The sequence below is a fragment of the Phoca vitulina genome, unplaced genomic scaffold, assembly GCF_004348235.1.
Source record: "Phoca vitulina isolate PV1807 unplaced genomic scaffold, GSC_HSeal_1.0 scaffold22, whole genome shotgun sequence".
NCBI classification, from domain to species: domain Eukaryota; kingdom Metazoa; phylum Chordata; class Mammalia; order Carnivora; family Phocidae; genus Phoca; species Phoca vitulina.
This window is the reverse complement of record NW_022589725.1, coordinates 12,784,563-12,925,612: the sequence shown is the minus strand read 5'-3', so window position 1 is coordinate 12,925,612 and position 141,050 is coordinate 12,784,563. Positions and strand designations below refer to the sequence as shown.

Below are 141,050 nucleotides of genomic sequence, written 5' to 3'. Positions count from 1 at the left end.
CCGGCGATTCCCTCGTGGGGTTGGGGGTGGGCTGGGGTGGGGTGGCGAGACCCGAACGGGAGGGTGCGGTGGGAAAGCGGCCTTTCCCAGTCTCGGCAGCCCGGGGCTCCGTGGCAAAGCGCCATCGCCCCCTGGTGGGTACCTCACTCATTCGTTCCCTCCCTCATTCATTAGTTCACTCGCTCGCCCATTCACTGTGTTGCTCGGCGGAGCATTGTAAGAGCGAAGTGCTGAGAACAGGGCCCTGCGGCAAGTGGGGCACAGTTTTTTTAAATGCCCGGTCCTGGGCTGAGCAACTCCTGGTTGCCATTCTCACCAGCGGGAGGCTCTCAGCCTAGTGCTGCAGGCTGACTTAGAGACAATTATAATGCAGCCTGACAAATGCTAGAGTGAGGGCAGCATCGCGGGATGCGGGGCCCAGAGGAGGACCTTCGGGAGAGGAGGGAATCCTGGAGGGCTTACTGGAGGAGGCCCAGTTTCAGATAAGACCTGAGTGAAGAGTGGCAACTAGCCAGGTGAGGGAGTGGAGGGGCATAGGAGATGAGGGCCTTGCGGGAAAAGGGTTCAGCAGGTGCAGAGCGGTTGCACAAAGATCAAGTAAGGTGCACTCTGGGAAGAGCAGCTTGCTGGGGGAGGATTCTGGAACTCACTGTGCAAGGGTGGAGGTGGGCAATGAGGTAGATAAGTGGGCTGGGGTCAGATGAAAGTGTGGGCTGTGGGTGGTGTGGCCTGGGAACACCTGTCAGACCATTTCCAGTTTATCATTCTCTCCTTTAGGTTTGGGGAGAATTTGGCTGCCTCCACCCCCATCTAAATTGCTCCCATATGGATTCAGACCTTATCATTATCCCCCCATGACCACTGTCCCGTTGTTTCCATGTCTCCCTTCAATTTGCTTTTCAGTCTGCCTGCACTCTATTCCCCAAAACGGCCTTTCTAAAAGCAAAACCATGTGGCACTACTTTTCAAAGTTATAATGCACAAGATTTATAACCCAGTGGCTGTGACAGAAAATCCTTAATAATAATTGTTTAAACAAAGTAGAGGCGTTTCTCTTTCACGTCAATAAAGTCTGAAGGTAGGCAGTCTAGTGCTGGCATGGTGCTCCATAGTTTGGGGAACTGGACTCCTGTCTTGTTATTTCACCATCTTCAGTATATGACTGCCATTTCATGGCCCAATATGGCTGCTCAAACACCAGCCATCACATCTGCATCCCAGATGGAGAGCCTTCCAGTCATCAGAAAGGAGAAAAGGGTCAAGAAGGGAAGGAAGTCACATATGATCCTTTTACTTATATTCTATCGGTCAGAACTTAATTACATGGCCACACTAAGAGCAAGAGAGGTTCCAGGCATCATGTGTCCAGATAAAAATTGGAGTTCTCTTTCAAAGGAAGAAATGGAGCCTGGATATTGGGGATAACCATCCGTCTCTGTCACACTCAAGAGTTCCACTTCTTGGAGTGTGTCTTACAGGTGCACAGCTATGTGACATACCTACAAGGTTATTCACTGCAGCATTGTTGGTGACAGCAAAAAACTGGAAACAAGTTCAATAGGGGACTTGTTAAACAAATTTGGGGACATCCTTAAAAGGGAGCACTATGCAGCCATGAACACAAATGACCAAGCTCACTATGCACTGATATGAAATGGTATTTCACACATCCCACTTTGGAAAATAGCAGTTTCTTATAAAGTTAAACATACACCTACCCATGACCCAGCAACTTCGTCTCTAGGTTTCTGCTCCCCCGACACCAAATAAAAATATATGTCCCCGCTAGGACTTATACGCAAATGTTCATAACAGTTGTTTGTAATAGACAACAACTGGAGACAGCCCACTGTCCATCAGCTAGTGAATGGATAAGCAAATTGATGAATCCATATCTTGGGATACTACACTGCAGGATACATGAGTGAACTACAGATGCATGCAACAACTAGGAAGAATCTCAAAGCATGCTGAGCAAAAACAAGCTGGACATAAAAAACAACTTGCTACAATGATGCTATTTATATTAAACTCTAGAATAGGTGAAGTGAGTCAAGCGGTGGTACCAGAAACCAGATCAGTGGCTTCCTCTGGGAATGGAGGGATTGACTGGGAAGGGGCATGAACAAACTTGGGGAGCCGGAAATGTTGTGTATCACAACTGGGTGTTGGTTACACAAATGTGTTTCTCTGTATGTAAATTATACCTCAATATTTTTTTAAAAAGCAAGGTGCAGAACAGCGAGTAAATGATGCTATCCTTTATGTTTACAATGAAAAGGGATTTGCTTGTATCTGCACAGACTCTCTGGGACAGGCTGGTAACAGTGGTTGCCTATGGCAGGGAAACTGGTGGCTGGGGCTGGGAAAGAAGGGGACTTTTCTCCATATCCTGTTGCACCTGTTGACCCTGAAAGACACAGGTGAATGTACTATGTAAATAGAAACTGAAAAGGAAGAGATCGGTTATGTGCAAATTTGACATCGACAAGCCCCTGCTTTAAATCCCTCGATGGCTCCCCCCTTGCCATCAGGGCAAAGTTCAGACTCTGAGCTCTCCCTGCCTCACCTGCCTGCCCCCCCCCACCCCAGCAGTACCCTCTCCAGCTACTTGCCACTACCCACAGACAGCTCAGCTCCAGGCTCTCTCAGTCCTTTGTGCCCATGCTGTTCCCTCAGCCGCTCCTGTCCCGGAAGGCTCGGCTGCTGGCGAAGCTCTCCCCAGTCCCCAGTCTGAGTGGGTTCCCCTGTCCCCCTTGGTCCTGCTGCACTCTGCCCCACCCCTTCTTCATCGGTCCAGACCACCATGTTTATTGGTGCTAGCTGTGAGCTGGCCCCCTGGGTCCCCAGAGACAGATGGGAGCCATCTTTAGGGACAAACCTGCTTCCATGTCTGTTCTCTGCCAGATAGAGGGCTCCTCCCGCCCAGAGATGCTGACAGAGTCCTCTCTCCCCAGGCCCAGCTCCGGCCTAGGGCAGAGGCCTTGATAAAATGTGTTGTGTGTGTTTTTAAAATTTTTATTGTTATGTTAATCACCATACATTGCATCATTAGTTTTTGATGAAAATGTGTTGTTTTAAAATTAAGCATTTGCTGCCCAGAGAATACGTTTCATGACAAGGCCAACAGGACCTCTTAGAACACAGAGAGAAAACACACCATTGTGGGATTATGTGATATGTCCAAGTCCTAACCCCTGGTTCCTGTGAATGTGACCTTCGGAAATGGGGTCCTTGCAGGTATAAAGTATAAGGTCAAGCTGGGTGAGGGTGGGCCCTAATCCATGGGCTGGTGTCTTTATGAGAGGAGGGAAATCTGGACACAGACATGGACGTCCGGGGAGGACTCCGGGTGGTGATGCAGCCAGAGAGTGGAGTGATGGGCCTACAGGCCCACGCACACCAAGGACCACGGGCAAGCCGGCAAGGAGCTAGGAGGCATCCTCCCCTGGAGCCCTTAGAGAGAGCAAGGCCCTGCCGACACCCCGATGTCGGACTTCCCGCCTCAGAACTAGGAGAGAATAAATTTCTGTTGCCTTAAACCACCCAGTTCGTGGTAATGTGGGACTTCAGCCCTAGGAAACTTTATACACACTAAACCAGTCAACACCTAAGACAATTCTGGGTAGTGACGAGCACTTTGGAAAAATAAAACAAAACATGGAAACAGGGCGTGTGACAGGGAGTGACTGGAAACAGCATCACCTTAGCCAGGGTGGTCAGGGAAGGCCTCTTGGAGGAGGTGATGTTTCAGTGGAGATGGACAAGATGAGGGCCCCACCGTGTAAGTAGCAGGCAGAGTGCTGGGGGCAGGTGCGAGGCTTGGCGTGTTTGAAAGCTACTGGATGCAGGCCTGATGATGGTAGACAACTTGCTGGGGTCTTTGGGGGAAGTCCCCAGGACTGAAGCAGGAAGGGACTGTCCTGTCTTTGCCTCCGTAGGTCTCAGAACCTGCTGTGGGGCTGATGCGGGTCACCCCTCGGCTGGGGCCGGCTGGCAGCCGATGGAGGAGGCCAGCTTCACAGCTGACACTCTGGCTGTAATTGTGATTAACTACCGGGTCCTCTTCCCGGCTCAGGCCTGAGGCCACCGTGCGACAGCTGCAGAGTGAAGCAATGAGGCCAGGAAGGGGTTAATGGGCTGCCCCTCCATCTGAGCCCTTCACACAATGAGGTGGAGGTGGGGGGGCCTCTGGTGGGGGCGTCTGGCCTCAGCTGGGGTGAGTGAATGGAGGGGACAGAGGCCTTGTCCCTGGGGACAGGGCCAGTACTCTGTGGGGAGAGGGGTCAGAGCCCTCCCCCCTGTTGTTATTTCCATCCATCCCCATCCTCCCCTCCCCTCCCCTCCCCTCCCCTCCCTTCCCAGCCAGAGCATCCCAGACAACTGCCCTCTGGGCTCCAAAGTGGGCAGCATCTTCAGCCTCACGGAATTCTGAAGCATAGTCTGAAAGTCGAATTGTAGAATCGTGAAATGTCACTGCGGAGGGGGAGCTCATTTATTCCTGTTGCTTTCAAGCTTTTTTACTTAATTATTAGCATCGAAGCCCAGAGCCCCCACCCCCGCCTCATTTTCTCCCCCAATAATAAATAGTGTGTTGATTACCTTGAGAGTGGCCTGGGCGCCAGCCTAAATCATTCATCCCCAGCGCTGCCGCTGAGAACTGGGGCACGTTGGGGGGTCCTGACAAATGTCTCACTTATGCAACCACCACCACAACGGATATACAGAACATTTCCCTCGCCCCAGAAAGTTCCCTCATGCGCTTTTGGGGTCAATACCCTTTTCCCCTAATCCCTGGTTGAATAATGGCCCCCCAAATCCAAAGACATAGAGTTCTAGTCCCTGAGTTTTGTAAATGTTACCTTATTTGGAAAAGGGATCTTTGCAGATGTGATTAAACGAAGGATCTTGAGGTGAAGAGATGGCTGGATTATCCAGGTGGACCTTCAGTGCCATCACCTAGGTCCTTATGGGATAGAGGCAGGTGCCCCCAGCTGGCTCAGTCGGTAGAGCACACGACTCCTGATCTTGGCGTCGTGAGTTCCAGCCCCACATTGGGCGAAGAGCTTACTGAAAAAAAAGAGAGAGAGACAGAGAGGCAAACTAGCAGAGGGGGAGGCTGGTGACCACGGAGGCAGAGAGTGAGGGTTGTGGCCACAAGCCAAGGACTGGCTGGAGCCACCAGAAGCTGGAAGAGGCAAGGAACAGCTTTTCCCATGGAGCCTTTTGAGGGAGCACAACCCCACGCAGACAGCTTCATTTCAGACTTTTGGCCTGGGAACCGTAAGAGAGTAAATTTCTGTTGTTCTAAGCCATCCAGTTTGTGGTACTTTGTTCTAGTAGCTCTAAGACATGAATGCACTTGGCAACCATGCCCTGTTTTCTGCCTGTGTACTTTTGCCTTTGCAAGAGTGTTAGATAAATGGGATCCCACAGTATGTAGACTTTTGAGTCGGCTTCTTTCTTTTTTATTATTTATTTATTTATTTATTTGAGAGAGAGAATGAGAGAGAGAGAGAGAGCACGAGAAGGGGGAGGGTCAGAGGGAGAAGCAGACCCCCCGCTGAGCAGGGAGTCCGATGCGGGACTCGATCCCGGGACTCCAGGATCATGACCTGAGCCGAAGGCAGTGGCTTAACCAACTGAGCCACCCAGGCGCCCGAGTTGGCTTCTTTCACTCGGCATAACGCATTTGGGATTCATTCATGTTACATTTCTCAGAAGTCTGTTCCTTTTCGTTGCTAAGTAGTATTCCAGCGTATGGATACACAGCGACTTATTTCTCATTCACCAGTTGAAAGGCATTTGGGTTATTTCCAATTTGGCACGATTATAAATAATGGTGCCTTGAACCTGTGCACACAGGTCTTTGTGGGGACATAAGTTGTCCTTTTTCTAGGGTTGATATCTAACAGTGGAATTACTGGGTCATAGTGTAAGTATATTTATAATTCTATGAGAAACCGATGAACTTTTCCAATGGGACTGTACCATTTCACATTCCCAGCAGTGCCTAGTATTGTCAGATGAAAAAATTGTCTTGGCCATTTACATAGGTACGTAAGGATCACAGGGTTATCGCAAGGATTGAACGAGAAAGGATGCCTCGCACCATAATGTGTGCTCCCTGCCTCGGAAATGTCAGCTCTTTCTTCTGTTATCACTGTGGGAGGCCAGGACATAACCAGCGCTGCAAAACTCCAAGGCCAGGTGGGCCAGGTGGGCAAGGCAGGGGCTCTGGGGAGCTGGCAGGCACGTGCCCATCTTGAAGTTCGGGGTCTGCAAGAAACAGCAAGGTAGAGGTTTGAGTGCAGGTGGCTTTCCAGGGAGTGCCCTTAGGATCTCAGGGGAGGCAGGGAAGCAGGGTCAGGCATTTGCAACAGCGGCCTCGGCCTCGGCCAGTCCCCAATCCCGTCAGGAGCTCCAGCTAGGACAGCCCTTCAGAGGTATCACACTGTGAGACAGGGAGGTCAGGCCTCTTCCCCCGCCTTGACCAGGCTTTGGAGTGGCTGCCCCTGGGGGTGGGGAAGTCTTAGGTACAGCAGCTCCTTCAGCTGAACCACCAGCAGCCAAGGCCGGAGGCATGTGGGCCCTGGTGCCCGGATCCAGGTGACATCCGCCAGCAGGGGAAGCAGCCCCACGTGGTCGGAGCTTCCAATTTTTCAAAAACTAGCTGTAAATCTAGATGTCGAAGTTGTGTCCTTGTTTTTTAAAGTGCTGGAAACTCTTGCAGGCTTTTAGATCATGCTGTGAGGAGCTAAGGTGGCAGGCCTAAGGGCTGGGTGGGGCCTGGGGCTGCCTGCTGATGTCCCCGGGTGTGAAAGCTACTCTGTCACCTCTGATATCATGTTAGTGTCCGGTTCCCCACGGGGTGAGCTCTACGGGACAAGCGCCTTTGGGTTTTGCTCTGCACAGCATCCCCAGCGTGTAGGGCAGGGCTTGGCGTGAGCTGAAGAAGGAAGAGAAAGTGTAAGGGCGGAGAGCCAAACCGGGTGACTTGCCTCAGCTTGCAGGGTATTTGTTTGCAGAGAAAGTCGTTAAGTTTTGAGATAATTTGTTACACAGCATCTGACAATGAATACCTTATTATGGAATGTATGTAATACATTTTATTACATATAATAACAATTTCTCTCACACCCACACATCAGATTCATCAAATTCTGTTACTTCACCCTTCAACACATATCCAGAATCCGAATACTTCCTCGCACCTCCAAAACCACCACCCGGGTCCACGGCCACCATCTGTACTCTCCTGGGTCATTGCCGAGCCTCCCCACTGGTCTCCCTGCCTCCCTTCTGCCCCTCACTGCATAGGTGGAACAGCCATGGGAGAGGTGACCCCATGGCCTCTGGGGGGCTACAAGAGGCTTTGAGTAGGAGGCAGGGTGTTTATTAGGGCCTTTCTGATGGGAGGTCTCTCCCTCACACGGAGGAGTGGCTCCCGAGGGGCCAGGACAGAGAGGGTGGTGTCGAGGCCAGGTGTGGTCCTGGTCACTTCATAGCACCCGGGGGGATCTCGTACTTCGTACAGTTTGGAGCCCCCCGGGCTAAGCGCATGCGTGTGGGAAGGGGGTGTGCCCCTGTGCATTCCCCGCAGGGGTGGGGCGGGGCGGGGCGTGTGTCCTGGTTTAGGGCACAGCTCTCGTGTTCCGGGTGTGCGGTCGTGGGCAATTTGTTTAACCTCTTAGTGCCTCTATTTCCTCTTCTGTAACAGGAGACTAAAAATACTAATACATACCTCATAGGGCTATGGTGAGGATTTCATGACTTAATATGCGCAGAAGGGTTAGGACAGTATTAGCACATGCAGGAATTACATGAGGTCTGGCTCTTAATATTATGGGCAAAGATCAAATCTTAGCTCTGCCATGGACATGCTGTGTGACCCGGTGCCGGTGACTTTGCCTCTCTGTGCTCAGTTTCCTCACGGGTAAAATGGGATCATATTGGCACTGTCCATAGAGCTTTTGTGAGGATTCAAGGAGAAGCCATATGGGGAGGCCTCCCTCCCGTTCATACAAATATGGGAGCCTCTGGGTAGCTGCCTATGTGGCCATGGGCAGGCACTCCTGGGGCCTGGACTCTTACATCCACTCTGAATGGAGCCGCCTTCTGCAAGACCCCAAAAGATCCACCTTCCAGGCACACCCTTTTCTTGCCCCCTATTTCCGCTTCTTGGGCTGCAGCGCCACCTTCTGGCCCAAAGCTACATTGCACCCAGAGCCGACCACCGGCTTGAGGGGAGGGGGATAGGCCCTTGAGCACCGGCTGTGTGCATCTCACACACACACACACACACACACACACACACACACACACACACACGACACCAATGTAGGTATCAACCTTTCTCTGTAGAGCCTGAGCCTCAAGGGAGGTCACACAGAACCAGCTACTAGCTGGGGTTCACATCCACATCCCCTTTCCCCCCCACTCCAAACACCCTCCTAGGGTGAGTTCAAGTTCTGGACTTGCCCTTCCCCTTTACTTAGAGAGGAGCCAGGAGCTGAGGTTGGGGTCCTGGGGAGAATGTCAGGGCTGTCCCGCAGGACGCAGATTGAAGAAGGAAGAGCACTAGATTGAGAATCCCCAGGCTGGGGTCTCAGTCTGGCTCCCCCAACCACCAGCGGAGTAACCTTTGGAAAACCCTTACCCATTTATTTTAGCCCTTACCGTTTTGAATATAGTCACTGCAGGGAGAGCGTTTAACATGGGCATTAGGTTCTAATGTGAGGAGAAAATGATAGAAATAGACAATTTTCTAAAACTCCAAAAAATCCTTTAAATCACCCATAAAGTACAGTTTTCTGAACGAGTCCTTTGCGGTAATAAGCACACTGGACATAAAGACGGTCAGTGTGTGGCAGCGATTGTAGAGGTTTGCAAACTGATTTTCCATTCAGCTCTCACTCAGATGTTCGGGATTCTGCCCACGCCCTCCGCATCTTGCTCATTGCTGGGCTTATGTCTGGGCAGAATCACCCACACTATGTACGTTCTTCTCCCTTCTCTCTCTCTCTCCCTCTCTCTGGGAACACACAGTTGCATTTCTGAAGTTACATAATAAAAATAGCTAACATTTATGGAACATTTATTATGCATCATAATAAGTAGAGTTCTGAGCCCTTTACCTGCATTCATTCCTATCATCCTTCTAGAAATGCTTTGGGGTAGGTACTGTTGTTATAGATGGGGAAACGGAGGTACTGAGAGGTTAAGGAGCTAGCCCAAGGTCACACAGCCAGTGAATGGTAGAGTTTGGACTTGAAGCCAAGGAGTCTAGGACCAGAACCCACACTCTAAACTGTCCTGCTACCAACTTGAATGGAAACCCCGTGGGAGGCATGGGTACATGTCTGTGGGTCCACTGTAAGCCCACAAGCTCCATCAGGCAGGCTAGAACCTGGCCTGTGTCATCTGCGTATCCCCAGGACTGGTCCCTTCTGGCCAGGACCCACTCAGGGTGTGTGCTCAGCAACTGTTGGACAAATGCACATGGCTCGCTGAGCCCAGTGTCCTCACCTGTCAGACTGGAGTCACGGCGCTTCCGATGGATTGCTGGAGGCCCCTGTGAATTGTTAGCGGGCAACCTCTCTTTAAAGACCCTCCATTCTCCCTCGCCAACTTCCTGTTCATCCCTGCCTCAGGCTTTCAGTCTGCTCCATCTGGTGACTTGCACCAACCCGGGTGAGCTGATTATGTGCATATTTGCCGACGCTGCATTCAGCAACACCATAGTTGTAGCTTGAAATCAGCAACACGGAGAGTATTTACACTGTGGAAATTGGCAATGGTACAAATAGGATGATTTCCCCTTAGAGATGTTAAACATTTCCTGCTGCCAGGACAAAATGGGTCCTCTAGAGACTACCTCCGGGGAGCAGTGTGGTGAGTGATCACACCTGTTGGCTCTGAGGCCAGATCGTCTGGGTTCAAAGTCCAGCTCTATCACTTAGCAGCTGTGTGATCTGGTTCAGATACTTAACCTCCTTGAGCCTCATTCATCTCATCCAGAAGACAATTCCCTTTTTCATTAGGGATTCAATGCAAGCATCCATGTAAATATTCTCTCAATGAATGTTATTTATTAATATTCCAAATCAGCCTAGGAGGCGGGGAATGTTCTTGTTTTCCCATCTGAGAGAAGGGGGTGATGGGAATGGGATTTGCAATGTCAAAGGGGAACCTCAGAGAAGGGCAATGTGTTACCGCAGGTTGAGGCCCTAATGGAGGGTGTCTTGAGCACGGGCAGGACAGATCTTTGTAAGCCAGTATGGGCTGTGTGCATGGCAACTGGGGGACAAGGACCTCCTTCAGTTCTTTGGAGGGAGGGCTGCTGTTAGCTCTTAAGTCTGGGACAGTTTTGGGGGGAGGCAGGTGATCTAACCAACAATTACCTCTGCCTTCCCCTCCCCTTCCTTCTTGCTAGCAAGCACTCCTAGAGGGATGTTGTGGGGTTGGTGACACGTGCGATGTAATGTATATAACAAGAATAGTACAAAGAGGGAGAAAGAATACAGCTATATAGGAGTACCATTGCTGTATCTGCCATCAAGGTAGTATAAATCAGAAGTAGATTCTGACAGGTGAAGATGTACATGGTAAGCCTAAAGCAATCATTAAAAAAAAGTGAAAAAAAATTAAAGAAGCTGGAAGTTTGTAGAAAACTCTCAGGGCATCTGTCTAAGCATGACCTCACATCACCCTTTTGTGAGCGTTAAGTTTGTTAACTCACAGGAAGCACTTGGAAAAGTACTCCGCATGCAGTACGCATGTGATAAGTTTCAGTTGTTCTTATCCTCACAATGATTTTATGGGGCAAGCTTCTTTACTTTCCCTATTATACAGGTAAGGAGACAGAGAGGCAGAGATGTACAGTAAATTGCCTGAGGTCACACAGCAAATAAGCAGGGGAACCAGATCAGAACCCATTTGTTTGTTAGACTCCAAAGCATCACACCAGTGCCTAGAGAGGCGGGTCGGAGGACTTTCATCGCTGTGTTGTTTTCAGTAGCTTAAAATCAGACACAATGCAGATGTCCACCAACAGCAGCTCTTCTGTAAACCCTGGCATGCCCAGCCAGGAAGTGCTTTGTACTGGGTATGAGAAACGAGGTCACCCTATACACAGGGACATGGGACCATCTTCAAGATTCTGTTCAGTAAAAAGAACACCTGAAAAAAAAGTTCCATAACCCACAGGAAACAAAGCCAAATATTCCATAAAATCTAAGTGTATGTGTGTGTGTGTGTGTGTGTGACCTATAGAAGCTCATATGAAGCAGATGAAGGTGATTTAAGCAATAGGCTCTATTGATAGGACCCTCCCTTTCTTTAGACTTGCATTTTTATTGAGTTTTGAGATAACACATACTCAAAGAAAAAAATTCAGAGTACAGCAAAGTGTCAAGAAGAAAAAAAAATCACCAGAAATCCCTTTCTCCAGAATTAACTAGGCTAACATGTTGGTGTATGTCCTTCCAGTCCTCTGTGTGACCGTGTGTGAGTGTGTGTAGGCATATACATACATATAGAAACATATCCATATGAATATGAGAATTCTGCTACTCTAACAAAGTGTCCCCCACATTGTAGAAGCTTAAACAACATAGAAGTTTATTTCTCTGCCACATTAAATCTGGGTTCCAGGTAGAATAGTGGCTCCGTAATCATCAGGATTGCAGCCTCCTTCTATGTTCTTGCTGTATTATCTCATCCTGTGGCTTCCTCCTCATGGTCTAAGATGACTGCTCCAGATCCAGCTATCACATCTGCCTTACTAGCGGCAGGAAGGGGAAATGGGAAATGGAGGTCCCGCCTCTTCCTTTTAAGTACACAACCAGAAGCTGTGCACATTATTGTTGGTAACATCCCATTTGTCTGAATGCAGTCACATGGCCATCCCTCGCTACAGGGAAGCCTGGGAACTGGGGTCTTTACTCTGGGCTGCCACGCACCCAGCTGAAAGTCAGGGGTTCTAGGACTATGAAAGAAATGGGAGAATGGACACCATAGAATTCATTCTTTTTTAATTTTTATGTTATGTTAATCACCATACATTACATCATTAGTTTTTGGTGTAGTGTTCCATGATTCATTGTTTGTGTATAACACCCAGTGCTCCATGCAGAACGTGCCCTCTTTAATACCCATCACCAGGCATAGAATTCATTCTGTTAATAATAATAGCTTCCTCCATCAAGACAGTTCTGTATCTTACATTCTAACCATTGAACCCTGGGACGCTGGGACCCTGGGACCCAGAGGACGCTGGCTTGGGCCAAACTGCTAGTTGTAACAGAGCAGACTGTCTTTCTTAAGGCATAGCCAGGAGCTAGCTGCCTCTGCACATAGGGAATTTTCAACTGAAAGCCATTTCCAGATGAAAGGCAGAGTCCTGGCAACATCAACATTTACCATGGCATTTCCTCCAGACTTTTCCCCATTGCCATCATGAAGAGAATCAGGAAAGGCCATTCCGTTGCAAAATCAGAGTTGTAAGATGATGATGTGTGTCCCAGACCCTCTCTGGCAAGTTTCGACCCCTTCGCTGATCATTCTTAAAATGATACCATTAGTCTGCGCATGTGTGAATCCCATCCTGCCTACAAAAGCACTCATTTTTCGTTCCTTCTTTTCACTTCCAGAGGAGGAGGAGTTTGAGCACATGTGTGTATGTGTGTGTGTGTGTGTGTGTGTGTGTGTGTGTAGTGAGAACATTTAAGATCTACTCTCTTAGCCACTTTCAAGTATACAATACAGTATTGTTAACTATGGTCCCCCACTGTACACTGCATCCCAGAATGCATTCCTCTTATAACTGTAAGTTTGTATCCTTTGACCAACATCTCCTCATTCCCCCTGCCCCCACCAGCCCCCAGCAACCACCCATCTACTCTCAGTTTCTGGGAGCTCCGTTTTTTTTAGATCCCACATGTGAGATGGAACAGTAGTTGTCTTTTTCTGTCTAATTTCATTTAGCAGAATGCCCTCAAGGCCCATCCACATTGGCACAAATGGCAACATTTCCTTTTTTTTTTTAAAGGCTGAATAATATTCATGTGTACATAATACATTTTCTTTATCCATTCATCTGTGGATGGACAGTGGGATTGTTTCTATGTCTTGGCTACTGTGAATGCTGCTGCCATGAACACGGAGTGCAGAGATCTCTTTGGTAGAGGTATTTTATTTCCTTAAGATATATACCCAGAAGCGGGATGGCTGGATCCTATGGTAGTTCTATTTTTAACTTTCTGGGGGAACCTCCATACTGTTTCCCAGAGTGGCTGCACTAGTTTGCATTCCCACCAACAGGGCACGAGGGTTCCTTTTTCTCCACATCCTCGCCAAGACTTGTCATCTCTTGTCTTTTTGATATGAGCCATTCTAACAGTCGCGAGGTGCTATCTCATTGCGGCTTTGATTTGCAGTTCCCTGATGATGAGTGATGTTGAACTTTTCTTCATGAACCTGTCAGCCATAAATATGTCTTCTTTGGAAAAATGTCTGTTCGGGTCTTTTGCCCATTTTTAATGGGATTTTTTTTTTTTTTTATATTGAGTTGTATGATGCTGCCACTTTCTTCCTACCTTTTGCTGAATCTCTTCCCATTCTCTGCTTTCAAGGTCTTGTGTCGTTAGATTGGGCTTACCCAGGTAATCCAAAATAATCTGTTTTAAGGTCTGTAACCTCGACTCCATCACCAAAGTCCCTTTTGCCATGCAATGTAACATATATACAGGCTTCAGGAATTGGGGTGTGTGCATCTTTGGAGGTGCCATTCCACTCACCCCTAAACTATATTTGCTGAGCCCTTCTTAGGGAGAGGCACTCTCTGTGCTGGGGTCTGGGAGGCTCTGGGTAAATGTCTCTCAGAGTACACTACTCCAGAAAAATGGTGGGAGGGAATGTCTTCCGGGGACCCCCCACTTCGGGAGTTTGGGTGGCCAGCTTCAAACCATAGCAGCCCCTCTTGCTCTGGTTCTCTGGGCAGAGGCTAGAACCCCACTCCTCCCCATATTCATACCCCTTCAGCTCCCATCCACTACCCTGGGGTGGAAGGGGGGTCACTCTGTCCTTTTTCTATACAGACCCTATGCTCAGTCAGTCATCCATGGCCAGAAAAAATTCTAAGGAGGCCAACAGAAAGGACACATTGTGTATTTCAGTCTGTGTGTTATGCTGGCTTTTTTTTTTTTTTTTGCCCAGGGTGCCTGTAGTCATTTCTGAACCTGTTCGCACCTGCTGTGGTCCTTGCAATGTCACTACCCCCTCCCCCCCAAACCCCACACAGGCCAACACAACCCTCCACCCCTTCATAACCTTGGCCTCTAAGGTCCGTCCCTCTGCAAGCTGTTTGCTGCCCCCCACCCCACAGCTGTTGCAGGTCAGTTTCTGCCACGGGAGCACACCCTCCTCTGGCTTTCCCCCCTTCCCTCCCACCGCAGGGAGATACCAGCTCAGGCGCATCCTAGGGGAACCCGCCCACCCGCTGCCAACCCCAGGCTCAATCCGGAGTCCTGAGCTCATTCTTCAGGGAACTTATTTGGTTGGAGGGCAGAGACAGCAGGTGACTCGGTCACCCTAGCAACCGGGTTTAACTCCGGGAGGGCAGGGGCAGGAGGGCCGTCCAGGGTCTTTAGTAGATGTTTTCAGAAAGTAGAAGCTTTTAATGACATTTATTGAGCACTTGCTGTTTGCGGGTGTGGCGCTAAGCTCGCTGCACTTATTAATAAGGTCGTGCAACCCTCACAGCAACCCTGGTTGGCAGATGCTCTTATTGTCCCCATTATATGGAGGAGACTGTGGAGAGCGGACTCATGCGCCTTCGCTTAAAGGCTGTCAATGTCATAAAGACCTCCAAGGACGGCGGGTGAAAGCAAAACCACAGAGAGGTCCAAACACAAATAAAAATGGGCAAAAGAGGACGCCTGGGTGGCTCAGTTGGTTAAGCACCTTGTTGAGCAAAAGTGCAAGGTACACGGTAGTTTGGTACTTTTTCTGTAAAGAGTCTGTATTTGTACTTGCATAATCTCTGCAAGAGTGAACAAGAAACTAGTAAAAGTGCTTGTGTGTGTGCACGTGCCCATGCGTGTGTGTGTGTCTTTGTGTGTGTTGAGAGGAACTGGGCAGATGGGGGACAGGAGAGAAGGAATTTTTTTGCTGAACATCATTTTATATTTTCTGATTTTTGAAACATGTGACTATATTATCTATTCACAATAAATTAAAAGGAGGGCTGGTGGCAAGCAAACAAACCACTAAAGAAAAGAAGTCCCAGGACCAGACATTCTCTAAGCACTTGATTCTATTAATTTCTGAGCTTAGCCTTGACCTTAGAACTAACTGAAAACTGATGATATTGATTTTGGGGTTCATGTTAGACTTTTTCTTGGGAGGGCTGATTTTAGTGTAAAAGCAGGGAAATGTCTATAAAAAAAAAAAAGAAAGAAAGAAAGAAAGAGAACAAAATAACAGTCATGTAGTGAATGCACTCCTTCCCAGACTTCCCAGGGTTCTCAGGGTCCAATCCTGGCCTTGGTGAGTGGGGGAAAGGGATGGGACTCACTTCCAGAGTTTTGGTGTAGCCCCTCCCCCCATCATCTCTCTGCCTCCCAGGAGGTCACTCACTTTCCAAGCAGCAGGACCTTGTGGGTCAGGAGGGGTGACAGGAAGGGGTGTGTGGGGTACAACGTCCATCCATATTGGGAACTGGGGAGTCAGAATGCCCAGGGTCCCACCATTTGCCATCTGTCTTTTAGAAGCTTCTCTGCGAGGAGAGTGGGAAAAAGGAAACGGGGCAGGGGTCATCTCTCAACCACCCTGGCCACTTCTACGTTGTGTAGATTGTCCCTTGTTATTTCTGTCGGGCAGCAGATCAGGAAATGGCCCAAGAGGGCTTGCTACATGCTGGGCACTTCTCCCCTTTATCCCTGTGCTAAGCCTCTGAGGTAGGTGCTATTTATCATAATCCCCATTTTAGGAAACCAAGGCACAGAGAAATAAGTGACTTCCCCGAGGTCCCACAGCCTGTGAGGGCTAGCTCACCCTCTCAGCGGTCGCGCTTCTGACACCCTTGAGCCTGCCTCCAGCTGGGTGCTGCAAACCTGCTCTCTCTCAACAGTCGGAAGGAGTTCGGCAATGGAGTTGCGGGCACTGTGACACAGAGTGGGGGAGGGCTGTGCTTTGCACTTCCAGGTCCCGTGGGGGGCCTTGTGGCCTTCTCCACCCTGCCTGAGGGGAGCTGGCGGCAATGCTTAAGTACTCAGCCTGGGCCTCCCAGCTCCCTGCCACTTGCCCTTGTGACCTTGGGCATGTGCCCTGCTCAACTTCCCAGGTGTTAGTAATGGGGGCGGCTCAGGGCGCTGTCCTGGACCGCGCCAGGTGTCCTAGGCGGAGCACTGCAGGCTGCAGAAGTCGGCCGATGAGAAGAGCCTCAGCACGTTGACCAGCGGGAACATGAGCAGAGCTCCGAGCAGGGAGCCCAGCTGCACCGCCGCGCCGCACCACAGGAGGGCGCTGCGGCTGCGGTCGCGCAGGATCACGCCCAGCATCACCTTGACGTAGCTCAGACAGCCAATGAACAGCACCCACGAGGCCACCTGCGGATAACGGGCGGCAGAGATGCAGAGTGAAGGGGACTTTGGGGTGAGCCCCAGGGGAGAAGGATGCTTGTAGGGTGACCTAACTGGGCTAAGGGAACCCCATGGAATAACCTTTAAGTTCAATAGTCTTTGGGGGTGACCCCCTAGGGCTAAGAGGGCCCCATGAGTTGACACCCCTGCCCAGGGCAAAGGAGAACCCAGTAGCCTTGGTGCCCCCCGTGATCAAGTCAAGGGCATCTGGGAGAAAGCCAGGGCTGGGGTACACATGGCGGGGAGAGTGTGGCATTCAGCGGAGAGGCTGGAATGTCACCTTGGACCAGCCACCTTACCTTCCTAAGCCTCCATTCCCAAAGGAGAAGCATCCCTCCCCCTGCCCAACCCCACCTGGGGCTTCCTTCGGGCGCAAACACAAAGACTTTGGCCAACAGAAAGCGCCTTGGCTAGGCGAGGGGTAGGGAGGGAGGCAGCTCCACAGGCCAGATACTTACAATGAGGATTTCTCCAGCCCAGTGGCCCTGCATGAGGGGGCAAGGGCTCATCACGGCCATGGCCATGTTGTAGGCCCCAAAGCCAGTCCCGAGCACTGTGAGGACCCCCAGGATTGGCAGAGACCTAGAGCAAAGTAGAGGAGGAGAATGGAGGAGGTGAGCAGCCTGACTTCTGCCTCCCCTACCCTGGGGCGCCGTGTAGAATGGTCAGTGTCTCTAGGGTTAGAGGTCAGATCCACATGGAAACTTCCAGGCCACCTGGCTCAAGCGGGTCAGTGAGCTTCCTGAGGGGCAAAACGGGTCTAAGTCACCCTGAGCATTCATGGCAGGAGAAACAGAATGGACTCTGGTGCTACGGGGACCTGGTTCAGATTCCCCTTCCCACTGAAGCTGCAAGACTGGCCCCTGAGCCTGCTTCCTCACCAGCGCGAGGAGCCGGGCAGGGCCGCTGGAACCTGTGAAACGGAGCGCGCAGGGCCTGGCCTGGGGCCCCACCGGTGTTCCGCCGGCTCCCATTTCCTCCTGCAACATGCCCAACCTCAGCCAGGAAGCCGGGCGGACAAGGATGTGGCTTGCAGCCTCGCACTGCAGGCGGTGCTGTGAGCCCCAGCTGACCCCTTCCCCTCCGGTGTCATCTACAACATGAGGTCTACGTGATCTAGGGGCCCTGCTGGCTGGCTGGGACCCCACGTCGGCTCTAGTGTGACAACGGAGGACACTGTCCTTCATTAGAGGTCATCCCCCCGGGACCTCCCTGTGCACGCTCTTCAGAACACCAAGACTGCCTGGGGTCCTGCGTGGGAGTGGAGGGCCTGGCCCTGCCTCTAAGGACTCTTTCTGCTCCGAGATTCTTGGAGCCCCTGTCTTTCAGACTGGGTATTTCTAACATTCTGGGCGCTCCCTATTCCACACATCTGTGGACTGTGCTTCTGCTTCCCCAGAAATCTCCAGCCTCCTTCCACAGTTTCAATCCTTAAGGGAGAAAATTCAGCTTTCTGGCAATGTGACATTTTCTGTCTGACTCTCCTCTTCTCGTTCTCCCTCCTTCCTGAGCTGGGGAAGGGGGCGTGAGCAGGTCAGAGAGGCCCATGAGGGCAGGCAGGGCAGAGAGCTGGCTGGGAGGTTGTGGGCCCTCAAGTTTCACGACCCCAAAGTCCGTGTGTCCCCTCCCAGGGTCTGAACCCCTGCAGCGGAACCACTTAGGTTGTGTACTAAAATTTGAAATCTCAGGTCCCAATCTAGGCTGGCTCAATCTGCATTTTGTCAATTTGCCTAGCCACTCTTCCAGATCTGCCGCTGTAAAGGAGCCAGAGTGAGCCGGAGGCAGGAGGACAGGGCTGAAGTCCTGGGAAATAGACCATGGGATTAGACCCTTTCTGTGAGCCTCAGGGTTCCCACTTGTAAATGGGAACCTCAGCTCCTGCCTGCGCATTCCTCCTCAAGGGCCAGTGGCTGGTCAACACCTCTAAAAATCTGCTGCTCTAAAAATCTTTACCAAATTAGCTCATTTTATGCTCCCAGCAATCCTAGGAGGGAGAACTACTATTATCCCCATTTTCCAGATAAGTATCCCTGAGGCACAGAGAGGTGAAGTGATTTGTCCGGGACCTCATTGCTAGCAAGTGGCCGAGTTGGGATTTGAACCCAGGCAGTCAAGCCCTAGAAGCCATGTTCTATACGCAGAACCTGACAGTTGGGGTTTGGAATTCTGATTCTGGAATGAAATGCATCCAACAAGAGTTCCCCAGGGCCAGTTGGGGCAGACCTGTGCGGCAGAAACATGGAGAGGAAGCAGGCGAGAGGGTTGGCCATGGAGCTGAGGGTGGCGGACAGGTGGTAAGCAACAGGCCCGTAGGAGAGGCAGGAGTAGGTCTGCACGGAGGGTAGCACGCCGTTGGTGAGCGCGTTCACGAAGGCCACGAGGACGTAGATGAAGGCCAGGTGGGCTGGGCGGTCGGAGGCCGTTTTCTCCTCTGGATGCCCCTGGGCCTTGCTGCTAGCCCCTGGGTCTGGGGGGCCCAGGTCCTCCCCTTCCCGTGGCCGGATGGAGTGGAGGGTGACCTGGGAGGTGAGGAGGTCTTCTATGGAAGATTCCCTGGGTCTGGGCTGACGCTGGAGGAGAAAGAAAGCAACCAGGCAGCAGGCCATCATGAAGGAGAGCAGGAGGAAGAAGACCAAGGGCGAGAAGTTGGCCGGGAGGTAGCGGCTTTCCAGATGGACGGCGGAACGTGTCGTCCCAGGCAGGTCAAACACCAAAGTGCTGTTAGCTCCCTGGGGAAAGACAAAACCAGGGTCAGGCAGATCCCTGGGGGATGTCGGGACACAGGTAATAGCAATATTAATAATCATATCCAATAAATAGCAGGCATTGCTAGTAAGTAAGGGCCGAATAACACACACAGAACTCATCAGGCAGTGATCAGAAATGCCCAGTGCTCGGACGGCACTTCGCCTGGGTCAGCCCGTGCGTGCCTCCTCGCGGCCCCGGGCAGTGGGCACCATCAGCCCCAGTTCTGGAGGGCTTGGGGGTGTCAGAACGCTTCGTCTTCCCTGAGGCTCACGGGGGCTATGTGGCAAAGCCAGTCCGCTAATCTTTCAGACTTAGAAGCTATGCCTTTTCCCACGCTGCTGCCCGCCAGGGCCGGAGACCGCAGCCCTTCCCGAGGTTGCCCTGTGGGGGTGTGGCCTGGCGTGGCTAGACCCCTTCTCAGCAGATGCCGGGCCTCTAGACCTATGCATGTGAAATTTCAAAACATTTACATGTCTTCAACTAATTCAAACACTTAAAAGTGGAGTGCTCGCAGGATATGGTGGCCCTGGGGTCCCTGGGTTTGCACCCACGGCTGGACCTCTGTGGTTTGGGCGATGCCAGCCTTATGTGAAGTGTCCAACTTCATAAGTGTCCACACAGTGGAGAAAAGTTGGACGTTTTAACAACACGAAGCATTGAAGCAATGTCCAAAGTCTACCATTCTGGGTGCCCGGGTGGCTCAGACGGTTAAGCGTCTGCCTTTGGCTCAGGGTCCTGGGATCGAGCCCCGTGTCGGGCTCCCTGCTCAGCGGGGAGCCTGCTTCTCCCTCTCCCTCTGCTGCTCCCCCTGCTTGTGCTCTCTCTCTCACGCACGCACGATCTCTCTCTCAAATAAATAAATAAAATCTTAAAAAAAAAAATAAATAAAGTCTACAGTTCTTAGCCCTGGCTGTACCTTAGCATCACCTGAGGACTTTTGAATAAATACAAGTTCACCATCCCTGTTTTGCAATTTGGAAATGCAAAAAGCTCTGAAAGTTCGAATTTTTTTCATGCCTCAGTTGGCAGCCACACTTGAACGGAGGTAGTCTATTTACAGCCTGACGTGCCCACTGGGCAGGAATGGCCCCCGGGCTGTGGGCAGTGATGTCACTGTGCTGGACTGCTGGGTCACAGGAGCTCTTGCAGACCAGGACAGGTGTGTTCTAAAGTCCGAAACTCCAGATTCCAAAACACTTTGGACCTCAAGGGTCTCTGAGAAGCCCCACGCCCCAGAGAGTTTCTTTTATTGGCTGCATGGGGTGGGGCCCACCGCTGTGTTTCAGTAGCCCCCCCAGGTAGGTGATCTGATGTGCAGCCAGGTCGAGAACACCGGTCTACCCAACATCTAGGAAACACAAGCCCTCTGCATGGTCTTCCTTGTGACCAAGCACAGAGCACTGTAATGGGTCGTGCCCGGTACCTGTAGGAAGACAGTCTTCCCGGTGGTCTCAGTGCTTGGGGTGGTGTCTGATGGCTGAGTGACGTTGACACAAGTGGTGAGACCCGAGCCCTGGGCAAGAGCCACCAGGGCAGGCAGGAGGCCGCTGAGTCCTTCGCCCACAAAGAAGGTGGTGAGGTAGCGGGCGGGCAGCCGGCTCATGAAAGGCAGGAAGGTGACCGAGGAGGTGCAGTCCACCAGGGCCAGGAAGAAGGTGAGGACCATGAAGGCAATGCTGTGGTGGCCGTCCAGCACCCAGGAGGTGACATTCCAGAGGAAGGCGAAGAGGGTGCACGCCAGGGTGCCCACAGCCAGCACGGTGAAGATGATGGGCACTTCGGAAAGGCAGCTGGGCTGGAAGTGATGGAGCAGGGTGACCAGGAGGGGGCCGATGTTGGCCAGCTGGATGACCACCGTGAGGTAGGAGGGAAGGTACCACCCCTCGGGCAGCTCCGTCACCAGCAGGGGCAGCTCTACCCACAGCCCGTTGATGGCTACCCAGGAGCCCATCCCGAAGGTGCAGACCAGCAGGTGAACCAGGAGGGCCATGATGATGTCTGCCCTGTGCCGAAGCCGCCTCCTCCCAGATCAGCCTGCAGTGGGAACCGTGGAGAAAAATGCCAGGTGAGCAATATCAGGGTCACCGTCTGTCAAAACAGTATGCTGTGGAGCCCAGGTTTTCCCTGATCTTTCCCCTTCTCGTGAACAAGTTGGCTTTTTATGATAGGAAAACACAGACAAATTCTTTTATAACTAACCTTTCCAGAGGGGCAAGCTTCTCTAACTGTGGCTTGTAATTCCAGAGACCATCAAAGAAAAGCTGGACACATATAACTGCATAAATATTAAAACAAAAGTAATCCGACAACAAAACATCATCTTCTTCAAAAAAAAGAGAAAAGGTCAGAAATACCAACAGTAAGATCAAAAGATGACCACCTGGGGGAAATATTTGTAATGTAAATCATAGACAAAGGGATCATCTTATGTAAAGAGTTTGTAGAAATTAAGAACAAAAAGACTGAATAGAAGAATGGGCAAAGGATGTGAACAGTTCAGAGGAAAAGGTACAAATAAGCCTTAAACATACAAAAAGATCTGGGCTTGCACCCAGCTCTGCCCCTGGCTAGCAGGGTGACCTCGGGCAAGTGACATTGCCTCTCTGTGCCTCCTATTCCTCATCTGTAAAGAGAGGACAGTCTTGACTTTATGGATTGTAATGATATGCAAATATGTTAATGTTAATAAGCTAATGTTTTTTAAACAGGGTCTGGCGCACAGTAAGCACTCACTGAGGGCTAGCTATCACCCTCATGGTGAAATGCCGGGTTTGGTGACATGGTTGTTTTTGTCCAATTCACATGAAAATTAATACATGACTAAATTTAATACATGACTAAAATTAATACAATTTTTTTAGAAAGGAAAAAAAAAGTTTCCCATGAGGCACCATTTTGGAGAGAAATGTTGATGGGGCCAAGCCCTTCCTTTTAGAGATGGGAAACAGGGTGGGGTCTGGGGAGGTGGGATTTGGAACCAGTCCCTTGCAGCTTTTGGCCTCCTGACCACCCCCTGCCCCAAGTCTAACCTCGTTCTCGTCTGGAAGCTGCCAAAGCATCCCTGTGGCTAGGCCTCACCTAGGAAAGTCCCAACCTCAGTGGCTCCTTTCCGGGTTCCACACACAGAACTGACTCTCAGCCGCAGATGAACTCCCTTCTTCCTGCTTCCACTGAGCAGAGTGCAGTCTGACCTGCTTTCCGTCCTGCTCCACCACAGTCTGTCTAGAGGACTCAGGCAGGTGGCTTAAGCTCTGTCTCTCACCTCTGAGGCCGGCCTGACTAACAGCCCGGGACAGGCCTGGCTCTGGGCCCCCCACCGAGAGCACCCAGGGAGGGAAGCTCCAGGCAGCTGTTGCATGGGGAGGACCCTTGCCCCCCCCCCCCCCCCCCCCCGTTCAGTCGTGCGCAGCTTCTTGGCTGCTCATTCCCACCTAAGACCAGACTGTGGCATAGAACAGGCAGAATCCCACTAAAAAAGAGCTGCCCTGCCCCAACACAGGCAGAGTTCTGCCTCTGATGGGTGAAATGACAGGGAAGGACAAAAAGGTAGAGGTTGAATGATATTCCAAGGCAGAGGTTGCTAGCTGCTTCCCATTACCTACTCTTCCCTTTTTCCTTAGTTGTCACAGAGACCAGATTTTTGGTTGGGCAAATGGCCACCGAGCTAAAGGAGTACCTTTCCCAGCCTCCCTTGCAGTGGTACACAGCCAGCCGATCGAGGCCAGGCCAGTGAGGTTGTGAAGGACTTCGAAAAGTCTCCTTAAAGATGAGGGAGCGTACCTTTCTGTCCTTCCTCTGTCCTGCTTTCTGGAACTCAGATGTGATGGCCAGAACCCCAGTGGTCGTTTTGTGCTAAGAAGGATGGTGTGGGGGCTAGAGGGAGATTAGACCTTAAGGCTTTGCGGCATGGAGCTGCCATACCGGTTCTGTTCTGCCTGCCACTGAACTCTTTTGTTTGCTCAATGTTGTTTGCATTGTAAATAAGCTGTTCTCTTGTTTAAGCTACTGATTTTATATACAGCGAAACAGTGGCCAAGTGTACAGAGATAGATGTTCAAGGATATAGAGAGACTGATTATAGTAGCAAAAAACTCATGAGGACATTTATCTCCTTTACTCTGGATGTCCCAACTCAGAAACTCAGGTCCTGTCCCAACCGGGATTTGATCAAAAACCAAAATCAAATAGGATTAGTTGTTGAAATACACCTTAAAGAGACATAGAAAGATTAAGAGTAAACCTGGGGGCAAAGGTCTTCCAGGGAAATGCAAAGAGATGGAGGGAGAGAGAAAGAGAGAGGGAGGGAGGGAGAAAAAGGGAAAGAGAGAGAGGGAGGGAGGGAGGGAAGAGAGGGAGAGAAACAAAGAGCTCTCGATATGGGATTTGATGCCAAAAGTATAAATTAAGACCCCGAGTCATTTCATATTGATAGATAGTCCTTAGTGGAGTCAAAGCAGTAGTGGATATATGGAGTCTGAGTAACATTCCCCCACAGCCCCAGACGTGCCTGGAGAGACAGACAGCAGCACAGTCCGGGCGGGGTGGTGACTCACTGCTCTAGACCTTGGTGGCAGAGGGCAGCGTAAAATAAACAAGGATACAGAGGAGGCGATCAATGATACTTCTAATAAACGGGAATAAGTAAATAACTAAAGGGAGGAGGTGGATTTGCTAAAGATGGTTACTTTTATCATCTGAAAAGCTATTAAAATAATGAGAGTTCAGCCAGATGTCGTTATACATTTATAAACATTTATAAATATGTAGTTTTCCTGCATAGAACCAGTCAGAAAATAAGACTTGCCAGGGTAGTCATTTGGGAAAAAAGAAATAAAGCTGGATCTCTTTCTTACTTCTTATCCCTCACACCTGAAAAAAAAAATTCCAGCTGGATCAAATGTTTAAATATATTTTTTTAATTAAAAAAAGAATAAAAATGTCCAAAGAACATAGAGGCAGAGGGAACTGCCTGTGCAAATGTCCTGAGGCAGGAATGAGCCGGGGGCAGAGTGGCTGGAACAGTGGGCTTGAGGAGATGAGGGCAGGTGGGCAGGTAAGGAGCCTGAGTCTCCTTTATGTGCAACAGGTTCTATGCACCGAAAGACTAAATCCCCACACCCCACAGAGCGGAGTTGTCTGGGCTCTAATGCAGGAACCACATGGCTGTGTAAGTTCAGGGAAGTGATTTGGCTCCGCAAGTCTCTTCCGTTGGCTGGGAAACAGTCATGATGGTGGTACGGCCCAGCATGACCCATCTCCTGTGTGGCTCTCCTGCCCGGGCCTGCTTCCAGGCAGCCACACCAGGCGCCCCATGCTCCTGGACCTGGGAGACACAATGAGCCATTGATGGGGGACGTAGCCATCAGTGACAATGGCGGGGGGCGGGGGGATGTCCTCGGCAGAGCGAACTGCATGTGCAGAGGCCTGGTGGTTCAGAGCAGTATGGGAATGACTCACAATGAGTATGTTGGGAGTATTTTTAAAAAGTACATAGCTCTTTTCTCTTTTCCCTCTAGTGACCTTGCAGTTCTTATTCATTCATTCAACCAGTACTTGCTGGTCACTTGCTGTGTGCTGGACAGTAATTTCTGCTCTCAGGAAAGTGTGAGGAGAAGTCACTGAGTGAAATAAAAACCAGCAATCGAGAGCAAGTCAGCAGTGATAAGGGCTGTGGGAGGGAAGCAAAGCTGGGAGGAGCGGGCAATTGTAAATGGGGTTGTCAGAGGGAATGTGAAGGAAGTGTGGGAGTGAGCCAGGCCCGGGGAGAGTGGTGCAGGGGCAGGGAACAGCAAGTGCAAAGGCCCTGGGGTGGCTGCAGCAGTGCGAGTGGGCAGGGGGGGATGGGGGGTGCACAGGTCACGTAGGGCCCTGTAGGCAAGAGTTCGGGTGTTTTCTCTGAGCCCAGATCTCCATTCCTGGGCAGAGGGAGGACTGGCTCTAATTGAGTTTTAGGAGAATCACACCAGCTATTGTGAGAGGCATGTGGGGCCAGGGGAGAAGTAGGAGTGAAGCCTGTTTATCCGTTATTGAGCTGGTGTGGTATTCCAGGCACAAGAGATCGTAATGCTAATGATAATAGGAACTCTAACAGTAGCCACCATTTACTGGCCAAGCACTTTACACACATTATCCATTAGATCCTCCCAACAATCCCCAGGTAGGCAGTATGACAATCTCCATTTTATAAATGAGTTAATGCGGCTCAGAAAAGTAATTTGTCCCACATCACCCAGCCTGTCACCTGGGAGCTGGGATTGGAACCTAGGCCGGGCCGACTGTGGACCCAGCCTGAGGAGAGCCCAGGAGGGAGGGCGTTACGAAGAGGCGGCAGGGGCCGGGCTGAGCTGGACCCCTTTCCACTCACCCCTGGGCCTCCCCATCGCATGGGCTGGGAAGGGGAGAAATGAGACTCCAAGACATATCTGCTTCCTGGGCCCCACCAGCGATGCTGGGAGACCAGAAACCCAAGTAAGGCTCTGGAGGAGACACTTAAGACTTCATCTGCTCCACGGGAGATGTGCACCCTGGTGCGGAGCCAGGACAGCCCCTGGCAAAGGGGTCTCTTTCCTTCGAATTCTTGTATCTAAAGCTGAGAGTCCCGTGCCCAAGGGAGTGGGGGTGGGGGGCTGGTGTGCCCTCAGTGTGTGGCTGGGCCACCTCCTGCCCCAGCCGGCAGGAAGGGCCCCGTCCTACCTTGACCATCGGAGCCTGGGCAGCCTCCAGTCCCGGCGCTCCCGTGCTCTCCGCTTTGCTCCCTCACTGCGTTATCAGGCATCGGCTCACCTGTGGAGCTTTATCTGTGTCTTATCATTTGAGTGCTGACCGCTCCCACCGGAGTATCATCTCCCTGTGAGCAGGGCCCTGTCTCTCCTCCAGGGTGCAGGTGGCCACCTGGTTTGCAAAGGGCTGGGCCATCGACCCAGCCTGCCTCAGCCTTATGGGTTGAGTTGGCCAGGGTGGCCCGGGCAGTGCCAGCCGGCAGTGTGGGCCCTGTCTACACCCGCTCCTGGACAAGGGTCCCAGTCAGTGTTGTCCCAGAGTCCTTGGTGAATCCTGCAGGCCCCCGCCTGCGGCCTGGGATGTGGAACCCGGCCCGTCCTCATGAGAGTGGTGGGGAGGTTGTCAGGTGGAGGCAGGGTGGCTTTGAGTAGACAGAGCAGGGAGAGAGCGAGAGCCAAAGCTAGAAGCCAAAATGGGCAGAGAGAGTGACAGAGGGACAGAGGCAGGGCAGGGGGAAGAGGTGGGGCAGAGAGGGCAGGGGGTGGGAGAGAAGGAGACGGAAGTACAGGAATGGCTGTGTGTGCTGGAACCCCGGCCTGCCTCGGCCACCACCCTCACCTAGCCGCTCACATCCTTGTGGATCAAGAGGCCTTCTCTTGCCTCTCCTCACCTCAGAGGTCCCAGGCCTCCTCCTACTCAATATTCCCATCTCACAAATGTGGGGAAACTGAGGCCCAGAGAGGAGGCAGTGTTTGCCCACACCGTGTCCCCCCCCAACCCCCCCATCTCAGGTTGCGGTGGCCATCCAGGCCTGCACTCACTGGCTGTGTGTCCTCAGGCCAGCTGCTCACCCTCTCCAGGTCTTGGTTTCTCCATCGAAGAAAGGGTGTGGGGATGCCCCTGTCTTGCTGGGCTCGGCTGATAGGGAGGAAGCAAGGAGACAATGGGAGCCCAGGCTGGCTGGCAGGGACTTCGAGTTCCCTTCCTCCTCCTCCTTCCCGGGGCCTGGAAGGGCTGCAGGCCTCCCACGAGGCTGACCTTGGCGAAGCAGCCTCCCTTCAGTGCCCATCCCAACCCCCAGCCCCCGTGCCAGGCTGGTGAGACTCCGGCCCAACCTGGCAGGAACAGCCGTCTAGACTTCTCAGCGTTGTGGAGAGGCAGCTGGGCAGAGGTCAGTGGGGGTCCAGTCTTTTGTCCCAGGGAGGAGGGGGCTGAAGTCCACCAGGCCAGCTCCAACCTGACCACAGAGGAGGAAGCCCTTCTTCCCTTCTATCCCTCCCCTGCCTCCAGCCCAGGAGTCTGAAACCAGAGGAAAAACCACAGACCACCCGCTGTCCCCAGACAAGTGCCCCCCCCCACTCCCCTCCCCCATGCCTGGTGCCGGCCGCTGGGATCGGCCGCAGTGCCTCCCAGCCCTGAGCCGCCCAGCAAGGCGTGCTTACCTGCAGGTCCAGTCCCAAGTGCCCGGGAGGGGCGGAGGCTGTCCGGTTAGTATTAACCTGCCCCGCCCAGCCCTGCGGAGGGAGAGGCAGGGGAGGGGGGCGGGGCTGTCAGCGGCACCAAGAGCCTACTGTGTGTCCGCAGTGGCCCAGGCGCCCAATCCCCACGATCCCCAGGCTACAACCATAGCAGTACAGGGCTCACATTATCAGCGAGGGTTGACTCCTAGAAGGCAGAAGACCTGCCCAGGCTGGCTCTGGCCTCACCCCAGGGCCACCATAATTCCTTTCACACAGGAACAGGGATCCCCGGAGCAGAAAGTCTTGGTTCAAATGCTGGAGCTCAAGCGAGTCACTGGGAAAGTGGGGGTATTAATAGCATCCTCCCGGTAGGGCAGAAATCCTAACAACCGTGTGTGCCAAGCTGACTCTGGGCCAGGCACTGAGCTTGACAGGCATGAGTACATTACTCTTCACCACAGCCTTTGGGCGGGGGGGGGGAGATACTATGACAATCCCATTCTACAGATGAGGAAACAGAGGCCCAGAGAAGTCAAGAGCCTCGCAGAGCTGGTCTCTGACGTCTACTGACAAATACCTGTCTGACAACAGTAATAGTTCGAATCTGATTAAATCTTTCAGGAATCCTAGGCAGTAGGCAGATACTACTTTTAGTTGCTACTTTACAGAGGGGGAGACTGAGACTCGCAGAGGTTAAGTGACTGGCTCGAGGTGCTCTAGCTTGGAAGTGCAGGGTCAGATTCGAAGCCGACTCCAGCTGACACTCACACAGGGTCTGGCACCTACCTGGTAAATGCTCATTGCATATTGACTTCTGAGAATTCTCGCCCGCTGTTTGCCTTGTTCTCGGAGATATTCCTTTGCTTGATGAGCAATCGCTCTCCAGGCAGATGTTTGGGATGAGAGGTAAGCAGAGCCCGGGGGGGGGGGGGGACACCGGACCCCTCTCTGAGCTGGCAGGGGCTCAGCAGCACTTTGGGTTGTGGGGACACAAGAATGTGCTCCCTAGGGGAGCCCCTGCCAGGACTCCAGCCGTGAGAGGCCGCTCCTAGCCCCAATCCCTCCCGCTGACTGATGCTCCTTTCTGACTCCGACCATCCTCCTCCGTTCGGCGAGACCCACATCCCTGCTCCTCCCTTCTGGTCACCTCAAAGGTGCCCCTTGTGGTATTTTTTTTTTTAAAGATTTTATTTATTTATTTGACAGAGAGAGACACAGCGAGAGAGGGAACACAAGCAGGGGGAGTGGGAGAGGGAGAAGCAGGCCTCCAGCTGAGCAGGGAGCCCAATGCGGGGCTCGATCCCAGGACCCCGGGATCATGACCTGAGCCGAAGGCAGACGCTTAATGACTGAGCCACCTAGGCGCCCGGTATTTTTTTTTTTAATTTAAAAACATATCTTTATTATCAACCCGCAAGGACTCACCTGTTGCTCACCAAATTAAAAAAAAATGCCGGGGCGCCTGAGTGGCTCAGTCGTTAAGCGTCTGCCTTTGGCTCAGGTCATGATTCCAGGTCCTGGGATCGAGCCCCGCATCAGGCTCCCTGCTCGGCGGGAAGCTTCCTTCTCACTCTCCCACTCCCCCTGCTTGTGTTCCCTCTCTTCACTGTGTCTCTGTCAAATAAATAAAATCTTTAAAAAATTAATAAATAAAAATAAAAAAAATGCCTAAGCCTCACATTCACGTCCTCTCTCAGCTGGGACCAATAAACCCTGACAACTTTTATCACTTGCCCTTTCTTATATGTAGCTTTTCTTGCTTCCAGCCAGAACTGCTTACCATTCTCTTAAGTATTTATAGTAAGTCTAAGCCACCAAACTTTCCATATGAATTCTTCTGTTAGAATACCCTTTTTGGGGCGCCTGTGTGGCTCAGTCAGTTAAGCATCAGACTCTTGATTTTGGCTTGGGTCATGATCTCGGGCTTGTAAGATTGAGCTCTGAGTTGGGCTCCACACTGGGTGTGGAGCCTGCTTGGGATTCTCTCTTTTCCTCTAGAAAAAAAAAAAAAAAGAATACCCTTTTTGCCCCATCTCTCTCTCTCTCTCTTTGCCCCCCATTGGAAAATAAAAAACCAAAATTTATTAATTGAGTTATTTGTGGGAAGCACTTTGGGGAACACAGAAAGCTATATAGCTTTTCCCAAGAGCTTATAGACCAGTGACAAAGACAAGACAAAACACATAAAAACTGGGGCACCTGGGTGGCTCAGTCGTTAAGCGTCTGCCTTCGGCTCAGGTCATGATCCCAGGGTCCTGGGATCCAGCCCCGCATCGGGCTCCCTGCTCAGCCAGGAGCCTGCTTCTCCCTCTTCCACTCCCCCTGCTTGTGTTCCCTCTCTCGCTGTGTCTCTCTCTGTCAAATAAATAAATCTTAAAAAAAAAAAAAACATAAAAACTAAGCAACAGGATCATGGCAGGAGCCACACTGTCTGCATGATGTATGTGTATTTCTGGGAGCCTAGCTCAGTGCTAAGCTCAGAGCAGACACTTAATAAATGGATACAGGATATATACATAAATATATTTGCCCTGAAAACTTGTTGAGAACAACATTCCTGAGTTATAACACCTGCACAGCATCACTGATTTCTTTTTTTTTTTTTAAAGATTTTATTTATTTATTTGACAGAGAGACACAGCGAGAGAGGGAACACAAGCAGGGGGAGTGGGAGAGAGAGAAGCAGGCTTCCCACGGAGCAGGGAGCCTGATGCGGGGCTCGATCCCAGGACCCTGAGATCATGACCTGAGCCGAAGGCAGACGCTTAACGACTGAGCCACCCAGGCGCCCCAGCATCACTGATTTCTATAAGAATTTAATCTTCTCTCTCTCTTTTTTTTTTTTGAAGCAGACTTTCCTAGATTTTAGTACATTTCATGGCTTTTCAAACCCAGGTATTATAAATGAAGATAAATAAACTTAATTTTCAAATTTGGTCCTTCATTATGCTCTTCTACATTCTGGAACAGTTAGACACTGTGCTTTACGACAGGCTTCAGGAATCCACAAGATTGGAACTAATTTCATACTATTACCAAGATGGTATCAACATGGATAGTGTTCAACTTTGGTATCTTCAAATGTATTAACAAGTAAGAATTGTAAAAATTTGTGTTGTAATTGTTTGTAATGGAACAAGCAGTCCAAGTTTATATTTTAGGTACTTAAACCTCCGGGACATAGTTTATTCAATTGTTTACAGTGTTTTTCAACAGCAGCTTTCCAGTGTAAAGGACCCTTGAAATACCAAACTTCCTTTTTTTCCTCAATTTTATTAGAACTCCTGTTTCTAATATTTTTCTAACATTTTAAAATTTAAATTCAATTAATTAACATATAATGTATTACTGGTTTCAGAGGTACAGGCCTGTGATTCATCAGTCTTATACTCAGCACTTACCCAGTGCTCATTCCATCATGTGCCCTCTTTAATGTCCATCACCCAGTTACTCCTTCTGCCCACCCTCCTCCCCTCCAGAAACCCTCAGTTTGTTTCCTAGAGTTAAGAGTCTCTTATGGTTTGTTTCCCTCTCTGATTTTGTCTTGTTTTATTTTTTCTTCTCTTCCCCTATGATCCTCCGTTTTGTTTCTTAAATTCCACATATCATTGAACTCATATGATCATTGTCTTTCTCTGATTGACTTATTTCACTTAGCATAGTACCCTCTAGTTCCATCCACGTCCTTGCAAATATATTGCCCCATCTCTTTCTGGCACAATCCTATCCATATTTCAAAGCCAATCTTAAATGTTATCTCCACCAAAGAAACCTTTCTGGATATCTGTTTCTAATATAACCAGTATACATTGGGAGCTTAATAAATGTAGCATATGTAGCCGGGGTGGAGAGGTGCAAGAGCACCTGGTTCCACGGTCCCTGGTTGCTGACCAAATCCAAAGAAAGAGAGACCGGTGGAGGTGAAACGAGGAATTTATTTCAGCAAGGCCAGCACCGGAAGACAGCGGGCTGATGTCTCAAAGACTGTGTCCAAAACGCCAAAAATACTCCCCAGTTTATATAAGGAAGCTGTGGGACGCAGGTGGGTGGGCCCAGGCAGGTGGGCAGTGAGGGTCAAATCGTTCACTGTCTTGGAGTCAAGCACCGGAGGGTCCTGCTGGCTCAGGGCAGTCCTTGTGGCTTGAGGGGGCAGTTTCGCTCGGGCAGGGGGTGCTCTGCCAGTGGGGTCTCCCACCTGAACCAAGAGCCGCGCTGGAAAGAAGAACCCAACCGAAAAGTTTGAGGTCCAAATGGAGACAGCTGAAGTCCTCACACGCCCCAGTGAATGAACACCAACCAGAACGTTCTCCCTTTCCTTGTCATCTCCAGATATTTCTACAGCCTGTGTTGCTGTTTAATTGTTATTAATTATTTTTTGTAGCAGTTTTAGGTTTACAGGAGAACGTTCCCTGCCCTCCTCCCCCCATCTTTACAGCCTGGGGCATCCCATCCACCTCTCAGGGAGGCTTGCCTTTTCTGCTGATTATCTCAGAGCTCTGTCTACATCCTGCACATCCAGAGCCTCATTCATTGGCTTCAGCCTCTGAAAGACGTTTATTAAGTGCCAGTGAAAAGCTCTACTTTTAATCTACTGAACACAAGGCGAAATTGTTGTTGCCTTGTGTTTAGGGTAGATGGAGGCCAGTGAGCTCTAACCCAAGGCCCCTTTCTTTTCACAAAAGACTTTCTAAATGCCCGCTTCTAAATGGGAATTAGCCTAGGTAATATATCATGAGGCCTTGTAACTGCTTCTTATAGATGAAATCTCTCTGATGCACAAGTCACAAGACGTTGGTGTAAGTTGTTTTCCCCAAACCGAGCGGCCTGCGAACCTAAGGAGTGGGATGTGGGCGTGCGCCTGCGCGGGTCAACAACGCCCTCACCTTTCCCTCCCGCTCTGTAGCTTCCAGTCCCACCCCTGTCCATGCGCTCCCTAAAATCCAGTAAAAACTCAAGACCCCGTTTTCAGGGCAGGCAGATTTGAGATCCCCCCACCCACCCACCCCCCAGCCCCCAACTCCTCGTTTAGCTGCCTTGCAAATTAAACTTTTTTCTTATTGCAAACCTGGTCTCAGTGTTTGGCTTTGCTGCACAAGGAGCCCTCCTTCCCTCATTCAGTTACACTGACGACGTCAGGCACTGTGAGAGATGCTTGGGACCGAAAACTGAACCGAAGAGACAAAGCCCTTGTCTTTGGACATCTGACATTCTAGTGGAGCGAGAGGGACAATAAACATAGTAGGTAAGGACACTATTTAGTGTGTTAGATGTGGTCGGGAGAAAAAGGAGAGCAGGGCGAGGGGGACCCGGAGTGGCCAGCGGGGCCAGGCTGCAGAGTGGGTGGGGAGCCATAGAGGCACTCTGAGGGGGACAGGGTCCCGGGCTGGGGAAGGGCAGGACTAGAGGCGAGTCCGTATCCCAGTGCACCCGGATGAGTTAAGGCGGCTCCCCCTGCTGGGCACCTAGCGTTTACCATCAGGAACATTGCAGCAGCAAACACTGGCAATCTGTCTGTCTGTCCATGTGCAGAATACCTGGAGAATCCACTCCTGGCAGTGAACTTCAATCCACTCAGAGAGAGATCATCCAGATGCCCTCCAAAGGCTCTGCACCAGGACCACGAGGTTCCCACAAAGAGCTGCCCTCCGGGAGTTCTCAAACGTGTACATTCTTCAGGCAGGTCACAAGGGCGCTCACATTCCACTAGGAAGGTTTCCAGAGCGGAGGTCAGCTAATCCGCGACCGGGCCCCCAGGGCAGGCGCGGGAAGGTTCACGCCTGGGTGGTGGGTGGGCTGGGCTTCCTGGTGGGTCGCTGGGTAAATAAATGGATGAGGGGCTGGAGGCGCCCCTGCAGTTACCCATGGGAGCCACCAGAGGGCGCAGGGGCCCACCACCTCCGAAGACGAACCTTTTCCCGAGCGTGTGGGGGATTAGGAGCTTCTCTCAAGGGGTCCTGTGGGGTCTAAAGTGCCAGGGTGAGGAAAAGCTGGGAGGTGGGAGGAAGGTGAGCGGGAGAGCGGGGAAAGGGAGACATAAGGTTAGAGAGGGCTAGAGAGAGGGGCTTCGGAGAGTGCCTCTAAAGCAGTTTGCTCTCTATAAGGGCCAGTCTCACGACGCAACCCCATCAGAGTGACTGTGCTCTCATATCTGTGAGTTGAATTCAAGAGCCCAGAACATAGTGGAGGAAAGTCACAGGATACATACGTACAGTATGATTCCATTTGTGTAAAAAAAAAATAATTCCACAGTAATCCCACAATAATCCACACCAAATAATCCCACACCAATCCCACAAATAAATGCTGCATAGTCATTAGGGCTGTGTGTGTGTGTGTGTGTGTGTGTGTGTGTGTGTGTGGTATTTACTGCATATACATCCACAGGAAAAAATCTAGAAGGAGGAATTTCAAATCGACGGCAGCAGTTAGCTTTGGAATTGTGTGTGTGGAAGGGGTCAGGGAATGGGAAGGGTGATGAGGAGTGATCAAAGAGGACTTTAGCCTTAACTGAAATACTTTAATTTTCTAGGATCTAAACCCTGTTAGTTGTGTAGCCTAAAATTAAAAATTACTAAAAAAAAAAAGAAAAGAAAAATGAAGAAAAAGAAATAAAAGAAACCTCAAATGCCATCTTGTGTTGCATCAGTAGAGGTCTTACATGCAGCTCAAGGGAGGTGACAGCCTCCCCTGTTCTGCTCAGAACACACCTGGGATCTCCTTCCCTCTCCTTGGCTCTATCTTGTGTGAAGAACAGTGACAGCTCAAAGGCATGCCAAGAGTTGAAAGTGGAGGAAATTGTGGTGTCATCTGAATGGGTGCAGATGGGGGATCATGTCCTTTATTCAAGCTGGAGTAACTGGGCTGGGAAGGGTATGTGTGACAAATGCATTCTTGCAGGCAGATTTCTGCCAGGTGCCCAGGGGCGGGATTCCAGGAGTGAAGGATGGTGGAAATTCCAGCCCAGATGGGGTAGAGATTTCCCATCCAGCTAAGTGGAGATGGTATGGGCTAATTTGGGGACTTGGGAAGTGCCTCGATCCAGAATGTAGGCAAGCCAAGGCAGCGTGATGCTTTCTAGGAACTACAAATACCTAGGATGGACTCCTAGCATCCTATGGGAGGGTATGGGGGAGTCCCTGAAAAACTCCTTCAGTTCTGGAAAACAGCTGGGAGGCCCGAAGGGATGGCCGTTGAGATAAAGATCAGACAAGAACCCTAGGTGGGCCTCAGTATCTTCATCAGTAAAATGGGTGAGGGGTCGGTGTGGTCTCTGATTTTATCCAGCTGGGGATCTTCCAGGGTCTCTTCCGGTCCCGGATCACGTTCAAGCTGAGGACTTGCAGTTCCCACAATTGGCCAGCAGAGGTCGCCTTTTGACAGGCTAAGAAAAGAAAAGCCAAGCTGGTCTGAAGGGGGAACCTGAGCCTGGAATTCTTCCTTTATTTGCTTTTTCCCTTCCAGTAACTACTGATTGAGATCAGCTCTGGTTCATGCACTGGGGATATGGCAAGGAGCAAGGTCTCTAAAATGGAGCTGCTATCTTCCCTCCCAACTCCTTTTTTTCCTTCCACACTCCACATCTCACCCCTTAGCAGATCCAGAATTGGGCCACTCTGTCCCCCTCCACTGTCACCACCGCTGGCCAGCCCCTTCATGTCCTGCCTGGCTGTCACAGTAGTCTCTTCACTGGCAATCCCACTTCTGCCCTTTCTCCCCTTTCTCCCTTTCTTAGCCAAAGGGATGCTCTTGAAACATGTCAGAGTCTGTCCTGCTCGGCCCCGAAGCCTTTCAACCCTGTTCGGTTCTCCAGTCCAGAACTTACCTGGCCCTGTGCTACCCTGTCCCATTACACCTGACCACATGGCCCTCCCTTCTGCCTGGCGCTCTCCACTCCAGCCACGCTGGCCTCCTTGCTGTCCCCTCAGGTGGCAAACTTGTTCTCTGCCTCAGGGCCTTTGCACATGCCCTCTTTCCCCAGGTAGCTCCCTGGCCCCTCCCTCACTTTATTTGGGTGTCTGCTCAATCTCACCCTTCAGAGGTGAGCCTAAATTAAGATAACCTGGTCACTGCCACTCTCTACCTCCTCATGCCTCTCTAGTTTGCTAACAGTGCCCTGGATGGTGTGTTCACTGATTCACTTGCTTAGTGTCTATCTCCCACCAGTGTCCACTCAGCAGTGGGGGGACTGTGTCTATTTAGTTCACAGCAGAGGTCCTGGTGCCTCGTTTGTGCCCGGCCTGTGGAAGGAGCCCCCTCCGCCTATGACCCTGACTTGCCGAGGGCCAGATATCGGCTTCTGACCTTTTTGGTGCACCGGGCCTTCTTCTCTTCCCTCTGTAGGATTATGTGCCCAGTGTCCTCAGGAAGAGTCCAGGCTCTGGAAACAGGGGGCCTGGGTCAGGCCTGGGCCTCAGTTTCCCTGCCTGTCCATTGAGGTAAACAGTACAAGAGGGCAGATGCATAGGCCCAGTTCTTAAGGGTGAAATGGGCTAATGGGAAAGGGCTGTGTCCTTCTGCCCCCTCCCCCCGTGCAGACACTGGCAGAGCGGTCTGGCTGCCGGCCTCCTGCCGGGCCCCAAACCTGAGAGCAGGTGTCCTGGGGAAGGGGAGCGGAGCACCCTGCGACAAGGCCCCTACAACCCATCAGAACACCAGAGGCGAGCCCTGGGGCTGAGAATCAGGGTGTCCCAGCGGAAGGGGCCTCAGCCAGGGCAGGGCTGCACGGGGCCCGCACACAGGCCTGGCTTGCCTGGCCCGGAAAGGTCTTCCTCTCTTGCTCAGCCTCCCCCCCGGTCTCATTTCATACTCACAGTTGTGGCCACACCCAGGCCCTGCCTTCATGATTCCTTCTTATGTTTTTCTTTAAGTCAACTGGCCTGCACTGAATAACATTGAATATTTATTTATTTATGTTTGTGTGTATGTATTTTTACAATGAATAATTTTAGACACACAGAAAAATAGAGAATAACATTGTGAACCATATACCCAATATCTGGATTAATGTTAACATTTCCCATAATGCTGCCTCTATTTCTTTTTGAGGTAATTTCATGTGAATTACAGATATCATGCATTTTCACCTCAAATACTAGCATTACCAAATACTAGCATCACCTCAAATACTAGCATTACTTAAACATCTCTAAAGAGTAAGGCCATTTCCCCGCATAATACGGGAGTATTGTGTCACTCTGAAATATTAATATTTCTCTGATAGCTAATATTTTGTCCACAACTGACTTCCCCAATTGTCCCCAAAATGTGTTTCACTGTTGACAATGGATTTATTTATTTATTTTATTTATCTTATTTTTTATTTTTAAAAGATTTTATTTATTTGAGAGAGAGAGAGCGCGAGCATGCCCACAAGCAGGAGGAAGGGAGAGGGGCAGAGGGCGAAGGCGAGAATCTCAAGCAGACTCTGCATTGAGCACAGAGCCCTTCGCAGGGCTCGATCTCACAACCCTGAGACCGTGACCTGAGCGGAAACGAAGAGTCTGATGCTGAACTGACTGAGCCACCCAGGCGCCCCAACAACGGATTTATTGTGAAAGAAAACTTGATACGTGAAATGAAAGCAAGCATCTTCTGCCATAAATAGAAGGTACCTCTGGAAATGGACCCAGCGTGTCAGACCGACCCAGCGCCCAGGCTGGGGCCGAGGCCTGCCCTCTGTCGTAAGGGTGATGAGCGGGCATGGGGTGTTAAGAGAGCAGCGAAGCAGAGACTTCTCTCACTGATGGAGTAAGACTCGAAAGGAACTCGGAAAGGGAACCGCTTTCTCCGAGTCAGGATGGGTGCCATTTAATGCAGGGCTGGTCTGCAGGGGTAGGGGGGTGGGGGCGGGACAGGAGAGTAGCCCCTTTCCAAGGCTGCAGAAGGTTCTGGAGAAGAAACTGGCATTCCCATGCTCATGCAGTGGGAAGAGCCCTGGACAGGGAGCTGGGAGCCTGTGAACCTGGCCTGCCCCTGCCTCCTCTCAGACCTCCTCCCTGCACCTGCTTTCTGTCCCTCCGCCCAACTGGTTCTCCTTTCAGAGCCTTTGCAGATGCAATTCCAGGCCAGGAATGCCTTTCCCTAGCTCTTGCCTTGCCAGCTCCCTCTCACCCACTCCTCCCCTGGGACACACTGCACCTTCTCAGCAAGGCCCTCAAACGCTCTGATTTGGGTCTCTGGGTTTCTGTCGGTAAAATGGGGGGAGCTAGGACAGGGCGTCCCCACTGCATCACTCCTGCCACCCCAGCACCTAACAGTGCCCCTGCAGGATGTGTGTCGCCTCTGTGACCCGGGTTCCCACCTCAAACGTCTTTCTGTTCTCGGCTGGCTAGCTCCCTCCTGCTCATTCTCAGGTTTCAACCCAGACGCCACCTCCTCCTAGAAGCCTGCCCTAACCCCTGGCATGGGTTCAGGGCCCCTCATCTGGACCCCACAGCTGCCCCTGATGACTCAGAACTGTAGCCCCTGGGGCTTCTTTGTCTCCCCTGACAGCTGTGGGCAGGGAAAGCTGAGAGCCTTTGTCTTGTTCACCACTGTGTCCCCAGCCCCTACCTTGGTGCCTGGCACATAGTAGGAGCTCAGTACATTCGTTGAATGAACAAATGATGATTACTACATTTCCCACTCTAATCAGTCTGCCTCTTCAGGGCTCTCAGCGTAGGCATTTGGTCCCTCCTTCCTTTCTTCTCTTCCCCCCTCCCCTTCTTCCTTCCTTCTCTCACAAATATTTATTGATTCCCTACTATGTGCCAGGCGGTGTTCTAGGCATGGGAAATACAGGCAAGGTGCTTGCCCTTGCGGAACTGACAGTCAGTGGGGCAGGCAAACAGAAACAAGAAAACAAGTATATAAAATAATCTCAGGGGCGCCTGGGTGGCTCAGTTGTTGAGCATCTGCCTTCGGCTCGGGTCATGGTCCCAGGGTCCTGGGATCGAGCCCCGCATCGGGCTCCCTGCTTGGCGGGAAGCCTGCTTCTCCTTCTCCCACTCCCCCTGCTTGTGTTCCCTCTCGCTCTGATTCTCTCTCTCTGTCAAATGAATAAATAAAATCTTTAAAAAAATAATCTCAGATGTTATTCATAGTGTGTAAGGCAGACAGGCGCTGCGGAAGAGCGTTTGAGGGCCTTGCTGAGAAGGTGCAGTGTGTCCCAGGGGAGGAGTGGGTGAGAGGGAGCTGGCAAGGCAAGAGCTAGGGAAAGGCATTCCTGGCCTGGAATTGCATCTGCAAAGGCTCTGAAAGGAGAACCAGTTGGGCGGAGGGACAGAAAGCAGGTGCAGGGAGGAGGTCTGAGAGGAGGGAGGGGCAGGCCAGGTCAAGAGGGCTGTTCTGAGTCCCCGAAGGCCAATGGAAAGATGTGAGTGGGAAGAGGATGGGATCTGATTTGGTTTCTTTCCAGCTTTACTGAGCTATAACTGACATGTAACATTGTGTAAGCTCAAGGGGCACAGTGCCTGCTTTGATGATTAGATGATTAGATACATGTATATATCATACAATGTTTGACACAATGCCTTAGTTAACACTTATCACCTCACATAGTTACCTTTGTGTGTGTGTGTGTGTGTGTGTGTGTGTGTGTGTGTGTGTGACATAGTACCTTGGTGAGAACGTTTAAGATCTGCTCTCTTAGCAGCTTTCAAGTATATAATACAGCGTTTTTAACTGTAGTCACCACATTGTGCTTTCGCTTCCCAGGACTTATTTCTTTTAATGACTGGAAGTTCATACCCTTTGACCAACATCTCCCCATTTTCCCCTCAGCCCCTAACAACCACCATTCTACTCTGTTTCTGTGAATTCAATCTTTTTAAGATTCCTCATATAAGTGAAATCACAAGTGGTCTTTCTCTGTCTGGATTTTTTCACTTAGCATAATGCCCTCCAAGTCCATCCATGTTGTTGCAAATGGCAGGATTTCCTTCTTCTTTTTTTTTTTTATAGCTGAGTATTATTCCATCCTATCTATCTATCTATCTATCTATCTATCTATCTATCTATCATCTCACATTTTCTTTACTTATTCATTAGTTGCTGGACACTTAGGTTTTTCCATGTCTTGGCTCTTGTAAATAATGCTGCCATGAACATTGGGGTGCAGATATCTTTGAGATACTGATTTCATTTTCTTCGGACATACACCCAGAAGTGGGATAGATGGATCCTATTAGTTCTATTTTTAATAGAATAGGACCCTCCATACTGTTTTCCATAGTGGCTGCACCAATTTATAATTCCACCAACAGCACCCAAAGGTTCCTTTTTCTCCACATCCATGCCAGCATTTGGTCTCTCTTGTCTTTTTGATAATAGACATTCCAACAGGTGTGAGGTGCTATCTCGTTGTGGTTTTGATTTGCAGTTCCCTGGCGATGAGTGATATTGCACACCTTTTCATGTACTTGTTGGCCACCAGTATGTCTTCTTTGGAAAAAAGTCTATTCAAATACTTTGCCTATTTTTTTATTATTATGTTATGTTAATCACCATACATCATTAGTTTTTGATGTAGTGTTCCATGATTCATTGTTTGCGCATAACACCCAGTGCTCCATGCAGAACGTGCCCTCTTTAATACCCATCACCAGGCTAACCCATCCCCCCACCCCCCTCCCCTCTAGAACCCTCAGTTTGTTTTTCAGAGTCCATCGTCTCTCATGGTTCATCTCCCCCTCCGATTTCCTCCCCCTTCATTCTTCCCCTCCTGCTATCTTCTTCTTTTTTTTTTTTTTAACAGGTAATGTATTATTTGTTTCAGAGGTACAGATCTGTGATTCAACAGTCTTGCACAATTCACAGCGCTCACCATAGCACATACCCTCCCCAATGTCCATCACCCAGCCACCCCATCCCTCCCATCCCCCACCACTCCAGCAACCCTGTTTGTTTCCTGAGATTAAGAATTCCTCATATCAGTGAGGTCATATGATACATGTTCTGCCTATTTTTTAATTGGAGTTTTTGTTTGCTGTTGAGTCGTATGAGTTCTTTATATATTTTGGGTATTAACCCCTTATCAGATACATGTTTGCAAATATTTTCTCCCATTCCGTACGTTGCCTTTTTATTTTATTATTATTATTATTTTAAATTCCAGTATAGTTAACATACAGTGTAATATTAGTTTCAGGTGTACAATGTAGTGATTCAACACTTCCATCCATCGCCCTGGGCTCATCACAAGTGCCCTCCTTAATCCCCAACATCTATCTCCCCCATCCTCCCACCCACCTCCATTCTGATAACCATCAGTTTGTTCTCTCTCTATAGTTAAGAGTCTGTTTCTTGGTTTATCTCTCTCTCTTTTTTTTCCTCTGCTCATTTTTTTTTGTTTCTTAAATTCTGGAGTGAATACAAGTGATATCATATGGTATTTGTCTTTCTCTGACTTATTTCGCTTAGCATTATACTCCTATACTCTCTAGTTACACCCATGTTGTTGCAAAACAGCGAGATTTCATTCTTTTTTATGGCGGAATAATATTCCATTGTATATATATACCACTTCTTCTTTATCTGTTCATCTGTTGATGGACACTTGGGCTATTGCCTTTTTATTTTGTTGATTTTCTCTTTTGTTTTGTAGAAGCTTTTTAGTTTGATGCAATCCCACTTGTTGATTTTTGCTTTTGTTGCCAAGACCAATGTCAAGGAGTTTCCCCCTATGTTTTCTTCTAGGGGTTTTATGGTTTCAAGTCCTAGGTTTAAATCTAATCCATTTCGAGTTAATTTTTGTGAGTGATGTAACATAGTGGCCCGATTTCATGCTTTTGCATGGAATATCCCGTTTTCCCAACACCATTTGTTGAAAAGACAATGGGATTTCCCCATTGAGTATTCTTTGTCAAATGTCATTTGGCCATATATGCATGGGTTTATATCTGGGTTCTTGATTGTTTTTGTACCAGTACCATACTGTTTTGATTACTATAGCTTTGTAATGCTGATTTATATTTTAAAAGATCTGCCTGAGCTGAAGGAGGACGGATAGGGGGAGAGAAGGCAGGAGTGGCCTGGGGTCTGATGCAGCCTCCAGGCAGAGATGGGTCAGCTGAGCCCATCTCATGCCCAGCCCTGGTGTGAGGGGCCTGAGCATGTGCTGAGGATGGGTCTGGGTTGTGGGCCTGGGTTGCGGGCCTGGCGCTTCTGGTGTCTGTGGGTGTCTGGACCTGTGGGATGGGCCCCAGCAAGAGGGAAAGGGAGGCGGGGTTTGGGCAGGGCTGCGGGCTCATTTGCATTTGATTTGCATGTGGAGTGAAGGGGTCAAGTTGAAAGCCGGAAAGGCCTGCACCAGTCCCTTGGGTGGAGGGTCTTGGGTGTTATGACAGACAAAGATTCTGTCTCCAGGCCACAACCTTCCTGTTCAGGAGGGGCCCTATTTCTCCACCTGCCTCTGGCCTGGCCCTGCCATCTGGGGTTGGGACACTAGGAGGACAAAGGCCCCTCACTCTCTGAACCCTTTTCCCCTATAGAATCCCATCTGTTAGGCCCAGCTTCTGACCTGGGACAGCTCTGTTAGCTCAGGCCCAAGAGTGCGGAGGGGACAGCCCCCTAACCCTAAGGGGGACCCAAGCCTCTCCCCCCAGCCTCTGCCATCTGTTCTGGGCAGCGCTAGCTCGCCCTGCTTCTGCCACCTGCTTGATGTGATCGGGCCAGTCAGCTCCCCTCCCCCTCCCACTCTGGGCCTTGGTTTCCCCATGTGTCACATGCAGAGGTGGGATTAGGTTGCTTTTCCAAAAAGGAGTGACTTATGTCTCACTCTTGTAATTGCTGCTGTATCCATAATCCACCTGTTCTATTAGTAACTTCAAGTTTTTAAAGGGAACGCGCGCGCTCCTTTGCTTAAACGGATTTAATTTGCAAGACATTTCATACTATCTCTATAGGTGGAAATTCAGTATCACTTGCCATCATTAGAAAAATTCTGGGGAGAAAAAATAATAGAATGGGACTAGGACGATGTGATTGAATTCTAGTCCTGCTTCAAGGGAAAGAAGCCCGACACATTTATATGATATTGCAGAAAAGACAAAACTGTCGAGAAAGAAGGCAGATGAGTGGCCATCAGAGTGAGGGGTGGGAAGCGTCCCGGGTGTTGGAAACGTCTCCCCTATTGTGGGGGCAAGTGTATGCATTTGTCAAAAATCAGAGAAGTGGACCCTTGAAGTTGGTGAATTTTGTCGTCTTTAAATTTCTTTTAACAAGACAAGTTTTTATAAAGAAACAAATAAGAATTCCAGTTTGGCTCTGAGTCTGGGCCCCTCTTGTGGGGAAAATTAGTGTGTGTAGGGAGACGCTAACTAACCGAGGAACAGCAAACTAAGGCTAGAAAGAACGAAAGCCTCGAAGAGAAGACAACTTTCACTCGGGAACTGTACTTACAAGAACCACTGGCCCTGTGTGGCAAGAAGCTGTTTAAATTAATTCAAACTCAATAAAATTTAAAATTCAGGGTATGAGTCACATTTCAAGCAGCTAGTGTCCCCTGTACCGGCCGGGCAAACACAGAACATTTCACCCTCGTGGAGAATCTTGGTAGACAGCGCTGCCCTAAAGGATTTATTTGATGCATATAATTTACAACTCTCATGCCTCTTCTCCTACTTTGGGAAACGCTTGGTTTGATCTAAGCTCACTCTGTGAAAGCCACCACCTCTTGCCACGTTGGATGATGACCCGAAGACCATTTTACTTCCATGCTCTAAGAGCAGAGCGCAGTGGGCATCTGGAGTTTTAGATTGTGGGGATTCTAAGGATTTGAAGACCTCAGGATTAAAAAATTCTGGGCTATTCAGATTTGAAATTTGTCCCTGCTCCCGGGGCTTGAGGGTTTGGAAGTGGAGAGCTAAGGGTTTTGCGGGCATCATCTTGGGGACTCCAAGGTAACTCCTTCCAACGCAGGTGCAGTTATGTCCATTAAAGACAAAGCGGCCGAAAGTCCAGCGTTTAAGGAACTTTCAAGTCTGGCAGCAGTTGGGTGGTAGAAGTGGGATCGGAACCCTGACTGGCTGACCCCAGAATTCCTGATATTGGTCTTGAACTGCTGCTTTGTATCTTTAAATTCTAAATGCCTCCCTGTGGCCTAGAGCAATTTCACATCAGTCTTTTCCTGTCCATCCATTCCAGCCATTGGCCTTTTGGCTCAAATATACCAAACTCATTCTTGCCCCAGGACCTTTGCACACTTTTTCCCTCTCAGCCTTTCTCTAGATTTCCACATGGCTGTCTCTTTTTCCCCCCCCCTTTTCTCTTTTTTTTAAGGGGGGGGTGGCAGAGGTAGAGGGAGAGAGAGAATCTCAAGCAGGTTCCATGCCCAGCTGGAACCCAACACATCTCATGACCCTGAGATCACGACCTGAACCGAAATCAAGAGTCGGCTGCTTAGGCAACTGAGCCACCCAGGCGTCCCTGCCTCTCCCCTGCCTCTTTTTTATGCTTCAGGCCTCACCTCAGAGAAGCCTCCTTGACCGTAAAATAGCCCCTTTTCCATCACGCCCATCGCCTTACTCTGCTTTATTTTTATTTATAACATGTCTCACTTGTTGATTCAGTTACTCCTCTATTGTTCTGTCTCCCTCACCAGAATGTGCCTCTCTTCCTAGTAACTGACACAGACCAGGGACTCAGAAAATATTTGTTGAATAAGTACACACATCCCGAAACCAACCGAGAGAAGGTGAAGGGGGGAGGTGTGCAGGGGTGAGTACAACTTGCACAGTCTTCTCTCCAAACTGCAGGCTGCTGTCTCCTAATTGTCCAGGCAGAAAGCCAAGGCTCAGAAAATGAGAGGCAGAGGAATGCCCAGCCCAAGCAGCAGCTCAGTGATAACAGCCCCACTGGAGAGCCCCATGTTTCTGCTCCCCGCGCCCTTCCTCAGGGGGCACACCGTGGGATTGTCCGGGAGGCCAGATGGGTGCTAGCACCACCTCTACTTACCTGATACGAAGTCTGCAGACTGTGAGGTCAGCAGACGTGCCGGCCGCAGGCCAGTTTGGCCCAGGGGAGCCCAGACGAGGGCTGCCTCACCAGCGTGAGCTTTCCGAGCTAGAAGCTGATAGCAGCCCCCTGCCACGGGGTTTCAACCTTGGCTGCACATGGAAACCTGATGCCTGCGCCCCTCTCCCAGAGGCTCAGATGTAGTTGCAACCTGGACACTGGGATTTGCAAAAGTCCCTAGGTATTATCTACTGCTGAGTAACAAACATCACAAAGCTCGGTGGCTTCAGACAACAATAACCCTTTTTCTCCCACCATCTCTCTTATGGTTTCGTTGGATAAGAACTGAGGAGGGGCTTGGCTTGGCAGTTCTGTCTCAGATCCTCTCATGAGGACTCACCTGAAGCCTTGACAGGCTGCCTCCCCTGGGACCAGAAAGTTCACACCCAGGAACTGCCCTTGGTCTCTAGTTCACCCCAGTGCCTGCCTCTCAAACCACCTCAAGGCCTCCAGAGGGCCAGGTTCCACCTGTCAAAACAAAATACAGCCATGGGGGGTGGGGTGGGGTGGGCACAGAAGATAGGGAGCTGGTATCTGAGGCTGATTTCATCTCAGTTTCGAGTTGAGTGGAGAAAACACTGCCAAGGTCAGGGTGCTGGAGGGGGCACTGAGGCAGCTGCAGGCCTGCGGATGGGGCGAGATGTTATTGTTGCTCACATGCTGGGTCAGGACGAGACCATAAGGACCATCTAGCTCCCTTTTATCTGGGCACTCTAATGACAGCTTGGCACCTTCTTATTCTTGTGGGCTCTCCCTCTGTACTCCCACGTGGGAAGGACTGGGATGATTTTAATCACTGTGAGCTGGTACCAGGGGCTTAGCAAATCCTCGAAGACAGGGAGCATTGCCAATATGCTGGTGGCATGTGAAGATGCTCAGAGTTCTAGAATCTGAGTGTGCCCAAATTAGGTCTCTTCATGTGGCCTTATTTAGAGTCCGGGGGAAGTTCTCTCTGCCCTCTGTCTGCCTAAGGGAATACGGCTCAGGACTTTTGTATTATCCGGTTTGTTTTAAGCTCCAGGGCGTGTAGGGCAGAGGCAAGTTTTGAAGACACAAGGGTCAGCAGGACCTTTATCCAAGCATCTCAAATATCTCCCAACCCCTGATTAAAGTTGTACATCTCAGAGAAGAATCCAACCATGACACCACTGTTGTCATTCCCATTTTAATGACAGGGAAGCTAAGGTCTGGCAGTCTCCCTAGCAGTATGCTCTCAGGGTCATATGCTTCTGTATTTAAACCTCGCTCTGTTAAAACCACCATCTCCTTCCATTCCAACGTCACCTCATCTCAGATGATGTTGAAGTGGGTGTGAGCATTTGAGGGGTTTGGCTAAGGGGACCTTGACATTTAGTGTGGGTTTAGTGGTTTTATTTACGTCGTTTCCAGTCACTTTTGTGAAAAGTTATTACCAACTGGTGATGACTTCCAGGAATACTCCTACCTAGCACACTGACGTGGGTTGTGACATCAGCCACCACTCACACTGTCACATGAAAGTGCAGGGGGTCAGAGGTCATATCTCAATATAGAAATATGAATGGCTTTACAGTGCCCAATGCCGCCAGTCTGTAGTAGAGGAGAGGTATGAAATGTATACATCGAGCCAGAACAAGCTTGCCTGTGAAAATTATTATGGAGGTATGCCGATTACGTAATTCACAGAAATAATGTTATTTTTCTGGATTTTGCAATATTTGTGGAATTTGCCATTTGTTGAGATTTCTTTTATCTTTCTAGCCAAATAACACTTTATTACCTAATTTTATATTTGTAATTTTGTAGTTCTTTTCTTAAACAAATCTCCCTAAATTGTGTAAGCCTGAGGAAGTGCACAGTCTGGATCTGCCGCTGCTCAGTTTTCTCTGTGTCTTTTGCCATCACAGGATCCTTCTTGCCTTTTCCTCACTGCTCCTGCCAACGTGTGGTGTACAGAGCAGCATAACAGAACGGCTCAGAGGACTCCTGCCGCATCCAGACAAACCTTAGTGTTTTCATTCATAAAATGAGAATAATAATAGAATCTCTCCCCCCACATAGTAATGAAGTCAAGTGAGAAAATACGTGTAAAGCCTTGAGCAGTCCGGTCTAGCAGAGGGCAGAGTTAGCGTCACATCTGATATTTAGCTGGTCCTCATGGATATAGTCAGACTCCCTGTTTATGACGGTATCTACTCTGATTTGATTGGTGCCCATGCTGGAATGTGCAATCATTGTTAGCTATTGATATGTTATTAGTCCCTCTCCCGCACCGGCCCAAGGTATGTATATAGTAAGTGCTCAATCATTGACAATCCAATCAAAGAATGAAAGTCACCATCTGGATTAGAAAACAGAGGTTGGCTCCAAATTCAACAATGCCCTAGACCCAAACAGTGACTCACAACTATGGAATTTCCTCATCTCAAAGGTACTTAAAGTTAACTTATTCCGATCCTTTTTAAAACTGTGTTTTTTTTTTTCTTGACATATTTAAGTGTTGGAAATTGGAAAATCCACAAAAGCACAGAAAAGAAATGAACTGCTATTATAAATGGTTATACACAAATACATTGATGTTACAATTATGCATTTAATACATAGTTGTGTGTACATAGTGCTTTGAAACATACTTTTAAAAAGTTTCTGGGCGTCTGGGTGGCTCAGTTGGTTAAGCAACTGCCTTCAGCTCAGGTCATGATCCTGGAGTCCCTGGATCGAGTCCCGCATCGGGCTCCCTGCTCAGCGAGGAGCCTGCTTCTCCCTCTGACCCTCCCCCCTCTCATGTACTCCCTCTCATTCTCGCCTCTCAAATAAATAAATAAATCTTTTTAAAAAAAGTTTCTTTACATTTTCCTCATACTTTAAATATCTTTAACTACATCATTTTTAATGACTGCATAACATTCCTCATCAGGAAGTGGGGATAATTAAAGGTACCTATCTCAAAGGGTTATGCCATGAGCACTGACAAGAGTTATGTCATGTGAAGCTACCTGGCATGTAAAAAGCTCAATAAACAGCTCTTCCTCAGGATGGATTTATATAACCAATCTTCTTTTGCTGGGCATTGGAGTTATTTCCATTATCTTTCTATGTTAAATAACTCTGGACTATATTAATCTTTGTTCATATCTTTGGTCATTTCCTTAGTAAAGTTCAGGACTGCTAGGTATGCACATTTTACAACTTCCCACTGTGCAGTTAGGGGAACAGAGAGGGAACGGGGCTAGCCCGGGCTCATACAGCGAGCTGCAAAGTCGGACCTGGAGACTAGCTGGGGACCCTAAATGGTGCGTCATCCTGTTGGGGACCAGGAAAAAGTCCTGGTCAAGGGAAAAAACTAGGCTCCTGAGCCGCGGCGGCGCGGGAAGAACAGGCCAGCGGGGCTGAGCGGGGACTGAGCTGGGCGCCGGGGCGGGGCGTTCACTCACTGGGCAGAAGCTAAGCGGTCGCCTGGCAACCCGGGCGGCGCGGCGTTCGAACGGAAGCGAGGAACCAATCAGGATGTCCGGGGCAAACCATTCCGGCGACGGGGGGGGGGCAGAGCGACGAGCTCACTTCCCCTTCCTCTGCGCCCCTGGGACCTCCGCTCTGGTGGGGGCCTTGGGACAGTCAGGTGCCCCCGTCCATCTCGGGTGCGCACAGCAGCTCCGAAGAGGCCCCTGCGGGTCCGCAGCAGTTCCGAGCCTCGTTGGGCGTGGCCATTCCCAGCCCGGGTCCGAGCTGTCAGCCTCTCCAAGACCCGCACGGGAGGAGCCAGGACTCGCCTAGCGCGGGCTCCAGGTGAGCGGGCGGGTGGTCTGGGGCGCGAGCCCGGGTCTGGGGGGCTCCGTTCACCGAGCGCCTGCTGTAGGCGTCCTCCCCGCGTCCTACGTGCGGGGAGGCGGTGGTACCCCATTTCACTGAGGAAAATGCTGAGGGGCAGAGAGGCAAGTGTCCTAGCCCAGCGAGGTCTGCCGGAGAATCCAATTCAGGTCTTTCAGCTCCACTTCGAAGTCTCCAGTCTGGGTAGATCTAGATTTGTCTTGAGAGGCCCAGACACGCAACTGGTGGTCAGCCTCTCAGCCTCTTAGCCGCAAGGCTGCTAAGCCCAGGAGCCCTGGCTGGATCATTTCCCTCCGGCCCCGCTCCCGCACCGTCCTCTGGGTGCCCCTTCTGGGCAGCTGTCTTCTCTTCTCCAGAACGCCAGAGGTTGGACTCAGGCTCGTTTGGGGTCCTTCTGCCCACGGGTCCTGACAGCAGTGCTGTCTCTCTCAGAGGGCTGTTCTGGGGGGATCTGGCAGGACGGACATTAATGGGCTAGATGCTAGGTGGGCAGCAGGTGCTCTGGCCCTGGAGCCGCTTTTAGATTCTTGGGAATCTGCCCCAGGTTGGGGGAATGGGTAGAGGCAGCCACTCAACCTGAAGCCACTAGTCATCAGAGACTTTGGAGTTGAGGATGGGGTGCGACCCCTCCGGCTGGAGCATCTGACCTAGACCAGGCCCTGCCTCCTGGGGATGCTCTGGGAACTCAGAAAATAAGTCTTTCATTTATTCTTTCAACAAATATTTATTGACTTCATATGCCCTGCCCTCCCCCTTGTCTATTTTGTTTCTCTCGGTGGCATTTACCCATCTGATGTCCTATGTATTTCACTTATTAGGGAGTTGATTATCTTCCTCAACTGGAATGTGATAGGAGGAGGGGCTAGGGTGAGGCAAGTGAGGCCCTCGCCTCCAGGGCAAAATTGAGGGGTGCCAAAACCTCTAATCAAGATAATTAAAGCTCACAGTTATTATTTTTTAAAAAGATTTATTTTAGGGAGAGAGAGAAACAGAGACAGAGTGTGCGAAAGGGAGGAGGGGCAGAGGGAGAGGAGAGCCCAACCCCGGGGAAGGGGGCGCGATCCCAGGACCCTGAGATCATGACCTGAGCAGAAACCAAGACTCGGTCGCTCAACCAACTGGGCCACCCAGGTGGTTGACAGTTCTTCACTATTTGCTGTGTGTTCTGCTGGTGGAGATCAACTCACATAGCCTCTGTGGAACACAGTACAGCGTCTCTGTCACGATCACAAGCACGTCCCCAGCCCAGCTGTCCCACTTGTCGGCAACACGATGTAGGTGCAGAGACGTCGCAGGGTGGTTTGTAATAGGGCAGGTCTGGACGTACACTAAGTGGTCATCAGCAGGGGCTGGCGGCTCTTTATGTACTGATGTGCCTCCACGTATATTATTGAACAACCTATATTATTAAGTATATTAATAACATATTAGAATTAATAATATATTAACATTATTAAAACAACATGTATTACTGAGTAAAAAGAGCAAGGTGAAAACAGTACACACAGCATGTTGCCATACCTGTAAAAAAATAGAAAGAATATATGCCCATTATTGCTTGTATCTGCCTAAAATCTCCCTAGAAGGACACACAATTGTCTGGGTATAGTGGCGCTTGCAGGGAGGGGAACTGGGTGGCTGGGGACAGGAGTGGGAAGGAGTTTATTTTTACTTCCTTCTCTTTATAGTTTTTGAATTTTGAGTCACAGGCATATAGCACCTGGTTGAAAAAATTACATATATATAAATCATTACAGATTATATATTTAGTCATAAGATCACTGCCTTGTCTGTGATCTGTCCTTGACTTGCCATGTGACTTTGGGCAAGTTTCTTCACATCTCCGGGCCTAGATAAGATGGTGAGCTCAGGCCTGGGAAGGAGGCAGTCCGGGACAGGAAGTGGACTTGCCCGTGAGTCTGCCCCAACCTCCACCTTCCCCATCCTTGTGAGCCGGGCCCTTCCCTGAGGCGATGCATGTGGTCTCTCTGTGTCTCCATTGCAAGTCCCTTTATCCTCATTTTGCAACTTCAGGTACAAACCGAGGCACAGATAATTGGGTTGGCGGAGTCGGGCTGTCCATTGGCTGATAGGAGATCAGTGCTTCAGGCGCCTGTGCCCACAGCCCTCCTTCAGCCCACTGAGATGTGTGCAAGGGTGCCCTGGGCAAGGCTGACTGCCGGCAGGCCAGGGCATGAGTGTCTGGGGAGACTCCAGAAATAGCATGGGGCCTGGCGTGGCCCTGGAGGATGCCCAGCTGGGTGTCTCTGACCCGGACAGCTGGGCTGAAATCGAGCTGGGCTGCCCTATTGGCCGGCCCCCTCCCTGCTGCCTGGAGCCTTCCTGATCCTCCTCTGGGGCAGGTGAGGGCCTCCCTGTCTCCCCCCAAGTCAGGGCCTGGCTTCTACTGAACAGAAAGAGAGAAGCAGGTGGAAGGAAGGGGTGGGGTAGGGGTGCAGAATGTCATGAAAATTCTAAACATGGAAACCACACCTCTTGCCCCCTCAGCGAAGAATAAACAATCACTAACACCTCCTGAGCACTTACTGTGTGCCATGTACTTTATAAGCATGCACTCATTTAATTCCCTCAATCCTATGATGTCAGGTAGTTACCGCTGCTATTTTTTCCACCTTACAAAGGGAAACTGAATGCAAGAGAGGTTTAGTAACTTGGACCAGGTCATCCAGAGCAGGAATGTGAATCTGGGGGTTCTGACTCCAGACTATGGACTCTCTTTTTCTTTTTTTGGAAAAATATATATAACGTAAAATTGAGTATTTTATCCATTTGTAAGGTACAGTTCAGTGGCATGAAGTATATTTACACTGTGCGCAAACCTCACCACCATCCACCTCCAGAACTTCTTCATCTTCCTAAATGGGAACTCCGTACCCATTAAACACCAGCTCCCCATTTTCTCCTCCCCCCAGTCCCTGGAAAGCACCTTTCTATTTTCTGTCTCTGTGGATTTGACTGCTCTGGGTACCTCATGTAAATGAAATCATATAATATTTGCCCTTTTTTTCTCAATATTTGTCCTTCTGCATCTGACTTATTTCATTTAGTGTAATGTCTTCCAGGTTCACCCATGTTGTAGCAAGTGTCAGAACCTCCTTGCTTATAAAGGCTAAATAATATTCCATCCTATGTTCATCTGTCCATCTGTCTACGGACACTTGGTTGCTTCCACCTTTGGGCTATTGTGAATAATACTATTATGAACATTGGGGTACAATATCTGTTCAAGTCCTTGGTTTCAGTTCTTTTGTGTAAAAAACCAGGAGTAGGATTGCTGGGTCCTATGGTAATGCCTTTTAAATTTTTCCTAAGTGCTATACTGTTTCCACCATGGCCGTGCCATCTTATATTCCCACCCACAGGGCACAAGGATTCCAGTTTCTTCATATCCTCACCAAAACTTGATATTTTTTTGTGGTTTTGGGTTTTTTTTTTTCCTTGCTTGCTTGTTGTGGTATTGGTTATCTTGATGGATGTGACATGTTATCTCACCGTGGTTTGGCTTTACGTGTCCCTAATGACACATGATGCTGAGCATCTTTCCGTGTGCCTATTGGCCCTTTGTACACTTTCTTTGAGGAAACGTCTGTTGAAGTGGCCCTGCGTGCTTAGATTTGTAAACTCTGAGAGAAGTGGGTCAACATTCTGGGTGGTGAAGTCCTCACCCAGGAACTGGACACCGCAGAGTCACATTCTGGTGGCATTTGTCATGCACAGGCTGGGAGAGAGGCACTGTTACAAGTCCTGTTTTACAGTTGGGGAAACCGAGGCCTGGGAAAGTTGACTATCTTACCCAAGGTCTCATAGCTAATCATGGGCGGAGCTGGATTTGAACCCCAGTAGGCTGGTCCCAGAGTCCATGCTTCAGAGGTGGCCGTGGGGCTGGAGTGGGGAAGGGCACTGTAGGAGCAGACCCCTCATGTGCAAAGGTTTGGATGTGATGTCTCCGGAGAAAAAATGGCTCATCTAGAAGTGGCCAGGGTCCAGCTTGAATGGGGGTGACTTGAGGCTGGAGGGGAGTGGGGAGAGAGGAGGGAGAACCCCTGCGGTGGGACTGGGGGTTGGGAGGAGGCTTGGTGCTGAAGGGCCTTAGTCTTTGAGGTGGCCTGGGTTCCAGTCCTGCCACTTAGTCAATGGTGTGCCCTGCACACACCTGTGTGCTTGGTCCCTGGAGGATGAAAATACAGAAATAGGAAATGAGGGATTGATAAGTGAATATCTAAAATGACAGCATGGGATGAATGTGTGGAAGGGAACAACCAGGTGAGAGAGTTGGCGGGAGCCTCAGGGTAGTCAGGGAGGCCTCTCTGAGGACGTGAGACCTGAAGGAGGTGAGCTAAGAGGTTCTAAGCAGAGAACAGATGGTACAAAGGCCCTGAGGCAGGAAAGACCTTGGCATGTTTGGGAACAGCAGGGAGGGCTTTGTGGCTGGAGCAGAAAAGCCTGGAGATGAGCGGGAGTGGAGGGCAGGGACTGGATCCTGGAAGGCCTGAGGACCAAGTGGAGAGTTTGGGATTTATTCTAAGGTGATCTGGAGCCATAAGAGATCTAATTTCTGTTGGGAAAATATTGCCATCTTGCTCCCATTTTACAACCGAGGAATCTGAGACCCCGGCCCAAAGCCAGGAATGCTTCCTAAGGTGGCTTCTCCCTCTGGGGCCCAGAGAGGGAGGCTATAGAGTCTTTTGGTGAGTGGTTCCTGGGTTCAAATCCTGGCTCTGCCATTTACCAGCTACGTGACCTCTGGCAAGTGGCCCCACCTCTCTGTGCCTCAGTTTTCTCAACCGTAAAATGAGTGTAATAGGAGTACCTCAGGGTGAGTGTGAGGATTCAATGAGTCAACATATATAAAGAGCTTCGAACCGTGCCAGGTACAGAGAAAGCACTTAGAAAATTTCTTCCCTGTTATATTATGAAAATGTTATTGTTTCCTGCTTTTACTACTATTATTGCCTAACTGAGCCCTCCCTCCCATCTTACGCCCTCCCCCATTGTTGCCTCAGTAGAGGGCCAGGCAGAGGGACCCAGCAGGAACATTGTGGGAATGGTGGTCTTTAGGCTGGCCTCGCTCATTCCCCTAAAATCAGGCTCCAGGGCCTGGAGGAGGCCTCAGAGCTGACTCACTCTCAGGGGCAGGAGAGTTGTTCTCTGAGTCACTTCCTGTCCCCTCATAGCCCTCCATCCCAATCTGGGTGCAGCCCCCACTGGGCACAGACATGGAACTGGGCCCTCTTTGGCTTCCCAGAGCTTAGGCCCGACGCTAGTGGGCACTTCCTGCTCTGGGCCTCAGGATCCCAATGGAAACGCCTAATCAAGTGTACCACCTGAAGTGACATGATAGGGCTTGGGTTGGCAGAGGAGACAATCATGTCCCTCCCAAGGATTCCTTCCTGCAGTGTTGCAGTCTTCTCATCTGTAAAATGGGGATTAAATAGTTCCTCCCCTATGGGAGGTGGGGATGTCCAGACACTTACATAAGTACAGTGCCCGGAACTCAAAAATTCTAGTTATTCTTATTACTATTGTTGCCGCTGTTACTAAATGTTCACAGCCTGCACAGGGTTTCTATAGGCACTCGCAGACGGTAAGAACTCACACTGACCTGGCCTGGAAGGTGAGACTCTCCTCAGTGGCAGAATGGAGGGCCAGAGGGGTCCAGCAACATGCTCAGGGACACACAGGTAGAAAGGGTGGCACTAAGGCTTGGTCTAGAGGGAAAGTGCCCAGGTCGGACTCCTCAGGGTGACTTTGGGCAACTGGCTCAGCCTGTCTCAGCCTCAGGATTTCATTAGTCAAATGCGGATAATAATAGAGTTCACTTCACAGGGGTTGTTGGGAAGATTAAAATGGGTTAATTAAAACCAGGAACAGCACTTTCTCGTGCCCGGCACAGTCGACATTAACACGGGCATTGCGGCTGTGGGGGAGGCGGCCTCAGTTTTGCCATCTCCAAGATGGGTGCCCTTGCAGGCCGCCGGAACTGCGGGTGTGGACGGCCCCGGCTCGCGGGACAGCTTCCTGGGGTAGGTCGGGGCGGCTGGGACCGGGTTCCCGCGCCGAGGCGAGCCCACTGCCGGCGCGCCAGGACTCAGGCTCCCGCCCCTGCCTGGCTTTGGTTCTTCCCTCTCGCGTAATACCTGGGCCGGCGGGTTCACCTGCCGGGGGCCGGCCGCCGGAAGTTGCGCAAACGCGTGTTACCTGAGCTCCCCGTGGGCCGGGCCGGGGGAGCGCTCTGTAGCGGCGCGCGCGCCGCCAGGTATGTGCGGGCGGGTGGCGCCGGGCCAGGGTAGGGGGCTGCCGGGCCAGCCCTCCCTTCTCGGGAAGGCGGGGACAGGGCAGGGGCCCGCCTTCCCGCCGGGAAGAATCCTGCCGTCAGCCCCCTAGTTTAAGAGCCAGGTCGACCCCGGTCAGAGAGGGGCGGCGAGCGGCCAGAGTCACACAGCGCGCCGGCGGGCTCGCGGCCTCCTCCGCCGCTGGGAGTCTTCAAGATCGCCCCGAAGGGGGTTAGGGCAGAAGCCAGAGCGAGCATCTGAGCTCCCCCAACCCCTAAGGCTGTCTCCAGGGAAGCAGGTGGGAAGGGGGTATGGTGACAAGGAGAAAGGCTCACGGTTGCCGCTCCGGGGGCCATTTGTGGGTAGCATTTGAAATACGTGGGTGGGGCGTTGGCGATGAGAGGAGGCCTCAGGGAGGACGGGTCCCACCCGGGGACTGGGACCCCGGCTTTAACTCGTAGGAGTCTCTACACCTCCGTTTGCCCACCTGTGAAGTGGGGCTTATCAGATCAGTTTAGGATTAGCCTCTGTCACGTTCCTCCTTTGTCTGCGGCTCCGACTCCGACCCGCGGTCCTGAGCGTGCTTAGAGACCCCGCCGGGGTGGGGGTGGGCGCGATTTGGGAGTTGGGTGGTCAGAGTCATGATAAAAACCAAGAGCCCAGTTCTTGGAGCGCAGCCTTTTGGTCAGGTGCTGCGAAAGTCCTCGACCTGTTTTATCTCTCCATCCTCCAGGAGACCTGGAGGCTCAGGTCTATTTTTAACCGCATTTCAGATAAGGAACCCGAGTGTGTAAGAGGCGCAGCTGCTGGAGCGGGGCGCACAGCGGGCAGGTGGGCGAGCTGGCCAGCGGCCCCCAAGCCGGGTTTGGCTCCTTGCGTGTGTCCCGGCCGGGGCGGGAGCCCCTGCGGCCAGCAGGTCGGTGAGAGGGCGCGGGGTTTCTGCCCTGGCCCTGCCCATCTGACCTCCTTCTTCTGTTTCCCCGGATGGTGCCCGGGAGGGAATCGCCGCCGCCAACGGGTTGGACTGGTTTGGTAGGCGGAGGCCCCGGGGGTGCGGCAGAGTCTAGTTAGCTCGACAGGGCTCAGCAGGGCTGCCTTTCCAATCAGACCCTTCTTGCCTGAGGTCTCCTGGGGGTCGTCCGAGTGGGGCAGCCTTACTTTCCCATCTACTCCATCTCTTCTACCTTGGGAGCAGCTCTGGCTCTGGGCCGCAGCGCCCAAGGTTCTCTTAACTTGCCATTGCTGCCCCTGCAGAGGTCTCAAACTGGGGGCTAGATTGAGGTGGGGAGAGCAGATCTGTTTGCAGACATGTTTGTTTGCTCCATCCATGCATGTTTTAAAAATTATTATTGGCGGATATGCTGAGATTTAAGACTCTAGAGTGTTCATGCCCATCTGGATTTCCAGCTTCCTAGCACATTCCATACCTACCACCTTGGACCCATATGCCTGCAGTGGGTTGGATGTGTCCCTCTCTGGTTTATCCAAGGTCTGCCCGTTCACATTTCGTCCCCATGGACACTCTAATTCAATAACAATTTATTGAATACCTATTATGTGTCGAAAGCAATGTCCCAAAACAGATTCAGTGAGCAAAACCGACAAACCCCCTGCCTTCATGGAGCCGATATTTTAGGGGAATGAGAAGAACAGAGTGTAAAATGACATAAACGTAAAAGATGAGTGAATTAGGCCTCATAGGAATTTGTGTCTTATTTATCGGCTCTGGGACCTAGGATGGTCACTTCTCTAGTTCCAGTTTCTCCAACTATAAAATGAGATGACAGTGACCCTTCTCACAGGCTTGTTGGAGGATTCCAGAAGAGGATGGTGTCAAATGTCTAGCACACAGTAGGGATCCCTGCCTTCCCACCCCGATGCAGACTCTCCTCCTGTCATTCTGGGTGACCACGTGGGGCTGTCCAGTATAGCTTTCGGCTATGGATGGACATCTCCGATCTGCACTGTCTGCCCTAGTGACCAGTATAGTGGCCGTCGAGCACTTGAAATGTGGCTAGTGTGACTGAGGAACTGAAGTGTAAGTTTTCATTTAATTTAAAGCTAAGTTGAGTAGCCATATGTGGCTAGTGGCCATTAAATTAGACAACACAGGTGTAGATGACAAGTCCTTTTGGGGATTACCTAGATAAAGTCCTCCTCTCTCATTTTACAGAAGAGAAGTTTCCGGACTTGGTCTGTAGGTTTTCTTCTGGCCCATCTCTGGGAGAGTTGGCTGGGGACACTTTGTGGCTCTAGCCCTTTCTTGGAAAAAGGATCAGGGCTGGCCTGATGCCTGGGGCACCAGGCCCTGATGCTTAGGTGATCCTGTGGACACTTGTGCACCTGGGTGTGGGCCCCCTTGTCTGTGGATGCCCATCCTCTGGCTGCTGGCAGATCCAGGGTCTGCTGGATGCTCTCAAGCAGGGTTGTGTGATTGTGGGCTTTTCTGGCTTCTCTTGGAACAGCATAGCTCAGGGCTGACATTTCTAGCTGACAGGCATCCTTGGATCATTGTGGGCCTGGCACTGAAGTCCCATACTGGAAGCTGATGAGTGTTTGGACTTCACTGGAGTGGGGGATGGAGATTTTCTACACTCCTCCTCCACCAGTTTTATTGCTATGCCTGGGGCCTGGCATGTCTAGACGGGTGAATAGCACGGGACAGCTTCCTGCCTGGGTGGGTAAGGGTGGGAGGTGGTACCAGGTTGTGTGGGGGCAGTCCAGGTAGCGTGTGGGGTTGGAGCCCTTTCTCTGGGTCACCAGATGCACCAGCACCTCCCTGCTTGGAAGCAAGGGGGCAGAGCCACCAACTTGGTGGGTTAGCTTAATCGTTGAGCTCCCTATCTGCAAAATAGAGCTGTTAAGGGGACCCATTGAGGTTAAGCTGGCTGGTGCCCAGCATATGGCCTGGAGCCCACTTTGCTTCCTTTAAAGCGTGCCTTGTCCTGTCTTTTCTGCCCAGGCTGCTCACGTCTTTCTTTGGCACTTTTTTATTTTCTCTCCGCCTCAGGTGGGCCTGGTCCTCTGAGAAGGGAGGCGGGGTGTGGGTGGAGTCACAGGCCCCTCAGTGGTGGCTTTCTGTCTGCTGATTGGCTCCCTTTGAACCAGGGGCGTGGCTATTACCTTTTAATAGGAAAGGCGTCTTCAGCCTCTTTCAGTCTTGGCTGAGCCTTTGTCTGAGCGTGCTCAGCCTCTTTCTTTCCTCCCCTGTAGCTGTTGCCAGCATCCAGCTGCCAACTTTCTGCCTGGATCTGTCTCCTCATTTCTCCGGTCTCCTCAGACCGAAGCCCTTGGGGTATGTAACAGCCATGCCTGTGGACACACTGACTCCGGGAGCCCGGGACACCTCTGCCCTACCTTTCCGCCTGCGGACCAAAGTCCCCGGCTACCTGCTACGGAGGCCAGCAGATGGTGGAGCCCGGAAACCTAGTGCTGTGGAGCGCCTGGAGGCCGACAAGGCCAAGTACGTCAAGAGCCTGCATGTGGCCAACACCCGCCAGGAACCTGTGCAGCCCCTGCTGTCCAAACAGCCGCTCTTCAGCCCTGGGACTCGGCGCACAGTGCTCACACCTAGCCGCCGAGTCCTGCCTGGCCCTGGCCGCCGGCCCCAGCTGGACCTGGACATCCTTAGCAGCCTCATAGACTTGTGTGATAGTCCCGCGTCCCCTGCCGAGGCCAGCCGTACCCCTGGACGGACAGAAGGAGCCCACCAGGCGCCCCCAGCCACCCCTCCACGCCCGCCACCAAGTACGGCTGCCGTCCGCCGAGTGGATGTCCGTCCCCTGCCCGCCTCACCTGCCGGGCCCTGCCCATCGCCAGGCACTGCCGCCGCCTCTGGCCCAGCCCGGCCCCCAGGTTTGCAGCGCTCCAAGTCGGATTTGAGTGAGCGCTTCTCCAGAGCAGCAGCTGACCTGGAGCGATTTTTTAACTTCTGCGGCCTGGACCCGGAGGAGGCCCGGGGGTTGGGTGTGGCCCACCTGGCGCGGGCCAGCTCAGACATCGTCTCCCTGGCCGGGCCCAGTGGCGGGCCCGGCAGCTCCGAGGGGGACTGCTCGCGCCGCAGCTCTGCCACCGTGGAGGAGCGGGCCCGGGAGCGCGTGCCCTATGGCGTGTCGGTGGTGGAGCGCAACGCCCGCGTCATCAAGTGGCTGTACGGGTTGCGCCAGGCGCGGGATGCCCCGGCAGCCGAGGGCTAGGCCTCCACTGGGCTCGGCATTTGCCACAGGACAGATCTGAGAGAGGCAGCTGGCCCCTGACCTCTTCCGCATCCATTCCCTGGCTTGGGGCAGACCGGAGGCTGCTGCCTTGTGTGAACTTGGTATGGAGGCAGAGGCTCAGAGGCTGGACCAGCATCCGTCTGGCAAGAACTGACCCTGGAGAGAGTTGCCTTTCGACCTTGGGCCACCCACTACCCCTCACGTGTAGGGGTTTTGACATGAGTCCTGACTGGTTCTTCTCGTGGGTTTGGATTTGGGGCACTTAGCCTTCTCCGCTGAGAGTGAGGGGCCAGAGGATCTTACTAGGCTTACCTAGTGGTTCTGTTTCCTTCTTCCTTGGCCTCTAACCTTTGCTGACTTCCTCTTCCTTTCCCAGTGGGTCCTGGTTCCCTGGGAACTTGCTCTGGGTGGAGGCAGGGCCTTGGCAGCCTGGCCTAGGTGGGTAGACTACAGGAGGGACTGGTGGGAGTCTGTACTGCTCTGACTTCCCTCCCTTTGGTTAATAAACACAAATGTTTGTTTTTCAAGGGCTGGGTCATCAGACTCTTCTGTGTTCACAAGGGGAAGGGGAGGGAGACGTCTTGGGGTGGGGCCTTCAGAACTCCGTAACTGTTCATCCCAGGATCTGGGAGAGGGGCATGAGGTCAGTGTTTGGCCCAGCCTGAGACTTGAGACCTGAGAGGGGATTCTCATAACCCCCCCGGCTGGCCTGCAGGCCTCCTTCATAAAGGAGGAAACTGGATCTGGCCACAGAGTGAATCTGGATAGAGCTGGTACTGAGGTCTTTCCCCTGCATCAGGAAGGGACCTGCAGGGGAAAAGCTGATGGCTGCATGGATCCTTCCCATCGCTGCCCAGTTCCCAAGGGGGCAGGAAGCTCAAAGAGCACAGACCCTGAACTGGAGGTGACAGAGGCTGTAGATTGGGGGTTGGAAGCAGGAGATCTTAGAGGAAGAGGGACTTGGGGTGGTCAGCACAAAACAGGCAGCCTTGCCTCCAACTCTGCGTGACCCGGGATAAGGCAGTCTCCGTCTCTGGGCCTCAGGGGGCTGGGGCAAGGGGAAGGATGGCTGGTACTGGGCTTTGAGGTCTCAGCTCCTTCCTGTCTCCCTCCAGGCAGGTTCCCTGCTGGGAGGTGCCACCTTGGCTGGTAGTGCAGCCGGGGCTAGGGCCGGGCACGCAAAGAGTGAAAGCCTGGGTGGCCTCTGCCCACCCCCGGGGTGGGAGTGGGGAAGGGCTGGGTGGTGTTTCCTCCCTCAGGCTGTGTCGGCTGCAGCACTCAGAAACAGGAAGCTCTAATAGGGGCCCTGGTGACAGGTTTGATGTAAGTTTTATTTTAAGCATAAAGAGGAGATTTCCGTTGGGCTGTTGACAAACATCCAGGTCAGCCCAGCTGTCTGTCTGTCTGTCTGTCTGACAGTGTACAATCAACCCCCAGGGGATTGGGCTGGGCCTGGGTGGTTCAGGGAAACAAGGGGAAACTGGGTTATAGAGGAGAGTGGTGTTCAAACTCATGAGAATGGAGTCCAGCCCCTCATGATACAGATGGGGAGACTGAGGCACAGGGAGGGCTATAATCTGCCCACAGGCACTCAGCGGGTCTGACAACGCAGGAGTTGAGCCTCCTGGTCCCCAAGTTAAAGGAGTGATGGGGTCAGGAGGGATAATCTGGGCAGGCTCTGCAGAGGAGATGTCCTCTGAGGTGTCAAGGACCAGCTCCTACAGGCAACCGGGCCAGAATTCTGGGCCAAGTAAGTGTTGTCCCTTCCTGTGAGCTGCCAGCACACCAGAAACCCAAGGGGTGTGTTGGCTGCATTTTAGATCACAGGACTGGTGGGGGATGGGCCGGGAGACCCCTTGTTCCTGGAGAAGGTTGAGTGGTGGGTGCAGACCCTTCACACTCATCCTGTCAGTGAATCTTCAAGTGACCTTTCCAGGGTCTGTCTGTGAACAGGAGGGGTAGTGGCTTGGGGGCTGTCACAGAGAGGGTCTGTACTCCAATCTGGGGTCACACCCCACAGTCAGTGGCACTCTGCCTTCCTGACTCTCCTCTCTTCCCTGTCCTGGGTCCTGGCAGCCTTTCCTGCTGTCACTTTATTGAGCATCTGCTGGGTACCCAGTAGTGAGTAAGCCAGACATAGGTCCCGCTATGTTGGGTGGAAGAAAATGGGCAGCTCATCAGCAAACACATGGTCGTATAATGTGGAGCAGTGACTCCTGCCCTAAGACCAGACCTGTTCCCAGAGCTGGGCCGGGGGGAGTCAAGAAGGGCTTTGGGAGGGTCTGTTGGGAAGAGAGCAGGGAGGCATTCTTGGAAGTGGAGAAGGTGTTTCCTGGTCCCTGGTTCCAGGAGGGTTTCCCTCCTGCTAGAATTCTGGAGCCCATCAGCCTCCCCTGTGGGGACCTGGGGAGGGAGTGGGTGAGGGCTTCTGTTGGCCTCAGGGATCTGCGGAAACAGCCTCTCTATTGTTCTGCCTGCAGTCAGAGTGTGAGGGGCAGTGAGCCGGGAGGGCCAGCAGCTGCTGCCCCCTCCCCTGGGGCTGCCTGGCTTCCATAGCAGCGCCTCCAGGCCAGACTGGCCCCAGCTGCCCAGCCCTAATTAGGCAGAGAGGAGATCTGCTCCCAGATCTATTTCCCAGCAGCTAATTATATACACGTGGGCTTGGGAGCCCAGCAATCTGGCTGCTCACGCCTGTCATGAAGGTGTGATGGGCCCCTGGGAAAGGCACCTGTCCCCACCTGCCAGGCCTCAGTGTACCCTTTTGGCAGAGGATGGGAGGTAGCTAGAGGGCCCTATTCCTTTCCCTGGTGAAATGGTTCTGGTTCTGCTACAGAGGCATTCAAGGGGACCAGGGAGAGGAGACACCCATCCTGCCTGACATCCTGTGTCCAGGGGGAGCAGGGAGGGATGGAGGAATTAGTCTATAGGGCCCTGACTTTAGATCCCAGGGGAGGGGGGGACATAGGCAAGAGCCTGGTGACAGCTGCCCCCCCAGATAGACCTGCACATGGGCTTAGAGCCGTGTGGGTGTTCTCAGGTCCAAGATGGAACACCCCATTCAGGTTTTTAAAAAAATACTATTTTTCAGATAATGCATTCATGTATTTTCCCCAACACTTTATTAAGAAAAATCTCAAACTTAAAGAAAAGTTGAAAGAATGCTATAGCAAACACTTAAATACCTACCTACTGGATGCACAATTCTTCCTATTTTGTTAGATGTGCTCTATCAGGCATCTATCCATCTAACCATCTATCAAGACAACCTATTTTTTTTAAGCTTTTCAAAGTAAGTTGCAAACATCAGTATGCTTCCCCTTAAAGGCACTTTGGCATGCATATCATTAGAGATCAGTATTTGTTTAAAGTTTTTTTTTTTTTCCCGTCTGTGTGTGCATGTAAAATTTACATCCTGTGAAATGCACAGATCTTAAAGGTACCATTTGCTGAGTTTAGACAAATGCATACTGTTTCCCAAACCCCAGTCAGGATATAGAACAACATATAGAATAACCATGGAAAGTTCCCTCATGTCCCTTCTCTGTCAATTCCTGTCCCTAGCTCATGGATATTTCTATGTATCTGTATAAATTAAGTAGTACTAATAAAAAGCATTTCCTTGCCGTGTCCTTCCCACTCCTGACCCCCAAAACAGCCACATTCAACTCTTTTAACTATTTCTTCTGGTACTTTATTCCATATTTCTAAGTAAGATGCTTTTCCTGTGTTTTTCTGGATTAATTTTAGGCAAATATTGCCTGACTTTCCAGTCTGATGTCTTCACAGTGTCGCTTCTGTAGCTTGACTGCCTGGGTTTGAATCCCAGCCCCTCCCCTTCCTGGCCCTATGACCCCAGGCAAGTGACTTAACCTCCTTGTGCCCAGTTTCCTCACTTGTAAAATGAGAGTAATAAGAATATTTAAGTTATTGGATTGTTACGAGGATTTAACATGTAAAGTGCACAAGAATAATTACTCTGGAAGTGGTCAAAAATGTTTCTTTTTATAATTATTATTATCAAGGAAGAGTTAACTTTTCTCAACCTCCTATCCTTTTAATCTACGTTTATCACAATTTTCCATTAAGTGAATATTTAGTGTTATTTATACTGTAACTATACAAATACTGTTTCCTGCCAAGCCAAATCTCATATGATGGTTACATTTCCCTTCTTGTGAAACTCTTGGTTTTTCCTGGAGTTACTGCCTGCCTTGCTTTTCATTCCTGTGGTTTCCTCATAACCAACCCATCCTTAATTCTCTGACATCCTCAGTGTCCCCATAGTTACACATAGAAGGTAATGTATTAGTTCCAACTTCCTTCCTGAACCCTTCAAGTGGTCTTTAACACCCCTCCACCACTTAAAAAAAAAAAAAAGTAGGACCAATTTTCAAAAGAGAATCTCAAGCACAAGTACAATCTGTAATGTATGCGACCCTGCTGTTCGAGGGTCAATCTTGCTAGGGAGGCTGAAATGAAACCCAGAGGTCTAATTATGCTCTACAAGGCCCTCATGACCTAGATTCCTGTTACCCTTCCCACATCCTCTTTACCTCTTCTGCTACAGCCACACTTCCCCCCCTGATGTCCCTGCCAGTGGGTCTCTAAAAGTGATAAAAACTGAGGCTGTGACCCCCACCGCCAGGCCTTTCCATTTACCCAGGGGGGGGAACCTCTCAGCACTGCCTGCTCACTGTGCCAACCTACAGCTCATTTTGTGCCCTTCACTTTATTCATCCATTTGTTCAACTAAAGTCTGCTGAGTCCTTCACCATACCCTGCACTGTGCTGGGCAGCAACAGGGACATAGCGCTTGGGTATTGTTGACCTACCCATTCCCAGAATGTATTTATATTGACATGTGGGCCTGAATAGAGGCATGTGTGGGGTTGGGTGATGGCTGGGAGTGTCTACATGTGACCTATAAGGGGTGTGTCTACATGGGTGCTGACAGATTTTCTATAGGAGGCCATTTATGTACATTTATGTGCACATGTGTATGTGTGTAGGTGTTGTCTACACAGTGTATGTTCACTGGTTATGTGTATCAGTTAGTTTTTGCTGTATAACAAACCACCCTAAACCTAGTGGCCTAAGATAACAATTTATTAGTCCATGATTCTATCAACTGGTAATCCAGCCTGGGCTCAGCTGGGCAGTTCTTCTGGTCTTACCCAAGCCCACTCATGTGGTTGCAGTCAGCTGGTCTAGGAGGGCCTCACCCACATGTTTGACAGTTGGCAGCTGTTTGAGGGGTGCCTCCAGTCACCTCCATGAGGTTCACCTCCATGAGGCTAGCTTGGGTCCATTCACATGGTAATCTTGGAGTTCCACATTGAGCAAGAGAAGACAAGCTTCAATGCACATGAGCTTTTGAAAGACTCTGCTTGTGCTGTGATTACTAATGTCCCACTGGCTAGACAAAGTGACGTGGCTGAGTCAGATTCAAGGGGTCAAGAAATAGACTCCATCTCCTAGTCATATTGCAAAAGGGCATGAGGACAAGCATGGAGGACTGATTGCAGCTGGTTTTCAATTTAGCACAGCCTATGTGTGCCAAGGGGAAGTCCCCAGTTTGGCAATCAGAGAAACCTGGATATCCTGGTGTTGCCACTTACTTGCTATCTGTCCTTGGTCAAGCTGCCTCACCTCTCTGAGCCTCACAAACTGGAGAGAATGGAATGAAAGGAGACAATCTTTATAAAGTGCTTGTGCTATTCATTTGTTCATTAATGCAACACGTATTTGTTAGCACGAGGCACACCCTGGGGACACTGTAGTGAACAAAATGAACCAGAACACCCACCCTTGAAAAGCTTAGTCCTGGGCGCCTGGGTGGCTCAGTTGGTTAAGCGACTGCCTTCGGCTCGGGTCATGATCCTGGAGTCCCGGGATCGAGTTCCACATCGGGCTCCCTGCTCAGCAGGGAGTCTGCTTCTCCCTCTGACCCTCCTCCCTCTCATGCTCTCTGTCTCTCATTGTCTCTCTCGCAAATAAATAAAAAATCTTAAAAAAAAAAAAAAGACTTAAAAAAAAAAAAAAAGAAAGAAAAGCTTAGTCCTGGTTGCAGACAGACGTTAATTGACCATCCCAATAATTTTATGGTCACTGAAATTAGGCCCTGGAAGGAAGGAGGGATTGCTGACTTGGCCAGGGAGGTCTGGAAGCCTGAGCTGTTTGAGCTGAGGTATGAAGGATAGGTAGGAGTTAAAGAGAAGAGGGGATAGGAGTGGAAAAAGATTTCAGATTGAAGGAACAGTTTGTGCAAAGGCCCTGTGGTGAGTAGATTCTAGGAACAGAGAGAAGGTGGGGGGGGCTGGACCTGGAGCACAAGGGCCAGACCGTGCAGGGTTATGGGAGCCTTTGAACAGTTCGAGGGTCAATCTTGCTAGGGAGGCTGAAATGAAACCCAGAGGTCTAATTACGCTCTACAAGGCCCTCATGACCTAGATTCCTGTTACCCTTCCCACATCCTCTTTACCTCTTCTGCTACAGCCACACTGCCTCCATGATGTTCCAGAAACATACCAGACACATTCCTACCTCAGGCCCTTTGCACTTGCCACTTCCATTGCCAGTGTCTATCCTACCCCAGATATGCACATGATTCAATCTCTTATGTCATTTAGGTCTCTGCTCACATGTCACCTCCTCAGAGAGGCCTTCTCTGGCCTGCCCACTCACCACCCTCCCTACCTAAACCATCAGCATCCAGCAATTACTAGTTCCCTATCCTGGTTTTTTTTTTTTCTTGCTGGAAAAATACATACCAGCCCCTGACTCACAGTAAACAGAGGCCACATGATCTGTTTCTTGCCTCTGTCTCTTACTAGAATGCAGCTCCAGGAGGCCGGGATTTGACTCTACCCTAGGCTGTGTCCCCATCCCCTGGGGAGCAGTAGGTATCCCATAAATATTTGCTGGATGAAAGAATGAGTGAAAAGGAGTGAGCAAATGGCATACAGGAAAGAACTGGCTCCTGGAAATTAGGAGGTCCGGGTTGGGTGACCTTGATAATTGTTCACCTTTCTGTTCCTTGGCTTCCCTAGCTGTGCTGTGAGGCATTTGTGGTCTCTAGGTAGGTTCTGTGGAGGTGACAGGGCCCTGTCGGGGAGGAAGGGAGCTGGGCCCCTCTCCCTGGCCCTCCTGGGGGATGAAAATAGCCTAGCCCAGCCTCTAGGTTGGCCCCTACCCTCACTATGGCACCCAGCTGGAGCCAGGGGGCTCTGTCTGGAGCCTGCCAGCCTGGCGCTGGGCTGGGATCGCAGCTTCCTGACAGCTGGGCCAGGCAGCCCTGGGAGGTTCTTAAGGGCACACCGGGCCTGTTGGATGTCCCCAACCTCCCTCCCCACCTAGCCGTCCTCCCTCAGAGTCCACTGGCAGGATAAACCCCTTAATCCCCTACATGCCTGCAGTCTTCGCAGCTTGCAGAACTTTTGCTTGGTCTGCATCCAGTCGCGCCCTGCACCGTATCTGCCTTACCCGGGGGCCGCCAAGGCTCAGAGAGGACAGCTGCCTTATTGCAGGTTACAGGCTAGCACGTGGTACAGTTACTACTGGAACCCGAGTCTGGCCCAGTCCTGTCCTGCCAGAGTGTGTGTGTGTGTGTGTGTGTGTGTGTGTGTGTGCGCTGGGGGTGGCATGACTGCCCAATGGCAGTCCCCTCCCTTCACTGCTGGCCCCCTGGGTCTCTGATCTCTGATAGGGAGGGGGTGGTGGTTAGTAGCACCTAAAGCCAGGCTGCCAGGGTTCAAATCCCAGCTTTGCTACTTCCTAACTGGACTATTGGGTCCCCCCATCCTCCACCTCAGTGTATGTCATTAGGATAAATCCCTTAATCCCGGACATTATCAGGCCTAACTTTATGCATTGACAAGGTTTAAAAGAATTAGTTGCCAGTTTTTGGTATGTAAACCGTTGGAAGAATCACATACACAAACCAACTAAGGTACATCTATGAGGCCCCAAGCGCCCAGCACAGAGCAAAGTTCTGCCTGGGGAGCTCATTCCTGGGAGAGAGTGCCATTGTAAAGTGGTATCTTCATTTCCTCCAAAGGAGCCTCAGAAAGGTGAAGCCATGTACCCAAGGTCCCATGGCCAGGGAAGGCAGAGGCAGGAAGGGAGGTGAGTTGGGGGTTGCTGAGACCCCAGCACTCACCCCTCGGGGCTCCTTGAGACTTAGTAGTGTTTATTCAGGCTGGTGTGTCACTCCCTGTCTGGGCCTTGGTGTTCCTCTTGGCAAAACGAGGTGGGGCAGTGTGAATGGAGAGGGCCTGCCCCAGCCCCAGGGGCAGAGGGGCCTGTCCCAGCCCATGGACATGTGGGCTCAGGGGGACCAAAGCTTCCAAGTTCTCAAGAATCCAGATCTCAAAAATCAGTTAGTAGGTTATTCTCTCATTGTTTAAATGTGGGTAAGTTACTGTTTAAATGTAAAAATGCCCCCATACAAAGTATATATAATGTTATTTATTTCGCCATTATTTGTAATAGCAGACAATTGAAAACAGCCATCAGTGAGAAGTAGGTGAACCAGCTTGGGCCCAGCCACACAATGGAATCCCACGCGGCCATAGGGAAGATGCCATGCGTGCACTTGATGTGGAATGACAGGATGCCTGGGTTGGTGAACAAGCAAGGTGTGGAATGGCGCGCACAGTGTGCTACTGTTTTTGGAAACTGGAATATATGTCCCCACACTCTTGCTGGCATAAAGCCTCCCTGGAGAGTTACACCGTGAGCCCTGCACGTTGGCTGCCTGTGGGGGAACCGGCTGGCTGGAGCCAGGGTGAGAGAGAGACTCACATCTTAATTTTTGTAACTTTTGAATTTTGAACTATGTGAATGTATTCCCTATGCGAAAAAAATAAAAAAAAAAAAAGACTAAAAAAGAAAAGAAAGGGAAAAAAAGAAAGAAATTTTAAACCCAGGGAAATAAAACAGAAAGAAGAAATCTGAAACAGACAGACAGACATGAGACGTGCAGGTAGTTGCTCCCCCCTCCCCCAGAGCAACCACAGGCCACGTTCTGGGTTTTGTCCAGCTTCGTTCTATGGCTCCACCCTCTATGGTAATATTTTGGTTTCCACACGCAGAGCACCCACGGGAAACGCCAGCCAATGGGCATCAGTTCCGGGCTGGGCCGCCTGCCAGGGTTGACACAGCCCCAGGATGGCGTTGTCCAAATGCCCGAGTGATGACGCAGCCCCGGATGGAATGATGACACTTTCCACAGTCTCACAGGCCCTACCGGTCTGGCGTTTGTCTGACAACTTCCAGGTGGGTGTGTGGACACTTTCAGCAGCCATCCCCATCTACTAGCTCTGAGCCTTCAGGGACTAAACCCATCCATCCATCCATCCATCCATCCATCCATCCATCCATCCATTCATCCAATATTTATTAAGTACCTACAATATGCTCTCAAGGAACTGAAGACAGAGCAAAGAACAAAACAAAAGTTCCCACTCCTGTGGAGTTGACATTCTAGTGGGGAGACAGGCAATGCATGCCAGAGTGGAAATGTCCTGGAGGAAATGAAGCCAGGAAGGGAGTGGGGGGGACTCTAGGTTTTTTTTCTTTTCTCCTGAAGTATATAATTGACATACAACAATGTTGACCCATTTTAGGTATATGGTTTGGTGAGTTTCAACAATTGTATTGTATGCACCACTACAGACAAGTTCTAGAAGATTTCATCATTCCAGAAAGTTCCCTCCTGCCCCTTTGCAGCCAGTCCTGCCTCCCACCCCACTTCCCATCTGGGACACTGCTGGTCAGTTTTCCTTCGCTAGGAAGGATCGGATTTGTCTTTTCTGCAGGTCACGTAGGTGGCATCTGGCTTCTTTCACTCAGCGTGATACATCTGTGATTCACTCATGTTGTTGTGTGTCTGTCTCTTTTTGTTGCTGAGTAGTCCAGGGTACAGATGTCCCATGTTTTGTCTGTTCATCCAGTCTATTGAGGGGCATCTGGGTTGTCTCCACGTTTTGGCTATTACAAATCAAGCTGCTATGAGCATCCCTGCACAGCTCTCGTGCACATACACTTTCATGTCTCTTGGGTAAATGCTGGGCCTCCTGGTAAGTGTATATTTAACTTTATTAGAAGCAGGCATTGTGCTTTTATTTTTTAATTTTTAAAGATTTTATTTATTTATTTGAGAGAGAGAGAGAGAGTATGAGCAGGAGGAGGGGCAGAGGGAGAGGGAGAAGCAGACTCCCTGCTGAGTAGGGAGCCCAATGTGGGGCCCAATCCCAGGACCCCAAGATCATGACCTGAGCCGAAGGCAGACGCTTAACCAACTGAGCCACCCAGGCGCCCCGGATTGTGCTTTAAAATAGTGCGGTCAGTGTGGCGCCTGGGTGGCTCAGTTGGTTAAGCGACTGCCTTCGGCTCAGTTGGTTAAGCGACTGCCTTGGGGTCCTGGGATTGGGCCCCACATTGGGCTCCCTACTCAGCAGGGAGTCTGCTTCTCCCTCTCCCTCTGCCCCTCCTCCTGCTCATACTCTCTCTCTCTCTCTCTCTCTCTCAAATAAATAAATAAAATCCTTTAAAAAAATAATGAAATAAAATAAAATAGCGTGGTCAGGGGCGCCTGGGTGGCTCAGTCGGTTAAGCATCTGCCTTTGGCTCAAGTCATGATCTCGGGGTCCTGGGATTGAGCCCTGCATCAGGCTTCCTGCTCCGTGGAGAGCCTACTTCTCCCTCTCCCTCTGCTGCTCCCCCTGCTTGTGTGCTCTTTCTCTCTGTCAAATAAATAAAGTCTTATAAAAAAATAAAATAGCGTGGCCAGGGCAGGCTTCCGCAAGCAGGTAACATTTCATCAGAGACTGGAAGGGGGCAAGGGAAGCCTCATGGATGTGTGTGGCAAGACTGTTGTAGGCAGAGGAACTGGGTGGGTGGTGTACCTGCTGTGTTTGAGGAACAGCACGGAGGCCAGGCTGGTGGGGATGGAGTGAGTGGGCGGGGAGAGGGCTTGGCGGTGGGGTCAGTTGTAATAGGGGCTTCATAGGGTAGGGCCTGTAGGTCATGGTGAGGACGTTGGCTTTTACTCCGAGAACCCATGGACGGTTTCTAAGCAGAGGTGGGACAGGATCAGACTTGTATTTGAACATCCTCCCCTGTGCCAGGCTGCCCAGTGGAGAATGGGCTGCAGGGCAGCCAGGGAGGCAGCGGGGAGGCCGATGAGGAGGGTACTGCACAGTCCTGGCCGGAGACGGAGGAGGGGGACTGAGGTGAAGGGGGCAGAGGGTGCGGATGGTCAGATTCTGGATCTGCTCTGAGAGTGGAGCCGACAGGGCAAGTATTGGTTGTGGGAGGCGAGGGAAAGAGGACATAAAGGGTGATAGAATCTGAGGTGGCCTCTCAGATAGCAGCCGAGAGTGACCCCCCACCCCCACCCCGGCCAACAGCCAGCAAGGAAATATACACTTCAGACCGGCAACCACCAGGACCTGAACTTGGTGGACCACCTGAACCACTCTGAGCCTCCACAAAGGAACAACGCCCAGCTGACAGCTGGATTTCAGCCCAGAAAGACCCTGAGTAGAGACCCTGGCTATGCCTGGACTTCTGAGCTACAGAAGCCGTAAGGTTGTGGTTTTCAGTCACTACGTTTGTGATAATGTTTCCTCAGCAATGGATAAGTGATACAAGCATCTTAGAATCCTATAGTGTCAGAGCTAAGAGGGTCCTTAGCAGCCACTGAATCCAACCTCCTCATGTACAGATGGGGAAACTGAGGCCCAGAGAGCAGCTAGGACTTGAACACTGGTTCTTGCAGAGAGACAGCATCAGGCAGAAGCTGCCCCAGCCGTAGAGGCCCCAGCAGGCCCAGCCTCTCATCTCCTAGGAGGCTGCAGTATGAACCCCTCTGCCAACACCTCCTCCATCGGGGCCCTGGCCCCCCAGAGAGCCGGCTTCTGGCCACCCACTGAATACCCTGAGCTCCTGGGGCAGCAAGCTCAGGCAGGCTCCCTGCTGGGCCAAGCCAGGTGGCCAGGAGGTAGAGTTCTCACCCCCACAGCAGAACAGGTCCCGAGGGTGCGGGAGCCAGGCCCAGATCTGGGACCCCAGCTGAGAAGGACAAAGCACAGGCTTAGGTCAGAGGGCCTGTGGTTAGGATCCCAGCTGTGCTACTCACCAGCTGCAGGACTCTGGTCAAGGGGTGCCCCTTTGCTGAGCTGCAGTGTCCAGTCCGTAAACTGGGAGCAAGAAGGCCATCCTCCAGATAGTCAGTGAGCTAAGGTGCATGAAACTCTTGGTAGGAGCACCATAAATGCACAAGTGCATGGCCCCAAACTCCACCTTCTTATGGGCCTTGGTTTCCCCATCTTCGAAATGATCTGTGGCCTAGATGTGTTTGGGAGGGCCCTTGTAGCTCTAACAGTTGGCCATTTGGGGATTCAAATTCCGGCTCTGCCTCTAACTAGCCGTGACCTTGGATTAGTCACTTAAGCCCTCTGAGCCCCAGTCTTCTCACCTGTAAAATGGAGCTATTAGTCATTCCCACCATTACATGAGATGCGGGTCAGAGACCTAGTTGAGTGCCTCAAGAAACTGTCAGTTGGTTTTATCATCATCATCATCATCATCATCATCATCATCATCATCATCATCGTTCCGAGTGCCTGCTGGAAGGGGCAACAGGCTAGAGACTCCAGGGCGAGGGAAGTTTAGTTTCCTTGGAGACAAACATTTGTGGGCTGGGCCAGGCCTGCATGTATTTCTGGTCAAACAAAACTAGTTCTTTCCCCCCGACTCTCTGGCCCTGCACCGTCTAAAACCAGGCCCCAAGTATCACGGTGCTTCTACACGCTAAGCCCACAGGCAGGTTTTGGGAAATAAAAATGTGCATTCATTTCTGTTTGCAGTTCTGGGAACTACCTCCTATTTTTCTCTAGAGGGATGGCAATAGCTTCGTGCAAATGCCTGGAGGTGGGAATGTGTGTCATAGGCACAAACGGTGTCCCCGCTGGCCACGTGTGAGCTGTGCTTGCTATCCTCTGCGCACAACGGACGCGCTGGTGGTAACAGACACCTGACTGCGGGCCGGGCAGCCAGAGTCTCTCCTGGGAAGTTGACACCTGAATGGAGGGCGCACAGGCAGAGGGTGGTTGGAGATGTGTCATCCCTGGCCAGGACCCTAGAGAGGACAGCCACAGGCTCTGCCACCGAGGCCCCTACACACGCCTGAGTCCTCCTACTGGGGCTTTGTTCTTTCCCCACCCGGGGGACCCCTTCCCATAAATCCACTGCTCACCTTCTTGGTTAGTCACTTTCTGGTGTTTGTCACCCCATTCCCCTTGGCCGATGTGGTGACTGGAGGGGACAGAGCCTTGTTGGGGGTTGAGGGCAGACTATGGGATGGAGCAGTGACCCCTCTGGTCCGTGCAGGCAGTTTTGGGGTGCTTCTGTGCAGAAAGAGCACTGGAATCAGAGTCTGGTTCTGCACATGTGACTTTAGGTAAATCACTTAGCCTCCCTGTGTGGTCCAGTGGGATGGAACCAGGGGCAGGGGGGACCTCCATGAGCAGGTGGGGAAACTGAGGACCAGAGAGAGGGAGGGCTTTATTTAAAGCCACATAGCAGGTTTAGGACAGACCCTGGAGAGCTTCTGAGTCCCCCAGACCCCGGCCCTGAGGCGGAGCAGTTCCTGGAGTAGGCAGGAGTAGTCCATAATTACTAGCAGAACCTGTTTCCCCCAGATGAACCTCAGGTCCACCAGCAGATCACAGATCACAAATTCCGTTCCCAATTAATGGTCCCATTTGGCTCTGCAATAGTATCAACATCCCATTCAAGCAAACTGATTCCAGAGATTGACAGGGCCTTGTCCAAGGTCACAGCACAAGGTCATGGCAGAATGAGTCTGAGCCAGCTCTGAAATGCCCATGCTTTTTGCTCCAAATCAGTGTTTTCCAAGCTGATATATGGGGAAATATCGGGGTGGTGGTTAATGAGTTCTCCAGAGGGATTTTGGTGATAACCCTAGAAAAGTAACTCAAGCATCTCATGCATCCTCTACATGACCACAGCTGAGTCCTACCTGAGATTGTATTTGGGCTTGCAATCACATTGGCACCAAGGAATAACGTTTACTGAGCACTAACTAGGGGCCAGGCACTGTGCTTTGCACTTTTCACAGAGTATTCGTTTAACCCTCACAACAACTCTATAAGATAGGGACTATTATCCTCCCCATTTCACAGACCAGGAAGTTGAGGCACAGAGAGGTGAAGTAATTTGCAACCAGGTCAACAGCGAGCAAGGGGTGCAGCCAAGTTTTGAACCTGGGGCTGACTCCAGAGCCTGTGATCTTGACCACTGTCACCAGCTCTGAGGGATGAGGCAGGGGTGGCTTTGAAATGTAAAGATGAATTCCTGCTAAGTGAAGGCCAGGTGATGCAGAGGTCACTGTGGGTGAAATAGAGCCAAGTGGTGGGAGAATAATGTCATTAGCACACAGAGTTGGGCAGAAGTGTGTGACCAACCGACAGAAATGGCAGCATGACTGAGTGTCCCACATTCACACTGCTAGTGGCAATTCAGGCTTAGCAAAGCAACAGCATCCCTATCACTGAATTAATGTTGTTACATTGATGCCGTGCCTCGGCAGTTAGGGCCATAGGCTTAAGAGTTATGGCTTTTGAGGTCAAATCCATCTTCTTCCTTGCTTGGTCCACAGACCATGGGCAAGTCACTGATTTCTCTGAAGTTCATTTTTTCTCATCTTTAAATGGAATTCTAATAGCACCTGAAAGGCTGCCAGTTGCCTATGGAATTCCCTTCTCTCCTTTTTCTTTGTTGACCAAACTCTGATTTTATTCCAGTTGTGATGTACACAGAAGACTACATTCTCAACCTCTCTTGCAGCTACTGGTGGCCAATGAGAAGAAGTTGTTAGGTGAGATTTCTGGGAAATATCCTTGGAAGACACTGATACAGCTGGGATGAAAGCAGATTTTCCCTTCTTTCTCCTTCTTCCTACGTGGAACTCAGGCATTATGGCTGGAGCTCCAGCAGCCATTTTGGGTCAAGAATTGATCTTGAGGATGAAGCCATAAGATAAGAATGAAGCAACACAAAACTAGTGGGAATGTGAAATGTTGATAATACCATAGAGACTGCACCAGCCCTGGCCTGGATTGATCTTTTTTTAAATACACTTTTAATTTTTTTTACAACAGCTTTGATTCACAGAATTATTGCAAAGATAGTACAAAGAATTTCTATATAGACCACATCCAGTTTTCTCTATTATTAACATCTTATATTGGTATGGTACACTTGTCACAATTAACAAACCAATACTGTTACGTTATTATTAACTAAAAATAATCCGTACTTCATTCAGATTTCCTCAGGTTTTCCTAACTGTCCTTTTTCCGTTTTAGGATCCCATCCAAGATACCAAATTACATTTAGTCGTCATGTTTTCTTAGGCTTCTCTTGACTGTGACAGTTTCTCAGACTTTTTGTTTTTGTTTTTAATGACCTAAACAGTTTTGAGGAGTACTTGTCAGGTATGTTGTGCCTGATTAGTCTGAAGATTTTATAATTAGACCAGGGGAATGTGTTTTGGGAGGAAGACCACTGAGATAAAGTGGCTATTCTCACAATCTCTCAAGGGTAAATACTGCCAACACGACTTATACATATGGATCTGAACTTTGATCACCGTCAGATTCTCTACTCTAAAGTTATTCTTTTTTCTCTCTTTCTGTGCTGTGCTCTTTGGAATTAGGTCACTATGTGCAGCACACACTTAAGGCATGGGGACTTATTTTCCCTTCCTTAAGGGTGGAACATCTTATGTAAATTACTTGGAGCTCTTCTGCACAAGAGATTTATTTCTTCTGTTTATCTATATCTATCTATCTATCTATCTATCTATCTATCTATCTACCCATCCATCCGTCCATCCATCCATCCACTAATTTACTCAATCATTTATTTGATTTGATAAATATCACATTTTAATATATCCATATTCCAGAATGGACTCGTGAATATTTATTTTATTCTTTGGGTTATAACTCAATACAGCTTTATGTTTTCACTCAAATTGTTCCAACTTTGGTCATTGAGTTTTTTTCTGGTTGGCTCCCCAGACTTTTTGACATAAGAGAAAAACAAACTGAGGTAGATCTTTTGCAGTAATGATCTCAAATTCCTCCCATTCCTGTATGCTAACCCCTTTGCCATGTGATTTTGCAGCTTCTCTCATCAAGACCTGAGTCCCTGGAATCTGGGCTGAGCCGTGTGACTTGCTTTGGTCAATGGGAAAAAGCCAAAGCTTGAAAAGGCCTTGTGCCTGGGCCTTGCTGCCCCAGGGACTCCGAGACCACCATGGGGGCAACCCACCAGCCTGCGGAGATGAGAGGATGTGTGGCCCAGTTACCTCCACTCCCCTTGCCTATAGCCCACCAGCAGCCAAGGGAGGGAGGCCTTCCACCACAGCTGATTGCAGACAGGAGATGAACTCAGACACAAGCCGTTCCCACTGAGCTCAGTCCAAACTGCCAACCCTTGGAGCCAGGAGCCAACCCCCGGTTAGTTTAAGCCCACACATCATGGGGGACTTACACAAGCCACTTTCTTTCGTAAGTCTATGTTGTCTGAGTTTTCTGTTACATGATGTCGAACCTAATCCTGCATGGACACAGAATTGATTTTATGGGAGGTGGTGAAATTTGAATGAGTGAGACAGGGTCAGTACATATAACTGCTTGGGTGGAATGATAATAATAATAATAATAACTGCTTGGTGGAATAATAATAATAAAAATAATAACAACAACAACTAGTTTTATAGTGTGTTAGTATTTAATTTTTAGTTTTTCCCCAAATTTTAGTTGTTTGAGAACTGTGTTCAGATGGGGCTTGAATTCACGACACTGAGATCAAGAGTCACGTGCTCTACTGACTGAGCCAGCTGGGCGCCCCTACTTGTTTGAGCTATAAGGTTGAGGAGCTGAGAGCCATTTTATGCGCATACACAAACAAGTGTTTTTCTGTCCATGCCCTCCAGCCTAAGACCACCGGGAGCGCTCCGGGAGTCGGACAAGTTGGGTTGATGACTCATTGCAGCAAGAGAGGCTGCGTCCCCATAGGGAACTCTGAGGCATCTCAGGGAGGCTGTTGGGAAAGGCTTATTATAGGATTTGGGTTTGTGTTAGGTGATCTTGAGGAGAGTTTAAGGAAGTAGGTTTTCCTCTAGGTTGCGTGGTGTCAGGAAGTGGGAGTAGTTCCATGGCTGGGCTCTTGATCAACCTTCTCTGTGGAGAAGGCGGACCGGAGCAGGACTAAGGCTCTGAGTGAGTCCTACAGAGGCGGGGGCACTGGATCCATCATTTTGGTGGCTTGGAAATGGTTGAGTTTTGTCTTTGTTCAGACATGATTACACAGCGGTCTTGCTTTTGTCTTGGTTCATCAGGCACAGAACACCTTGTCTTGGTTTCTGTTCAACAGGACATCAGCTGTTACCTGTGAGTATCAGGCTCAGCTGCTCACATCCAAGCCAGCTCCCGGATGTCGGGCCTGCTCTCTCTTTCTCAACTGAAATCAACGCTGGTAGGTCCGGGAGGATTCCTTCTCCCTAAAGATCTCCAGATATTACTCAGTTTGGAGCCACAGGCTCATTCCTGCTCAAATCGGGCAGGCATCTTTAGGTACTTTTCTTGGCCCAGAAGTCTTTCCTTTCCCATTTACATCTTCTATTAACAATATCTTAATCTCAGTTTTGGTATTAATTATACATAAATGGATTATATTACTAACAAGATATTGTAATAATAATATTTATCAACATTTGCTATGTACCGGGGCTGTTCTAAGCATATTATATGTCTTAATTCAAGGATTCTTTTTTTTTTTTAAGATTTTATTTATTTGACAGAGAGAGGGATAGCGAGAGCAGGAACACAAGCAGGGGGAGTAGGGGAGGGAGCAGCAGGCTTCCTGCTGAGTAGGGAGCCCGATGCGGGGCTCGATCCCAGGACCCCGGGATCATGACCTGAGCCGAAGACAGACGCTTAAGGACTGAGCCACCCAGGCACCCCTTAATTCAAGGATTCTTAACCTGGGGTCATGCTGGGGTCCGTGAATGGGATTCATCTTCATTCACCTGTAATTAAATTCAGCACTTCCTTCGATTATGAATGTGGGACACAAGCCACAGAGTGTCAGCAGAGCCTGGAACTTGGCCACCATTAGAAATCATAGCTACTTTCATATCCTACCACAGTGGTTATGGGTATCTCCAAATATTGTTAGCACTCGTCATTATTTTGCAATTACAGTACTTATGAGATCTTGAGACCACTAGAGCTTGTTAGTTAAGTGTTCACCAAAAAGCGTGTATAGTACCATATCACAACTGTGTTCTTTAAAAATATTTTGAGGACCACTTTTTAATTAATATAATTTGTTTCCTTCATAATTCAATGTATTTTATTTCAAGCAGTTGAAAACAGCCTTCTGAGAAGGGCTCCATGATTTCACTCGATGCCAAAGGGATCCACAGCAGGACACACACGAAGAGCCCTGTGCATTGATTCACTCCTCCAATGACCCCACAGGCAGGTCTCATTACCAGCTCGTTAACGGAGGGGACATGAGGCACAGAGAAGGTGTGTAGTTTGCCCAAGATCACACAGATATTGAGTGGTTGTGCGTTATTAAATCTGCCAGCTCTTTTCACAGCCTATGGGTTGTGATTATCCCGAGGCAGGTGTCGGACACGTGGATCTATGGATCTCCATTTCTGCCTGTGGGTGTGTGTAATGCATGTATGTAGAAAAGGGAACCACAAATACTTGTCCATTCTGGGCCTTCTGTCTGACTTCTGGGATCCCTTGAGTAACTGCATCCTCATATCCTTTGGGCCCTCAGGGCTGAAGGGCTGGGCTGGGGAGGGCTCGGGGGCCAGGCGGGGGTGAGGTGGGCAGCAGGTGAAGGTGGGGTAGGAGGGCCAGCATCGCTCCAGGGTTTGGCCTCTGGCCTGAAGCTACTCTTGTGACCTGGACAGCTTGGGGGGGCGGGGAATCTGGAGGAAAGAGGATGCAGGTCCCACAGTGAGACCAGTGAGACCCCTGGGACTTGTGGGTCGAGAACACCTGAGACCATGGTCCCTGTGCCAGGCTGCCTGGGTGGGGGCGCTGTGGGCAGCTTGAAGGGAAAGCAGCCCTCGCATGAGCCCCTGGGCTCTCAACACCTCCACTGCAACACCCCTTCCTTTCGGAGCCCAGACATGTGGGTTTTCCCGGCATCCATCAGTTCTGCGACACCAGCTGGGTGTCCCACCACTTAAGTCCATTCTGACACCCAGGACCGCCCTCCCTTCCCTTCAGATGCCAGTTTCAAGTTCAAGTTGTCTCCTGTGCTTCTGAGTGCGGGCTATCAAGCAGAGGTTCCCAAGACGCCCTCCTCAGGTTTGACGAATCGCTAGAGCAGCTCCCAGAACTCAGGGAAACAGTTCACTTCCTAGATCACCTGTTTGTCATAAAGGGATATGACTCGGGAACGTGGAAGAGATGCGTGGGGCAGGGTAGGTGGGAAGGGCGCGGAGCTTCCATGTTCCCTGGGGTGTGTTCCTCAGCCTGCTGCTCCGTGTGCTCACTAACTCTGCAGCTCTCCGGAGCCTGGACTTTGGGATTTGTATGGAGGCTTCATTACATGAGCAGGATTGATGAAATCATTGGCCGTCGGCTGAGGATTCCACCTCCAGCTCCTGGCCACAGCCCACTGCCTGGGGGTGCCCGTGGGGTGGGGCCAAAAGTCTGAGCCTGGTTGGTTCCCGTGGCAACCAGCCCCCAGCCTTGGGGCTTCCCGGAGAGTCACCTCATGAACAAACACGCAGGTGAGTAAAAAGAAATTCCTTCACCTTCAGGGCTGGGAACATTTTCAGGAACCAATGACAAACCACCAAATATGACAAAAGATGCTCTCCTGGATCTTATTGCTCAGGAAATTCCAAGCATTTAGGCACTGTGTGGCAGAAATGGAGATGAAGACCGAATCTGTATGTTTCTTATGACAAATCATAACATCACAGGAACCTAGTAAAGCCTGCTGCCCACACAGGGATGCTGGAGCCCCTATCCTGAAGGCAGTGAGTCCCAGAAAGGCCTTTGGATATGGGCCATCCCAGTCAAAGAGCGGAAGACTCCTCCTACCCCATGGGCCCTGGGACAGGGGTCAAGTAGAAGAGTCCCTTTGATCACAACTCTGGTTAGTTGTTTTCTTCCCAAAGGTGAAGTGACATCAGTAAAAATAATACATATATGTCCCATGGATTATTTATGGTCCTTTTTGCTAATCCTTGTACCTGTGTCACATTGGATCAATTATTACAGTCTTGTGAGGTGCTTTATAAGGAGCCGAGGCAGATGGAAAAATCACAGCAAGTCACTTTATCTCATTTTCTCATTTAAAGAACAGGGACGGGGGCGCCTGGGCGGCTCAGTCGGTTAAGCATCTGATTCTTGGTTTCGGCTCCAGTCATGATCTCAGGGTCCTGAGATTGAGCCCCATGTCAGGCTCTGCGCTCAGTGAGGAATCTGCTTGTTCTTTTCCCTCTGCTCCCCACCTCAAATAAATAAATATAATCTTTAAAGAACAGAGACAATTACGTGCTGAGCTGTGTGGACTAAATGAAATATTGTATCTTCTCAGTTCTAAATGGTAGCCTCTATGTCTGGTGGACCCTCTGTCTGAGGAACTTTGGACATGAAGAGAAAGCAATAGCTTGTATTTTATCTAGTGTCTAATTCAGTAACTTTTCTTTTTTTAAAACAGCTTTACTGAAGTTAAATTGACATGTGATGAACTGCCCATATGTAAAGTGAATCATTTGATAAGTTTTAACATGTGTACCTCTGAAGCCACCTCCACGGTCAAGGTGATGAGCGTGTGCATCCCCCATGAGTGTTTCCACCTGTGTAGCTTAGAGGACAGTGTTGTCTCAGAGCAGGGGCTCTGAAAGCTCTCGTTTTTCTGTGATTTATTTTTATTTTATTTTTTTTAAAGATTTTATTTATTTATTTGACAGAGAGATACATAGCGAGAGAGGGAACACAAGCAGGGGGACTGGGAGAGGGAGAAGCAGGCTTCCCGCGGAGCAGGGAGCCCGATGCAGGGCTCGATCCCAGGACCCTGGGACCACGACCTGAGCCTAAGGCAGACACTTAACTGACTGAGCCACCCAGGTGCTCCTGTGATTTTTTTTTTTAAGATTTATTTATTTATTTGGGAGAGAGAGATAACGAGAGCCAGTGGGGGGAGGGGCAGAGGGAGAGGCAGAGAGAGAACCTCAAGCAGGCTCCACGCTGAGTGGGGGAGCCTGACTCAGGGCTCGATCTCATGACCCTGAGATCAGGACCCTGAGATCATGACCTGAGCTGAAACCAAGAGTCGGACGCTTAACTGACTGAGCCACCCGGGTGCCCCGGCCTATGATTTTCAGAAAAGATGAGAATAGTTGTCCAGGGCGGATCACTACAGCATGGTTTCGTTGCAAAGCCCGGGAAGGACCACACTGGACACCTGGCATCCTCTGCTGACTCCTGAAACCCCTCACAGCTGTGCTCTTGTGCAGTTTGGGCTTCTCTAAGCTGCAGGTAGGCTTGAGCAAAACCAGACCTTCTACTGGTTCAAGGAGCTGAAAAGTCCGCAGTGATGCTGGCTTCAGGTGAGGCCTGGTTCAAGACACCAGACATTATCCCCAGACCCTGCTTTTCCCTTGTCCTCATGCACAGGTAGGCATTTCTTGGAAAGCAAAATAGCATTAGTCCTAAGCAATGTGGGAGATGAAGCTGGAAAGGTAGCAAGGTGTCGGATGCTCCGCACCCTTGCCCTTGGAGTTCTCTTCTTTACTCTGGAGTCTGGTGACCATGGGCAGCCACGGAAGGATTTCAAGCATGAGAATGACCTGATTTTATTTGAGTTCTGAGAAGATTCCGTCAGCCATGATGCAGGGTCAGAATCGTCATGACAAATAAATTCTTTCTCTAGAAATCCTTTCTTGTAGGAGAATCACAGTGGAGTTAGCACCAGACAGCATTCTTGGCGCTTTTTTTTTGGGATCTCACATCTTCCCACATTCCCTGGGAAAAATGTGTATCGCTTAAGATTTTAAATTCCAAACAGCAGTGGCTTGAAGACAATAAAAGTCTGTTTCTCACTGTGTATGGTGGTCCAGGGCTGGTGTAGCAGCTCCGCAGTCAAAAGAAATCCCAGCTCCTTCCATCATTCTGCCTCCAGCCCTGTTTGTGGCTTCTATCTATCAGCTCACCTCATGGCCCAAGCTGCTGGTGCTCCAGCCATCACACCTGCACCTCAGGTAAAAGAAAAGGGGGAGGGCAAAGGGGTGGCCTTCTGGTGGGTCAGCTTTCCTATTTTCCTGACTTGACATCTCTTCTTACCTATTATTGTCCAGAACCTGGGCACATGATCTACTTTAATATCAAAGAATTCTGGGAAGTGTGACCTTTATAGGGGCACATTGCCACCCAAAGTGGGGCATGTGTGTGTGTGTTTAAAAGGCTGTATATTCTTTGGCACTCTTCCCATTGAGAGGTGGGATCTATGACCTACTCCCCAAATCTGGGCTGGGGCTCTGTGAGGGCGTTGACCACTAGAATAGGCAGAAGCGATGTTTTTATAGTGTGATTTAGCATCCAGGTCATAAAAGGCCATGTACCTTCCTTACCATGTACCTTCCATTTGGCTTAGGAACCAGGAAAGGCTTTGTGGTCCTACGACCTATTTAGTGGCATAGGGCCCTGTGCTCAGAAGGGTCATTCACTTGTTTTCATGCTCTGCTACAGTCTTAAAATTCTTAATGAGTGTTGTATCTTTGAACTTGTGTTTTGTAAGTGAAGTCTGATGGCACAGTGAAGCACATGCCTATGTGGAGGGTAGATGTACACTAGCTCCCTGCCACTCTATTTGTGTGTGTGTTTGTGATGCCTTCTACACGGCTTCCATAACATGCTTACCTTGTATGTAGGGTCCCATGCTCAGAAGGGCTCAGCAGAGTATTAAAACAATTAAAATTAAAAACAATTTAATTGTTTTAATTGTTTTAGTGCTCTGCTATCACATCTTGAAATTCTTTTTTTTTAAATATTTTATTTATTTATTTGACAGAGAGAGAGGGAACATAAGCAGGGGGAGTGGGAGAGGGAGAAACAGGCTCCCTGCTGAGCAAGGAGCCTGACACAGGGCTCGATCCCAGGACTCTGGGATCATGACCCGAGCTGAAGGCAGATGCCTAATGACTGAGCCACCCAGGAGCCCCACATCTTGAAATTCTTAATTTCATCTTTGAACTTGTGTATTGGAAGTGAAGTCCAATGGGACAGTGGCTGATGCATGTGAGCAGAACATGCAGTAAGAGCATCCACCGTTCACATACAGTGCCCACCGTTCACATACAGTTTCCACTGTTCACATACAGTGCCCACCGTTCACATACAGTTTCCACCGTTCACATATGGTACCCACTGATCACATACGGTGCCCACCGATCACATACAGTGCCCACCGTTCACATACAGTTTCCACCGTTTACATACGGTACCCACTGATCACATACGGTGCCCACCGATCACATACAGTGTCCACCGTTCACACATAGTGCTCACCATTCACATAAAGTGTTCACAATGCCCCATGAGCATAGAATTCTAGTGAGCTCACATCACGTGGATGTTCGGAGGGCCTCCAAGTGGGTACAAGGTAAGCCTGTGATGTCTAGGATTGAGTAAGTAGGGGTGCAGCCCACAGAGGCCATGCTTTCTGTTCCAACTAGAAGTACCTTTGGTGGCAGAAAAGAGACACTAACATTCCAGAAAACCAGAGACAACCCAGGAAGCTGATCGTATCCTTTCCTATCCATGTGACTTCCTTGTATTAGCCAACCACCTGCACTGAGATGATGACCCACAGAGGAAGGGGAGGACAGGGCACCCCTCGGTCCCTTTCCTTTCAGTCTTCTTGACCCATGATAAACAGGAGGTAGAGTGTTGATAGAAGGTGTGCACATCAAGAAGTGAAATAAAAGTGGCCCATTGGTTTGGTGCAGCATTTCCAGAGTCTTGGTAAGAATGAAATACACACACACACACACACACATACACACACACACACACACGAGCTCTGAAATATTAATGTTGTAATTTCAGTGACTCCACCTATGAGTTAAACGCTCTCACATCTGCATTCAAAACTGTCATTGTACAATATAAAGATGAATGGTAAAATTTATGCTAATAATTTAAATAAAAAAAATTTTTAGAACAACATTAAGTAAATAAATAAAAACACCATGACAAATTGAGAGAGAGACTGTAGAAGAAAGGAAGAAACACATTTTCCTAAGGTTTGAACCATGGGCTCCACATTTTCATTTTGCACTGGGCCCTGCAAATTATGTTCCTGGTCCTGTTTGGAATGCTTGCTGTCAGGATGCTTCCTCTCAGAATCCAGCCGCCATGTTGTGAGGAAGCCCAAAGCATGAGGGAAAGGGCCTATGTGGATGCTCCAGTCAGCAGTCCTCCCCAAGCCCCACCTCGGAGTCATCCCAGCCCAGGTGACAGAAACAAAGCCTCCAGATGATTCCATCCCCACGTCTCCCAGCATTCCCCCAACCTCATCCCAACTTCCAGACGCCTCCATCCATCTGGGTCTTCCAGCTGAAGCTCAGCTGTCATGACATTGAGACACGCCCTCCCTGCAATACTCAGTCTGAATTCTTGACCTACAGAATCCCTGAGCAAAATAAAGTCCACGGCTGTTATTTTTCTGCCCCTGAGATTGCTGTAGTTTGATATGCAGAAATAAATTACCATAGTTTATTCGTTTGGGTTGATTCCCATCTTTGGTTAATACAAATGAAGCTGCAATGAATAACTGTGTGCATGTATTATGTATATTTAGGACAGATTCCTAGAAGTGAGGATTACTGTGTCAAAGGGTAAATGCATAAGTAATTTTGTTAGCAGTGGCCAAATTCCTCTCTACATTCTTATTTTCTCCCTAAATAGCTTTGTGTTTACAGTGTACTTGTGGATGTGTAATCTCCCCTCCCGACATACCTAAGTACATATAGAGAAACATACAGAGACAAAAATGCACACACAAAGGGACAGCCTGGTGAATTCTCACAAACTGAACATGTGTGTGTAACCTTCACATGGGTCAAGAAACAAACAGTCCTCGTCCCCTCAAACTGCCCTAGCACCCTTCCCAGTGAATACTCCCTTCCATGTATGAATATACCACTATTTACCCATTTTCCTATTGGTGTTTCCAGTTGGGGGCTAATACGTTCTATACTCCTCGGCTTTTGTTATACTCATCCAAACCTGTTGCACGATGTCAGGGGTGTTAGATGCTCTTTTACCTTTTTGTTGGGTTATTGTTCTCAAACTAGGTTCCTCTGTAACCCTGGGGCCCTTTCTCAAATGACAAGAAAAGAACAAAGGTGTGGCTTGGCTTCTATCAGTTTAAAACCTTCTCCCAAACATTTGGGGTCCGGCCCCACTTGTCCGCTAGTGAGCTTCAGCAGTGACAAATGTTCAAGAAATAACAGGAAAGCCTGTAAATGCCACAGGCTGCATTGCGAATAGGACATCATTTATGGAGTGGTCTTTTGTGTCGGGACAGGTCGTTCACGGACAGTAGATAGATTTTCTCTAAACTTCAAATGCCTTGGCACAATAGGTATCATGATCTCGATTTCACTGGGAGTGAAAACCCAGGTTCTGAGGGGGGAAAGCAACTTGCTCACGGTTACACACTAACACTGGAGGACGGGGAAGCCTGTAGGCTCGGCGACACCACAGCGCTGGCTTCCTGCTGTTTAGACTGTCATCTTCTGTGTCCTCTTCTCAGTCTGGCCCACCAGGGCCTGCCTACCTCAGTCCCTTACCAGACCTCTGGCTTCTTCCCCTTCCTGAATGCTCTGAAGCTTTCCCCTGGGCCAGCCCCAGGGCCTTTGCGTGTGCTGTTACCTCTGCCTGGAACCCTCTTGTTCCTCTTCACCTAACTCCTCCTCATCCTAGAAGGATGCCTTCCCCAACTAGTTGGCGCCCTTGCTCCAATAGCACCATATATTTCCCCTCTCACATTCATTTTAGGTGGTTTGGTTAATTCGTATTGAATTTCTGTCTCTTTCGGCCCACCCCAGACTGTAAGCACCTGAGGGCAAGTGTCAGTCTGTCTTGTTCATGGCCATGTCCCAGTGCCTAGCACAGTAGTTAGTAAATAGTTGATGAAGGAAGGGACCATCTTATTTGAATCTCATGGCAACTCTGTGAAGCAAGCAGAGCTGGGCTGCTCACTCCCTTTTCACAGATGAGGAGAGTGGGGTCCAGAGAGGGAAAGGGTTGGTCCACTCTTCTGATTTGTGGACACAGCCAGACCTGGACAGCTGTGGTCCTGACGCTTCTCCCAGACACCAACGGGCAGGTGGAGGCAGAGGGAAGAGATCTCGGCCAGCCGGGAGGTTTCCAGTCTCCCCAGATTAAAGTGGCCTGTCCCTGTCCCTCCCCTGCCCAGGCCACTCGAGGGGGGGTGGGGCGGGAAGCAGGTCAAGGAGGTCGACAAGGAAGAAAGCTGTCCTACTAAGAAAAGATTTGGGGGCGGTGAGCCTGCGGCCAAGTGCTCTGAAGCCAGGCAGGGAAGTCAGGAAGTCAGAGCAGGAAGGAAGGTCTGTCCCTGCCCCACGGGGGGTCAAGCAGGGACAGTGGGCCTTTATTTTCCTGTGTGAGCTTCAGGCACTGGTTAGCTTCAGCTTGGCAACTGCTTATGCATTTATTTATTTTCCTTGAACCTTGGTCACAGGGAACATAAGATCCAGGTGAAGCATGCTCTGGAGCAGGTGATGTGGGCCCAGAGCTACCTCGGTAAATTCTTACTGTGTGTCTTTGGCCACGTGACTTCACATCTCTGGGTCTCAGTTTCCCCATTTGGAAAGGGGAGAGGTGATAATAGTACCTATCCCATAAGGTCATTATGGGGCTTCCGTGGAGATTCTAAGGGAAGTTCTTCATGAGGTGCCTGGCAAAGAGAAGTAATTGGAAACAAATCATGGAGAGCTTACTATGTACAAGCTCTCTCCTAGGTGCCTGGCAATTTACTAAGCCCTCATGGGGATTTTGGAGGCTCTTAAATTATCCCTGTAAGGAGCAGAAGTGGACTTGGGCCCAGCTCTCGGCAGAACCAGAGGGCTGAACCGATACACTGTGTTACTTACAGAGAGTAGCTACCACATGCTGGGCCCGGAATTCCATGCCATGGGGACGTGAAAGTCCAGTGGAAATGGACAATCCTCCAGGATAACTGAGGGCCACCTGGGATCCTTTCCTCAGAAGGAATTCGTCAGGCCCAAAGCCTCTGAACTCCAGTGTAAGGACAGAGCGGAGGTGGAGCTGGAGAAAGACTTGAGCTGGGTGGTGAAGAGCCCTGATAGCAGGCTGAGCACACGGTACTGGGGAGCCACTGAAGGTTTCAGGCAGGGGACATGACATGACTGTAGGCCAGGAGGGAGCAAACCTGGAGAGAGAGCCCTATAGGGAGACTGCTGGGATATTCTGAGCCAAAGACACGAGTCTGGGGTAAAGAGGGTACGTGCTGGAGGCGACGCGGTGCTGGATGGCCTGTTTCCCTTCCTGCCAGGTGCGAAATGGCACCTTTGGGTGCAACTGCCCGGGCCAGAGAGGGAAGCTGTGGTTGAGGATGGTAGAGCTGCCCACCAGCCTTGGACTGCTCAGCTCCAGACTTACAGGGAAGAAAAATATTTAACCCACTGAATTTTGGGGTCCTCTTGCTACAGCAGCTTAGCTTGTACCCTAAGTCACTGTGTGACTGTAGGCAAGGCACTTGACTTCTCTGAGCCTCTGTTTCCACATCTGTAAAATGGGGTAATACTAGAACCCATTAGGATTCAGAGTTAGTGTGTGTAAACTAGCATGGAGGAGGCAGACAGCGCCCCGTGTTCCCACCCAAGCCCCCCTGGTTGATCCCGTGGAGGAGACACTCCCAACTTCCCATTCAGCCGAGGGCAAGTCCCTTACATTCTCTTCCTCCTTCTGACTCCCCCACTGGCACCGAGTGCAGGGCAGTGCACACAATAAGGCCCTTGACTCAGTTTTATACAATAACAGGATGTGGATGACTTTCAGACAGAGGTGCTCCCTCTCCTGTATTTTACAGAGAAACTGAGGTCCAGAGAGGGGCAGAAATTTGCCTCTGCTGCACAATGACTCGGGCAGAGTGATGGCTGGATTCAGTCCTGGCAGGTGTTGGGATGGGGAGTGACCTCTGATGTAGGTGCTGGGCAGGCACGCTGTCCCACCCCTCTCCCCCTTGCTCACGATGGCTGCAGCCATACTGGCCCCCTTGTAGTTCCTCATGATCACCTCAGGGCCTTTGCACTTGCTGTTCCACCTACTGAAACTACCCTTCCCTGGCTGCCTCTTTCTCACTGTATCAGTCCTCCATTTAGGTACTACCTCTTCAGAGAGGGCTTCCTCTGATCACCTGAAGTTGGACCCTCTGTAATCAGTCTCTACCTCCTGTTTGCTTTCTTTATTTGCAATATATTAATTTGTCAATTTAGTTTTACAAACTAAAAAAAATTCTGATTTGGGCCAGCCTCTCTCTCTAGCCTACGTTCTGTGAGCATAAGACTGTCTTGTTTGCTCCATCCCCATCACCCAGCCTGGCCTTGACCCAAGCAGATCCTCAACACATACTTGCTATGCGAACGAATGCATGCATGCATGAATGACTGCATGAGTGAATGTTCCAGGTCTGGATGTCCATCATCACCTGGAATCCGCATGATTTCCCTGTGAACCAACCTCCAGGCTCCCCAGTGTGCAGATGGGGAAAGGGAGGCTCTGAGAGTCCTCACGGGGTAGGGCAGGAACGTGTCAGGTGCTAAAGGCCATTGGACTTCCCTGACCTCCGGACACACGAGAACCTCCGCTGCACAACCCCACGTTCATCTAACACAAGCAAGTAACACACTTATGCTGGACACGGCCTGGACCAGACTCCATTCTCCGAAGCGCTGCCCCATCGGAAGATGGGGCCGCTGCTGTTGCCAAGGCAACACTGTTAGTTTTCGGAAGCATCTCTAAATGGGAGAGGTGAAGGCTCCCACAGACACCGAGGGGGAGGGAAATCTGGAAAATGGGGTCAAATCCCCCCCAGCCAGCAAGACAGACCATCCTGATGCTGGCTGGTCCCCTACTCCCTGCAAAGGGCCACCTTTGACCTCGGCCATGGCTCTGGAGTGTGCACAGTGACTTTCTCCCTCATTGTGGAAACTGCTTCTGCTGGGGACACACAGAGACCTTAGGAACAATGTGATCAGGTGCCAGTGGTAAAGACAGACTGGTCTTGGAGAGCTTTCCAGAAATTTCCTTCAGTCCTTAAAATAAGTAGAGGGGACCCTACTCCAGTATTTTTGTGGTTGGTGCCAAGATGCCCCAGAGAGGCCCGCACAAGGGAGGCAGCTCATCGATGCAGGAGCACCGGCGGTGGTGATGCGCTGTGCCACCTTGGATGAAACCCTTTTCCTCTCTGAGCGCTAACTTCTTCATCACTACAGTGCGGAGAATGCCGGTCTGGTGTAGGGAGCGGAGACAAGGATTCTGCAGAGTCAGGTATCCCAGAAGCCAGATCCTATGCGTAGGGACCTCGAGGAGATCCAGCCAGGGCCAAGGCCACACCAGCCATGTCCCCACGGGGGCTTTGTGCTGCCTGGAGTCCTTCTGCCGGTCTTGTCTGCAGCCACTGTGGCTCAGCATCGCTGTCAGGGGGCTTAGAGAGGTCAGCAGCTGCTCTGTCCTGATTGCACGGATGGGAAATAGAGGCTCAGTCAGAGAGGACCAGGGATTCTGCTCCAGGGACACAGCCAGGACAGCGAACCAGGGTCTGACATCCCTGGACAGGCCACAGCTGTGTCCTTGATAGTTTGGGGCAACCCCGAGGTGAGCTGGAGCCTGGGGCCGGGCCTTGGGGGCACGGAGGCTGGGAGAGGGGGCAGAGATGGAGAGAAGGGAAATGGGAGTCAGAGAGATGGAAGGAGGAACAGTGATTGCCAGTCTGGAAATGGCGCCTAGAAACAGCTAGTCCATGTGACTTGGGTGGGACTGACCCCACCCCTGTTCCAGGTGTGATCAGGTGGCCCAGGTCTGGTCAATCAGACACACAGTGATAAGTGCAGAGATGCACACAGGAGGACCAGTCCCAGCTGGAGAAAATCATGCCTTTGCTGGAATCACTAGGACAGGGGAACTCTGTCTTAGGGATGCTCAGCTGGGAGGACATGAGCCCAGGGCTGCTGGAGCCACCTGTCAGGAGAAAACCTGATGGAGAGTAAAGTCAACATGGTGGATGCAGGGCTGAGAGGTGAAGAGGGACATCATTTGAGCCCCTGGATCTAACTGTGCCTGAATTTACTCCTAGACTTCCTGGCATGTGAGTCAATCCATTCCTTAGGATAGGGTTTCTATCCCTTGTTGTTGGAGGAGTCCTGGCATGGAGGAGGAAGGAAGATAGGAAGGAAGGATGACTATTTAAGAACAGGCATCTGAAGGTAACCCAAATCAGCTTCTTGGCCTTTTCTAGAAAATGACTACAGACCCGGATTTGGGCCTCACCCCACCCAGAGGAGTCTGTCCCTGGGGCTCCCAGCTCTGGCTTCATCTCCTCTCCAGTGCCCACCTGGCTGATAAACTCTGCAGTACACACATAAAGGCCACGGAGTCAAAAACAAATGCTCACCTTACCTGGCTCCAGAAGAAGGGGGGCATGCACTTAGGGGTGAATTTCCTCACCCCACTTTCCTCTTTGGGAACTAAACTTTATTAGGCACCTGCTCATGCCGAGCCCTGTTACAAAGTTGACATACACGGTTTCATCGCCTCCTGCCACAGCCCAGCCAGGAGGGAGCATCATTTCTAGTTCACAGACAAGGCAACTGAGGCCTTGAGAGGCTGAGCCACTGGCCTCAAGTCCAGGAGCTGGAGCAGGTCTGTCCAATTCCAGAGCCCCGCCGGCAGCACGGCTGGGCACGCGGTAGATGCTAAATGAAGGCCTGCCCAGCAAATGCTGTGTGAGGCCACGTGAGCCTTCTGGGCAGCACCCTGCCCCTCGGTAATTTCCCCCTCCTGCCTGAAAGGCCACCATTGGCAACCCCATCCTTTGTTTTTTTCAAAGAGATCAGTGTTAATCTGTGCTGGCTTTGCTCAGGGGACCAGCTGAGGCGGGACTCAAGGACAGGTGGGAAAAGGTGGCCCATTTCCACCATCCCAGCCTCATCCAGGAGAAAACCTGAAGACAGAGGCGTACCCTGGTGGGAGAGCAGGTTGGTCTTGGCTGGTCTGGGTGTTGGCTGAAGACGGCAGGACGGTGCTGGCCTCATCAGGCCCGAGGAGGGTGACAGTGATGGGGGTGGGTGGCAGGGCAGCTGTGGCCCCTCTCTGACCCTGTCCTCTGAAGGAAGCTCGTGGGGAGCCCCTGGTCTCCCAGACCCAGGCCAAGGCCGGCTCTGCCCCACACTCCCACTTCCCTCAAACCCCCAACTGCAGCATCACTGTTGGATCAGGTGGGAGGAGAGGGCTAAGGTCCTGGCTTGGAGGCTGGAAAGCTCTGGACTTGAAGATGGCATCCTGCCCAAGGCAGAGTGGACAGTCCCCAACAGTCCCTGAACTTGAGCCAAGGTGGGCTAGGGCTACAAGGAGTGCTGAGAGGGTAGCCTCCAGGCAGATATCTGGCTTCCTGGGGCCAGAAGGAGCCTGGCAGGACCCCAGCCCACAGCACAGATTGGAAACTTAGTTCTAGATCCTTCTTCAGGGGTGGCATGTGTCTTCTTTAACCCAAAGCTTCTTCCAGTTGCTTTTAGAGGCTGTTTGAGACCATCACTGTGTCTCTTGTAGCTCGAAAGTGTGAGTGCAGATGGGGGTGGGGAGCTAGGGCTCCTCCTCTTCACACTTGACCAACTTTTTCCAAGGGCATCTGCAGCCCCGAGAGATGCTCTGGGATAAAGAAGGCCTATTTTCCAATAAGGACACTTGGAGAAAGCTGCCCACTCTAACCTCTTCACAGGCAGTCAAAAGGCATATGCCCACACTAAAGGCTCTGACAAGTCCTGCAGCTATGGATGCCTGTTCATATTGATTTAAGCTGGTGTTTCCCTCCATAGGTACTTTTCGAGGGGAGCCTGAGTTATTCTCTCTGGAACACCTTCGAGGACACACTGGGGGTAAAGAAATCCTTGTTAGATCTTCTGGAGCCTCCAAGAGACCAGGTCTGAGCTCCAGATGCTGGGGCCTAGGAGGAGTGGACTGTTAGTCATATATTTCTTTGAGGACCTACATGAAGTCTGTTCTCAGCTCATTCAGGGTGTTGTGACCCTCAAGCTGGCAGGGGGCCCGTGCAGGAGACAGAAGGGAAGAGGACAGAGGGACACTGTAGAGGCAGGATCCCCCCATTACCCACCATCTCGCAACTTGAGGGGAACAGGGAGGCAGCGGACCCTCTGACTCCCAGGCAGGAAAGGAGGGCGGCCTCAGGAGACCCAGGGTATCCAGGACAAGGCCCTGGCACTGTGCCCTGTGTTTGGGGTCCAGCCTGCCCCGGCTCTTCCCCTGGGTCCAGCCTCCGGGCGCGGCTGCCTCTCAAATGCCCACGGGGCGCAGCATCATGCGAGTGGCCCGCAGCGAGTAGCTGGGGCCCTGGAAGTAGTGCCAGCGGATGCCGTTGAGCTTGCGCGTGTGGTGGCGAGCTGGGTAGTAGATGCCGTTGAGATTGGAGAGGCCGCAGGCGTCAAACCACCACCCTGGTGGAGGGAGAGCAAGATGCTTGGGCGGGGGGGGCCAGCCAGTGGGTTGAGGGCAGCCCCCCAGCCCCCGGGACTAACCGGGGCTGCTGCCTCCTCTGGGAAGCCAGCTCGCAGGGGGAGATGGGGCCGAGTGGAATGGGCATGCGGGCGGCAGGGGGACCCCCAGACCCTCTGCTCAGCCTGCAGCCTCTGGAGGGCGGGACCTCGATGGCCCCCCCCCAGCTTGTTTTCCCCTAGCCCAGTCTCAGAGGAAGATCGGTGTGCCTGTGTTAGGATGAGGGGAGACACTGAGGGAACCCTAAGGACTTAGTGGGGAAAGGGTTGGGGGGGGACAGCCAGGCCAGCATGCGGGTGGGTGAGACCCTGACCTGCACCCTCTTCCCGACAGCACCTGGCTGAATGCACGGGAACTGGGTGGGGAGGTAATGGGGGTGTCCAACCAGGTGCAGGGCTCCAGCCCCCCACACCCACCTCCAGACAGCATCTGGGCACACTTGCAGAGGCAGTTGTCATTGTCTGCGTCACGGGTGCTGAAGTTGGTGCCTTGCAGGACCAGGCTGCTCTGGCGTCCTGCTGACCCGCTGTACCCACTCAGAGAAAGCCTGGAGGCCACCCGGAGGTGGTGATGGGAGATGGGTCCAGAGTTAGGTTGGCTGGTTAAAGAACGCCCCGCCCCCCAAGAGGCTTTGTCCAAGGCTAAGGGTTCCCTCCAGTTGTTCTGGGAGGGGGCGCCCCAGTCTAGGCTGCTTGGATTGTCCCTGGCCCTGGCTTGCCCTCCCTGCCTGCTGCCTCCCAGGGGCAGAGTACTCGCCGTGTGCCAGGCCTCCCTCATCTCACTGAACCCGTGTCTTGGACAGGACAGAGAAGGATCAAAATAATAATACTAATAATGAGGACAATGGCTAACATTTTTTTGAACACCTACTGTGTTCTGGGCATTCTGCGGCTTAGCTCGTCTCCTGGCATCCTCACAACACCCTATTATTTCCATCTTACAGATGAAGAAACAGAGATCCCGAGAGCCCAGGGAGGCTGCCCCAGGCCTCGGAATGAAAGACGGCGAGAGCCAGGTCCCAGCCCAGGGTGGCCTGCCTTGGGAGCTGTGTGCATTTTGCTCCCCAGCTGACCACCCTGCAACCCCAGCCCACCACCTCCAGGAAGCCTTCCCTGACCACACCAGCCCACATGGATCTGTGCCCCGGGGCACCCCCAGCCCTGTGACTTGCACATCTGCAGCCAGTGGGGGAGGGTTTCTATTTCTCTGCCAGGCTGTGAGACCCTGGTGGGCACGGCCAAGGCTGTGTGGCTATTACGACCATGAGCTCTGGGGATAGAATGCCTGGATTCGCATCCCAGCCCTGCCACTCGACAACGGCATGACGGTGGGCAGACTGCTTCACCTGCAGTTTCTTCAGCTGCAGTTTCTCCTTCTGTTAAAATGGTAGTGATAGTAATGTTACCCGTGACGACCTCGTTCGTTATTGTGATCCGAGGTCCTTGGGGTGTGAGGAGTGAAGAGCGGTGCGGGCACACGGTAAATGCTCAGCACATTTAGCGCTTGTTAGCCATTGTCCCTGCATTCCTGCCCTGAACACACGGCCGCCATAGGCTCTTGCTCAGCCTGACAGGAGAGGGTGTTGGGTGCTTTTAGCCCCGGCAACTGAGGTGGAGACCTGGTTTGGGAAAAATTAAGAAGGTCTTACGGGTGGAGAAAAACGGACACCAGATGCAGCCAGGGCAGCTCAGGGCAGCTCTGGTTCCCCCAGGAAGGGCCTGGGAAGTGCTGCTGCTGGGATCAAGAGGGAATGTGGGCCCTGGGCATGTGGCCTGGCTCAGTCCCTGCGCCTCCCACCACGGACTCTGCATGTCTGTGCCCTAACTGTGAAGCCCTAACTGTGCCCTTAAATGTGCAGCCCGGGGCTTGCGTGACTGGTGTCGCAACGCCCCTCCAAAGGGGCCCATCTCTGTTAATGCTCTATGTGCAGTATCTCATTTGAGCTTCATAACACGTTGAATAAGGTAGGTACACCTAGGGCACCCATTTTACAGATGAGAAGGTGGAGGCACTTCTTCAGGGTTGCTCAGGGGGATAAGGATTGAGTCAGGACTTAAGCCTTGGCTTTGGTGGCTTAAATAGGAGTCAGCAGGGTGTTGTGGTGACTCACTGGTCAGCTTGAGGAGTAGAGAGGGCATCCAGCTTAGCCCTGCCTAGCCCAGACCCAGGGCACGGTTCATTCAGCTCTGAAGCTTGCAGTTTAAGGAGGACTATTATCAGATTGGGGTGGGTCCCATAAGGAGGATGTCAGGACAACTTAGCTGGAGGATCCAGGGGCATTCAATAAGAAGAGAGAGGGGTGGGGCACTCATTGAAAAGCTCCCCAAGATGGAATTAGACATAAAGTATAGGAGGACAGAGAGCCACCAGAGATTCCTTTGGAGGAAGTGACCTTCCTGTCAGTGGAGGCATTCCAGCCTGGCTGGATGATGACTATGGCTGTGGAGGAGATTCTAGCATCATGGGAAGACCCAGATGACAGGTGAGGTCCTTTGCAGACCCGTGAGTGCGAGTCTATGATTTCAGTTCTATCCTGTTCAAAGATAGCCAGGACCTAGTCTTCTCTCCGAGAACCTTGAGTTTCTCAGAGAGGCAACATCATGTAGTGGAAACACCCTGAGTTTTGGTAGCAGAGGGATCTGAGTTCAAATCCAAGCTCTACCTAACTTGTAACTTTGGGCAGGGTACTTAAGCTCTGTGCCTGCTTCCACATCCCTAAAGCAGGTACAGCAGTGCTTACCTCAGAGTGTTGTAGGAGGATTAAATGGAGTAATATGCCGGGAACATAGTAGGTGCTCAATAAATGCTCTTTTCTTTTCCTAAACAGAGCCAAGAACCAAGCCAAGGGAGGTGTGGGAGACCTTGCTGATGCTACATTATACTCCTATTTAAGCCCATCCTGCCGTTAAAGAAGCAGAGGTACAGAGAAGCTAGAACTTTGACTTGCCCGAGTTCACAAAGCGAGCTGGAACAGAGCCAGAATTAGCTCAGGTCCCCTGATTCCCTGCCCAGGGACCTTTCCACCTCACCCCACAGCACGGGACAGCCTGGACTCCCCGCTGTGGGCCTCAGTAATATGGCTGACTCGGGGTGACTGACCTTAGAAGGCCCTTTCCTGTTCCTGGGCCGGCAGCGTCAGCGACATGCTCTCCACCCCACCCAGCGGCTAGGACGTGCTGAGTGTTAACCAGCCGCCTCCAGATCCCGTGACGTGTGCCCAAATGGGGGACAGATGGTAGCAACAGGAGACGCCCAGGGACTGACCCCTGGTACAGGCTCTACAGCCACTAGCCCGGGACCCTGGCCCGCCCACCAGCCTGGGCCCCGAGCCCACCTGTACAGCTGCCCCTCGCTGCCCAGCTGGAAATGCTCATACTGGGCATAGGCCTCGTTGCCCTCCCAGTCTTGCAGCTCCACGCGCAGAGAGTAGGCTGCCCTGCTGGTGAGCTGGTACACCACCTCATTGCCCAGCCAGTGCTCCCCCGCCAGGTCACCGAAGCCCTGCGGAGAGTGAAGGGTAGGGGTGGGTTTCATGCTGCGATGGGAGGCTGCCTCCCCGGCTGAAGAGCTGGGCTGGGCCAGGCTCCAGGGCCACTTAATCCAAAACCACGTTGCCTAATGATCAAGTCCACAAAGTACAGAGTGGGCAGGCCTAGGGATGGGAGTTCTCCACCTCCTAGAGCAAAAAGACTAAGATTTTTGTAAATGTAAAATTCTGTTGGAAATAATTGAAAGCACATTTCTATGGAGTTTAAGAACAAGCAAAATGAATCTGTGGTGATAGAAGTCAGAATAGCAACTACCTTTGGGGGGAGTATTGACCGGGACACACGGAGGCACAGGGGGGCACGGGGAGGGCTTCTGTGCTGCTGGCCGTGTTGTAGATATACCTAGCTTGGAATGGTGGTCACGTGGGTGAATACGTATGTAAAAATCCACTGAGTATCTTACGCCTGAGATCTGTGCACTTATCGGCATGTCTGTCGAACCTCAATAAAAAATTAAAGATTTTAATAAGCTGCATGAATTGTAGAGCAAACCTTGGTCAGTGACATGGCAGCTGCTGCAAGATTTCAGCAACACAGAAGTGCAAAGCTAAGCACGTTAGGTGTCACCAGTGTCCCAGGGTGAGGAGAGACAAGTGCCCTGGGCCCGAGCAACAATTCAGCACCAAGGACAGGGGCACACCTAAGCCCCACTCCCCATTTAGCCACGTGGCGATGCAGATCAGCCTAATGATTAATATCCAGTGCCCTCCTGTATTTCTGCGTCTGAGTATCCTATTTCTTTTTGCCATTTCAATAATTGTTTAAAACCCAACTGGCTCAAGAACACTCCTATCTTGATTTGGTATTTATTTTTAAGTATTTATCACATGAACAGTAAGCGACACAACTAATGATATTGTTGCATTTCCGTGTATCCTTTTCTGTTTCTTTTGCTTGTGGAAACTTTAAGAGCTTTTAAGTCAGCTTGCCAAAAATCCTTTATTCAAAATTTAATTAAGAAATTGGAAGACAATCCGGCACCATGTCTCATCTTGTAAAACGCATGGGGTCTTTGAGCCAGCAATTCCATGTTACAGAATCTCTCCTGCAGATGTCATTATATTATTGTGTGCAAAGACAGGGACATTCATTTAAGCAATGCAGCCAGGGGTGGGCAGGGGAGATTACTTTCTTTCTGTTCCTTTTTTTTTTTTTTTTTTTTTTTTGTATTCTTAAAAAAATTTTTAAGCAATACGCATATATAATCTTTCCACAAATAAAAAAATAAGGTTAGGGCGCCTGGGTGGCTCAGTCGTTAAGCGTCTGCCTTCGGCTCAGGTCATGATCCCAGGGTCCTGGGATCGAGTCCCACATCGGGCTCCCTGCTCGGTGGGAAGCCTGCTTCTCCCTCTCCCACTCCCCCTGCTTGCGTTCCTGCTCTCGCTATCTCTCTCTCTGTCAAATAAATAAATAAAATCTTAAAAAAAAAAATAAGGTTAAACTTTTATTCTTAGGATATACGTCAGAACTTGCAAAAAAGAAGGTTCAATTTCTGATGATGGAGTCCCTGACAGCGAATGTGCACTGGGAAAATCTGTTTGAAGGTGGTTGGTTTTAGGTGGGTTAATTTTTTTTTTTCTGGGAAGGGTTGAGGGCGATCCACCTGCTCCAGGTTTCAGGGCGGAAAAGCCCCTTCCCTGGGCAGCAGTGTTACCTGTTTGTAATCTCTCCAGTTCCGCTGGAAATTCACGCTGCCATTCTCACGGCGCTGGATGAGAGTCCATCCGCCTCCATTGGCCTCCATGTCACAGAACACCTGGAAGGAGTTGGGTGGTGGGGGGGGAGGGAGTTGGAAGCCCCCGGAAGCTGGCGGAAGCAGGTCGGGGCTGGCCCAATTTTGATTTGGCTTACATTCTCACAGAGCAACAAGTGAGCCTGGAGGTCGAGGGCATCAGAAATACCCAGGTTCATATTTCCCACCTATTGTCATCATTTTTCTAAAATCATGGGCAAGTGATGCCCCCTCAGAGCCTTCCTTTCCTCACTCATAAAATGCAAGTGTTAAAACCTTAACCTCTTTGTGCCTCAGTTTCTCATCTGCAAATTGGCTTGATGTGAGAACTGTGTAAGCTGAGCCATGTAAAGAACAGAGCCTGGGCATACTGGAAACTCAGTAAGTGGAGGCTTTTCCCTCGCTGTTATTGCGAGGTTGTTGTAAGGATTAAATGCCGAGAGGCGTAACACGCTTGGCACACAGCATAGACTCGGGAATTGTTATTATGTTCGGCAGACAAATGTTTTCTTAGCACCTGCTATATACCAAGCTCCATTCAAGGCATGGGGGATGCCAATATGGATAAGACAGAAAGAGTCTTTCTCTCAAAGTGCTCACCATCCAACATAATCTCTTCTTTCAGCCTAATCTTTGTTCACATATTATTTTTCCAGCCAGTTCAGTACATGTTCAGTGTTCAGTGAGGACACACTTGGTCCCTGGTCCCATACTAGATGACAGAGACAAATCAGAGATAAAGCAACCCTCAGGGCCGGCTTGGTCTGCAGGAGGCTATGATAGGGCAGACAGACTATTGATTATGAACATTTGGGTGCTACAAGGAGAGCTCCTAAGAAGGAGTCACTGGGCAACCCTGGCAGGCTTCCCAGAGGAGGTAGCATGAGAACAGGGCCTTGGCATGTGCCTGACAGGCCAACAAGGGGAATGGCACCTCCAGTGGAGGAAGCAGCTCTGAGAAGGTAAAGGCCAGCTCAGGGAGAGAAGACAGGGACATTTGCTGTGAAAGTGGCAGAGGGTGCAGGAAGGGAAACTGAGGCCCAGAGAGGACAAGGGACTTGCTCAAGGCAAGTGAGACTGAAGTAAAGCTAAGGTGTGAGCCCAGAACTCTGGCCTCCCAGGATTCCACCATAGCTGAATTGGCTTAATTTCATGTAGAATATTTACTTAAAAAGTCGTGTCCTTTTAACACTTGCTTTTATTTGGATCATTATAAAAATAAATATAACAAAAAGGTGAAATTCTAGGTAGAAATCGAGGGCCCGAACTCTGTGTCAAAGAGGAGTTGAGCAGGTGTGTATGTGAAGTGTTAAAGACAGTCTGGAGACAAACTGATAGGTATATTTATAGGAATTCAAAGGAAATTGAACAGGGAATCGGGAAGTGTGAAGACTGGCTAGTTGTTCTCTATACTCTCTCACTGCTGGGTCTGGCCCCCAAGCCCTCCCTCCTGATAGCCACCCTTTCCCTTGACCCCTCATCCATCCATCCATCCGATAACTGGACCTCAAAGCCTGGGGCAACCTTGGAAACACTCACTGAAGATGGTGGGGTCTCTATCAGCCCTGGTCCCTAATTTCCCACGTGGAGCAGAGCCCCCACACCTGCATTCGACCGGACTATATGTAAATTAGAAAGAAACTTCTTTGGGTTAAGCCCGTGGATTTTCTGGCTTGATGTGCTGAATAAGCTAGCATTACCTTAAGCAATGCAGGACTATTTTCTGCCCTTCCCACTGAAAGCAGCTCTGGAGAAGATGCAGGAGAAGGATGCATTTCCAGCTCTGGGGACTTCTGCTTTACCCCCACATTCTGACCTCTGACTGGAGGGGGGCTGCAGACAGTAGGGTCATCCCACCTTCTCTGGGGTATCTCAGATGTTGGACAAGGCCTGAAGCTGATGGGGGGTGGCCTGCCAGGGACGCCCTTGGCTCAACCCCCTTGGATAGCCTCCGCCCCCAGGCGGTCCCCTAACCTTCCTGGGCTCCGTCATATTGGTCACATGGATGGTGTAGATGCCACTGGCATTGGCCCCGAAGCGCTGGATCTCTGCACAGTCCTGGAACACGTGCTCAGCTGCTCTCACAGAGGCTGCAATGGGACAAGGCAAAAGCAATCGGAGGTAAGCTAAGGAGAGAGGGAAGGGGCCAGGTGGGTACTACTTCCTGCCAGCTTCCGGGTTGGGAGGTGCCGGGGACAGGGAGAGGTATGAGACCTGTGCAGAGGACCGCGCAGTGAGAGGAAGTGGTGGAGGCCAGGGAGGGAAATGACCCGCCACCCACGAGAGCAGAGCTGAGGCCAGAGCTGCAGCTGTCTGATGACCTTGACTGGAGTAGGACAAGGCTGGCACAGGCAGGGTCACCAAGGAAGGAGAGATGAGGCTGAGTTTCAGCAGGGGGCAAGGTCAGCCCTGCAGGCCAGGATGAGGAGCCCAAGCTGTGCCGAGGAAGAGCGCTCTGGCCAGAGTGTGGAACGGGGACTGGAGGGGATGAGACTCAAAGCAGGGAGGCCACGGACGAGGCTGCTAGAGTCCTCCAGGAGAGGCTGCTGGAGTCCTCCAGGAGAGGTAACTGGAGTCTGAACTCCAAGGAGGTCCTTCCCCCTTTCATAGACCAGGAAACTAGGGCCCAAAAGTAACGTAACTGGCTCAAGGGCACATAGCTGGGGGCACAGGCAGAGCCTTCCTGCTCTCTAGGTCATACGAAGGAGTCCTTAGGGCCTTGGGCTGGAGGCACAACTCCACAGTGCCCTTCTCTGGTGACAGTGGTGACAGTGGGGCAGGGGGACAGGGCGTTTGGGGCAAAGGGTGCCTGAGGCAACGTGCCCTCCCCAGACCGGTGAACAGACATTGGGTCACAGCTGGAGACTGGGCTAGCGGTGAGCCTGTGGGGGGAGGCCTTGGGCCTGGGCCTGCATCTGGGACTGAGCTACAATACACCCACACATGGGACTCATTTAGGCGGCTTCCCTGCCAGGGCTACACACAAGCCTGTGATGGGTTCGGGTCACTCCGTATCTCATGGTTTGGAAGGTATCCACTTCTCCTGCCTGTGGCTTCCTTGGGGCCTCAAATCCCTCAAACCCAGCAGGGCCTGCCCGACTTAGACAGAGCCCTGGTGCCATCCTTTGGCACCATAGTGCCTGGAACCCATCACTACTGCTTGATTCCTTGTGCCTTAAAAGCTCCCCAGCCTCCTGCTATGGCGATCCAGCCTGGGTAGAAATCCCTTCCGAGGTCTTTCTCTCACCCAGCCATTCTCCACTGCCCGGTTCCAATTGAGTTTCCTAAAACATCGTCCCACTGGGTGCAAAACCCTCGTGTGTCTCCTGATTATCCTCAGGTTCATATTCTCTCTCCTCGGCACAGCCTTTTAGGCCTTTAGTGGCCTGGTCATTTCAAGAACACTGTTGCCACATAGTAGGTACTCAAAAATATGCATCTCCTCCTTCTTCCCTTAGACACCCAGACATGGGCAGGTGGGTATTTTTGCAAGACTATGCTGTTCACTGCTGCATCCCCAGCACCCGGCACTGGGCCTGGCACACAGTGGGTGCTCAATAAGGGTTTTGCTGACTGCGTGATTGAAGCCGAAACCAGCAACGCCTTGGCCACCCCCAGTGGCCCCATCAGGAGTCAGTGAGAGCTGGGGGAGGGGGGAACCCAGGCTTTGTTCTCCCTTCTTAGAAGCTAGGGCCAGAGATGTCTCCTCACTCCTGTTTGGCCGTCCTGGGCTTAGGGACAAGGGCGACAGGGTGACAGAAGTCCTTCGGGAACAGTGAGTCCAACCTCTCCATTCTATAGATAGGGAAACTGTGGCCGGGGGAGGGGTGGGGCAGGTCTGAGCAAGCGAGGATGGAGGGTGGATCCTGGATCCCAAACTTGGCAGTCTGGGCTGGCAAATAAACCTTATTAGCTTCACTTCCGTTAAACGGATGGGGAAACTGAGGCCAAGAGAGGGACGGGGACCTGCTCAAGGTCACTCATGGAGTCAGGGCGTAGAGTCTGGATTGGTTCCTCCTGGGTCTCGTCCTCACCATTATTATTGTTGTTATTTCTGTTTCACAGGTGCTGGGAGAGGGGCCGGGCCTTCCCCCCCCCCCCCCCCAGCGAGCCGCGAGGGCGTAAGCAGGGTCTCCCGCCCCTCTGCTGCCGTCCTCCCGCACCGCGCCGGCACCCCGCTCGCTCACCCGGGCCCTGGGCCACGACGCGCACCAGGCGCTGCACGGACTCCAGCAGCCGGCGCTGCTCCCGCTGCACGAGACTGGAGTTGCCGCTGGCGGCGCGCAGGCTGCGCTCGAGGCCGGCGAGGGCGCCACTCTGGCGGCCCAGCAGCCGCCGCAGCCGCTCCTTCTCGCCGCGGAGAGAAGCCAGCTCCGCCTGCTGCTGCGTCTCCAGCGCCTGCACCCGCGTCTCCAGCGCGCTGCGGGGCGGGGGGCGCACGCGCGTCAGCCCGCCGTCCCCACCACGCAGCCACACTCGCGCGCTTGGCCCTGGGGCCCCCCGGGGGGGCGGGGGATACTCCGCGGACCAGATCCGCACCGAGGCCCAGAGAGGTCGAGCGTCCTGCCCTGGGTTACACAGCTGTGCCCACCGATGGCAGAGAGTGAGGAGGGGAGGAAAGAGAGACCCCGCCCTGGAAGAAGATGGACTGGGGTCCGTAGAAGAAAGAGGTGCGGGTGGGAGGACATGCCAGCAACCGGGTCGTGGTTACCAAATCCCCAGTATGCCTGCCCTTTGACCCAGCAGTCGGCTCTCCGGAGATAACCTCCAGGGAGCAGGCGCGAGAGTGCCCCTGGGGGGACTGGTTCTGCTAGAGAGAAAGGAGACAGCCTAAATGTCCAACAGCCGGAGCTGGCCGAGGCTCTTTTCTTTCCGTGTCCCTAGAAATGTGCTGGAGCCGCAAGAGGAAGGAGGCAGAGCGCATCTGCACGCATTTGGCAAGACGCCCAGGACGTGGAGTGAACTGCGCCCGCACATCGGTGCCTCTAGTCCAGTCCCACGTGTGGGAAGACAGAACAAGAGAAAGAAGAAAGGTATTAATGGAAATGGAGAGGGAAGCCGGTGAACTGCTAGGAAAAGGCATGGAAAGACACGTGGAAGGACACGGCGGTGCCTGCGCTCGAAGAGAAAGTGAAAGACAGCTGGCTAAGTGCTGTTCCCCCTGCGGAGCGGGTTCCGGAGGAGGGGGGCGATGGAGAGGGAGGAAGATGGAGGCGGCTGGAGGGAACCCACTTTCCCTTTCGTTTTATAGGTCCTTGGTGTCTGGTGATATAATAAACAGGGAGCATATCTGTCATGAGTTTTTTAGAAAAAGAGTTTTAGAAAAAGCGAAAAGTTCTAAAACTCAACTCTTCCACTTCTGGCATTTTATCCTGGTTTGCTCCCCGCGTGTGTGCAATGGGGTATGGGGACATTATTAGGGGCTTCTCGTTGAACAGGAGTAAAAGACAGGAAACAACCTTAATATACATTAATTGGGGACTGGGGATATAAGTGTGGGCACAGCCATAGGGTGGAACATGACGCAGTTAGAGAAAAGAATGGGCAAGTGTGTCATGCAATTATAGAACAGTTTCTTGGAAAAAAGAGGTGCAGAAGAGCGGTAAGCTCCATTTGGGTTCAAGAAGGGCAACAAAAGGACTATGCACACATATTTGTTTACATATTCATAGGAAACCCTCAAATGTCAGCTTATAGAGTGTAGCTGTGGGATAGGGACTTTTATCTATGTGTTCACTTCTTTAACCCCAGTTTCTAGAACAGTGTCTGACCCGTGGTAAGAGCTCAAAAAACAATTGTTGGTTGAATGAATGGAAGAGGACAAGACACTAGGAAGAGGGGTTACCTCTGCTGTGGGTGGGTGGGTGGCTGAGGGATAGAGTAGGAGGGAGACAGTCTCCTATCTATGAGGTTATGCCGACCCATTCTCCAGACTAGAACAACGAGTCTAGCCAGGGCAGAAGGAATTTCCCCTGAGCCCCGAGTTCTGCTGCAGGAAGAGAAAAAATTGGGGCACACTCGGATTCTAGAATCTTAGCGATCTCCATGGGCCAAGCGCTTATTGATGACATCCTCCGTCTTCACTGACTTCGAGGCACCTGGTGCCAATTCAGACAGTCCCAGTCCCTGCCCTTGCCCACCTTGGGGTGGGAGCATAAGAATGAGAAGGTGGACAAAGTATCATTAGCTACACGCAGATCAGAGGGAGCTGGACGGGCCTGACGGCCTTATCTTGACCCAGAATTTGAGCAACAATAACATCTCCCCCTGCACACAGGTCCGTGGCCGCTTCGGTGGGTGGGTGTTGCCTCTTCCAGCATCCTGACCTTGACAGTTTTTCTCTACTCAGCTTGAAACCAAGATGAAATCAGCCTCAGATGTCCATTTCTCTGCCTTATCTGTACCCCATGACTCTTTTATTCTTTGTAATTTGCAGGGTGTTCCCCTCAAGTGTATTTGCTTACAAATGCCGAGACTCTCTGCCGGTGAAGACGAGAAGCTGGCAGTGTGGTTGCTTCTGGGAAGGGGAACCAGTGGATAAGATCAGATTTACTTATTTACAAATAAGTAAATCAAATAAAAATTTACAGGGTGAATTGTACAGCATGTAAACTGTAGCTCAATAAAGCTGTTAAACATTTATAAAATAAAGAAACAAAGGGGGGCGCCTGGGTGGCTCAGTCGTTAAGCGTCTGCCTTGGGCTCAGGTCGTGGTCCCAGGGTCCTGGGATTGAGCCCCGCATCGGGCTCCCTGCTCCGCGGGAAGCCTGCTTCTCCCTCTCCCACTCCCCCTGCTTGTGTTTCCTCTCTCTCTGTCAAATAAATAAAATTAAAAAAAAACAAAAAAAAGAAAGAAAGAAAGGAAGGAAGGAAGGAAGGAAGAAGGAAAGGAAAAAGAAAGAACGGAGAAAGAATCGGGGTGTCCTGAGCCCCCAGGGAAATGTCTCTCTCCTGCCTCCACCCAGGGGTGCCTGTCTGGCCCCCAGCCCCACCCCAGGGCCCACCTTCACTCCCAGCTTGAGTCTGGGACCAAGCCCTGGTTTCAGTCCGTACCCCAGCTCTGGCAGTACCTGAGCCCCCCAAATGGTCCCTCACTTCAGTCCTAATCCGGGCCCGCAGCTCTGGCCCCAGGCCCCGTCCCAGGTACCAGCCCCAAGTCTAGTTTCCAACCCTGGCCCCAGCCCCAGCCCAACCCTGGCTCTGGTGCCCCCCCCCCGGCCTGGGTCCCACCCGCCTGGGGTCGCAGCCCCGGCCCGGTGCCAGGGTGCCAGTGCAGTGCCCACCTGTTGCGGCCCTGCAGCCTGTGGAGCTCATGGCCCTGCAGCAGTAGCTGTTTCTCCAGCTTGTTGGTGGACAGCGAGGTCTCCAGCAGCTGGATCTCCATTCGGGATGTCTGGTTCAGGACCTGTCCCAGCAAACAGGAAGGGGAAGGGCGCGACGCAGACCCTGAAGGAGCCCCGATCAGCAGCCGCCCACCTGTCCAGGGGCTCTGCCATCCAGCAGCGTGCTGACCTATGTCCCTCCTCCCAGCAGTTAGTTCCTATAGTCGTCCATTCATGCCTTTGCGCAGCCACTCACAGGCCCTAGCTGAGCTGATGATCTGCTTCTTGACCGCAGTTCCATTTCTCCTGTTGCTCAGGCCCCAGGAGGGGTCCCCCTTGGCCACCTCCCTCCCGCCCCAATCCAACCTACCAGCAGGTCCTGTCAGATCCAGCTTCCAAATGGGCACCTGACCACCCTCCCCTACTCCAAGGCCCCCACTCTTGGCCTCTGTCATCTCTTGCCCTGTGCCCTGTGCCACCCTCCTCACAGGGCTCCCTGTCCCCACCCTTGTTCCCTACACTCCTTCCTCTGCTAAGCAGTCCTAGGCAGCCTTTTAAACCATGGCCCATCTGCTCAGAATCATCCTGCGGCTCCCACTGCACGCGGCGGAAAAGTCGCAGTCCTCGCCACGGCCCGCAACGCTCTGTGATGTCCTCTGCCCACACTGTCTCTGGGATCCCTTGCCCACCCCTCGCCCCCTGCTCTCTCTCTGGCTACACCGACCTCCTGGATGTTCCTGGAGCTTGCCAGCGTGGTCCCGCCGCTGGGCCTTGGCCCATGCTGTTCTCCTTGTTCTGGAAGGCCCTCCTGGTGAGCCTGGCTCGGACCCTACCTTCTCCGCAGTGCCCTCCTGGCCTCCCTGTCCAAACTTGCAAGCCATCCCTTCACTGCTCCTAGCACACACTCCCTCCCTCCTGTCTGTGCCTTTTTCTCCTGAGACCCTCACTCTCTCACATGTGCAGGTTATTTATCCTGTTCGTTCTCCTGGCGGTCATTAGAAAGGAAGATGCACAAGCGTGGGGGGTGCATGCCTGTTTCATTTACTGCTCTGAACTAGAACCAGGAACCTCCCGCGGTGCCTGGCACATAGTAGGGTTTCAAAAGACACGTGCCTATTTGTCATTCAATCTTTTCCTCCTTTCATTTACTCACCCTCCTGTTTATCCATCCATTCCCTCCCTCCCTCCCTTTCTGTTGGCCCGTCTCAGAGTTGCTGGCCCCGTGAGGTTGAATGAATTCTTTATGATCCATCTCTCCCTGGAGCCCTCGGAACCCCCTGAGTGCTGCTCTCCCCTCTCATCCCAGTGCCTAGCACAGACCCAGAGTCACTGGAGTCACAGAGACAGGAGAACCAGGCCCAGGGCCCACCCCCAGGGGCATGGCCTGGTGGTCAGAGTGTTCTGCGACAGGGTCATCAGGGAAGGGTCCCAGGGTGCTACCGGCCCAGACTTTACCCAGGGACAGAGGTCAAGGCTGGCCACAGCCCTTCCCCTTTCCCTCCCCACCAGTGCCACCTACTTGGCCTCCGTACCTGAGCCTCCACATCAGTCAGCTTGCGGGTCTGGGCGGTGGTCTGGTTCAAGAGGCTGGTGCCTAGCTCCAGCATGGTGGCCGTCTGGTTCTGGACCATGTGCTGTTGGACCTGTGCCAGCTCTGATCTCAAGTTCATCTGGATGTACCTTTCTAGCTGTGGGGAGACCGTGGGCTGGGGTCATGGGTAGGGGCTGGAGGAAGGCTCCTGTCTCTTCCTGTGTCTTCATGAAGGACATAGAGCAACGAGCACAGGCCTCCCTGCCAGCCCAGGCCACCATTACCTCTCACCTGGACTATTCCAGTAGCTTCCTCCCTGGCTTCTCTGCCTCCATCCTTGTCCCATGTACAATCCATCCTCCACTCAACAGCCAGAGGGATCTTGTTAAACCTAAGTCAGATCAAATTCCTCCTCTGCTAGAAAGAAACCCTCCCAGAATTCCTACCTTAAAGGAAAAGCCAAAGTCTTTCCTCCATGACCTGGCCTTCTGTTCCCACTCTGATTTCTTCTCCCAGTCCTCTCCCACACTCTGCTCCAGAAGCACTGGCCTCTGTGACATCCCTCCCACACCGCAAGCATACACCTACCTCAGGGCCTTTGCACATGCTCTTCCCGCTGCCTGGAAACTCCCTCCTCCCCACCCCCATCTACATGGCTCACTCCCTCATGTCATTTCAGGTCTCTTCCTACCACTTATCACTCCCTAACTTTGTATTACATATTTATCTGTCTATTGTCCGTTTTACCATTAGCATGTCAATTCCATGAAGACAGAGACTGAGTCTTACCCCTTTATCTTGTATCTAGCACAATGTTTAGTGCCCAGTGGGTACTCAATACATATGTGTTCAATGAATTGATGGAAAAGGGGGGAGCAGCAAGGGTTGGAGAATAGCCCCCAGTGTCATGCCCATTACAAGAGTTTGCAGGTCTATCCACCCAGCTGGACTTTCTATTTTCCGTCCCCCTCCATCCGCCAAGCGGGCTGAACAGGACAGTCTCCAAGGGTTCTTTCAGCTCAGATGTTCTGGGATCCCACGAGCTAACATTCACATCTTTGACAGGGTTGCTCTTTCCCAAGAGCAGTTGAAGCTGGTCTGGCATGAGACCAGGATCAAGCTGCAAAGGTGAACAGTGTGTTCTCAGGGCTCAGTGCCCACAGGCAGAGAGCCGGTGCCCCTCCCCCGCTCCCTCTCCATTCTGCACACATGCTGGCCTCTGGCCATCACCCCCACCGCCTGGGCCTGGCTCCTTCCCTTGCCCTCTTGCTCAGTCTTCCAGGAGGTCTGACAGACAGGGCAGCTCCCAGGGTCCCTGGGAAGACTGGTGCTCCCCAGGGAGAGGTGGTGACCTTGGCTGGAGGGCCAGGCTCTGGCTGTTTCCTCCTTGGTCTTTTCTCCCTTTTGCCATCTTTTTTTTTAAAAAAGATTTATTTATTTTAGAGAGAGGGAGCAAAGCCGGTGGGGCAGAGGCAGAGGGAGAGAGAATCTCAGGCGGACTCTGCACTGAGTGTGGAGACTGACACGGGGCTCGAGGTGGGGCTCCATCTCAGGACCCTGAGATCACGATCTGAGCCAGAACTCACAGTCAGAGTTTAATGGATGTGCCACCCGGGCACCCCTCCCCTTTTCTGTCTTAAGAGCCAGCTCCCATCCCTTCCTCCCACCCCTGCCTTTGGAAGGAGCGTGTGCCCGTGTAGTGCAACATCAGATCCCGGAGGGGGCACATGTGGGTGGTGCTGGTATTGACTACAGCAGTGGTTCTCAAAGTGTGTACCCTGCAGCAGCAGCACGGGGGAGCTTGTTAAAAATGCAGATTTCTAGGTCCCACCCCAGACCTATTGAATCAGAAATTCTGGGGTGGCGCCCAGCCATCCAGGTGAATTTGATGCTCGCTCAAGTGTGAGAACTCCTGGGGTGGCAGTCACAAAACGGACTCAGGACCAAGGAGACAGGCCCATTGGAGCTTCTCAAGTCTTTGTCATGGGGGCCTCTTCCTTCCTCCCCTGCACCATCAGCCCTCCGCACCGCTGTCCCCTGTAACGCACAAACATGCTCCAGCCGCTCCCATCTAAAAACAAATTCTTGAGCCCACAGTCCCTCCAGCTGTGTCTGCAATTTCCCTGATCCTTCAACAGCAAAACTTCTTCAAGTTGCCTCCCGTTTCTCACCTGCATCCCCACCCTCGCCTCTAAAAACATTAACAATATTATTATGGTGTATTGCGTGCATACAAAAAAGTATAAGGAAGGATATAATGAAGTCTGTGTATTTATCACATTCAAGAAAAAAAATATAACACACACTGGAGTGTTTGGGCGGCTCAGTGGGTTGAGCGTCCGGCCCGACTCTTGGTTTCGGCTCAGGTCATGATCTCAGGTTCATGAGATCCGCCCCGGCCAAATCAGGCTCTGCACTCGCAGAGAGTCTACTTCTCCCTCTGCTCTTCCCCCTGTTCACTCTCTCAAATAAATAAATAAATCTTTAAAAAATGTATATATAAACCATACTGTTGAATCCTGTGGTCCCTGGCCTGCCTTCCCAGTCCTGGGGAGCCCGTTCTCTCCTTAATTTGCCTGGTCATTGTCTCCTGGACAAGGAGGCCCAGGGACCCTTCCATGTCCTCTTACTCTCCCCCTCAGCAGCACTCAGTGCAGATGGCCACTCTCGAATTCTGGAAGTACTTCCCAGATGTTCCTTCTCCTAGTTGTCCTCCTACCTGTTGTCACCCCCTCTGGCTCCTGCTTTACCAGGGTCCTACATGTCAGGGAGCTCCTGGCCCAGTTCTGGGCCTTTGTCTCTCTGTACGTTCTCTCCCTAGGTCAAGGGTCCTTAGTGGGGACCACAGGGTCTGCAAAGAGAATTCAGGGGGTCCATGAACTTGGGTGAGAAAAAACTCTTTTGTTTGCTAACCTATAAGTAAAGTTTGGCATTTCCTTCTATTATGAGTGTAGACCACAAATCATAGCACTATTAGCTGATGCTGCAACTTCATTACCAATAGAAATCACCAATATTTCCATACAACAGTGCAAATGTTGTAGCATCTTTTTTTTTTTAAAGATTTTTTTATTTATTCATTCGAGACACAGATACAGAGAGAGAGAGAGAGAGCATGAGCAGGGGGAAAAGCAGAGGGAGGAGGAGGAGAAGCAGACTCCCCACCAAGCAGGGAGCCCGATGAGGGGCTCGATCCCAGGACCCTGGGATCATGACCTGAGCCGAAGGCAGACGCCCAAACATCTGAGCCACCCAGGCGCCCCATGTAGCATCTCTTTAAAAAAAGATTTTATTTACTTATTTGAGAGAGAGAGAGACCGCATGAACGATGGGGGCGGTGACAGAGGGAGAAGGAGAAGAGAGACTCCCCGCTGAGCAGGGACCCCGACGGGAGGCTCCATCCCAGGACTCTGAGATCATGACCAGAGCCAAAGTCAGGCGCTTGACCGAGTCACCCAGGCACCCCCGTCACAGCATCTTAAATACTGGTTTTACTCATCATGACCTCAGAAGGATGGACATTCTCAAACCCACCACTGGATAACGCTCCCACTAGAGCACAGATGTGATATTTACTATTTTGATTACAATGGGAGCATCGCTGGGTGTTTTTAGGCTTTTATTTTACACATTTAGAAGGGTTGCTCTGAAAACGAATTTATTAGCTTCACCCAGGACCAGATGCCAAAGTGTTCAGGGCCCCAAATGCGTCAGGGGCCCAGCTGCAGGTGCTCCTGTTGGTCCTACGACTGTCACGTGCTGAGAGCACCGGGTCCGCCTCCCACCACACTCCTCCCCTCAATGTGCCACCCACTCGCCATCCCCACGTGGGTTTCCAACAAGCATCTCAGGCAAAAATATCCAACGTGGAACCTTTGGTTCCTCAGCACCCACTGCCCTGTCTCTGCATCCCCACCTCACTCCTCCTCACTCCCCCATCTTTCCCATCTCAGCAAATGACCCCACACCCAGACCTCATCCTTGATGCTTCTCTTTTCCTCACCTGCTGCACTCAATCCACCTGCTGCACTCAGTTTCGAATCTGCTCCCTTCCCTGCACCCTGGGCCAGGCTCCTGTCATCCCCACGGGTCGGCTTCAGGTTCACTCCCCACCACGCCTCTGTCGGCTCCCTGGGGTTGCTAATGTGAGGCTGCTGGGGCGCCCCAGGGGGGATAAGGGAAGCAGAGCTATACGGAGGCTGCTCTCACCCTTCCCACGAGTCACAGACCTCCTGGAACCTGGTTTAAAATGCAGACTCCCAGGCCCCAAGCTTCAGCTCCAGGCAGACAAATAGCAAGTTCAGTCCTGAGATGAGATTTTCTCATGCATCTCCCCCAAGCCTCTCATTGGCAGATGAACAAACTGAGGCCCAGAAGACTTGTGCAAGGTCACCACCTGGGGGGCTAGGTTCCACGACTCCTTGCCCAGGGACTTCTTCAGGTTTGCAGAGCTGGGCTGGGGACTCAGGGTAGCTCAGGGGTCATCTTAAGTGACAGGAGTTCCCTAAGCACCCGCATTGGTCCCCCACTTGTCCTGTGGCTGTGACTGGCTGGGTGGCGCCCAGGCCACCCACAGCTGGGGCCCATCACGCAATTTGCCACACCCGCCCACCAGCATGGGTCCTGGGATGGGTAATTTGGGCCAGATGGGCCCATCTTGGACATGCTGGGCTCTGGTGAGTAATGTTGGCCTGCGTGGTGGGGTCTGGGTCTGGTCCAGGGTTCAGGCACAGGCTGGAAGGATGGGGGAAGGGTCCTAATGAAGGAGAGATGAGCCCAGGATGAGATCTGCCACAGCAACCCCCCCCACCATAGGATTGGACCTGTCCCTTCCCTGTCACCCTCATGCTGGCAGATTCTCAGGGTTGAGATGGAGGACAGGGGTCTGACCTGCCATCACCTCTCCAGCCTGCAAAGAAGCTGATCTTTGGCCTTGGGGCTACCAACCTTCTTCCCTTAGCCCTGGGTTTGAGTTTTGGCTCTATGACACTCCAACTCTGGGCCTCTAGTAGTTGAGGGCTACATTTCTCTGATCCTCACTTTATTGATCTGTGACATGGGGACAGGAAACCATGCTCCTTGTTGGGGAGGGAACAGCCGAAAAGGACCTTGAAGGAAAGGAAAGGAGTTAGACACGCAGGGGCTGGGTGAGGAAGGAAGATATTCTGGACAGACCACAGATGAAGGTCTAAGGGATGAGCAGTCTCAGTGGCCAAGGAAATCCCCTCAAACCTACTTTTCTTTCACATTATTTGTATTAAAAAAGTCTACAACTGGAGAATGGATAAGCAACCGTCTACGGATAAGTAACCATCCATCCAGTAGATTCTACTCAGCAATGGCAAGGAAGGAGTTAATGATGCACACGACAACAAGGATGAACTATACAGAGTGAAGTAAGCCAGACTCAAAAGGCTACATACTGTAAGATTCCACTGATGTGACTTCTGGAAAGGTCAGAATCCATGGTGTTACCAGGGACTGGGGTCTGGGGTTGGGAATTGACTGCAAAGGGTCATAGGAGAACTTTCTGGCGTGTTGGCAATGCTCTATATCATGATTGGGGTAGCGGCTGCATGACTGTACGCACTTGTCATACTCAGAGAACCATATGTTAGGAGGGTGTACTTCACTGTGTGGACTACACCTCAGTAAAACACAAACCCACTGAAACAAGATTCTAAAAAGTGTCCCGTATGAAAGTATGGATTATAAGGATAAATATAGTTTCTCAAACGAATCCCTCACCCTCTGAATGTCATTTATGTATCCACTCAGGAATTTCGTGAGCACCTATTGTGTGCTAGGCCCTGTACTAGGGACTAGGAAATCAGGAATGAGCAAAATTGGCAAGTTTTCTGATTCCAGCACATTTTCACTAAGCCATCAGTTAAATTCCAATAGTGATGAGTGCTCTGAAGGAGATGAGACAGGGCAGTGAGTGGGGTCGGAGGGAGTTTGGCCAGAGTGGCAGGGAAACCCCTCACCGGAGGGGCCGCCTGAGCTGAGAGGCTTGCTAGCTGTGGCAAAGTCAGGAGGAAGGGAATTCTAGACAGAGGGAAGGGCAAATGCACAAGCCCTGAGGTGTGAGTGCGTCTGGCGTGTTTGAGAATCAGAAAGAGGTCCATTACGGCGATCTGCCCTGCCTGTCTCTTCCTTGGAAAATGGTGCATGAGGTTCATATTTGGAAAAAGCGTTTTGTCAACGACAGATAAAAGCCAACGAGGGAAGAGTAGTTAGTGCTTTGTATCTGATGAGCCTGGGTTCGAATCAAAGCTCTCAACTTAGTGGCTGTATGACCTTGGGCAGGTACCTCTACCTGTCTGGGCGTCTTCTCTGGAATGGGAGTAATCTTGGCTCCTATCTCTGGATTGTAGGGAGGAGGAGGAGTCCTGATGCAGCCTACAGAAAGGGCCTGGGGCGTGGTTACATAATCAGCACATGAGAAATTTCAGTATGGCTGTGTCATGGAGGACCAGGTGGCTGTTAAAAAGAAGGAGGTTGACCTTCATCGGAGGCTGTTCTAAAAAGAGGTCTCAGTTATACTCTTGAGTGAAATAAGCAAGATGCAGAACATTTCCCACAGTGGGCCCGCTAATCTCTAACTGAACTAAGCTCTTCCCGTGGCGAGGAACATGGGCCACAGATTGCTACCGTGTGGTGCCGGTGCCCATGACTTTGTCACCAGGACACATCCCAGATGTCCTCGTGTCTCACCACAGTGATTGCGGACATCCAGGACATACTGTTTACACTCATCATGACCTCAAAATGATGGAAGGTACTAGATCGTTAGATTTAATGTGTTAACACAGGAGCAATAGGGGACAGTATGACAAATCTGTTTAAAAAGCATTTTGATATCTGTATCTCAAGGCAATGTGTTTCCTTTGTAAATCTATGCATTTAATTTTACATTTGAAAAAATCTTCTTCAGAGAGAGGGTCCAGGTCACAGCACCTTCTGCTCAAAAGCCTGCTGTGGCTCCCACGTTAACAGAGAAAACCAGGAGAAATAGAGAAAACAAACCAGTTCCTCGTAAATTCCTTTCCAGGAGAAAAAAATGTCTGTGCTTTGGAAACAGGCAAAACTGCCCCAAAGAGCAGGATCCAAACTGGGCTGCACTGGAGGTGGGCGTGGGGGGAATTAGGGTCAAGCCAGCCAGACTGAACCCAGGCCCCAGGGTACAGGGTGGGGGGAGATTAGAGCCTGGCCTGATGACGGAGAGGAAAGCAGCCCCCCCAACCAGGGACCCGAGCCCAGGCAGGAGGGATACGGAAGCTTGAAAGACCTGCAGGGACCACACAGCCGGCCCTATTTCCCATATGGGGAAACTGAGGCCCCAATCAAGAGAGCACTTTGTAGGAGGCTGCACGCAAGCGCTAGTGTAGCCAGACCTGTGAAAATCTGAAGAACAGAACTTTGATAGCTTTGTGTGTGTGTGTGTGTTTCAATTTAAATGTGTATTTTTATCATTTTAATTTTTTTTTTTTTTTTTGGAATGGGTTATATGAGCAATTTGTTCAAAAGTCCAAGGACTCAAAGGATGTGGAGTGCTAACACCTCTCCCAGCCCTGCCTGGTTCCCCTCCCACAGGCCACTGAAGGACGTGCGGGGCTCCCTTCCAGGGAGACTCGATGGATGTGCCCGCAGCGAGCTCGCTCACATGCCCCGCACTGAGGGCTCATAAAACGTCCGCTCCCCATTCTGCACCTGCTGCTTCTCTCTGAGTACACAGTGTGTCCATCCAGAGAGCCCTGCCTCACGGCCTTAACAGCTGCATGGCCCTCCACCTGCGGCCGCCACTGTTTACACATCAGGTCCCCGACAGCCGGGCTCATCTCCAGGCTTTTGCCATCACGCCAGGGCTGCTGGGAATATCCTTGCCCACAGGTCACCTAGCTCTCCTGCACGGCTGCGTCAGGCATAAGTCCCTTGACGCAGAACTGCTGAGTTCAAAGGCATGGACACTTGTGATGTGAACAAACGGCCCTTGGCAGAGGTCATGTCTGTGGTTTCCGTGCTGGTTTTAGAGGAGGGGCCCCGGGGGGGCTGCAGCAGGGGCCACGGGAGCCAGAGAGTTGCCCCACCGGGTCCTCCCGACACACATCCACAGCCCCGAGCTCAGGAGCACCCCGTCAGGCTTCTTTCTGACTCTGGGGTCTCCCCACAAATGTTACCACCCCGAGACGTGTTACCAGCAAAGGTAAGCACCGAGCCCCCCGCCCCTCCTTCCCCCACTGCGGCTGCCTGGTTCCTTCCCAGCACTCCGCGCATCTGAAATCACAGCAGTGATCTCCTAGCTGTCTGATTTCTCCCTGGGACTATCAGCCCCAGGCTCGAAGGGCTGCCACGGTCACGGCCACATCCTCCGTGCCTCAACCAGTCCCCAGCACACGAGAGACACTTAGTCAGTATTTGTTGAAAGGACGAATAGGTCGGTTTTACATCAGGGGCGCCAGATTTCCACTGAATAACTGGCTGTTTGGACCTCCCCGCCGAGCGCCAGCTACCGCCGGAGGCCTGGGAGAGGTGAGACGAGGCCACAGAGGCCAGGAGGCCGGAAAGCGGAGGGACGACTGTAGAGGGGCGACGGACCGGGGCAGAAATGCCAGGGTGGCCGCTGTGTGGTCCTCAACGGCTGGAGCCCTGGGAGGCCCGCAGCAAGGCAGGGAGCCAGCCTGGGCTGTCTTTGGGAGAAATGTTCTAGAGATGACCATGACACTCATTCATCTGTTCAACAGATTTGCGCAGATGTGCCGGGACCTGTGTGGGGCGCTGGGGAGAGGGCAGCGACTGTCGCAGGCCTCGCTCCTGCTTGAGGGGTGGGCCAAGCCTGCCCAGTGGCCCGCGTCTCCGAAGGCAGGTCTCTGACGCACTAGGTGTGTGAGGGCCTGGCCTCAAGGACCCGACAAATAGAGCCCCTCTCGTCCTTGGCTCTCTCATCATCCCCATTTTACAGGTGAGGCAAAGAAGCACAGAGAAGATGAGCCTGTCGCCCATGTCACACCACTTCAGAGCGGCAGAAGCTGGCTCGGGATGCAGGCCTTCAGGCTCCAGAGAGCACACCCTTCACCACTCAGTGGGTGCCTGGGGGCTGCGAGACTCCAAGACTCCAGGCTCCAAGGAGCCCACCGCCTGGCCTGCACGCCTTGCATCATCGGTCCCTCACCGGGCCGGGACCCACCACTACGACAGTGGCACATCATAGAAATATCCGAGTGAGGCTTTCACAGCTACGTCATTACGTTTTGGCTTCTGCCTTCTTGGCTCTCTGGCTTGTGGGGACTCGTGTCCTGAGGACCCTCAAGCAGCCCTGCAGAGGGGCCCTTCTGCAGAGGCGTGGAGGCCCCCCCACGGCGGGCCAGCACCCCCCTACCAGCCCTGGGAGTGGGCCGCCCGGAACCTGGTCCTCCAGCCCCAGGGGAGCCTCCAGAGGACCCCGGCCCCGGCTGGCCTGTGAGTACAGCCACAGGAAGAAAAGCCGAGTCAGAGCTGCTTGACAAGCAGCTCCTGGATTGTGGACCCTCAGAGACTGAGAGATAGTAACTGTGTGTGGTTTTTTTAAGCTGCTCCGTGTTTGGGGGGAATGTGTTGTGCCACTATATAAGGAGTGCGCTACTTTTGTGGTGTTCGCAGGGGTCAGACCCTCTTGCTCCCAGGGGCTGACCCCCTTGCTGGGCGCATTGCACCCCTGCCCCGCCGTCCCCATGACTCGGTTTCCTCATTTTTGTAATGAGGCGAACTTTGTGGCTCTGAGCCCGATGGCCAAGGGTTGGCCCGTCCTCCTCTGCCTTGCTCCAGCCCCTTCCCATCCCCCTGTGGGCCCACACAGGCCCTGACCCTGTGGCTCTGAGCAGCCAGGCCCAGCCCTCCTGGCTGCTTTCCCCTCTGTTGCTCTTCTTCTGGGTCAGGGCACAGAGAGCACGGAGCGAGCGGGCCGGGGGCCAGGGGTGGAGCATGTCAGGGACCAGCGGGCTGTTGTGCAGGGAGGCGTTGTGTGGCTTTCAGCTCAGCCCACAATTCCCGGCACAGGCCGGCCTTCTCCAAACTTCCCGCTGCAGCCCTGGGTCTGGCGGGGGCCTGGGGTGCTGAGTCAGGCGCTGGTCCAGTCACAGCTTTGCCATTTCCTTTCTGTGCCAGTGATGGAGCTTCTCTGGGCCTCAGTGGCCTCATCAGAGAATGGGGCTCATTGTTTCCTCTTGGCAGAGGGACCAGGGGAATAAAGGAACCCAGTGCTGGAATCTGCGCCCCACGGGGGTTGGGTTTCTTCCATCTTGCTCACTGGTGTAGCCCCGGGGCCTAGCGCGGCACCTGGCACGTGGAGGGGCTTACCAATATTTGTCCAGTATTTGTGGCTGTCCTGCTCTCTGAGCCTCGCCTCATGTGAGGTGTGTGTATGTGTGTGTGGATATGGGCTGCCTAGTGTCTGTCCAGGTCAAAGAAGCCACAGGGAGAAGAGGAGGGGAGTGGGGAAGAGAGCGCAGGGGCAGGAGCAGCTGGGCCTGCATTTGCAGTCTGAACTTGGGGTGCTTCTCAGAAGATGGGAACAGGCTGCCAGGGCCTTTGGCCTCCTAAACCTCCACTATCCCTCTGTAGTCGTCTGTGTCTCAACCTGGAGCTTGGAAGGTTTGTCTAAAATGCGGCCCATTAGATGAGACAAGTCCTTATTCTCCCTTGTGCAGAGATTGAGAATTTAGCGGAGAGAAAGTGAAGAAGCACATGTCTCGTAACTGCTCACCTCGCGGCCACCTGAGTACCAGCCCTTACACAGAATGGGGCAGTGTGTCCCTTTTGCTTGGCAAATGTGTGTTCGGCACATACTATGGCTGGGCACTGTGCTGGCCACTATGCTTACTGGATCTTTGTCGCCACTCTCTGTGGTATCAGCCCATTTCACCGATGAGGCACAGCGCGGTTAAGCAACTTCTTCGAGGTCAGGCAGCTTACCATGGGCAAACCCGGGCTGTCTGGGAGCAGATCGGCCAGACCACACTTCTGCAAAGTCTCCTTGACTGAAGTGATCATTTGGCAGCACACTCACCTGCCTCCCAACCCAATCAAGCCAAGCAGGTTCTAGACAGAGGGAGACCTTGCTGGGGTACCTCGCCATGTGGCACCAGGCTTTCCTGCCAGCACAGCTCTCGTGTATAACTGTTCTTGTCTGATTCCCAGCAGCCCGAAGGAAAAGGGTGACTGTTCCCCACTCGACAAAGGAATAAGCAGAGGCCTGGAGAGGCCGAGCATTGCCTACAGCTGGTAAGTGAGGATTTGAATCTAATGGCTGAGCTCTTGCCACTCACCCATCTTGCATCTTTAGTGTCTGAGGCTGACCCTGAAAACAGGGTGACAGAGGTGGGATCAGGGTTAGGCAAGGCCCTGATGTCCATAGCCACTGCCCTTTGCAGAGCAACCCTCACCGGGCACAGGGCAGAAAAGTGGTTCCATCAGTTCCCAGCACCCAAGGTCCCTAAGAGCAGGGTCAGGCCCAGGGAGGTCTGGTCTGGCCCCTGATGAGCATTCTAGTCTCAGCTTGACCACACTTTTCCTGGCTCTCTATGCTTCAGCCAGAAGGAATGCTTTTCACTTCCTCCAAATCATCTTGTTCATTCCACCCCAGGGCCTTTGCACTTGCTATTCCCTGTGCCTGGAATGCTTTTCCTTTCCCTTCCTTGCCTGAGAACAGCCAATCTACCTTTTATTTATTTTTTATTTTTTTAAAAGATTTTATTTATTTATTTTGACAGAGAGAGACAGCGAGAGAGGGAACACAAGCAGGGGGAGTGTGAGAGGGAGAAGCAGGCTTCCCGCGGAGCAGGGAGCCCAATGCCGGGCTTGATCCCAGGACCTGGGGATCATGACCTGAGCCGAAGGCAGACGTTCAACGACCGAGCCACCCAGGCGCCCCCCAATCTACTTTTTAGAGCTCAGCTCTGTCCTTCCTCCAGGTGCCCTTCCTCCATCAAGGTCGGGTCCCCCCTCGCCGCCCTGTTATCTACCCCTAGAACAGGCAAAGCCTTCCTCACAGAGTGTATCATGGTTGGTCATTACACATGAGACATTACTAGGTTGGTGTCTCTCCCGCTGCTCCCAGAGGGGATCACCGGCACAATGCCTAGCATTACAAGCTCTCAATAAACCTCCGTGGAAGGGGCGATTGAGTGGATGGAGAAAGAAGGTGCTCCCCTGTGTGTGTGTGCGTGTGTGCTTGCGTGCAACCCCACAACTTAATAACTGTAAGGACGCATTAATTTTTCACGAGGTTCATGACCTGCAGTGTGTCGTGTTGCTATAGGGAGGAGGCACAAGATGCCCCCGGCTGGGTGTCAGGAGCCCTGAGTTCTGATCCAACACCTGCCACTGACCTCGGGGTGACTATAGTTGAGTCACTCCTCATGCCCAGGGGCAGTGTCCGCATCTGTAAGATGGGGGGCATAGGGAGGCAGTCCATGTGGTGGCTTACATGTGAGGTCTGGACCCAGCCCCCGCCTGGGTTCAAATCCACCTCCTTCACTTCCTAGCCATGTGACCTCTCTGGGCCTCGGTGTCCCCTTAGTAAAAGGGGATCGTAACAGTCCTCACCATTTAGGATGTTGTGAGGTTTAACGGATCGATGTTTGTGTGACACGTAGAGCATGTGTGCCTGGCACAGAGGACGTCTGTGGGCATCTGCCACAGCAGCAAACTCATCCCCGAAGAGAGGGGAAACCTCCCCGCGAGCGAGCTGAAGCCGCACCAGGTGCGTGCCCGGACCTTGGCATTCACTGGTCATCTGGGCCTCGCGGCAAACCCGGGCATGAGCTTATCGCCGTCCCCAGTTTACAGCTGGAAAAGCTGAAGCTCAGGCCTTTCCCACCTTTGCAGAGTTACACCTCTCACAGCTGTAAGGTTGAGTGGACAAAAGCGAACTGTAGAAAGACCTAGATCGTGTGACACCGTTTATATAGGAAACAAATATTATACATTGGTTAGGGAGAGCGAGCCATGGGGTAAGAGGTACCCACAGCGAATTCCCAGTAGCTCTCTCTGGCGGGGAAGGAAGCGGGAGGGGGCAATTGATGAGTGACACGGCATCGGGAAGCTTTTGTTTCTTAAGCTGGGTTGTGGGAACGAGGAGTTTTATTTGATTTTTCTCTCTATCTTTTCGTACTTCTAAAACATTTCCGTAGACACTTAAAATGCAGAGAATAAACTGCAAGGAAATTAACTGGGAGGTGACCAGGGAATTGGGATGACAGGTGATTTTTTTTCCCTCTGTGTCCTCACACACTTCCCGATTTCCCGGCGTTTGCACGCTGGAAGTTCAAAGGCTCAGAAAAGCAAGTAGGCTGTTCGCAGGAAGTAGAGCTGGGACTGGAACCCGGGTCTACCGGACTCTGGAGGAGGGGTCCCAGCTGCCCTATCTGCAGCCCCTCTCCCCCTCGTCTTCGCTCGCAATGGGCCCATTTGCAGCCTATGGGGGTTCCCCTCAGCTGCTTGGAGACTATCTTCCTTCCTTCAGCCCCATTAGGTGGTCACACTGGAGACCCCAGAGTGACGGACCGGAGACAGGAGTGAAGGGCCACAGGGCTCTGCTGGCCTAAGCTTCCGAGGCTCTGCTCCACTGTCCAAAGGGAGGTAGTTTTGCTTTCAGCTTCAGGGTCCCCAGACATCCCCTCGCCCATGGACCCCACCGGATCTCTGCCTGCTTTGCCCTATTCTGTCCTCCTCTGAGGTACTTGTGTTCATGATCCCTACTTTGCAGATGAGGAAACTGAGGTCCAGGGAGGGGATCACACAAGGCACGATGTGGAGAAGCTGCAGTTGAATCCTGTGCTCGCTCCCAAGTGGACCCCCTCACTGCGCTGTGCGCTCCAGGCATGTCAGCCATTCCCGGCCCCGCGCGTCTCTTCCTCTGTGCCAGGCACCGTACCCGGCCCTGCGCGTGCGCTAACTCATGTAATCATGATAACCTGCAAAGCGGCTTCTATCAGTTTCCCCATTTCACAGATCAGGAAACTGAGGCACAGAGTGGCAAAGTGATTGAGAACACACAGCCAACAAGCCGTGGAGCAGCTGGGATTCAAACTGAGTCGGTGGGAGGGGAGGGTGGTTCCAAGGTCCACGCTCTGCCTCTGTGGGATTTACTCTGGGCTCTGGCCAAGGATGGGGGATACAATGGCGAGGATGCCCAAGTGGAAGTTCTGGGTCCCCTCGGCTTTCAAGAGCTGCCGATGCTGGCTGAGGTGCTAACCGAACCTTCTCTGGCAGAAGAGCCTTCCAGAAGCCCTCGGTGGCTGAGGGGCTCGTGGGGAAGGGAAAAATCTAGCATCGGTGAGTTTCTCTCGGGGCCACGGTCCTCTCGGTTCTACAGGCCCCAGCTGGGTGTCCGGGGACCAGACTGCACCGGACATGTCTGGTTTATTAGCCAGGAACCTGGTCTAAGTGCCCAGAGCGTGGGTTTGGGCAGCAGACTGCCTGAGGGTTAAATCTGACCTCACCTTTTCTGGCCGTGTGACCTTGGGCAAGTCACCTAACCTCTTGGTGCCTCAGTTTCCACCTCTGTTAAGGGGCAAACAATCTTGTTCCAGAGGCTCGCTGTGAGAATCAAACGCGGGAATTCTCACAAGGCAAGTAGGATGGTGTGGGGCATACAGTAAGTGCTCAATACACGCTGGCCTTAAATTCTGTTATCTTTCTTTTATCCTAGGCTCTCTCTAGGAGGCAGCGAGTGTTTGGAGTTTCACTTTACGGAGGAACCAGCTGATGCACGTGGCTTCCCCGGGGTCCCACAGCTGGTCAGTGGCACCACTGGGACAAGACCCCCCGACTCTGGGGCCATTCCAGACATTTCAGAGCTGACTCTGAGGTTAAGCAAACGCTCCAAGGCCAGAGGTGCAGACTTAGGGGGCTGACCTGGGGCCTGTTTTCTCATATTTCCTGCCCTAGAAGACAATGGGGGAGAGGGTCTGTGTGCGTCCCAGCCCCGCTGAGCTGTGGGGCCTCGGAGGAGAGAGCCAGAAATGCACGGCCCTGCCCCCATGGGATGGCCTGGCCAGGGAGCTTGAACAAATAAACCTGTCCCTCTGGGGGAAGCTGCTGGGGGCGGGGGGAGGAAGCTGCTTGAGGGGCCACTGCCCCCGTGGCTCCCTCGGTCATCCTTAGGCCAAGGGCATCTGTGCCAGCCATTTCTAGGCTCCCTTCTTGGAAAAATAACCCCATTTCTCCAAGAAGCAGATGCTGTTCTTCCCCCCACCCCCACCCTCCCAGCCCCAAACTGCTTAGAAAGCCGCCAGCGGTGAGGTTAGGAAACCAAACCCCAAGACATTCTGTTCGGCAACTGAGATTCATTTCTTGTTTGGATAACCGAAGGCCTAAAATGCCAAGAATTTACGGGCAGCCTGGGGAGGCTGGGGCAGCTGGGAGTCCCGGGCCAGTTTGGGAAGGTCTTGGGCTGGACCAGGAAGCCACGCTGCGCTCTGCTGGATGCGCTTTTGACCCACATCCAGCCAGGCAGGGCCTCGCAAGCGCGGGGCTGAGGTCTTGAGTTCTTCTGAGATTTGGCGTCGGGGATCTGGAGTGAGCAACAGAGGCTGGGGCAGTGCCAGGTTGGGAAGATCCCGTCCAGCCCCTCCTCCCTCCCAACTTGGCTTTGGGGTGCAGAGACGGAAGAGAAAGAGGGTCCAGCTGAGCACCCTGGCCGAGGGATGGGCACTGGCCATTGGCTTGGGGGTCCTGGGTCCTCCGGGGTGGACAGAGCCTGTGGACACCCAGGAAGGTAGAGACAGGAGGGCCGGCCGGCCCAGGGAGCGGGGAGGGAAGAAGGATCTGAGAGAGAGACAGGGAGAGACCTCGGGGAGAGGCCACCAGGCAGGAGAGAGAGCCACCGAGTGACAGAGACACCCACAGAGTTAGAGGCAATGTGAGGGCCATGGTGAAGGCCCCAGGAGAGCGACCCACAAGAGGCAAAGGGACACAGAGATAAAAAGGGAGAGGCAGAGACACGTGGGGAGGTGGGCAGAGAGGGCCAACTGTCACTGGGATGGGGAGAGAGCCGAAGGCCCCACGGTTTTGGGGCCCTGCTCCCGGGACTCAAGCAGCTGAGAGGCAGTTGGGCTGCCCGCGGGTGCTGGGGGTGGGCCAGGGAGCCTGCGTGCTTGTGTCTGGCCCGGATTTCCCTGCTCTCCTCATCTGTAGAATGGGTCCTGCAATGGGAGAAGGCAGAATAGGGCACTTTCTGGCAGAGACTGGGATCAACTCAGGGGATGACAGTAACAAGAGTGACCCTTCACTGAGCACCTGTTCTTTCCCGGTTCTGCTTCTCTTCAGCCCCCATCAAACTCTCAGCATCACGCCGATGAGGCACTGAGTGCAGGGCCAGCGCTAGGTCACGTGGGCAGTAGACCCAGGAGGCCACATGACTCGCCACTGTGCTGCACAGCCTGCTGGGGAAGCACCACCCCCCCAGCCCCGCTGGCTCTGTCCGCCCACCCCCTCAACATTCCTGGCTGCAGCTTTCCACCCAGATGAGGGGGTGGAGCAGAGCCAGGAGCTGATGTGTGGCCCACCGATAGCCGACTCCAGACGTGAGTCATTAGGGCAGAGGCTTTCCAGGGAAAGGAAGGAGGAGGAGAAGAGAGGAGGTGGAGGAAGGGGAGAAGAGTAGAAGGAAGAAGTGGGGTAGGGGGTGGGGTACAGGGGAGGGGAGTGAGGAAGGGGGAGAGGGAGAAGCCCCCCGACCCATGGACCCTGAGCATAGGCGGGAGGACACCAGCCATGGCCAGCTCCATGCTGGGAGAAGAGAGGGAGTGTCTGGGATTCAGGAATTCTAAGGCCCTAGGGAACACCCCACCATCTCTCAGGTCTTGCCTCCCCCACCTCCCTGGCCCCCTCCAGAGTCAGGAGAAAGGACCTGGAGTTTGGAGTGAGAGTCCAGGCTAGCTGTCACTGCTGGGTGACTCCGGCAAGTCCCTTCCCCTCCCTGGCCTGTTTCCTCACCTGTGTACTGGGGAGGGGGGTGGGGGGACAGGGGCTGGAGCCAGGGGCAGGGCCTGAGCACATCCTGGCCACTGGCGGCTTGCAGCAGGGAGGGGCTCCCTTGCGCCCACTCTGATGATTGAAATCTTGCCGAGAGCTCAGTCTGGGTAGGCCAGTCCTCTCCGCTCATCCCCAGTAATCCCTAATGGCAATGGTGGTGATGACGATGCTTCTACATCAGAATATTTTGAAACTCATTTTTTTTTTCTCCTCTGGGATGTTACCGCAGAAACCAAGAAGAGGCCTTCAAGTTTCAAAGACTCTGAGATATGCCCAGCCCAAAGAGCATGAAGGGGGCCTTCATCCAAGAGCAAACACCCGCTTGGACCCCAGCAGAGACCAGGCAGGACTGCAGAGCCCTAGAGAATACCAGCACGGACGAGTGACATTCCCAGCCCCGAGGTTATTGGACTGGGGCCATTGGACTGACTTGTCCGAGGTTGAGCTGCCCTCACCCGGCAGAGCCGGGCTCAAACTAGAGATGCGGTTGAATGAAGTAAAAGCCCATTGATCTACCGCATCTGGTGCGGTGTTCACGGAGCATGCTCTCTGCCCGGACAGCAGGCTGAGAGCGGCGTGGGAGCCGCCTCAGTGGTCCTCCCGGCCATCCCCCCGCATGTTGCCATTTGCTCCACTTTGAAGATTGGGGAAACTGAGACTTGCTCATCCGCAGCCACGTGGCAAATGCCAGGCCGGGATGTGAACTCAGGTCGGCCTGGCGCTCTCTGCCCCGTGGTGCCCCATGGACATCTGGAGAGGACATTGCACTTCAGGCTGAAGAGGTGGCCCGGGGGACCTGACCTGAAAGCCACTGGTTTAAATTCATCCTTTGGCTCAGCCAGTGTTGCCCAAGCACCAGGCACCCGGGGGAGTCACAGAGGGATGAGCAGGTGAGGCTCGGGGTAGAGAAGCCAGCGGGGAGGTGACAAGGCCTGAGCAGGGTGGCAGCTGGGTAGACAAGAGGATGCACCACAAGGAGACAGGCCAAGGCCACAGGAAGGGCGGGACCTGCTGCCTGGGGGCAGGTGGGCATGGACACCCCAGGGCCGCAGAAGGCCTTAAACAGAGACAGGTAGGCAGGGAGGGAAGAGCTGAGTGTCAGGCAGCTTCGGGGTTGAGGCACCATGGCCTCTCAGAGGGGAGACATCTGCGGGGTCAGGGTCATGGATTTGGGGCTCGGGAGACCATCAGATACTGATTTGGTGTCATCATGGAGCAGATGGGAGACAGTGCCGCAGGAGCAGTGGGGGCAGCCCTGGGGACAGTGCCATCAAGTGTGAGAGGAAAGGAAGAGTGGGAACAGAGTCCTGGGAAACACTGGCATTTCAGGGTGGGGGAGGCCCAGAGCGACGGGAGGGACTCAGGGACGTTCACGCATCCGTGCGTTCATTCACTCCACAGACGTGTATGGAGCCCCTGCCCTGTGCCAGGCACTGTGCTAGGCTCTGGGCACTCAGTAGTGAACAAAGCACCTATGATCCTTGCTCTCTTGGAGTTCACAGATCAACAGAAGTGCTTTAAGAATGGGCAGTGAGAAGTGCTAATAGAGAAAACCAGAGGCGCCTGGGTGGCTCAGTCGTTAAGCATCGGCCTTTGGCTCGGGTCATGATCCCAAGGTCCTGGGATCAAGCCCCACATCAGGCTCCCTGCTCCGCGGGAAGCCTGCTTCTCCCTCTCCCACTCCCCCTGCTTGTGTTCCCTCTCTTGCTGTCTCTCTCTGTCAAATAAATAAATAAAATCTTTAAAAAAAGAAAAGAAAAGAAAAGAAAACCAAAGCTGGGTTGAGGGGATATAGAGTGACGGAGGGAGGGTGGCTGTTTTAAATGGAGTGAACAGGGAGAGCCTCTCTGAGGAGGTGACATTTAAGCAGAGACCCGAGGGAGGTTGGGTGAGACATGTGGGCATCTGGGAGGGGTGATGTTCTAGGGACTAAGGATTTTTGCTTTTATTCCAAAGAGATGGGAGCCCCAGGAGGGTTTTAAGCAGAGGAGGGACAGGATCTAACTTAGGATCCCTCTGTCTGCTGAGGAAACGGACTGTGGGGGCCAGGGTGGAAATAGGGAGCCCAGGGTGGCTGCCATGATGACTGTCCAGGTAGGAGATGGAGGTGGCTGGTGCAGAGTGGGGCTGTGAAGGGAGGGAAAGCCGTTGGGAGGTAGGTCAGAGGAGGCATGTTTTGTAGCTGAGGACTTGCTGATGGAGACAGTTTCTGGAAAGATGGTACTGGTCAGCAACATTAAATTTGTCAGGAGATCAAGTATGATGGAGACTGAGCCGTGGCCATTGCGTGTGGGAGGTGGCATGTGGGACGTGACTTTTGGGGGAAGGAGTACATGGGATGTGAGGAAGTGGAGGCAGAGTGTGTGGACTTCTGAGAGCTAGGCCAGAAGTCAGAGAGAGTGTGGGTTGGAGAAGAGGCCTGTTTCCTCTACTCGTCCTTACTCTACTTCCTTTTTTTTTTTTTTCTTTTACCATGGGAGATACTTGGACGGGATCCAACACTGAGGGGAAGAATCAGCAGAGGGGGAACACAGGGGGGATAGTTGGCTTGGGGACGTTCAGGGGCTGCAGGGGGATGGGATCTGCATCCTAGGAAGGAGCAGTGGGCCTTGGCCCATGGAGGAACCTCTTCCTTCTGAGCCGGAGAAAAGTCCTGGGGACTGGTGGATACATGGGTGAACCTGCAGGTGTGGGAGAGGCAGCTGAAGGGTGGCTCGCCCTTTGTCCCCATTTCTCACTGAAGCAGGGGGTCGTTGGTCTGGTGAGAGGATGGGGGGCAGTAAAGATGGAGGCTTGAGGAGGAGGTGAGGTTTGGAGTGACCCTCATGGAACGGGAAACACACAGATTTCTGGGCAGCATGGAGCCCCCACTGGATTGGCTCCAGCGTGTGAGGCAGACTGGCAGTGTTGCAGGGCAGGTGGGTGGGAGGGCAGGTTGGAAAGGGACTATGGGAAGATGGTGAGTGGGGGGGTTGAGGTCAGGGCAGGAATAAGGCAGGAGGTTAAGTATGCGTGCACATGGGTGTATATGCAAGTGAGTGCAAAGCAGGTTGGTTAGTTACGTGTAGGGCGGTGTCTCCACCTTGGGGATGGATAAACCCAGGTGTGCTCAAGGCAATCCTTTGGAAAACAGAGGAAACTACCAGAACTTCAATTTACATGATTTTGTATGTCATCATTTTGAAAATGGAAGGTTCCATTTCATTTTGTTTTATTCCCTGCACTTACATGAATATGGGTACATGTGCAAAGAATATTAAATAAATGTGCACATATCAGGGGAGTGGATGTTCTTTGATGATTGGGCACATGATTTGAAAAGTTTGGAAACCAAGGAGTAAGAAAGCACTGCTCCTTGGAGCGGTACCCTGTCACTTGCTGTGTGCTGTTTAATACATCCGAAGGCTCTAGGAATCAGACCACTTCCCTCCACCCCGTGCCGCAGCTCAGACTGTCCCCTGCACCTGGGGCCTGGGTCTCATTCTCTCCCTCGGTTGCTCCCACTTAGGCACTCCTGCCAGCCCTGTCTTGGAACCCACAGGACACCTTTCCTGCCCCCAGACCTGTGCAGGGCCACGCCGGCTTCGTTCATCCCTGTACTCAGTGCCTTGTGGAGGGCCCAGCACACAGCGGGTGCTCAGTGTTTGCTGAAAGAATGAGGACAGAAGATTCTAAAGCGGTCTGGGCCTTGGGCCAGAGCAGCCTGGGGTGTCCTCAACTTCTCACTCTCTGCCACCCCGTCCCCGGTTCATCAGCAGGGCGATTAGCCCCCCTGCAGAATAAAGCAGGTTCCCCCCAGCCCGGTCCCGCTCCATCCAGGCATCCATCCCCTCTTGCCTGACAGCTGAGCAGGCTCCTCCTCTCGCTCCCAGCATGCACCCTGCCCCCACACTGTATTTTGTTCAGAACAAATCAGCTGTGTCTCCTCTCCAAGGCCTGCACTGGCTCCTGAGATGCTCAGAGCTAGAGCCAGAGTCCTCCCAGTGGCCCCCAAGGCCCGGTGCGCCCTGCCTCCCCTCCCCTCCCCTCTCAGATCTGCTCGCTTGCCCCTCTCTCCCCTCCTTCTCTGCTCCAGCAGCACTGGTCCCCACCGTTCCCCAGACGCCCTGACTGCATTCCCACCTCGCAGCCTTTGCACTTGCTGGCCCCTTTGCAGCGAACGCGCTCCCCACAGGTACCCACATGGGCTACTCCATTACCTTACTTGTTCTCTGGGTTCAAACATCACCTCCTCCAAGAAGCCTTCTCGGATTCTCTGACCTCAAATAGCCACCCCGTCACCCCTTGCCCTCTTCCCTCCTTCATTTTGCTTCACCATCTGACATGGCAGATATTTATCGCTCATCTCTTTATGGCCTCTTTCCCCCACCAGGTCAGCAGGGGACGTATTGTTCTGTTTACTGTTATATCCCTGGCACCCAGGGTGGGCCAGGCCCGGGATCAGAGCTCAGCGGATTTCCCTCAGATGAGGGAATGAAGGCTGTGAGGCAGCCACGTTTCCAGCTCTGAGCCTGCCTCGTCTTGCTGTGTGGCATCAGGGCCATCCCTGTCCCTCTCTGTTCCTCATTACCGCAATTTGTACAATTCAGAGACATGAGTTTGATCAGCCTGGCCTTTGTGCCGGGGAAGACCTCTGGGGAGGACGCCGCACCTATCCATCGGGACAGGCCCCCCTGCCTCCCCTCACCGCGCCCCTGCAGAGGCCCAGCCCTTACCTTCTGCAGCCACTGTGTGTTGTTCTCCAGCACCTTCTCCAGCTGTCGCACTCGCTGGGCCGGCCAGTCGGCTAGGTTCAGTGCGGCCGCCGGCGAGTCCCTCTGGAGGCTGTTGGAGCCCCCGAAGGCCTCCGGCTCCGGCGGGCAGGGCTCCGGCTCGGGCAGCACGAAGGTGTAGCTGCACTGGCCGTGCTGGACGCGGTGTGCCCGGCGGCGCCCGCCCGCCTCCTGCCCCCTCCGCTGGGCCACAGTCACGGCGGCCACGACGAGGAGGAGGCCGCCCAGCAGCATGGCCGGCCGGAAGAGCATCCGGAGATGTGGCGAGGGTGAGGGCTGTGGGCTCAGAGCCCCCAGGGCGCTCCGCCTGCCCGCCGCCCGGCTCCCCGCCCAGGATGGGCCGCGGTGGCCAGCCGAGGACAGGCCTGCGCGCGGAGCCGCGGCAGCGACAAACCCCTGCTTGGCCGAGCTCTGTCCAAGCAGCTATTTATACTTGCTCCAAATACCACAGCTGCTCGGCTTCCTCCCACCGCCTCTGCTCCCCGCCCGCAGACACCCCCTCACCTCGAATCTTCCCCCTCTCCCTTCCTTCCTCTTCGTTCTTGCCCACGGCTGCCCTGTCCCCGCACCGGCCCTGCTTGCCTCCCTTGGCCTGGACTCTGAGTTCTTTTATTATCCAGTGGAGGCCTAGCCTCCCTGTGAGAAAGAAAACAACACACACACACACACACACACACACACACACGCATGCACACACACACGCATGCACACACACACGCACCAAACCCCCAAAGCTGCCTGCTTCAGAAAACCAAACGCAACTGAACCCTCTCTTCCTGTCTCTGTCTCTCTCTCTTTCTCTGTCTCTCTCCAACCTCCCCCCACCAAGGCTGGGATCTCAAGTTTCAGCTCCCCTTCCCTCTCCCCCTCTACCATCCCCCCTCTGATTCCATGTTAGTGCTTGGAACACAAGCGAAGTGACCCCCAGAGAGAGCAAAGAGGGGGGCAGAGGGGTGAGGCTGGGGAGGAGGCAGCGAGTCCAAACTGTTTCTAGAGACAGAGAAAATCCTTTCGAGGCCAGGGAAGTGGGCGCTCTAGCCGGGAGCTGGCTCCGGTCCTCCCTTCTCCCTTGGGGCCTGGGGGGTTGTTGTGCCCTGGGGTGGCCCTGGCTCAGCAGTTGTGACACTGAGAGGCTGTCTTGTCCTGGGGCAGATTGTTCTAGGACTGCCTTTGGCCAGAGTGGGGAAAAGGATTGCAGGAAGAATAGCTTGGGGTAAAGAGGTCTCTGCTAGCCCTGGAGTCAGAGGGGGCTGCCTCTAAACCCTGCTCCCCAGCCTCAGGCCCTCGGGTGGGCGGCTGAGTTTCTCTGTGCCTCCATACCCTGATTTGTAAGCTGGGTAACTCCCGTCTCTTACATGATGAATGTACGTGAGTCCTCCCCTTGGAAACTGAGGAATATTTGATTTATTAATTTACCTGTTTACTGGTTTAAATCCTGGCTATACCAGCTGTGTGACTTTGGGCAGGTCACTTAACCTCTCTGTGCCACTGTTTCCTCTTGGCAAACGGAGGAAAATAATACCACCCACTTCACAGAGTGTGAAAATTAAGTGAGTTAGAGCAGGAATGGTAGAGGGTGAGCACCAAATAGATACTTTGTACTGCTGTGATCAGCCTCACAGTTACTATGTATCTTGCTCCCCGAGCCCCCAGGAATGTAAACCCCGCGAGGACAAGACTTGTTTTGGGGGGAAACGGTCGCTGGGCGGCAGGTACCCAGGAGTGCTGGCGCCTTTCCCGGGTGTGCTGTCTTCCGTCTTCTTCTGTTGCTTTTCCTAGTGTGGGGGCCCGTCCAGCTGTTTGGTATTGTTTTTTTTCCCTTTGTTTTTCTAAATCCTATGGAGTTTTCAATAGGGTAGCCTGCTTGGGGGCAGCGGGAACCAGGGGCTCATCCGGGCAATTGAGAACTTTAAACCAGGTGTGTGGGGTTTGGGCAGGAAAAGGAAAGGCAGCTGGTTATCAGGCACCAGCATTCACTGAGCTTCCTGTGTGCTCAGGACTCTGTTTGCCCACCTCTGCCTCAATGGTCTCAGACTGTAAATGAGGTCATACTACCCCTGACCTTGTGAAGAAGAAGTGTGTGAGTGCAGGTCAGGAGTCTCTCCTGGTGCCTGACACAGATGAGCCCAGAGTAAGGGGCGACTGTCATGAGGATTGTATTGGTTGAGCCACAAGGTATAAGCCCAAAAAGGCCGGTGTCATCATTGTTCCCATTTTACAGAGGGGAAACCTAAACCCAGAGCAGGAGGGTGATTTGCCCAAAGTCACACAGCCTGGAGATGCTTGACCTGGAGCTGGGGGCAGGAGGGCAGTCTCTGCTGCCAGGTGGGTCTGGAGCCCATCTCACTTCCTCCCACTTATCCCTCAGGGCAGTGCAGGAACCCAGCCTCCACGAACTCCCCCTGCCCCAGATCAGTCCCCTCCTCTGTGCACTGCAGGGAGCATCTACACCACCTCAGGGAGCAGTGGAGCTCCCCCCCGCCACATACATACCCAGGCCACGCATTTAATCTTACTGACCGAAAAAATGAATGTAATTTTCTTCCCAAGGTCCCATTATTACGTGAATGGCTCTCTGTACAGAAGAGGAAACAGGAATACCTGTTCACTGGATTAATGTGGGATCAAAAGAAGAGTTCTGGAAAGCTTGCGAGATGACCCTGGCAGCCTCTGCACCTTTATTTCAGCACCTCTTTCTCACCTCAGGGCCTTTGCACACGCTGCTTGTTCTGTGCAGAGCACTGCTGTCCACCCACCCCCACCTTTCAACAGTGTTCCTGTTACCGTGGCTGTCAACCAATTACCCCAACACTTAGTGGCTTAAAATAAAAATAACCATTTCTTAACTCTTAGGGTTTCTGTGGGTCAGGAATTCGGGAGCAGCTCAGCCGGGCCATCATTGAGGTTGCAATTGGATGGTGGCTGAGTGAGGGTCATCCCGAAGGCTTCTTCCATCACCTGTTGGCACCTTGGGTTTCCACCTCCCGCCCCAGCTCCCTCGTGGTCTCCTCAGGGGTGTCTCCCAGCATGGTGGCTTCAGGCTTTTACATGGCCACTCGGGGCTACAAAGGCACTTGTCCCCAGAGAGCCAGGTGGAAGTTACGTAGTACTTCATGACCTAGGCTTGGGACTTTGCCACCGTCTATTGGTCAGGGTCTGCTCAGTTCAAGGCAGGGAATGTAGAGCCTACCTTTCGATGGAGGTCATTGTCCCAAGAAGAGCACACAGGACGGGAGGTGCATTGACATAGCCATCTCTGGGAATCGGTACAGGCAGGGAAATTGACGCATGCTCAGCCTGGGCCCTGAGCCCTGTTCACGTGGTAAATCAGAAACTCCTCTCACAGTCTCACCCTTTATCATAACCCTTCTCAAGGTGCTAAGAGGTGAATTACTTATGTAATTACTCACCTTTTTTATTTGGCCCCAGCATTTGATATGTAGCATGTTCTCAATATCTGCCAAATGAATGAATGAGTGAATGAATGAATGAGTGAACGAGTGAATGAGCGAATGAGTGAATGAGTGAGTGAATGAGTGAATGAGTGAATGAGCGAATGAGTAAATGAGTGAGTGAATGAATGAATGAGTGAAGGAGTGAGTGAACGAATGAGTGAACGAGTGAATGAGCAAATGAGTGAATGAGTGAATGAGTGAATGAATGAATGAGTGAGTGAATGAATGAGTGAGTGAATGAGTGAGTGAATGCAGTGCTTGAGCCAGGCTCTGCCAGTCGGGCTGCTGTGAAGCAGGAGGTGGGGTCACCACGGAGCCTCTGTGGGGCGACACCAACAGAGCAAGCCCAGTTGACACAGACATGATAATGGCCTTGGGCAGATGGCTGATGGCCTTGGGCTGCAGATTCCTCATCCTCAGTAAGAGAGCGTCAAACAGACTCTACCCACGCCTCCAGGAGAGGTGAGCTCTAGGGGAAGTTTACCAACTGTCAGGCTGCTGAGGATGTTTAAACACAGGTCCTCAAGGCCAGTGTCCAAAGTAGTTGGGGCAAAATCTAGTCCGGAGGCAGAGGGTTTGCAAAGTAACCTCCCAGCCCTCAGGGAAATGGGAACCAGCCATTCCCATGAGCCGCAGCTGGTAGCAGGTAGGAGGGTCTGGCGGCAGGCCCCAGAAAAGGAACCTGAGAGACATCATCTGGGGTCAGTTGGCAAGCTCAGGGAGTGCGTGTGCTGGTGCCAAAGGCAACACTGAACTTTGTACCTGGTGCTCTGCGCGGGAACTTGTGGCCCCAACCTCACATCTGAGCGCCAGACCCAGAGCCATCCTCCTGGACATGAACTTCAAGGTCTCAAACAGAACTCCCCATTTTCTATTCCCTCACTGCCCTAAGCAAACTTCTGGATTCTTCCGTCTCTGTTTACCGCCCAACCTTCTCCAGGCACCTGGGACAGAAACCCGGGAGCGGGGTTGGCTTCACGGGCGTGCAACCCCTGCATTCACACATTCGCCGCACTTCGAAGGGCCGCACACAGGTGTAAGGCTCTGCTGTCACTGTCTGGAGATTCTTAGTCAATTCTGAACAAAGGGTCCGGCACTTTCATTTTGCACTGGGCCCCTCGAATTATGTAGCTGCTCCTGCCTGGGAGTCAGGAGCCTCCCCCAGCCCCGCCCCCCCAATCAGACCTGTTCTTCCAGGGAGCTCCTGTAACTCTTTCTCCCCCTGCCCCCTCTTCGCTATTCTGGACATGCCAGAGCCAGCCTGTCTGGTTGGGGTGGGGGTGGGGGGCGGGCGGCGGGTGTTCTGGCTCTCTATCCTCCAGATGTATGCTTCATCTGCCTGGAGCTCAGTTTCCACTTCTGTCGAACGGGGCTGATGTTAGTGATAACCTGATAGGGTTGTTCAAAGGATGAAAAAGCTGATTGCTATAAAAGGCTTAACACAGAGCCTGGCACATCCTAAGTGCTCAATAAATGACAGCCCAATACTGTCATCATCCCCCCCCCCCCCCCCCCCCCCCCCCCCCCCCCCCCCCGCTGTCACTCTCCTAGGCCAGGCTGATTCATCTCCTGCCGAGGGGAGAACAAGAGCCTCAGAACTGAGCTCTTGTTAAATCATTGCTGCTGCAGCCAGAGCGATTTTTCCAAGACACAAATCCAGACCCTGACCTCTTTGCTTAAACTCTTCAGTTTCAAACGCCAGACTTTTTAGTGGTTTACAAATCCGTGTAGGATCTGGCCTCCAGCCTCATCGCTCTTTCCTTAAGACTTTGCACCTCGTGATGAGGAGTTGGTTTTCCTTTCCAGCACCCTCTCTGCTCTCTCCAGCCTCTGGGCCTTTGCTCTTGCAGTTACCTCTGCTTGGACAAATCCTTTCCACCTGTATTCCCTGGCTTCCTTCTACCTGTCTTTTGGGTCTTACCCCTGGCATCACCTCCTCCGAGAAGCCTTCCCACATTGCCTCCCTACTTTAGTGGGAATAGACCCTCTACCTCTGGGATCCCAATGCTCCTTGCCTGTGTGTCCCCCACCAAAGCATCACCCTGCATTATAAAGTCTTGTTTGCAGACTTTGTCTAATCTGAAAACCCTTCCAGGGCATTGACCACCTTTCCATTTCTGTGTCTGTGGCCTGTCCTTGGGTCAGGCTCATTAGTGGGTTCTCACCAGTGTTTGTTGAATGAATAGTCACCACTATCAGGTTGGGGCTGGAGGTGTAGTCCCAAAGTAGAGATTGAGGAAGTCACCCTTTCTAGGGCAGGGGCAGTAGGAAGTCTAGGGTCTTTCTATTTGGGTCTTGCCTCCAAACATGTAAAACACCCCCCCCCCCCCCCCCAGTTTATTTTCCCTCTGCTAGCCTGTTGTGGCCATGGAGCCAGAACATGGAGAAAATACTTATATCCACCTGGAGAATTTGGCTTTTGCTCAAATGGCTTAGGCAAAAAGAGAACTTGTTGGTCGATGTAACTGAAAAGTGTAGGGGTTTCTAGCTTCAGGCATAGCTGGATCCAGATGCTTAAATGATATCAGGAATCTTCTTTTCCCTCAGCTCTGGGCCCCTGTTTTCCTGTTGGCTTAAATCTTTGATAGTTCCCACCACCATTACCCCCACCACTGGTGGCAACAATTCCAATCTATCAACTTAGCAACCCCTCCTGAAACAGAGTGCCCCTTTCCTGATGGTTCTTGGGAAAGTTCCGGCTTGGGTCACACGGACATTCCTGAACCAAATACTGTAGCCAGAGGGATGGGTACTCTGACTGGTCAGGCTGGGCCATGTGCCCAGCCTTGGAGCCCTGGAGTAGGGTCAACCTCATGGGACCGAGAGGGATTGAGGGAAGGGTAGGGTGGTTCTCAAGGAAACCTGGGTAGAGTGACCAGAGGGAGATGGGTATTGAGGGTGCAAAACACCTCCCCATCCTGCCCACTCACCAAATGAACTGGCTCCCCCCACTGCCACTGCCACCCCGAGCGAGTGGAGCCTTGGCATCACCAGGGATGCCATGGGTCCTTACCTCCCGTTTAGCTTGTGAGAAAATACACCCAGAGGGGGAGGCAACTTGCCGAAAGTCGCACACTGGAATCTATTTTCTTGGAAGCACTGATCTTCCTGCTCCTGGGAACAGAGGCAGGGGAAACAAGATAATTCCTGGAGAATCACGTGCCAGTTTGGGGCTCCTTGAGTATTTGGATCCAAAGAAGATGAAGCCACAAGCCTGAGTCTCCCACTCTGGGCTTTATCTTCACCACCTAGCACTTCTCCCAGCCCCCTTCCTTTTCAGCTCCCTGCATTTCAGCACCCAGGGTGATAACCGAGGGTTGCACGTAGAGCAGCAGGACCCGTCCCCAAAGCTTGAAGGCCTGGAATCATCTGAAAGCTCATCCATTCATATCTGTGACTCAGAGGGGGCCGTCAGCGAGAATAGCTACACGGGGGCATCCTCACGGCCTGGGGGCTGGGTTCCCAGGGCCAGCATCTCTGGGAATCAGGCAGAAGGCAAATGACCTTTTATGGCCGAGCCTCACAAATCACTCAGGGTCAGTCTTCTGCATGCCATTCCGAGAGGCAGTGACAAAGCTCCACCCAAGTTCAAGGGGAGTGGGAAGAGGCTGCCTCTAGGTGGGGAGTGGTAAGGTTTCAGAAGAGCACGTGGGGTAGGCGAGATCGCTGGGGCCATTGTTTGAAAACAAAGTAGGCCACAAGACGATAGGATGGGAAAATGTCATTTAAAGAATTTAGCACGGGGGCGCCTGGGTGGCTCAGTTGGTTAAGCGACTGCCTTCGGCTCAGGTCATGATCCTGGAGTCCCTGGATCGAGTCCCGCATCGGGCTCCCTGCTTGGCAGGGAGCCTGCTTCTCCCTCTGACCCTACCCCCTCTCATGTGCTCTCTCTCCCTCTCTCATTCTCTCTGTCTCAAATAAATAAATAAAATCTTTAAAAAAAAAAAAAAAAATAAAGAATTTAGCACGTAGGTGCTCAAGAGTCGGTAGTGTTATTACCCTTGCTATTATTGGACAGATCCAGCTTCTCTTGGCATGAAAATGTCCTTTAGACCTCTGATAGTGAAAGGTGCAGGAGGAAGTGGATTATTTCCATCGGGGCTGCCAGAGAAATTGACCCAGAAGTGCTCCGGGATTTGTCCAAAGTCACTGGGTGTATCCGCATCACGCGGTCCTAGCAAGATGGGCTCCCTTACAGCTGCCTCTGCGGTTAGCTACACTTGTCTCTCCCTGGGGCAACCACCCTGGCCTCAGTTTCCCCTCTGAACAGGGGCAGTGTCCTGGCTCTGCCGCCCCAGAGGCTAAGGGGTCCAGGGGGGAGGACATGCACCCTCTTGGCTGGGCTGCTCAGCCTGGGCCACTAGCCTGCCCATCCTTTCTCAGGCCCGGGGAGCTCGGCCGCCTCTGAGCCGGCCTCTGAGCCCGGGTCTGGCACTTACTCCAGGATGTGAAGAATGAGCCTGCTAGGTCGGAGGGCAGATCTATTTTTGAACCTGGGACCCCACGGAGGTCCAGAAGAGCCTGTGACCCAGAGAACCAACATGGCCCTATATATTTTGTTTGTTTTTCTTAAACAAGCACAGCATGTCCTTCATAGAAAAGTCAGAAAATGCATGTTGGCATGAGGGAGAAATAAACAGAGCTTGGATTGTCACCAGCCGGAGGCAAAGACCATTGCTCACATTTTGGAGTATCCTCCCCAATCATTTCCCTCTGTGTATAGATGCATGTATTTTGGGGGTGCGTTTTCTAGCGCACACACACACACACACACACACACTGAAATATTCTCTAAATTGTTTTTTATTGTATTTTACTTATTTTTGGATTTACCTTTTGAAAAAGGAAATCAGAAATGTGCACAAGATCATATGATATGACCCTAAATACCCATCACTCTAAATGGGCACATGCCAGCATTTTGCATATTTGTTCGGGAGTTTTTAAAGAAATAAAATATTATTGCACATTAAGGTGGCATCTCTCCCATCCTGCTTCCCAGTCTCATTTACTCTCCCTTCCCACCCATAGGTCCATTTACATGTATCCATAAAAAATGTATACTGTTTTTGTGCTTTCAAAATTCAAATACATGCTATTAAGATGTAAACACTGTTCTGCATGCACACAGAACCGTGGAGTGCATTTTCCAGCTCTACCCAGACGACCCATATAGATCCTGTGTCTAGGTCACTTTCTTGTCATTGCTGTGCAGCACTGCAACCTATAATTATATGACTCTATTTATCCAGCCCTTGGTAGATGGACATTTGTGTTGATTCAGTTCTTCTCTCACTTCAAATGAGGCTCCTGTGGCTATCTTACCCATGAGCCCTTGTGCCCACGAATAGATTGCCAAATTGTGCTTCCGAGCGGTTGCTGCGCCTGGTTACCTTCCGCCCGTGAGGCATGAGGGCTTCTTTGCTCCACATTCTTGCTATCCCTTGGTATCACAGGCTTTACTCTGTGGAATCCGATGGCTGTGAAATAGTACACGTATTTAAGTATTTTTCTACTTAACAATATATCATGAACTACTGTCCTCAGCAGACATTTCTTCTATAAGCGCATGCTTAATGGTGGCAAAAGCCTCTGCTGGGGCGCTGCCAGAATTTTCTTAACTGATTCCCTGTTGCTGGACACTGAGCTTTGTTTTCATGGTAGACTGCAAGACTGACCACAGATTCCTCCCATCCCTGTGAGCATGCTCCATTGCAATGTGACTTCCCAGCTCCTCCCACCAAGAGGCAGAGTCTATTTCTCCATCCCGCGAATCTGGGTTTGCCCATGTGACTTGCTCTGGCTAATGAAACAGTTTCAAATGTGAGGCTCCGGAAGCTTGAAAGGGGCTGTGCGCTGGGGCTTGCTCTCTTGCTCACCTGGGACACTGGGAGCAGGGTGGGAATAAGCCTTGCTAGCCTGCTTGAGACACCTGTGGTCGTGTCATCCTGTCCCCCCAGCTGACGTTGGACCAACCCCAGGTCGGTGGTGAGGCCATCCTAGACCACCCGGCCCAGACGAGAAGAATCGTCCAGTTGACCCGCAGAAACATGGGGAATGATACATGTTTGCTGTTGGAAGCCACTGAAGTTCGAGAACGGTTTGTTAGACAAACCTTATGGTGATAATGGCTCCATCAGCTCTTTCCTTCACTCAGCTAATTGCCGTGAACATTGGGCTATTTATCCCTCAAAGTCATCGTGAAGATGGAATGAGATGGCATTTGTCAGTATCACAGGACAGGACTCAATATCCAGGGGATCCTCTTTCACATCCTGGTGGGCTGAGACGTGACTTGTGACCCACCTTATTTCCCCTTGGTTTTCCCTCCTGCTCCTCCTTATCTCAAACGGACTCATTCTTCCAGGTTTTCTGGATGGTACCAATATTTAAACGTAAATGTAATCGTGTAGACTGAAGTATTTAATGGCATTTGTAGGAACATCTCTAGTGCTGGATTTCCAGGTGTCCTATCCTTTGAGACACTCTCTCTTGAAGTCAGGCATGGCCACATGACTTGTTTTGACCACTGAATGTGAATGGTAACTTTTTTAAGTAACATATTTTTTTATTATGTTATGTTAATCACCATACATTATGTCATTAGTTTTTGATGTAGTGTTCCATGATTCATTGTTTGTGTATAACACCCAGTACTCCATGCAGAACGTGCCCTCTTTAATACCCATCATCAGGCTAACCCATCCCCCCACCAGCCTCCCCTCTAGAACCCTCAGTTTGTTTTTCAGAGTCCATCATCTCTCATGGTTCGTCTCCCCCTCCGATTTCCCCCCTTCATTCTTCCCCTGCTGCTATCTTCTTCTTCTTCTTCTTTTTTTTTTTTTTTAACATATAATGTATTATTTGTTTCAGAGGTACAGACCTGTGATTCAACAGTCTTGCACAATTCACAGTGCTCACCATAGCACACACCCTCCCCAATGTCTATCACCCAGTCACCCCATCCCTTCCACCCCACCCCCCACTCCTGCAACCCTCAGTTTGTTTCCTGAGATTAAGAATTCCTCATATCAGTGAGGTCATATGATACATGTCTTTCTCTGTTTGACTTATTTCGCTCAGCATAATACCCTCCAGTTCCATCCACGTCGTTGCAAATGGCAAGATCTCATTCCTTTTGATGGCTGCATAATATTCCATTGTATATATATACCACCTCTTCTTTATCCATTCATCTGTCAATGGACATCTTGGCTCTTTCCACAGTTCGGCTATTGTGGACATTGCTGCTATAAACATCGGGGTGCACGTACCCCTTCGGATCCCTACATTTGTATCGTTGGGGTAAATACCCAGTAGTGCAATTTCTGGATCATATGGTAGCTCTATTTTCAACTTTTTGAGGAACCTCCATACTGTTTTCCAGAGTGGCTGCACCAGCTTGCATTCCCACCAACAGTGTAGGAGGGTTCCCCTTTCTCTGCATCCTCGCCAACATGTGTCGTTTCCTGACTTGTTAATTTTAACCAGTGAATGGTAACTTTTAAGAAACGTGATGCTCTGTGCTTCCTTCCCTGACTGCAGAGAACCAGGAGCCTCGTGTTAAGATAGCACCCACACTAAAATGGTCAAAATCTTGTGAGGTTTCAATCAGCTCACCTAATGATCTCCATTGGACTAGAGGTACGAGAAAGAAAAACATTCTTGTGTTGTGTTGTTTGTCATGGCAGCCTAGCCTGTTTTGGGTTGAACTCTGTTCCCCCCCAAATATATGTTGAAACCCTAACCCCCAGAATGTGGCCTTATTTGGGGAAATGGGTAATTAGTTAAGATGAGGTCATACTTGGGGCGCCTGAGTGGCTCAGTCGGTTAAGCGTCTGCCTTTGGCTCAGGTCATGATCCCAGGGTCCTGGGATTAAGCCCCGCATCAGGCTCCCTGCCCAGCGGGAAGCCTGCTTCTCCCTCTCCCACTCTCCCTGCTTGTGTTCCCTCTCTCGCTGTGTCTCTCTCTGTCAAATAAATAAACAAAATCTTAAAAAAAAAAAAAAAGATGAGGTCATACTGGAGTAGGTTTGCCCTTAATCCAATAGGCCTGTTGTCCATATAAGAAGATGGTGTGAAGATATGAGGGCAGAATGCCATGTGAGGACAGAGGCAGGGACTGGAGAGATGCAGCCACAAGCCAAGGAACTGCAAGGACTGGGGGAGATCACCAGAAGCCAGCAAGAGGCAAGGGAGCATTCTACCCAGAGTCTCAGAGGGAACATGACCTCACCTCCGGAGCTGTGAGCGAATCCATGTCTGTGGTTTTCAGCCACCTAGTCAGTTGGACTCGGTTATGGCGGCCCCAGGAAACGAATACCCTGACATACCTCGCTGATACAACCATCAGTGATGGCAGCCTCTTTCAGTCCAGGCACCCCTGTGTCTGTTTAGTGACACTTCCCGTGCCCCAGGCGCATGCTCAGTGCTCAGCATACAGAATCCACTCGTTCATCTTTGTTACTTATGGTTTACCTATTTATGGTCCTTACTGCGCGCCTGCCACATGCCCGGCACTTCCCTCTAGGCGCTGGGGAAGCCCACTGAACCACACAGCCCTGGCAGTCACATAGCTGGCAGACTAGAGGGGTAAACACTGAGCAGGATGACTAAGTGGGTGTGTGTTTGGCTTCACTGAGGAGGTGGCCCTTGGACAGAGACCGAAAGGAGGCCCCACAGGTCCAGCCTTGAAGATTTGGTGGCCCTCTGCTTGGACGCCTCTTCCAGAAGGGGAAGGGGAAACTGCAGCAAGTTCATGGGCTAGAACACCAAGGAGCTATTAAAAATGAAGTTGTAGGAGAAAGAGATTTATGATGCACTGTTAACTTAAAAAACCACTTCAGCCAAGATTTCTTAGGACACAAAAACAGAAATCATAAAAGACAAGACTGGTCCATTGGACTTCGTCAAAACGTATGTATGTGTGGTGGTGTTGAGTTACTCAGGCGCAAGGTCAGGAGGCAGCTTCTAGCAGAGGGCGTAGCCCAGGCCCGGAGTAGGGAAGGAGCCGTGAAGAAGGAGCACTTGGTCTGCTCGCCTGAATGAATTGAACGAATTGAATTGCCATCCCCCCCCCATGGCCCTAGCCCTGGAGGAGGAGGTGAGATGCCTGGACTGGAAGCTCCAAGTGTTTGGTCATCTTGGCCATAGGGGACCCCCACCCTACCTCTCTGTCCTAGACCCTGGTCTCCCCCATCACCCCTCACTGTAACATGACACTCCCCCCCCCCCAAACCTGTCCAGGCCTTGGAACAGCCCATTCAAATCCCTTTTGTTTGAGGCCCTCCTCAAGCCCAAAGGCATGTCGTATTTCCTGACACAGAGCTTCCTACCTCCAGCTCAGGTGAACTTGGCCCCTGTCCTTGGCTGGAAAGCTTCTTTCCACAAGTCCATTGTCCCCGTGGAGCTGCTGCCCCTGTGAGGGGGGGGGCTGGGGGCGGCAGTGTGGAGGGGCCGAGGGGCCAGGGGCTGTAGCTGACCCGGAGGTATGTGAGCAGGGGCATTTCCCATCCTTCAAGCCCCCATCCTCCTCCAGGAGGCCATTCCTGACCCCCACTCGGCAGCACCCGCCCCCCATCCGTGCTGTTCCTCTTCCGGCATTGGACACACTGCCGATAATCGCTGGGGGTGATGTTGCTGCCGGCAAGGAGAAGTAATGTCAGCATTAACAAGAATAACAGCACCAGCAGGGAGCTAGAGAGGCTAAGAAAACAGACTCTGGAGTTAGATGGATCTAGCCACTCTGAGTCTCAGTGTCCTCACCTGGAAAATGGGTTTAATATGGCATCTACCTACTTCACGTAGTTGCTGGGGATGACAACGGATCAACATACACCATCCCTAGCACGAGAGCAAGGGCTTAATCCGGGACAT

General features: G+C 51.9%; 3 protein-coding genes across 4 annotated transcripts; 1 reads left to right on the top strand and 2 right to left on the bottom strand.

The window, feature by feature from the left end:
* Window positions 1-14,303: 14,303 nt before the first annotated feature.
* SLC52A3 (solute carrier family 52 member 3) lies at window positions 14,304-22,647 on the bottom strand. The gene is made up of 4 exons (XM_032419339.1): window positions 20,815-22,647; window positions 18,867-19,372; window positions 17,102-17,225; window positions 14,304-16,610 (listed from the first exon to the last, which is right to left on the bottom strand). The coding sequence occupies exons 1-4, from the start codon at window positions 21,379-21,381 to the stop codon at window positions 16,398-16,400; spliced, it is 1,410 nt and encodes a 469-aa protein (XP_032275230.1). The 5' UTR covers window positions 21,382-22,647; the 3' UTR covers window positions 14,304-16,397.
* A 25,473-nt stretch (window positions 22,648-48,120) lies between these two features.
* Window positions 48,121-70,448, top strand: FAM110A (family with sequence similarity 110 member A). 2 transcript variants are annotated; one of them, XR_004301239.1, is made up of 3 exons: window positions 48,121-48,328; window positions 67,973-68,156; window positions 70,292-70,448. XR_004301239.1 is itself a non-coding variant. In XM_032419667.1 (2 exons), the coding sequence occupies exon 2, from the start codon at window positions 57,972-57,974 to the stop codon at window positions 58,857-58,859; it is 888 nt and encodes a 295-aa protein (XP_032275558.1). In that variant the 5' UTR covers window positions 48,121-48,328; window positions 57,877-57,971; the 3' UTR covers window positions 58,860-59,399. The 2 variants fall into 2 exon arrangements, 1 of the variants encoding a protein (XP_032275558.1); XM_032419667.1 differs by lacking the exons at window positions 67,973-68,156; window positions 70,292-70,448 and adding an exon at window positions 57,877-59,399.
* An 18,550-nt stretch (window positions 70,449-88,998) lies between these two features.
* Window positions 88,999-128,492, bottom strand: ANGPT4 (angiopoietin 4). Its single transcript, XM_032419675.1, has 9 exons — window positions 127,663-128,492; window positions 105,933-106,088; window positions 104,362-104,483; window positions 101,266-101,498; window positions 99,053-99,168; window positions 97,001-97,102; window positions 95,133-95,299; window positions 92,215-92,345; window positions 88,999-91,740 (listed from the first exon to the last, which is right to left on the bottom strand). The coding sequence occupies exons 1-9, from the start codon at window positions 127,969-127,971 to the stop codon at window positions 91,580-91,582; spliced, it is 1,497 nt and encodes a 498-aa protein (XP_032275566.1). The 5' UTR covers window positions 127,972-128,492; the 3' UTR covers window positions 88,999-91,579.
* Between the last annotated feature and the right edge of the window lie 12,558 nt (window positions 128,493-141,050).

Coding starts and splice junctions, on each gene's coding strand:
- SLC52A3 (XM_032419339.1), bottom strand. CDS start 21,381: ATGGCCCTCCTGGTTCACCTGCTGGTCTGCACCTTCGGGATGGGCTCC. Junction 17,226..18,866: donor TCCATGTTTCTGCCGCACAG/GTCTGCCCCAAC, acceptor ACTTTGCTCTAG/GTCTCTGCCAATCCTGGGGG. Junction 16,611..17,101: donor GGGCTGGAGAAATCCTCATT/GTAAGTATCTGG, acceptor CGTTATCCGCAG/GTGGCCTCGTGGGTGCTGTT.
- ANGPT4 (XM_032419675.1), bottom strand. CDS start 127,971: ATGCTCTTCCGGCCGGCCATGCTGCTGGGCGGCCTCCTCCTCGTCGTG. Junction 106,089..127,662: donor ACACACAGTGGCTGCAGAAG/GTAAGGGCTGGG, acceptor GTCTCCCCACAG/CTAGAAAGGTACATCCAGAT. Junction 104,484..105,932: donor TGACTGATGTGGAGGCTCAG/GTACGGAGGCCA, acceptor TTGCTGGGACAG/GTCCTGAACCAGACATCCCG.
- FAM110A (XM_032419667.1), top strand. CDS start 57,972: ATGCCTGTGGACACACTGACTCCGGGAGCCCGGGACACCTCTGCCCTA.